Source organism: Lepus europaeus, chromosome 17, assembly GCF_033115175.1.
Source record: "Lepus europaeus isolate LE1 chromosome 17, mLepTim1.pri, whole genome shotgun sequence".
In the NCBI taxonomy this organism is placed as follows: Eukaryota; Metazoa; Chordata; class Mammalia; order Lagomorpha; family Leporidae; genus Lepus; species Lepus europaeus.
Window position 1 is genome coordinate 25,263,580 of NC_084843.1, and position 121,896 is coordinate 25,385,475.

General features: G+C 41.8%; 2 protein-coding genes across 8 annotated transcripts; one reads left to right on the forward strand and one right to left on the reverse strand.

Moving 5' to 3' along the window:
- Positions 1-1,522: 1,522 nt before the first annotated feature.
- Positions 1,523-108,802, forward strand: CFAP43 (cilia and flagella associated protein 43). 5 transcript variants are annotated; one of them, XM_062214746.1, is made up of 38 exons: positions 1,523-1,666; positions 2,676-2,929; positions 4,300-4,396; positions 8,205-8,372; positions 17,312-17,462; positions 25,384-25,543; positions 28,556-28,623; positions 30,844-30,975; positions 33,897-34,013; positions 43,332-43,412; positions 46,238-46,386; positions 47,860-47,963; positions 51,140-51,280; positions 52,673-52,845; positions 54,697-54,846; positions 57,749-57,879; positions 59,619-59,763; positions 60,817-60,915; positions 61,669-61,746; positions 65,439-65,564; positions 71,042-71,146; positions 72,278-72,394; positions 73,420-73,659; positions 75,171-75,377; positions 78,717-78,806; positions 79,031-79,111; positions 79,680-79,805; positions 82,884-83,003; positions 86,939-87,046; positions 89,798-89,884; positions 90,498-90,586; positions 92,833-93,046; positions 94,077-94,189; positions 95,148-95,307; positions 104,208-104,372; positions 107,268-107,348; positions 107,958-108,111; positions 108,280-108,802. In XM_062214746.1, the coding sequence occupies exons 1-38, from the start codon at positions 1,602-1,604 to the stop codon at positions 108,444-108,446; spliced, it is 5,013 nt and encodes a 1,670-aa protein (XP_062070730.1). In that variant the 5' UTR covers positions 1,523-1,601; the 3' UTR covers positions 108,447-108,802. The 5 variants fall into 5 exon arrangements, with proteins under 5 accessions (XP_062070730.1, XP_062070733.1, XP_062070732.1 ...); XM_062214747.1 differs by having other exon boundaries at positions 1,596-1,666; positions 2,342-2,929; positions 108,280-108,801; XM_062214749.1 differs by lacking the exon at positions 107,958-108,111 and having other exon boundaries at positions 108,280-108,371.
- Positions 108,803-115,426: 6,624 nt separating this feature from the next.
- On the reverse strand, positions 115,427-120,885 carry SFR1 (SWI5 dependent homologous recombination repair protein 1). Of its 3 annotated transcripts, none has more exons than XM_062214353.1 (4): positions 120,570-120,885; positions 119,295-119,416; positions 118,345-118,755; positions 115,427-116,045 (listed from the first exon to the last, which is right to left on the reverse strand). In XM_062214353.1, exons 2-4 carry the CDS (start codon positions 119,388-119,390, stop codon positions 115,854-115,856), a joined length of 699 nt encoding a protein of 232 aa, XP_062070337.1. In that variant the 5' UTR covers positions 119,391-119,416; positions 120,570-120,885; the 3' UTR covers positions 115,427-115,853. The 3 variants fall into 3 exon arrangements, with proteins under 3 accessions (XP_062070337.1, XP_062070339.1, XP_062070338.1); XM_062214355.1 differs by lacking the exon at positions 120,570-120,885 and adding an exon at positions 120,144-120,214; XM_062214354.1 differs by lacking the exon at positions 120,570-120,885 and adding an exon at positions 120,081-120,152.
- Between the last annotated feature and the right edge of the window lie 1,011 nt (positions 120,886-121,896).

The window sequence follows — 121,896 nt, forward strand, 5'->3', positions numbered from 1 at the left end:
ATGCTGCCTGCTGGCTTCCAGAAGATCCTAGTCCACAATCAAGGAGCTGCGGTGAGAACCACAAAGCCTCCACGGAGAGGGCAGCCCAGCTGGCCATCAGAGTCACCAATCCCAGTGCCAGGCTGTGCAGTGAAGAAAATAAACAGCCAGCTCCAGTGCACATTTTATTTGTGTAAAAATATAACCGTGAAAACTGCAACAATAAGAAAAAGAGGATGATTTTATCAGGCATGTTGTTTTTCTGAAACAACAATCTTTGGCCACAGTTGATACGGGGCCAGGCAGTCAGTCTGGCAGGGAAGAAAAAAGCTGGAAGATTTCCCGAAGTGCCTGCCTCTGGCCCTGCGCCCTGACTCGACCCCCTTGCATGCCAATCCAGCACACCCACCCACTCTCCCATGTTGCACCCAAGTCTCCTCCAACGCCATGAAGACGCCATGTTGGAACACCTGTAAACGGAGCTCCACTTGGGACGCCACGAAAACCTACTCCAGGGGACATCACCCACGCTAAGCCTCGCCCAAATGCCCACTCTATTTGTATATTCAATTAGGGTGCCAGCCACTCCCTACCCAAGGCAGGGGTCCGTCAGGCCGGAGAGCTCAGTCTCTCTCTCTCCTGGTGGGGCTGCCTGTCTGTGTACTCATCCTCCCTCCTTAAGTCAGTCCTGCTCCCACGAGCGCACTTACGTCCCTGCTTTGAGTTCTTATCTCACACGGGGGCAAGCACCCGGAAGCAGGGCAGCCAGCAGACACATGCCCACAGCCCTGTGGTGTTGGCCCAACGCTGAGGAGGGGCTGTGGCTGGTACTGTTTGTGGCAGACTGCAGAAGCTTCTGCGTAGTGGGACGGCCCGGGAGGAGTCTTCAGTGATAGCTGCCAATAGGCAATTGTAAGAAGCCTTTCTTCATAACCCCCTGGCTCTATTTATTTAACATTTTTGTTAGGGTTGACAAAGGCAGCGCCATTTTGGTTCTGGAAACGTTCACAGAAGGGGGGGGGGGGAGGGTGGGCCGTGGAGGGAAGGAGGCTGAGGAAGGGGAGGTCGCATGGGATAGGTTCTGCCAGGGCAACTCCAGAAGCTGTGCGCTCCCTGGACGTCGCAGAGAAAAGTGTTGAGCGGGTGTGACGGGCTTGGGGCGCCGCTCAGCTTTCTGGCCTGCGGCTACACTTTTCCTCATCGGTAAAACGGGCCTGATGGGGGATGTGAAGATTTAAAAAAAAAAAAAAAAAAGCCCACATGGCGCTTGCGACAGCATCTGGCACGGCCAAACACCCCAAACGACCGTCGGCTACTGACACAGACCCCGGGCCAGGGTCACCACCGAAACTCCCGCTTGAACGGGCCCGCCCCCTCGCTTCACGCCTCGCTCGCCCATTGGCCGGGGCTCGGCAGCGCTCTCACCAATCCGCCCGGCTCTAGAGAGCGCAGGCCCAAAGGGCAGAGCCAATGGGCGCAGGGGTTGCGGTCTCCTGGATACGGGTGTAAACAGCGGCGCCTGGGGAGGGCCGGGCAGCGGCCGGCTGCGGAGTAACGGTCCCAGCGCGCACCTGCGGTCCGGCGTTTGCTGGCTGCCTCCCGGCTGAGAGAAACACAGAGCCATGGCGCAAGGTCGGGAGCGAGAAGAGGGCCCCTCACCCGCCGGAGGCGCAAACCTGTCCGTGAGGTGCGGCGTCTGCGGCCCCTCCACCGCCCGGGGTCTTGCGGGAACTCCTGAGCTCCGCGCGGGACCTCTTCTCCGCCACCCCCCGCGCCTCTCCGCAGCCTCGCCTTACTCCAGGGCCGCCCCGGTGGTCGTGTCCCCTTTGGTTTCGCGGCGAGCCTGACCCTCGCTTGCCCAGGGCTCCTCCCCTCTTTCCAGCCCGGCATTCCCGGCCCCCTGACCCCTGCAGGCACCGCAGCCCCACCCCGTCCTTGTTCTCCGGTGATTTTCCCCGGCGCCGGGCCCCGCAGTCCCTTCTAACGCCCACCCGCCCACTTTGGATTTATTTGAATTTATAGTGGCCTCTGAAGAGCGTCCAGTGCTGGTGGTGGCCCTTCCCTTCCACAGGCCAGAGTATTGCCACGGTCGTGTTCCGTGCAGGCTCCTCTCCCGGTCCTGCCTGGGTCTCCCGCCTCCAGGGGCTGCTCACCCAACCGGCGCCCTTCTCTTGCCTTCTCCTCCACCTTAATATTTAAATAAAAACAGCGCCCCCTTCCCCTCAGACTCTCCCTCCTCCTAGCATGCACCTGCCCCACATTCCTTACTTAAAAGTTAAGTTCCTTTGGTGTATAGTTTTGAAAAGTCAAAACTGATTGATAGAGAATGGATCATGATAACTCTGTTTTCTGGTAGAAACAGGCTCTTGTCTCTCGGTGGTGGTGTCACTTTTTCTCCTCCAAGCCGACAAGACCCCCAGAAGTCCTGAACATTCTGAGGCTTTGATCGGAGAGCTTTCTTGACAAGAGCGTTGAAGAATTCCCTTGAGACTTATGGAACTTTAGGGCTAAAATTTATATGGTGTATTGACTCAAACTGATCTTAGAACCAGCATATGTGTTCTTTTATCTTAAACATTGGGGGCAGTCTGGGGAGGTAAAATAGATACACTTCAAATATTTTCGATGACCTTTTGTTAAAAGAAAAATTTTTTTTGAAATGCATTATATTGATGGTGACATATCTTTCCCCAAAGATGGGTGCAAGGATTCCCTAAGCAGAATGTGCACTTTGTCAATGACAAGACCATTTGCTACTCCAGTGGGAATTATGTAATATTTATTAATATTGAAACCAAGAAGAAGACCGTGCTCCAGTGTATCAATGGAATTGTGGGCGTCATGGCAACTAACATTCCTTATGAAGTTGTGGCTTTTTCTGACCGGAGGCTAAAGCCCCTCATCTACATATACAACTTTCCTGGATTGACCAGAAGGACCAAATTAAAAGGTATCCTGGAGAGCTTTCTCATTGGTTATTATAAATGAAGGTCATTTGGTTTTTTTTTTTAATTATTTTGATTCATGCCAATCACAAATGATTTTATTAAGTAGGCTAGAGCCTTCTCAAAATGTGGTCTCCTTGCCAGCAGTATTGGTGCTACCTGGGAAGCTGGTTGTAAAAGCAGGAGCTGACTCCTACCCCAGACATACTGAATCAGAATCTGCGTTTTAACAAGATTTTCCAGGTGATTGACGTGCACATCAAATTTTGAGAAGCACTGGGCTAGGGGATTCTATTGCCTTAATCAGAGCAAGGAGCTCTACTTTCTTTCCTACTGATTTATTGAAATCCTGGTGAGTTGATATTTGTACAGACTCTAAGATGACTCCATGGTCCTCAGTTTCCTCACGCATGAAATGGGAACTAAGGTAGTATCCAATTTTAAGGCTGTAGTGATGTTTGATGAAACGGTATAGGCCGAGTGATCCATCAGTATTACCCAGCCTTTGGGTTACTGTTCACTCCCACAGCTGACCCTGACTGGAATGCTACACATTGACTGAGGGCCTCCATCTAACACACACAAGGGTATGGAGGCCCTCATTTAACACATCATGGACAGAAAGCTCATGATTGGGGCTGGTCTCAGCTTTCTAGCCTGCCAGGTCAAATAAGAGAACTTCACTGTAATTATTACATTGTATTTGTGGGAAAATTTGCCTGTATTCTCAATAGATTAGGACACTTTTTTATTTTTTAAAAGACATTTATTTACCTGAAATAATTAGAGAAAGAGAAAGAGAAAGAGAGAGAGAGAGAGAGAGAGAGAGAGAGAGAGAGAGAGAGAGAAAGGTCTTCCATCCACTGGTTCATTCCTCAGTTGGCCACAATGGCCAGAGCTGGGCTGATCCGAAGCCAGGAGCCAGGAGCATCTTTCGGATCTCCCACGCAGGTGCAGGGGCCCAAGGACTTGGGCCATCTTTTACTGCTTTCCCAGGCCATAGCAGAGAGCTGGATGGGAAGTGGAGCAGCCAGAACTTGAACCGGCACCCATATGGGGTGCCAACACTGCAGGCAGCAGCTTAACCCACTATGCCACAGCACCGGCCCCATTTGTATGTGTTTTCACAAGTAAACAGAAGAAAATGCGAGAAAGAATTTTGGCTCTTGATTCACTCTAATGTTTATTAAAAACAAGTCTTTAACTTTGCTCTTAGCTTTCTGTTCATAGACTGAAGTCAGCCGGTGTATCTTTTATTCCAACAGCTAAATGCTTTTAAATTAAGTGAAGATCATTAAAAAGGGGAAATAAACCATAAGACCATTGTTAACCTGAACTGAATAATCAAATTTTCATGATGGATTTTACATTTTAGGCAATGTTCTTCTGGATTACACATTATTGTCATTCAGTTACTGTGGCACCTACCTGGCTACTTACTCGTCTCTCCCAGAATTTGAACTGGCCCTCTGGTAAGTGGCATCATCCTGCGTAAAACCTTTCACTGGATTACATTTTAATCTTATGCTTCTGGATTTTATTACAGGACATACACATGAAAAATATGAAACAAAAATTGAAGGAATAAAAATCCTAATCATAAGGTTTAATATAATTGCTGTATCTGGGCATGAAATTTGGCAGTCAGAGTAAAAACTATATGAGAGCTAGATTAAGTATTCCCCTTCTTTATTAACAGCTATAATACTTTTAGGCAAAGAATACATTTATAAGTACCTACAGTTTCATCTTTTCTTTAAAAAACCTTTGAGTTTTTGCATTTTTTAACTTAAAATTATGATGGTCTCTTATTAGAGCTCAATTTGAAGTGTTTTTTTTTAAAGAGACATCAAAGCAATTTTATGTTCAGAGACTGGGACAGTATACCACATTTGACAGTGTGCAGGAACTGGCAGCAGGTAAGATGCTCTCTGGTCTCTGCCAGGTCATTTCATGTGACCAGCTTCAACGCTGCACCATTTCTCCATCTATGCATGATACCAACTGCTTCAGAGGAAGCTTGTCTAATTAAGAGAAGCCATAAATGCTCCAGAACCCTGAATCTAGGTTCAGATAATCACCTTTAGTTAATGTAAAATTTTTTAAAAAATAGCTTTGTTTTGGGCTATAATTAACACAAAATAAACTTCATATATAAAGTATTAAATTTGGTAAGCTTTGACTTTTGTATACACTCATGAAGCTGTCACCATAGAGAAGTCGTGGGATTCTTGCCTTCACTCAAGAAGTCAGTCGTGAGACAGAAAGCTGAGTAACAAAGTTTTATTGGGGATAGGGCATCGGTCAGAATGGAAGGGACAGATGGAGTGCCTAGTCACTCAGACTGGGGGAGAGCGAGGTTGCATGGTAGAATGGAGCAGGCCAGGTGGGCGGCTCAGCAGAGCAGGGAACTGAGTGCTCAGTCTTTGTTTAGACTCCTGGTTTTTAAGGGAATCTCTACCCCCTGCCCCTTCTCCTCCAGGAAAAAGCGTTGTGTGTAGCAAATTCCTCCCCAGGTTTGTTATCAGACAGGGGGAGTCTTGCCGGAACCCCAGTGGGTCAAGGGGTTTTTCTAGAATGCCTAATTTGGAGGAAGGATGTAATGGTTTTATTGCTAGTGTTAGTTTTTCCACGGGGGAAGGGCTGGGATCACCTGGAAAGTTATTGGGTCTGGACAGGACTTTGAAATGTAAAATGTTGGCTTCTGCAGACCTGCCCAACATTAATGAATATAAATTTCCAAAGTACAGCTTATGGATTACAATGGCTCCCCCCCCCATAACTTCCCTCCCACCCGCAACCCTCCCCTTTCCTGCTCCCTCTCCCCTTCCATTCACATCAAGATTCATTTTCAATTCTCTTTATATACAGAAGATCAGTTCAGTATATATTAAGCAAAGATTTCAACAGTTTGCCCCCACATAGCAACACAAAGTGAAAAATACTGTTTGAGTACTAGTTATAGCATTAAATAACAGTGTACAGCACATTAAAGACAGAGATCCTACATGATATTTTTAAAAAATTAATTAATTTTCTATGCAATTTCCAATTTAACACCAGGTTTTTTTTTTCATTTCCAATTATCTTTATATACAGAAGATCAATTCAGTATATACTAAGTAAAGATTTCAGCAGTTTGCACCCACACAGAAACACAAAGTGTAAAAATACTGTTTTAGTACTAGTTATAGCATCACTTCACATTGGACAATGAAGACTCTCTCTCTAACTCTGCCTTTCAAATAAAATAAATAAATCTTTTTTAAAAATAAAATAAGTATATAATTTATATAAGAAGTATATAAATTTATATAATTTATATAATTATAAGAAGTATATAATTTATATAAATATAAATCAGAGGTATGTGACAGATTTCCAAGAGTCATTCCGGAAGATAGTAAGGTGAGCAGTGTCAGATTCTGCAGAAATGGCGTTACGTAAGGACTGAGATATGCCTGTTAGATTTAGGATGAGGCCGGTGCCGTGGCCCACTAGGCGCTGGCACACCGGGTTCTAGTCCCAGTCGGGGCGCCGGATTCTGTCCCAGTTGCTCCTCTTCCAGTCCAGCTCTCTGCTGTGGCCCAGGAGGGCAGTGGAGGATGGCCCAAGTGCTTGGGCCCTGCACCTGCATGGGAGACCAGGAGGAAGCACCTGGCTCCTGGCTTCAGATTGGCACAGCGCGCCGGCTGCAGTGCACCAGCCGCGGCAGCCATTGGAGGGTGAACCAACAGCAAAGGAAAACCTTTCTCTCTGTCTCTCTCTCTCTCACTGTCCACTCTGCCTGTCAAAAAAAAAAAAAAAAAAGATTTAGGATGAAGCAGAGATCTGTGAACCTTGCACAGAGGTGTGTCCCTGGAGTAATGGTGATAGGAGGCCGGTATCCTGGGATGAGGAGAGAGTGGGAGTAAAGGTCCAGAGGCAGTGAATCTAGAATATGTCAGTGTAGGAGTTTGGCTTGATGGGAAGGGCAGGCGAGAGGGACACAGAGCAATGAGACTGAGGAGAGGCTTTTTCACGATGGTGTAGATGTGCACTCTGCTAGGATTGGCAGGAAGGAGTTGGGGGAGAGGGAGAGGCTAAGGGTGCAGGAGAAAAGGACTTAAGGATCCGATGATGTTCCTAAGAAGGCAAGGCCTGAAGGATCCAGAGCACAGATGGGGAGATTGGCCTGAGGTAGGAGGAGTGTGAGATTGTTAACCATGCAGACACTAACAAGTGTGCATGCCGGCAAACTTGCAGAATTCTCAGCTGATAGCTTCTTTTTACTTCATGGAAATCAGGGTCACTTACTGAAATTGAAAGGGAGGTGAGAGGATTAGAAGCCTCTAGAGATGGAGAATGTTAAAAAATGGATGCTTTAGAGCATGGGAGAGAAACAGCCAGAGGAACACAGCAGGATCGGAGGTTGAATTGAGGGACGAATGTGGGCAGTAGCCACAAGTGTATGTTGTCTCTGATATGCACAGTCCTGCTATCTTTGTTCTTTTGTCTCCAGCTGCCCAGCCTTTCAATTGTGGCTGAGGTTCTGCCAGGCAGCGGATGGAGAGAGCCAAAGAGAGCAGCAAGAGAATGACTGACATGAGGGACTGGGCATTTGTAATGGGGATGGAAGGAAATGAGAGCAGGAGGGAGCCAGAAGAGAAAGTGAGCTCAGTAAATATTAGTTCTATTTTCCTGATGGTGACCCTGAATGAAGTGCTGGCTCCTCATTTGAGGGCAGAGTTCATATTTATTTTTTTCCTTTCCTTTCATTTAGCAACAGACTTTGCCCATGGTTCGAGTTCAGGATATTCTCTCAAATGATTAAATAAAATAATCCACTTTAATATACTATCATTTTTATTTTAAAATTCAGTGAATTATCAGTTTGCATCTGAGTCTGGCATACCAAGATCCATGTGGAGTGCTCCTCTGTAGTATTTAGAGGTTTAGAGACTGCACTTGGTTGGTTGGTTTTAGCAAGTGTGATTATTTATCTCTCATTCTAAGTTAGCTGAGTTAAATTCAAATTGAATAAGGATGATAAAATAGTCTTGATGTAGCATATAAGGGAATAATATTTTAAAAGTATGTAGTTACTTTGTTTCTTAGAAGGATACAGTGGATACAATATAATGATAAGCATAATTATTTATAAATTATACACCTTAATGTCATAGATTAAATTATATTATAAATTATTTCCCTATTCATGTATGATGTGTAATAACAAGTAACTGTTCTTAAGACATGCCATTCAAACTAATTTTTCATGCAATGCTGTTTTCCTCTAAGGAATTGGGAATCGAATGTCATCTTGTGCAAGAAATCACAACCTGGTGTAGATGTGAGCCAGATGTCTTTCAACCCCATGAACTGGCACCAGCTATGCTTATCAAGTCCAAGTACAGTGACCGTGTGGACCATTGAAAGAAGTAATCAGGAGCATTATTTCAAAGCAAAGTAGGAGATTTTGTTACTGCACAACAAAGTGGTAGTCTTCATTTGTATGTGTGTAATGAGTCAATTTGATGAATATTTAAAAATTGAATTAATTTATTTATTTGAAAGGCACAGTGACAGGAAGAGAGATAGAGACAGAGACACAGAGACATATCTCTTCCACCTACTGATTCGCTCTCCATATGTCCACACCAGCCAGGGTTAGACCAGGCTGAAGTTAGGAGCCAAGAACTCCATCTGAGTTTCCCACATTATGGCAGAGACTGAAGTACTTGGGCAATCACCTACCTCCCAGCTGTATTAGCACAGAGCTAGTCAGAAACAGAAGTGGAACTTGATCCCAGGCACTCTGATAAGGTATGTGGGCATTCCAAGTGGTACCTTAACCTGCAACACTACAATACCCACAGCAGTATGATAAATATAGTGGCTTTATACACATATAAATGCACATATCCATACTTGCTCATACAGCTTATTGTAATTAATATCTTTCTACATATATAATTTCCTTAAAGTGATTGTTTAAATTTCAAAGGGATTCTGAGTGACTTGATTTCCCAATGAGTTTTTAAAAATATAGCAGATCCTTTTTTTCATATGGTTTAGTTTTCTGAATTTTGATTTATTCTTAAGTATTTAAAAATATGCCTAATTGTATGCAAATGACAGGACTTCTGGCTCCTATAACTTTGATGCCCTTCTGCTATCCCAAAAGTATGAAATTGTGAAATATAAAAGGTAGATTACAGTGCAAATTCAGAACATTATTCCCACACAAAGGAGTAGGTGTATAGAGTGGAGTCATGGGAGTTGCCTGATTAATCATTACTGGGTTGATAAGTTCAATATGGCAGCATAGGGAGAGCACTTACTCCTCTAGTCTAGGGGAGGATAGTTTAAAAAAAGCAGAAAGAGTCCAATCTCAGGTAAGGGTTAGGAATAAAAAGGCAGAGAAAACTCTATGCAAATGAGGAGACACTGTGGTCCTATGTGGAGGGTGTGGACAAGCACAACTCAGGACCACAGCAGCTAAGAGCCCTCCGCACCAGCTTTGCAGTGAGGTGAGACCAGAATGCAGCAGCTCAAGCCACTGGTGATAAAGCTGTGGGAAGAGCCTGAGGTGGGCCCAGCTTGGAGCCCTGGGTTGGGGGCACAGTGTACCTGCCAACCTAGAGAGAAAAAAAGGGGGCACATTTCTCTCTTTCTGACCACCCAGCACTGGCATCCTGTAACTAGCCAAGAGAGGACAGGTGCCATTTTGGATAAATAAACCAGATATACCAGCTCATATCTGAGTGCTCAGCAACCAACCAAGAGGAGAAGCCTGAGTCTGGCTGGGAGAATAGACAGGAGGCTGGGTGCTTATGACTGTGGGAGCATTGTGTGCCAAGACTGTGAAAACACTGTGGCTGCATGGAAGGGTGCAGAGTGTGACTGGGACTTTGACCAGTCACTGTGGATGGCTCCACATACTTGGGGCTCCCTGATTCTCTGGTAAAGTTCATTGCAGCAGGATCCAAGTTCACACTGAGGACTGCACAGATCCTTTGTGTGGTTCTTGTGGCAGCATGGATGAAAATCATACCCCTGGGGCTAATGTCCAGGCATTGGTCTCCTTTGAGGAGAGAAGGTGAGAGTGAGAATATGCCAACAGAGCAGAACAAACCTCCCCTCTGATACAAAAAAAAAAAGAGGAGATTCACCATGCCAACTTAGGTGTCATCTTGGATACTGCCTTCACCCAGGAGCACTGAGCAGAGTTCCCTGACCACACCCAGCAAACACCTCTGGGTATTCACTGAAAGAGCAGGCACTCCACTAAGCCACAGAAGAATCGTTCAAAGATAAAAGCCATCATCGTGGGGGGAACACCACAAATGCCTTATAATAAACATAGCAATTCAAGGAACAAGAATAAGGAAGATAACATGATGCCCCCAAAAGAACACAACACTTCAATACTAAAATGTGAAATGAAGAGATTGAAGAAATGCCAGAAATGGAATTTAAAAAATTGATTGTAGGATTACTTAGAAGTAATCAGAAGCAAATTCATGAACTAAAGAAATCCATACATGACATGAATGAAAATTTTTCCTACAAAAATGAGATTTTAAAGAGAAATCAAAATGCAATACTGGAAATGAATAATTCAATAAAACAAGTAAAAAGTATAGTGGAAAGCCCTAAGAATAGATTCTGTGAGCCAAAAGAAAAAATATCTGAGTTAAAAGACAAATCTCTGGAAATTTTACAGTCAGATAAAAAAAAAAAAAGAAGAAGAAGAAATTAGAAAACTAAAAAACAATGTCAGAGATTTATGGGATGCTATCAACACAACATATGGGTCTTGGGAGTCCCTGAAGATGTGGGAAGAGAGAATGGAGTAGAAGGCTTTTTTTAGGTGAAATTACAGAAAATTTCCCTAATTTGGAGAAAGGAATGTCCAAGTGCAGGAAGCACATAGAACTCCTAGTAGAAATGCCCAGAAAAGATCTTCACCACAACACATTGTAGTCAAACTCCACAGTAAAACATAAAGAAAAGGTTCTAAAATGTGCAGGAGAGAAATTCCAGATTACTTTCAGAGGATCTCCAGTTAGACTCACAGCTGACTTCTCATCAGAAGCCATAAACGCTAAGAGAGAATGGCATGATATAATACAAGTCTTAAGACAAAAAAAAAGTCAAATCAGAATCCTGTACCCTGCAAAGCTCTCATTTATGAATGAAGGTGAAATAAAAGACCTTCCATAACAAAAATAAATTGAAAGAATTTGTCACCACTCATCTGGCCTTACAAAAGATGCTTAAGGATATGCTACACACAGAAACACAGAAACATGGTCATCACTATGAAAGAAAGTGAAGGCAGAAAATTTCCCAGTGAAAGTACAAAAGAAATCTAAAGTAAAAAATAGGAACATTCATGGAAAAATGGCAGAGCCAAATCATTGCTTATCAGTAGTCACCTTGAACGCAAATAATCTCAACTCTCTAATTAAAAGACACAGACTGGCTGAATGAATTAAAAAACAAAACCCATCTATTTGCTGCCTTCAAGAAACACATCTCATCAACAAAGTTACACGCAGACTAAAAGTTAAAGGATGGAAAAAGATATTCTATGCCAGCGGAAACCAAAAAAGAGCTGGTGTAGCCAACCTAATATCAGACAAAATAGACTTTAACACAAAAACTGTTCAGAGAGACACAGAAGGGCACTATGTAATGATTAAAGGATCAATTTAACAAGAAGATGTGACTATTGTAAAAGTACATGCACTTAATTACAGGTCACTGGGCTATTTAAAAGAAATGTTAATCTATCTAAAGGGAGACATAGACTCCTATACAATAGTAATGGGGGACTTCAGTACTCCACTTTCAGCAATTGAAAAACCATCAAAATCAGCAAGGAAACAAAAGAGTTCATCGGTACTATAGACCAAATGGACCTAACAGAAATCTACAGAACTTTTCACCCTACAGATGCAGAATACACATTCTTCTCATCAGTGCTCAGAGCATTCTCTAGGATAGACCACATGCTAGGCCATAACACAAGTTTCAGCAAATTCAAAAAAATCAAAATCATACCATGCATCTTTTCTGACCACAATGGAATAAAGCTGGAAATCAACAACTAAATCTCTGAAACATATGTAAACACGTGGAGATTGAACAACATGCTGCTGAATGAGCAGTGGGTCATTGAAGAAATCAAAAGAGAAATCAAAATATTTCTGGAAACAAATGAAGACAACAGTATAAAATATCAAAACTTATGGGATACAGCAAAAGCAGTGTTAAGAAGAATTTTATAGCAATTGGTGCCTACATCAAGAAACTGGAAAGACACCAAATAAGTGAGCTATCAGTGCATCTCAAGGACCTAGAAAAACAACAGCAAACCAAATCCAAAACTCCATAGGAGAAAAGAAATAATTAAAATTAAAGAAGAAATCAACAAAATCGAACCAAAAAAATTACGAAAGATCAGGGAACCAAAAACTTGGTTTTTTAAAAAATAAAATTGACACACCATTGGCCCAACTACCAATTTAAGAGAGAGAAGACCCAAATGAATAAAATTAGAGGTGAAAAGGGAAATGTAACAACAGATAGCACAGAAATAAAAAGAATCATCAGAAATTACTATAAAGAGCTGTGTGCCAAAAAACAGGGAAACACAGAAGAAATGGATAGATTCCCAGACACATACAACCTACCTAAATTGAGCCCTGAGGACACAGAAAATCCAAACAGACCAATAGCCAAGATGGAAACTGAATCAATAATAAAGACCCTCCTAGCAAAGAAAAGCCCAGGACCAGATAGCTTCATTGCTGAATTCTACAAGACATTTAAAGAAAAACTAACTACAATTCTTCTCAAGCTATTCAAAACAATTGAAATAAAAGGAATTCTCCTAAACTCATTCTGTGAAATCAACATTACCTTAATTCCTAAACCTGAAAAAGATAAAACAGAGAGAGTGAACTACAGAACAATTTTCCTGATGAACACAGAAACAAAATCCTCAACAGTGGCCGGTGCTGTGGTGCAGCAGGTTAAAGCCCTGGCCTGAAGCACTAGCATCCTATATGGGCACTGGTTCTACTCCCATCCAGCTCTCTGCTATGGCCTGGGATAGCAGTGGAGGCTGGCCCAAGTTCTTGGGCCCATGCACCCACGCGGGAGACCAGGAAGAAGCTCCTGGCTCCTGGCTTTGGTTTGGTGCATCTCTGGCCGTTGTGGCCATCTGGAGAGTGAACCAGTGGATGGAAGACCTCTCTCTCTGTCTCTACCTCTCTCTGTAACTGTATTGCAGATAAATAAAATAAATCTTTAAAAAAATCCTGAGCAAAATACTAGCCCATTGAATCCAACGACACATCAGAAACATCATTTACCCAGACCAAGTGGGCTTTATCCCTGGTTATGCATGGATGGTTCAGCATTCTCAAATCAATCAATGTGATGCACCAAATTAATAAACTTAAGGAAAAAAATCACATTATTATTTCAATAGATGCAGAGAAAGCATTTGATAAAATACAACACCATTTCATGATGGAAACTTTAAGAAAATTGGGTATAGAAAGAACATTCCTCAACACAAGGCAATTTATGACAAACCATGGCCGGCATCCTATTGAATGGGGAAAAGCTGGAAGCATTCCCACTGAGATCTGGAACCAGACAGGGATGCCTACTCTTGCCATTGCTATTCATTATAGTCCTGGAAGTTTTAGCCAGAGCCATTAGGCAAGAAAAAGAAATAAAAGGGACACAAATTGGGAAGGAGGAAGCCAAACTATCCCTATTTTCAGATGACATGAGTCTGTACATACAAAAGACTCCACTAAGAGACAATTGGAACTCAGAAGAGTTTGGTAAAGTGGCAGGATATAAAATCAACACACAGAAAAATAGCTTTTTTATATACAGAGAGTGCCACAGCTGGGAAAGAACTTCTAAGATCAATCCAATCCACAATAGCTACAAAAAATCAAATACCTTGGAATAAATTTAACTAAGGATGTCAAAGATATCTATGATGGGAATTACAAAACATTAAAGGAAGAAAAAGAAGAAGACACAAAAAATGGAAATATATTCCATGTCCATGGATTAAAAGAATCAATATCATCAAAATGTCCATACTACCTAAAGCAATTTACAGATTCAATGTGATACCAATCAAAATACCAAGGACATTCTTCTTGGATCTAGAAAAAGTGATGCTGAAATTCATATGGAATCACTGGAGACCCCAAATAGACCCCAAATCTTATACAACAAAAACAAAGCTGGAGTCATCACAAGACATACTACAGGGCAGTTATAATAAAAACATCCTGGTATTGGCACAAAAACAAATGTATAGACCAATGGAATAGAATAGGAATGCCAGAAATCAACCCACACATCTACAACCAACTTATCTTTAACAAAAGAGCTAAAATCAATTCCTGGAGCACGGGCAGTCTCGTCAACAAATGGTGCTGGGAAAACTGTGTCTCTGCATGCAAAAGTATGACACAAGACCTCTATCTTACACCTTACACATAAATTCACTCAAAATGGATTAAAGAACTAAATCTATGATTATTAGAGAACATTGGGAAAACTCTGCAAAACATTGTCATAGGAAAAGAGTTCTGGAAAAGACCTCAGAGGCACAGGCAATCAAAGCCAAAATTGGCAAATGGGATTACATCAAATTGAGAAGCTTCTGCACTAACAAAAGAAACACTCAGCAATGTGAAGAGGCAAATGACAGATTGGGAGAAATTATTTTCAAACTATGCAACTGATAAAGGATTAATAACCAGAATATATAAAGAGATCAAGAAACTCAACAACAACAAAAAATACAACCCAGTCAAGAAGTGGACAAAGGACTTAAAGAGGTATTTCTCAAAAGAAGAAATCCAAATGACCAATAGACACATGAAAAAATGCTCAGGATCACTAGCCTCAGGGAAATGCAAATCAAAACCACAATGAGGTTTTACCTCACCACCATTAGAATGGCTTTCATACAGAAATCCACAAACAACAAGTGCTGGCGAGGATGAGGGGGAAGAGGTACCCTAATCCACTGTTGATGGGAATGTAAACTGGTACAGCCACTGTGAAAGACAGTATGGAGATACCTCAGAAATCTAAATATAGACCTACCATGTGACCCAGCCATCCCAGTCCTGGGAATTTACCAAAAAGAAATGAAATCAGCATAAGAAAGAGTTATCTGTACCCCCATGTTTATTGCAGCACAATAATTAAGATATGGACTCAACCCAAATAACCACCAACTGAAGACTGGATAAAGAAATTATGAGATACGTATACCATGGAATACTACACAGCAGTAAAAAAAGAAAAGAAATCCTGTCATTTGCAACAAAATGGATGAAACTGGATAACATCATACTTAGTGAAATAAGCCTGCCCCAAAGGGCAAAAAAACATATTTTCTTTCTGATCTGTGATACAGCACCTAAAAGGTAATATATAGAAGTGAAATTAACACTTCAAGATGCAATGACTTTGAACAGCCCTTATCTTGACTGTTGAGGAAGTTTTTTTTTTTTCATACAATTTGTGGACTCTTAGTGTAGAGTTAATTGTATGTGCATAAAGTTAATTAAAAATAGATCTTAGTAAAAAATAAGAATGGGAATAGGAGAGGGAGGAGGACGAGGGGTGGGGTGTGGGTGGGAAGAATCACTATATTACTAAAGTTGTTTTTATGGAAAAAATAGTTATACATTAAAAAACATTATTGGGTCATAGAGAACTTCTACAACATGCCCTGGTAATAGTTGATGATAATGAGTGCCTTTGTTGAGAGAGTTCACAGGTCTAAGTGCCACTGAATTGACCATTTTCAGCATATTCTGATTCTGTGAGGTCAAAGACCAAGAGATGTTGCATACACATGCTTTTGAAACTATAATTTTTGAACAAAAAAAACCTTAAGATAAATGTGAAGTTGGTAAATAAAGCTTTCAAAATAGAGAACCCTGAAAGAGACACTTCTTTCTGCTCAGTACTCTTTGTGTCTCGACTTTGTTTTCATATGAACCCATTGAATAACCAATAATTCTCTAGTCTGACATGACAGTACTCTTCCTTTAAACCAAGGGGATCATGTCCTTATCAGATCCTTGCCAAGGCAGGCATGTAATATATCACACCCCCTTTTCTCTTTACTTCCCTTGAATATTGTACTCTAGTTCTGAATGTTGAGTTGTGATTTTTCTATAAGCAAAAGAAATGGGAGACAAAATGAGTGGATTCATTTTCATTCATAAAGCAAGCAGAATTCAAAAACCCATAAACCTTACATTTCAAGAACAGGTACAGTTTTTGTGTGTTTTTTTCTTTTCAAAGTTATTTGTCATTCATAAGACATAACCAAGGGAATTCTGGATTTAAAATTCAAGACCATGAATTCTCCAGATTCCTCTTTATTATCTATGTTATGGATTAAAAGTAAATACATGAAAAATATAAAAATGAATACTTAGTAGCAGAGGTTGCAAAGGTAGCTGAAAATAGCACACATATGTTTTCAGCCTACAACATGTTTTATTTGAGCTAGTTGCCAACTTTTAAAATTTGAAAAATTTCTCATATATGTTTAGATAATAGTGTTTTCTTGAAATTTTGGAACTGAAATTCTCAAGTCAACAGCCCTTTGGGCTGGGACTGAGTGGCACCTGCCACATTTATGAGGGATAAACACCTTTCCATTTGCCAGGGTCCCCAACAACCACACAGCACCTGCCTGGCCCCCATCAGCATTCAAACGTATGATTCTTGCTTTAGATACTAACTTGGTAAACTTCTGATGATCCCTGTTACTCAATTTATAACTCAGTGAATAGCTAACTTGTCCTTTTATGGCATATTATATATTTTAAAATTGACCACTTCGCCTTTATCTTAAGTTCTGTTTTTGGAAGTTATATGTCGGCCGGCGCCGCGGCTCAATAGGCTAATTCTCCACCTTGCAGCACCGGCATACCGGGTTCTAGTCCCAGTTGGGGCACCGGATTCTGTCCCGGTTGCCCCTCTTCCAGGACAGCTCTCTGCTGTGGCCAGGGAGTGCAGTGGAGGATGGCCCAAGTGCTTGGGCTCTGCACCCCATGGGAGACCAGGAGAAGCACCTGGCTCCTGCCATCGGAACAGCACGGTGCGCCAGCCGCAGTGCGCCGGCCGCGGCGGCCATTGGAGGGTGAACCAACGGCAAAAGGAAGACCTTTCTCTCTGTCGCTCTCTCTCTCACTGTCCACTCTACCTGTCCAAAAAAAAAAAAAAAGTTGTATGTCTTCCCACCTCACTCACCACCAATGTACAGTGGTTGCATCAGGGATGTTTCTGTCGATCTGATTTTTCTGATGTCCCTTTTCCCCCCACAGGTCAGTAAAACTACCTCTAGAAGATGGTTCATTTTTTGATGAAACAAGTGTAATTTTCCCCACCTCGATGCCCAAGGATCCCATCTATGGACCGGTGCTGCCCCTGTCGGCCCTTGCTGGGCTAGTCAATGAAGAGGCGGAAACTTTCAGGGTAATTACCTGGTACCTCTTGCTGTTGGCCTGACAGCTGAGGTCTAGTATAAGTGTTCTCATTTGATTCACACAACCATCCCGGGAGCCGTGCAGGAGAGAGGATACCATCCTGGGCTTTATTCCAGATTAGTCACAGGAACTGCAAGGGCCAGAGACTGGCATTTTGACTGAGTGACTGGGGAAAGGGTGGCACCACTACTAACAGAAGTGGAGCCCAGGTGTGATTTCACTTCTGGACACACTGAATTTGAGGTGCTGGGCAGGTATCCAGGCAGAGATGCTGGGTGGAAGCTGGCAAAGTAGACCTCATGTGAGGGAGGAGAGAGCTGGAGACACAGGTGTCGGCAGCATTCTCACAGAGCACAGTGGGAGCAGCAGGAGGGGCGTTATGAACAAGGAATGGAAGAGTGCAGAGAAGAGACGGGGCCGGGGAGGAAGCTGACAGCCAAAAGGCAGGAGGAGAAGGAAGGGTCTGAGGAGACAAAACACTGGAAGCAGGAGAAAATCTAGGGGAGAGGAACAAGATCAGAGCAAATGGTGGAAGGAAGTTTCCAAAAGGTAGGGTTTGCCATTCATTCACTCAATAGATACTTACCAAGGTCCTTCAGTACAGTGGTGCCTACACTTTAGGCAATGGGGAATCAGGTGATGACCAGCCAGGCACAATCTCCTTAGAGTTTGTGATCTTATTGGGGAGCTAGAACAACAACAAAAGTAGAGAGATGCATTATATCTTTGCAAAATACTTGAACTTTTGTACTCTGCCTTTTAATCTTTTCCTGAAAGTAGAAATATAAAGTTACCATTTGATATCTCCAGGTCATATAGAGGATATTAATATAGCCATAGTCTTTGCAGTTAAGTTAGAAATTAATTTCCACAGTAGCTCACTTTTCATTTTATAGCAAAATAAGTGAGGAAAATGATTGGGACATCAATTAACATATGTAAAACCAGTGAAAGCACAATGAAAAATAGATTTGAAACTTTTTGATTCCATTGCTTTCTTGAAGTATTATTTTTCAAATTTTATTTATTTATTTACTTTGTTAAGTTTTTAAGGATTTTATTAAGTGAAAGAAATGTGCAGAAGAGTGAAGGCTTTATTTAGGGAAGAAAGAGAAGTCTAGAGGCTAAGTTGTTTCCATACCAAGCAAAAAGCAGGCCAGGAGCAAGCCATGTGGAACAAGCGTGCAGGCAGGAAGGCAGAGAGTGGGCGCCGGAAAACAGAGAGTGGGCGCCGGAAGACAGAGTGGGCGCCAGAAGGCCACACGCCCTGAAGGCACAGGGCAACAAAGGCAACAAGTGCAGCAAGGGCAATAAGGCAGTTTTCTTTTTTTAAAATTTTTTTTATTTGAAAGGCATAGTTACAGAGAGAGAGAAGGAGAGACAGAGATTTTCCATCTGCTGGTTTACGCCCCTAATGTTTGCAGCAGTCAGTGATGAGACAGGCTGACGCAGGAGCCAGGAGCTTCATCTGCGTCTCCCACATGGGTGCAGGGGCCCAAGGACTTGGGCCATTTTCTGCTGCACATGCTGCACATTGACAGAGCCAGATCAGAAGTGGAGCAACTGGGACTTGAACTGGCACCCACAGAGGATGCTGGCATTGCAGGCAGTGTCTTTACCCACTACACCGCAACACCAGCCCTAAACATCATTTCTTATGACCCGGGTGCCAATGAAAAATCAGTAATGACCTGGAATACGTAAGAGTCTCAGGATTTTACAAGCTTTGGCCATTAACAAAATCACAAGCATGAGGTAGCTTCATTATCTTTCTGGCAGCTCACCCTGCAATGCACATGACAGGCTTTTACATAGGCCTGAGTCACGTTATAGGACTGACTGAGGGCATGGGAAATGTAAATAGTTGTAGCAATGGGAAAATACAAGGCAGATGTTATCTGGGCAGAAACTGGATTCCAGATAATGAATTTAATCTCAAGTATCCAGTTTCCTTTCTCCATCCATTTTTTTCCTTCAAACAAAAGTTGCAAATAGAAATTTATTTTATAAATGCTAGTATTCTAAAACACATTTGGATATTATGTTTTCTTTTTTTTTTCCAAAGATTTATTTTATTTGATAGGCTGAGTTACAGAGAGAGAGAGCGGCAGAGAGAGAGAGAGAGAGAGAGCGCTCTTCCATCTGCTGGTTCACTCCCCCAAATGGCTGCAATAGCCAGGGCTGTGCCAGGCCAAAGCCAAGAGCCAGGAGCTTCATCTGGATCTCCCATGTGGGTGGCAGGGACCCAAGCACTTGAGTCATCCTTTTTTTGGTTAAGATTTATTTATTTTATTTGAGAGGTAGAGTTACACAGAGAGGGAGAGACAGAGAGAAAGGTCTTTCAACCTCTGGTTTACTCCCCAAATGGCTGCAACGGCCAGAGCTGGGCCAGGAGCCAGGAGCTCCCACATGGGCACAAGGGCCCAAGCACTTGGGCCATTTTCTGCTGCTTTCTCAGGCCATAGCAGAGAGCTGCATCAGAAGAAGAGCAGCCAGGACACAAACCAGCACCTATATGAGATGCTGGTGCTGCAGGCAGAGGCTTACCCACTAAGCCACAGTGCCAGCCCCTGAACATATTTATCGATGAAAGGAAATAATAGAATGACAAACCCAAGTTTATCTTAAAGAAATAAAAATCACATAAACTACTAATATAACATACCAAGGTCAGAAAACTTCAAATTTTAACCCTCACATTCTGACACAGACTCATTGTTATTGTGAGACTCAGGTGGTTGAGTTTTGTTTTGAGCCTATTGTCAGATCAGAGTCTGTCTTTTTTAAATTTACAGTCTAAAATTAGATGATATCAAGACAACTCCAGAAACTTTTAAGTAATGGTGATTCACCAAATAACTCTGACCCCAGTGACTCAAATCTCAGACACCAGGGAAATATCATTAATCAGCAGCAGCCTAAACTTTTGGGTGGTTTGTCTTTTTTTTCACATGATCACTGGATGACTAGATGGTTTTTCAAATATTTACTTTCTAATTATCTGAGATGATTAGTGCATAAAAGGACTAACCATACAACTGACAAAAATTTATCTTTAAAAATACTGTGATGAATTTTCCTACACCTGATTGCCACTTATGTCATTTTATAAGTCCATGCTGATGTTAATGTCTGTCTCTGTCCATCACCTTCACACCATCAAGAAGAACCCATCACTGTATCCTTGATATTCGTGTAATATTTCAACACCCCTCTACGACAACATAACAAGCTTTCTGATGCTGATACTTGTTGATACTACTTCTTCCCTCAATTGATGATTATCTTGTTGAAAAGAAGGATCCCTTAGGACTTGCCACAATGCCTGTTTTATAACTCTTACCCAGTAAATATTTGTTGAAATATTAATCATGCAAAAAATTTGTATCAGTTGAGAATCTAGTAGAAATAAGTTACTTTGGCACTGCCACTTTTGCCATCACCTTGGATCCACAAATATTTTGTAAATTAAAACTGAGTGTTTGCTAGAAGGTCAGTGGGCATGCATCAGGTGTTTTGAATAGAAAATTGGCTGTCCATGTAAGTCCGTGGTGTCCCCAAAGGTGAAACGTGTTTCAACCTGCTTTTTTTTTCTTCACAGTACTTTTTTGACATACAATGTTCTATATATTGAACTCAGCCAATTTTTACTCTGTTTCCCTTCCCCAGAATGTAAACTCTGTGAGCTCAGGGATTTTTGGGTTCTGTTTTCTTCACTGCTACCTCCTTAGGCTTAGAATATCAGCTGGAATGCAGTGAGTGTCCAGTAACTGTTAGATGAATTAATACCAGAGTGAAAGAGTGAAGTCAACATGGAGCTCTTAAGAAATATAACAATTCTGTTAATTTGGCCAACTGCTTATTAAAAGTGTTTTCTGTATCTCTGGGGGTAAGGGATACCTAATTAAAGCAAGACTGTCATGTTAGAACAAGTGCAATTCTAAGTCGTGTAATATAACAAAAAGCTCAGATAGTATTAAATGTTATATTCTCAAAAAGATACATAGTTATCTCTTAACTTCTGTGGGGAATTCATTCCAGGACCGCCTTCAGATGCCCAAAATTCCAGATGCTCAAATCCCTTAAATAAAACAACATTGTATTTCCATATAATCTATGCACATCCTCCAAGTATATTTAATCATCTCTAGAATACTTATAATACCTAATACAATATAAATGATATACAAATAGTTTTATATTGTTAAGGGAATAATGATGAGAAAGCAACTCTGCATGAGTACAGTACAGATACAATTTTAAAATATATGATGTTTTCAATCCACAATTGGTTAAATCATGGATGCAGAACCCATAATACATAAAAGTGCTAATAAAAATAAGCTGGTCTGTGTGGCTGGTTCACAAAGAGAGAGAGTGCTGTATTGTGATTTCTTTTTTTTTTTAACTTTTATTTAATAAATATAAATTTCCAAAGTACAGCTTATGGATTACAGTGGCTTTTCCCCTCCATAACTTCCCTCCCACCCACAACCCTCCCATCTCCCACTCCCTCTCCCATTCCATTCACATCAAGATTCATTTTCAATTATCTGTATATACAGAAGATCAATTTAGTATATATTAAGTAAAGATTTCATCAGTTTGCACCCACACAGAAACACAAAGTGTAAAGTCCTGTTTGAGTACTAGTTATAGCATTAATTTACGTTGTACAACACATTAAGGACAGAGATCCTACGTGGGGAGTAAGTGCACAGTGACTCCAGTTGTTGACTTAACAATTTGACACTCTTGTTTATGGCGTCAGTAATCACCCTAGGCCCTTGTCATGAGTTGCCAAGGCTACGGAAGCCTTTTGAGTTCACCAACTTCGATCTTGTTTAGACAAGGTCATAGTCAAAGTGGAAGTTCTCTCCTCCCTTCAGAGAAAGGTACCTCCTTCTTTGATAGCCCATTCTTTCCACTGGGATCTCATCACTTGCAGAGATCTTTCATTTAGGGTTTTTTTTTTTTTTTTTTTTTTTTTTTTTTTGCCAGAGTGTCTTGGCTTTCCATGCCTAAAGTACTCTCATGGGCTTTTCAGCCAGATCCAAATGCCTTAAGGGCTGATTCTGAGGCCAGAGTGCTGTTTAGGACATCTGCCATTCTATAAGTCTGCTGTGTATCCTGCTTCCCATGTTAGATCGTTCTCTCCCTTTTTGATTCTATCAGTTAGTATTAGCAGACACTAGTCTTGTTTGTGTGATCCCTTTGACTCTTAGAACTATCAGTGTGATCAGTTGTGAACTGAAATTGATCACTTTGACTAGTGAGATGGCATGGGTACATGCCACCTTGATGGGATTGAATTGGAATCCCCTGGCATTTTTCTAACTCTATCATTTGGGGCAAGTCCAGTTGATCATGTCCCAAATTGTACATCTCTCCCCTCTCTTATTCCCACTCTTATATTTAACAGGGATCACTTTTCAGTTAAATTTAAACACCTAAGAATAATTGTGTGTTAATTAAAGTGTTCAACCAATAGTATTAAGTAGAACAAAAAAATACTAAAAGGGACAAAGTATTAAGTTGTTCATCAACAGTCAGGACAAGGGCTGATCAAGTCACTGTTTCTCATAGTGTCCATTTCACTTCAACAGGTTTCCTTTTTGGTGCTCGGATAGTTGTCACCGATCAGTGAGAAATATGATATTTGTCCCTTTGGGAATGACTTATTTCACTCAGCATGATGTTTTCCAGATTCCTCCATTTTGTTGCAAATGACCGGATTTCATTGTTTTTGACTGCTGTATAGTATTCTATAGAGTACATGTCCCATAATTTCTTTATCCATTCTACTGTTGATGGGCATTTGGGTTGATTCCAGGTCTTAGCTATTGTGAATTGAGCTGCAGTACACATTAAGGTGCAGACCCCTTTCTTGTTTGCCAATTTAATTTCCTTTGTGTACATTCCAAGGAGTGGGATGGCTGGGTTGTATGATAGGGTTATATTCAGGTTTCTGAGGAATCTCCAGGCTGACTTCCATAGTGGCTTAACCAGTTTACATTCCCACCAACAGTGGGTTAGTGTCCCTTTTCCCCCACATCATCGCCAGCATCTGTTGTTGGTAGATTTCTGTATGAGCTATTCTAACCGGGGTGAGGTGAAACCTCACTGTGGTTTTGATTTGCATTTCCCTGATGGCTAGTGATCCTGCACATTTTTTCATGTGTCTGTTGGCCATTTGGATTTCCTCTTTTGAAAAATGTCTATTGAGGTCCTTGGCCCATCTCTTAAGTGGGTTGTTTGTTTTGTTGTTGTGGAGTTTCTTGATCTCTTTGTAGATTCTGATTATTAATCCTTTATCTGTTGCATAGTTTGCAAATGTTTTTTCCCATTCTGTCAGTTGCCTCTTCACTTTCCTGTTTCTTTTGCAGTACAGAAACTTCTCAATTTGATGCAATCCCAGTTGTTAATTTTGGTTTTGACTGCCTGTGCTTCTGGGATCTTTTCTAAGAAGCCTTTGCCTGTGCCTATATCTTGCAGGGTTTCTCCAATGTTCTCTAATAATTTGATGGTGTCGGGTCATAGATTTAGATCTTTAATCCATGTTGAGTGGATTTTTGTGTAAGATGTAAGGTAGGGGTCTTGCTTCATGCTTCTGCACGTGGAAATCCAGTTTTCCCAGCACCATTTATTGAATAGACTGTCGTTACTCTAAGAATTGGTTTTAGATCCCTGATCAAATATAAGTTGGTGCATAGTCTCGGCGGCTGGGGTCCCAAGTCATGCGCTCCCGTGCTTTCCACGTAGGTCCACTGTGTCCCACTAGTCCCAGAAGAGTTTCCTCTGCAGTTTTTTTCCCTAACTCTTCCCTGAAACTACGGTATCTCCACTTTTATTAAACTGTCTTTTCCCAGAATATCAGTGTGCTCCCTCCCTATTCTGCCATCTTGGAGGACTCCCCCTATATTGTGATTTCTTAACCTCAAAATCTTACTCAGGGCTGTGAGAGGCATATGCTCAAAATGGCGATCATAGCTACCTTGACCTCTAGAAGGAAAAGTAGTTGGCCAAGGCTTATAATTTATGAGACCTGGTCTGTGCTGACAGAAAAGGGAACAACCCCTGCCAGTTGGACATGTATGTTCAAGACTGAAGGGAAATAGTTATGAAGTATTAACATCTAAGTCAAAGATCAACAAACTATGGCCTGCTTTTTATGACCCAAGCTTAATAATGGTTTCTAGATTTTTTAAAAGATTAAAAAAGGTGTGTTGGGGGATATGAAACAAAGACCTAAATGGTCCACAAAACCCATTCACTATCTGATCCTTTACAGAAAAAAAAAAATGATTTAGACCATTGGCCCGTATTATTTTTTGTTCCCAAAGTCAAATATTTCTTTTAGGTACATATTATAGATTTTGTGTGTTTTTCTTCCCATGGAATCAAAGTCACTTAGGATGCCTTGTGAACCACATTAGAGTAGCCACCAGAATCAAGCAAAGAGTGTGCTTCTCACTTGCCTACAATGTCAGGCCCACCTCTGCACTACCAAGCAGAGCCAGGGAGAGGACTGCTGTGAAAGTGTGTCTCCAGCTGAGCAATGACTTCCTCAAACTCAGGACACACACACACACACACACAAGTCCACTAAGGAACAGTTTAGAAGTTGTTACTCAAAACTTCCATGAGAATCTGTGATTATAGAATTTTGAAGGGTTTTGAAGGTATTGGCAGGAAAACTGTTCTAAGTGAATTGAAATGTAGAGAGAGAAATGGAACAAGGAAAAAATTCACTTAGCGCATGGCAAATGCCAAGAGCAGTGAATTGAGGCTGTCCATATACGTCAACTTCTTTTTGGGGCAATTGCTCTGATGGGTATTTCTCTTGTCTCATAGTCATGCATGTTTTTTTTTTTTTTTTTTAACATGAAACCTTTATTCTTTTCCTTCAGCCAAAAGACGATCTGTATCCTATGCTTCACCCAACTGTTCATTGCTGGACTCCCACAAGTGACCTATATGTTGGCTGTGAAGAGGGTCATCTTTTAATGATTAATGGAGACACCTTGAAGGTGACTGTGCTTAATAAGGTGGAAGAGGAAGAGTCATTTGGTGAGCAACTGCTCTGCTTCCTGTTCAGAAGCATAGCCATGGGTGTAGATTTTGCAAACACGTTTTGTGCTGTTTTCCCCTTTCTTGGAGACATCTTTGATTCTTCCTTGCTTAACCCTCTAGTTAGTTGTAAAGTCCTGTGGATAGTTCTTAACAACTAGCTAATGTTTTCAAGTGTTACTATGTTCTTGGTATTCTGCCATCACTATTTGCCTATTTCATGTAATTCCCAATACCACATTCTAAAGCAGCACATTGTTATTTCCATCATACAGATGAGATTAAGAACATGCCCAAATTCCTATAAACTGTGCAACTGACATCCAAACCCAAGCAATAAGACCTTAGTCCAAGTTCTTAGCTACTATCCTGCATATCCTTTCCTGGACAAATGTTATACTACATATATGTTCTTAGTTAGCCAATCGTAACCTTCCCTGCACCCCACTCCTCTCAACCTCATTCTCTACGAAGACCATCTCTTTTAGGTCCAACTGCCATCTTGAAAATTACATCTGTGTGCTTGGTTAGAATTTCTAAGAGAATATGCTTCCCCTCCCCCCATCTAGTGTGTCTCTTCTTGGTCCCATCACCTGTAACCAGGATTGGGCCTGGGTCACAGGAGCCAAAGTCCACCCACTGAGGGCTAGGTGTAGAGCTTTCGAGGAAGGAACCTCACCGCGGCAAGCTCCCTGAACCTCTCCAATGCACTCTCCATTCCAGCTGCTCTTATTATTTCACCCTTGATTTTTGTAACAACCTTCAGAGTGACTGTATTGGCCATAATCTACATCTGACCCAAACCAGGCAGTGTTTCCCTACCAAACAGCTCTTTCTGAAGTCCATTTTCAACCTGCAGCTCAAGGATGGTGCTGCCTTGATTTCAAGCCTCCATAATCTGATCCTACCTGCACCATTAGCATTATTTCCCTCTACTCCCCAGAATGAGTTTTTGATCTGGCCAGTCCTTTCTTCTCATCATTTCACAAACATGCCCTCTACCTTATTTCCTTGACACTATTCAATTCTGAATCTTGAAGTGCCCAGTTCAAGTTCCATCCCCTCGAGCAAGTTTTCCTCAACTGCAATACCCCTCATCTACTCCCTCTCCCATTCACTGATCTATAGTCCATTGATAAATCTGAGGTCATTGGGTTGAGCTTTCCTACCCAACTCTATGCTTTGCCTAAATGACCTTCCTAGCTTGCTCTGCCTTCCAGTCAAGTATCTGGAATGCTCTCAGGTAACTTTATTCTGGCCTGTATTGCCAGCTTCTCCTCATCCTACTTGAGCCTTTTAAAATTTCTTAGCAATCCTGTGCTCTCTCCAAATTTTGCCAGTTGTAACGTTGAGTTTCCTTTGCCTGGGATGCCCTTCTAGAACTTCCTTTTGTACTTGGTGAACTTATTCTCCTTTGTAGAACCTTCCCAACCCCCAAACTTCAGGCACAATTCAGTGTCCCTATCTGGGATTTCTTGGGAATCACTCTTTCCTCAGTTTGTACTGTTAAGGTGGCCCATGTTGCCTAGACCTTTCCCTCTAGTCATGAACTCTTTGGAGTCAGGAATTGCTTGTTCTTTGGATTCCAAAGTCTGATTCCGGGTAACCCTCCAGAGTAAATTGGCACCTGAATGTGTTTGTTGAATGAGCCATAAGACAATGTTTCTCCTTTCCAAATTCCTATTTTATGAATAAGATATTTTATACAATTTTAAAGTTAATTATATATAGTCTTCTGTTATCCACTATTTTCTTCCTACATACTAATTCTTATGCTTTTCATGGTATATTATAGATGCTTTCAATATACATTTGTCAGCCTTCTATAATGTAGAAGAGAAAGTGAGATGCCTTAGAAGTTACAGAGATGACAAATATGTAATTTCATAATTTCTATCCTCAGGGGGCTTAGGTTTTATTGAGGAGGATAAGCCAAAGAGACAAATCATTATAGCCAGGAAGATTAAGATGATTTTATTAAGAGGGACTCTGCTTCAAGAGATGCTATGGGGATTCAGTTGAGGGAAACATTCAGGTTAAGTCATTTGGAAGGTTGCATTGGAATTGACCCTAGAAGGAGAGGTTCACAGGCAAAGATGTAGGTAGATGGAATTTTTGCCAGTGGTATCTGCATAGATAAGAAGACATGAGGAAGGACAAGAAACAAGAAGTGGTCTAGTTTGGAGCATTGTTTGTCACAGAGAAGTGGTGGGAAATGAAAGGGTATCCTTACCTTTCATGTCCTGCTAAGACATGAGTGGGCAGACCTCAAAACTCCTGAGCAGAAATCTACTCTGATTAGAATTGCACATAGTTGGGATAATTTAGCAGCAACTCAGGACAAGAAAGTTCTAGAAGTGAGTGGCTGTAAGCAGCAAGCATCTGGACCAAAGACTCAAAAGCACCTGCGCTCTAGTAGCAGTTGGAGGAGAGGAGAGGACTGCTGGGAGGTGAAGGTCACTGAGGGAAGGAAAGGCGGACGCAGCCGGGGCTGTGCAGTGCACAGGCGGACAGGCGGGGCCGCCTCAGCCCTCCTTTCACCTTGTAGTTTTTGTGGTTTCTCCATATAAACAGGTAGTAGATTTTTCTTATTTTTTCCCAAAGGCCAATATTTTTTAACAACAAATGTTCTGTAAGAACATTTATTTTTTGGACTGTGCTTTATATGCTGATGTATCAATTTACATGCATCAAATGAACAGATCTTAAGTATACAACTTAATTGTAACAGTACTGCTATGTTGTTTTTTCCCCAGCCTCTCAAAACCCCTCATAATGCTTTACTAAAATCCAAAATATATTTATTACATATTAAATATTTCCACATTGTTAGTTACATAGATGACACAGAACTTAAGAACAACTTGTGTGATTTCCACTAGTCAGCATGAAAGAACAACTTGTGTGATTTCCACTAGTCAGCATGACTAAGCAACTTTTACTATTACTCACAGTTATATTGCACTTTTAATGATGTGTCACTGGCTTTACTTTGTTTTTCTTTTCCAAAAGACAGGAGAAATCTTATCAGTCCAGTCACCATGGTATATCAGAAGGAGGGCGTGTTTACTTCTGGAATTGTAATGTATTTTTTTTCTTCAAAATTAATTACTTTCTTTTTTTTTTAATTAAACTTTTATTTAATGAATATAAATTTCCAAAGTACAGCTTATGGGTTACAATGGCTTCCCCCTCCCAAAACTTCCCTCCCACCTGCAACCCTCCCCTTTCCCGCTCCCTCTCCCCTTCCAATCACATCATGATTGAGAAGGGGTAGCAGCGGGGAGAGAGAAGTGGAGCACGGCGCGGAGGCGGCCATGACGCCCCAGGACGAGAGCCAAAGGAGGGCGGCCGTGGCCGGGAACGCGAGGCGCCCGGCGTCACGTGACTAGGAGGGCGGCTCGCGGGCACTCGCGCCTGGTGCCCCAGGAGCGCTCACCAAAATTAATTACTTTCAAGGAAAAAACACAGTTTCCATTTGCTGTCATTTAATATTATGAGCTATATTTTGGGATGTCAGTTTCTGCCAGATTATAAATTAAAATGGCTTCCTCTTTAGATGCTATTATAAAATGTTTTATTATGAGCGTAGAAAATAAATGCAAAAGCAGAAGGAACAGTACAGTGAACTGCGGTGTGTCCATCTTATTGCAAATAAACAAAAATGAAATTTATAATCTATTACCCTCTCCTGATTTAAAAAAAAAAACACATAATATCTGTAACTCAATTCCATGCTCATTTTTGCACCTAATATATTAGGTTGTCAGAGGTGAATCTGGAGACTTCTGTCTCAGCTTCAGCTTAAACTCTCACATGTGCCCGATTAGCTGTTATGTGTCACATTAGCATTGCTAATACTTACACTGGAATTAGTAGTCATAGCTTGCGTTCCCTTGGTGCTTACTTTGTGTGAGGCACCAGGCTAAATGTGCTTCTGTTACTGCCTTATTGTTCCTCACCTTACAAACCTTACCAAGTAGAAACTGTTGACATCCTTCTTCTACAGATGAAGGAACCAAGTCTTGTGAACTTCACTAGTGAGTAAGTAGAGGAGCTAGGTTTGGACCCAAAGGCTTCATTTCCAAAAGCTTTGTTGTCCTTTGTCAGAACATATGATCTCAGTAAGCATGAAAAGGGTCAGAGCATGTGTTTGCCTTTTCATGCTGTCGTAATCACTGTAATCAATGGCAAGGTTTAGAATTGATCAGTACTAAAATTTCAGGTCTAGTGATAGCTACCCTGAGTCCACTGTCAGATTTATCTGTTCCAGTGCCATAGATCACATCTCCAGGACCTGGAGGGTGGCTAGGCAATAGTATTAGGATGAGAAAGATGGTTCCACCCAAGAGAATCTATATGGAGGTCAGATACCTACACTCAGTTCACAGCCCCCTTCCTGCAACTTTGCAGTGAAATACCCTCTCCTCCCTCCTACATTCAGTGCTTTTATGGCCTTTTGTGATTCTTATCCTCTTCAAGGCCACCCTTTAACCCTGAAGGAGTGGTTGCAGCATTTGCCCTGTTGAGGAATGGACAATGATGATGAGCTTGGGAAAGCACCTTGCATGTCCCCTCACCACCACCAGTTCCCAAGCATCAGAATCCAGCTAACTCACAGATGCCAACTTTTAGTTAAAATGGGGTCTGATCTAGAAAATGATAAATAAATTTGTCAAGAACCTCCTCATTGTTGTAAAAATAACTCATTGCTTTTTTTCTTTTGACAGGCAGAGTTAGTGAGAGAGAGAGAGAGAAAGGTCTTCATTGCTCTTGAAAATAGTTAAATTAACCTAACCTTATGTACAACCAACTTGTTCTTAATTGATACCGTCCATGTTCTAGTATTGTGTGAGGAACTAAAAGAGGATACATGAAATAAAAGACACACTTCTGATCTTGGGTAATTTAGGCAGATAAGAAGTGACCGTAATCATAATTAAAGAGCATACATTTAGGGTAGTGTCTTTTGAACGAAGCAGGCACGTCATATGAACTCTGCCTCATTTGCTTTACTTTCTGTATAGTAAAGAATGTGGTGGAAGATAGATACTAGAGAAGCTCAAATATAATTGAAAAATGTGCCACAATATAGATAAAAATGAAAATTGACCAGGGAATTTGGTTAAAAATTGCCTACATAAAGATAAGATTGCATTCTACATTACCAAGACATAGATGATGATTCCAAGTAAATGTAGATAGTAACCTATAAGCCTTAGCTTGTCTCATGAGAAAAGTATATTATGCATTGACTGAGACTGATTTTCTGCATGTATCTCATTGTTTTTGATCTCTAGGATGGCTTTATATATTCATTTATTATTAAAGATTTAAATTACAAAATAGAGGATTTTCTTGAGATTGAAGAGCCTGTGGAACATTTGATGTTTTCTCCTAGTTACAAAATGTTGCTGATTCAAACAGATAAGGTATGTTAGATGGTGGTTTCTTGATATGCAGTTTTCAGATAACATTACTATCTTCATTACATGAATGGAATGAAGGACCAAGTGTGTGGCGTTGTACTTCTACGCTAGTCAGGACTGTTGTAAGTGAAAACATGCCTAATTTAAAAGGCCTAAATAAGAAAGAGATGGATGTTGGGTTTTGTGCACGTAACTGAAGCGCAAGGCTATGGACCAGAATCCATAGGCTCCAACGATGCTTCCTGCTTCCGTGGTTTGTCCTCCTGTTTCTGTTCTGCTTTGCTGCCTTTCCATGCACTTTCTCCCCTGTGGTGTTGAGAGCCTCCTGCAGCTCCAGCTTATACTTCTAGCCTCTTGGTAGTCCTGCTGGAAAACCATCAGCTGGGAAAAAAATGTCCTGGAATCTAGATTTATTGGATAAACTTGGGCCACCTTTCTGCTCCTGGATCATTCACTATGGCCAGAGGTATTCTACACTCTGGCCAGGCCTAAGGCATATCCCTACCCTTGGACCCTGGGTGGAGTCAACCAACCAAAATGGGACTGAGACTGGGGACATGGGTGGTTCTCTAAGGGAAATATATGTTCTGTAAGAGAAGGAGGAAGGGGAATCAGTGTAGGGTGAAAGCAAAACTCTACCTCAATTATGCTTTGAGGAAGACTCCTAATTAATAGAATAATCCTCAAAGGTCAGGATTAGCAGCTGTTTTATATTGTTAGGCAATAATTTCAGATGGATTACAAAGTTTAATGATGTTCTGACTAAGAGAAACTTAAATTGGAATATGGAATGCATTTATTTTCTGGAAACTACCAGAAGTTAAAACAACTGTTCTGTGTTTTAATAAATATATGACAGACCTTCGATGTCTATGGACAGCAGGAAATTTTTAAAACTTTCATAATAGAAAAGAAAGAGACCAAACCAAACTGCTAAAAAAAGAAAAGTACACTACAAAGTACAAATTAAATGGACATCTCTGACAGAAGATTGGACACAGCCAACCCTAGTGAATGGGAAGATAGAAATTGTCATTCAGAAACTAGCCTGGAGAAGCAAAAGGGAGAGGCATGACTAATACAGCAAAAAGATGCAATACATGCTTCATTAGAATTCCAGAGAAGAGAGAAAGTAAGGCAGAGGCAGCACTTAAAGAGATACTGATTGGGGGCCGGCGCTGTGGTGTAGCTGGTAAAGCCACTGCCTGTAGTGCCAGCATCTCATATGGTCCTGGCTGCTCCACTTCCAATCCAGCTCTCTGAGGTGGCCTGGGAAAACAGTAGAAGATGGCCCAAGTCCTTGGGACCCTGCACCTACATGGGAGACTGGAGGAAGCTCCTGGCTCCTGGCTTCAGATGGGTGCAGCTCTGGCCCTTACAGCCATCGAGGGAATGAACCACTGGATGAAAGACCATTTACAAAAAAATTAATCCAAGACAAAGAGAGAAAATGAGCTACAAAACAAATGAGATAAATAGAAATCCTAAATTAAAATGATATGTTTTAACTTATATTAGTAATTGCAATAAAAGTAAAACCAGATAAATGATGTAATTAATAGTCAAAGGTTGCCAGACTGTATTTTTTTTAAATCTGTGTGCTACAAGGGACATATCTAAAACATAAAAGTGTAATGAGACTGAAAGTAAAAAGAAAAAAAAAGATGTGTAATGCAGACATTAACCAGAAGAAAACCAGCAGAGATATAGTGATATTAGACAAAATAGACTTTAAGGTAAAAGTCATTATTTCAGTACAAGAAAAGATTAAATTCATCAAGAATATTAAACACTTAAAGTATATATGTACCTAATAACATAGCCATGAATATCTAAAAGCACAAAAGAATGACAAGGAGAAACATAATAGAGGGGCATTTTAATATACTTCTCTCCATTTATTATAGAATAAAGGATGTATGATCCACAAAGCAGCTGAAGTGAGCAAAACATTTTTCTGTATTACTTGGCGCCCTCTAGTGACATCCCGCGTCATTTCAAGTAAAAGCCAAAATCCTTACTGTGTTTTAGAAGGCCCTTCGTGGTGTGAACTCCACTGCCCACCTCGACCGTATGGCTCACTCTCCTTGACAACTCTTCTGTCCTGCTTCAGCCACACTGACCCCGTGCTGTTTCTTGCTCAGCGTCTTTGTGCTCCGACTCTCCATCTCTTCCCAGAGAATCCCCATGGGTCCTGTGCTCATTTCCTCCAAGTTTTTGCTCTAAAGTTACCTTCTCACTGAAGACTTTCTTGGAGACTTGGCTAAAATTTCACCCGCTCATTTTGCCACATAATACATTCCTTCCCTGCGTATTTGTTGTATTTTTGGAAGTATTATTTGTCTTCTGAATGCCCCAGTAGAACGTAGGTGCCGGGAGGGCTGGGAGTTTTTGTCTGTTGTGTCCTGTGTTGTATCCCCAGCCTGCAGACCAGGGACTGGCACAGCAAATCCACTCAATATTTGTTGAAGGAATAAATATAAGATAAAATTAGTGAATATCTGTCCAATTTTGAACTCTTCAGACTTAAAATTTTACATAAATAAGAACAAAAATATTCCTGTGTAACTCGAGTAAACTTGAAGAACTTGTGATCAGTTGAAAATAGACTTCTTGTTGCTGGTTTAATAATCATATTATCACATTATATTACAGATACTTGGCAGAGATGCCTAAATTACAGGATCCCTTTTTTTAGAAGTAAATTTGGGTGCTGAGAATGATAAGTCCAAAAATGACAGCTCTAGCACTCCTCCACAATTTCTACAAAAGCTTAAGTTTTTAATTGGCATCCTCCATTGCCTTTAAAAAGGTGGTAGAGTTTAATCCAGTAGGCATTTAACAAATATTTATTAAACCAATATAATGCAACAATTACAATATGTTTCTTCTCTTTTCCTTTTTATAAAAAATGTATTTACCAGGGATCTGTTTATATCTACACTTTTGGTGAGGAGCCAAACCTAGATAAAGTACTAGATGCTTGTGATGGGAAATTTCAGGCAGTGGACTTCATTACACCTGGAACCAAGCACTTCATGGTAAGGAATATTCTTTTGTGTCATAGAAGGATGTAAAAACATGATGTTTCAAGATTTAAATTCTTGGGATAGGCTTTGTGATGCAGTGGATTAAGCTGTTGCCTGGGACATCCACATCCCACATTGGAGTGCTGATTCAAGTCCCAGCTGCTCCACTTCTAATCCAGCTTCCTACTAATGCATCCTGAGAGACAATGGCTGCTGGCTCGAGTTCTTGGGCCCCTGCCACCCATGTGAGGCAATAGAAATTATGGCTCCTGGCTTTAGCCTGGCCCAGCTCTGACTGTTGCAGGCATTTGGGAAGTGACTCAGGGATAGAAGATCAATCTCTTTCTCCTCCTCTCTCCCTGCCCCCATCCACTCTCCCTCCTTCCTTCCCTCTCTCTCCCTTTCTGTGTGAGTGTGTGTTTGTGCATCATGTGTATGCTTCTTTGTATTTCAAGTAGAATACAGTAAATAAATATTTCAATCCTAACCCACATATAATTTGGTCACTTGGAAGTTCATATGCAAATCTATACAAGTAGGAGACAGAGGGTATGCCAGTAATCTCCATCATCAAAACTAGTCCCCAGCTAGAATGGTACCATCATGTTGTGGCTTCATAATATTGTCCTTGGGAAGTGGCCAAAGTGATGGAGATATTAGGAATCATCCCTTTTGAATTCACCACCCAATCTTTGCAAGCAGGCCTTCAAACATGTTCATTAGTACAAGTCATCATGCTCCGTTAACAGTTAGCATTGTACTTCATTTCAAGTGATACAGTAGCACCTCCTAAGGACGAAAATGACTAGTTGCCTCACACAAAACATGAATTCAATATGCTTAGAAAACAGTTCCCTCCGGCCGGCGCTGCGGCTCACTAGGCTAATCCTCCGCCTTGCGGCGCCGGCACACCGGGTTCTAGTCCCGGTCGGGGCACCGATCCTGTCCCGGTTGCCCCTCTTCCAGGCCAGCTCTCTGCTGTGGCCAGGGAGTGCAGTGGAGGATGGCCCAAGTGCTTGGGCCCTGCACCCCATGGGAGACCAGGAGAAGCACCTGGCTCCTGCCATCGGATCAAGCGTGGTGCGCCAGCCGCAGCGCGCTACTGCGGCGGCCATTGGAGGGTGAACCAACGGCAAAAGGAAGACCTTTCTCTCTGTCTCTCACTGTCCACTCTGCCTGTCAAAAAAAAAAAAAAAAAAAAAAGAAAAAGAAAACAGTTCCCTTTTCATTTAGAAGCTGTGTCCTTCTTTTCAGGAAATTCACACTTCACCTTTTGTTGATCTCAATAAACATATTTCAATTTTATACAGTGTATCAAAAGTTCCATTATGATTCTGGGAGTTCTAGCAAATAAAAACACGCACAGGCTACAGAATAGGTGACATTTAAGGTTTCTTCCAATCTGGAGGTTTGATTTTGTGATTTTCCTTCCAGATGCTGTCTGGTAAGGATTATGTCTATTCTCGGGGTTGTTTCAACCTGAGACTCTATACAAGATTTTCATGTTTAGGAATTGGAAACTGGACCTTTTTTTTTTTTTTCATCTTACCCACATCTTAGTGTTCAAGAAACAACTTAAATTGAACACGATTGTACTTTTGGTTTTCAGTATCCCATGTAAGAGGAGCTCGAAAATCATCACTCCGATCCTCACAGGGAGAAGGCTAAACAGACCTGAAAATCAATAGATCTTAGATTTCTCAGAGAATTGAGGTCACAGGGCAAACCACTGCCTCCAAAATTGTTGCCCCTGACCAGAGAGAGAGAGAGACAGGCATGTGTAGAGGCCCACAGCTCACCAGAATGGAAGCCCAGAAGCAGAAACTCCCACTAGAGTCAACATCAGGGATTTTACAACTGAAGACATTATACATCTCAAGCCTTATTTAAGAAGTCTGTAGAGAAACCCAGAGACAACAAGAGGCAGAAACAAGCATACTAGAGGAAATTTTAGCCTCTGATACCTGTAGCTTCAGCATAGAGTAGAGACAGCTTAACTTGGACTAGAGAAGTATGAAACGTCATACGAAAGCCTGTTTACCTGTTACTTTTTCTTATGGCATCACGCCCAGCTTTCAACAAGAGTCCCTGGGGGGCAAGTGTGTGCCCCATGCCCCACATCAGATTGCACGGGTTTGTTACCAGACTCTGTCCCCTGGCTCCAGCTTCCTGATAATGCAGACCCTAGGAGGCAGCAATTACGGCATAAGTGATTGGGTTCTTGTCACACATGTGGGAGACTTATTTTTTAAAAAAAGATTTCAATTATTTATTTGACAGGTAGAGTTACAGACAGTGAGAGAGACAGACAGAGAGAAAGGTCTTCCTTCCATTGGTTCACTCCCCAAATGGCCACAACTGCTGGTGCTGCATCTATCCGAAGCCAGGAGCCAGGTGCTTCTTCCTGGTCTTCCAGGCGGGTGCAGGGGCCCAAGCACTTGGGCCTTCTTCCACTGCTCTCCCAGGCCATAGCAGAGAGCTGGACTGGAAGAGGAGCAACCGGGACTAGAACCAGTGCCCATATGGGATGCCAGCGCCAAAGGCGAAGGATTAACCCAGTGTGCCATGGTGCTGACCCCATGGGAGACTATTATTGAGTTCCCTGCTCCTAGCTTTAGCCCCAGGCCCAGAGCCATTGCACACATTTGGGAGCTAGTTCTCATTCTCTCTTTTTCTCTCCCTTTCTCAAATAAATAAATATTTTAAAAAGTTGCAAGGCATACTAAAAGGCCAAGCGTATATTAAGAGACAGAATCCAACAAAATTTAAATATAAGAGAAATGTTGGAATTATCAGAACAGGAATTTAAAACAACTATGAGAAATATGCTAATGGATATTTCTGGAAAAGTAAATACTATGCAAGAATAAGTGGGAAATGTAAGCAGAGATGTGGAAACTCTAAGAATTACTAGGAAATTCTAGAAATAAATGATACCATAGAGAAGTGATTGCCTTTAATATCCTCATCAGTAAACTGAACATGGCTGAGGAAAGAATCAATGAGCTTGAAAAAAATACCAATAGAAACTTCCAAAACTGAAATGCAAGGAGAAAGAAAAATTAACAAGACAGAAGATCCAAGAATCACAGGACAAGTACAAAAGGCATACTTGTAGTAAGAATATCAGAAGGAGAAAAAAAGGGGGCGGGAAAGAATAGAGGAAATGTATGTAGAAATGATGATGAGGCTTTTCCAAAATTAATGGCCAATACCAAACCACACATCAAGGAAGCTCAGAGACTACTTAGCAGAATAAATTATTTAAAATAATATTTTATGCATATCATTCAAATTGCAGGAAATCAAAGACACAGAAAAAATTCTGAAAGGAGGAAAACTCACTATTCCCATAGAGGAGCAAGGATAAGAATTATGTTAGACTTTTCTTCAGAAACCATGCAAGCAAGAGTAAAGTGAAATATTTAGAAGTGTTGAAAGTAAAAAGAACCCACCAACTTGGAATTCTGTATCCAGTGAAAGTATCCTTCAAAAGCAAAGGAGAAATACTTTCTCAGAAAAATAAAAATAGAAGCAAACTATTGCCAATAGACATGTAAGCAAGACAAGATAAAAGAAGTCCTTCAGAGATAAGGATCTGATAGGCAGAAGATCAAAGTCAGTAAGGGCATAGTTTAATTGAACCTCACCACCAATCAACTGGATCAAACTGATATCTGTACTGTATTCCCCCATATCCTTATCAAGCTTTTATTCACAAAGGCTGATCACATTCTAGGCCAGAAAACACACTTAAAAATTTGAAAGAAGGTGCTGGCGCTGTGGTGCAGCTAGTAAAGCCACCGCCTGCAGTGCTGGCATCCCATATGGGCTCCAGCTCGAGTCCCGGCTGCTCCACTTCCAATCCAGCTCTCCTCTATGGCCTGGAAAAGCAGTAGAAGATGTCCCAAATCCTTGGGCCCCTGCACCCGCGTGGGAGACCTGGAAGAAGCTCCTGGCTCCTGGCTCCTGGCTCCTGGCCCCGGCTTCAGATCAGCCCAGCTCTTGTCATTGCAGCCATTTGGAAAGTGAACCAGCAGATGAAGGACATCTCTCTCTCTCTCTGCCTCTGCCTCTCTGTAACTCTGCCTTTCAAATAAATAAATAAATCTTTAAAAATTTTTGAAAGAATAGAAATCGTGCAAGGTATGCTGTCAGGATACAATAGAATTAGTTTAAAAGTTCATAATAGAAAGGGAATGGGAAACTCTAAGAATGCTTGAGATTAAATACAACACATCTAAACAACCAGTATTTCAGAGAAGAAGTCTCAAGAGAAAACTTTTGAACTAAATGAAAATGAAATACAACTCACCAAATTATTAAGATGCAATAAAAGCAAATAGAAATTTATGAGATTTCGGCCGGCGCCGCAGCTCAATAAGCTAATCCTCCGCCTGCGGCGCCGGCACACCAGGTTCTAGTCCCGGTCGGGGCGCTGGATTCTGTCCCAGTCGCTCCTCTTCCTGTCCAGCTCTCTGCTGTGGCCCAAGAGTGCAGTGGAGGATGGCCCAAGTGCTTGGGCCCTACACCCGCATAGGAGACCATGAGAAACACCTGGCTCCTGGCTTCAGATCAGCACAGTGTGCTGGCCACAGCGCGCCGGCAGCAGCGGCCACTGGAGGGTGAACCAACGGAAAAAGGAAGACCTTTCTCTCTGCCTCTCTCTCTCACTGTCCACTCTGCCTGTCAAAAAAAAAAAAAAAAAAAAGAAATTTATGGGATTTCATGCTTATGTTAAAACAGAAGGAAGATCTAAAACCAACAATCTGAGCTCCCACCTTAGGAAACTAGAAAAAGGAGATCAACTTAAGTCAAAAGTAATCAAAAGAAAATAAATAGTACAAATTAGAGCAAACATCAATAAAGTTGCAAATAGGAAATCAATATGGAAAAACCAAATCAAAAGCAGATTCTTTAAAAAAGATCAATAAAATTGATAAATTTCTAGTCAGACTGGTTAAGAACAGCAGAGAAGATGGCAAATGTCCATTATCAGAAATTAAAGAGGGTTCATTATTACTGACCTCATGGATATTAAGTGGATAATAAAGGAATATTATGAACAATTTTGGGACCTCAAATTTGATAGCCTAGATGAAATGGGCTGAAGCCTTGCAAGACATCTGCCAAAACTCACATGAGAAGAAACAGATAGTCTGAGTGGGTCTATATCATAGAAATTCAATCAATAATTAAGAACATGTCAAAACAGCATAGGCCCAGATGAGTGAGTTCACTGGTAAAATCTACTGAATATTTACAGATGAATAATATCATTTCTTTATAATCTCTTCCAGAAAATGAAAGCAGATGAAGTACTTTCTAACTCATTCCTTGAGGCCAGCATTCCCCTAATATCAAAATCATACAAAATATTACAAGAAAAGGAAACTACAGATCAATATCCTCAACAGAATATTAGCAAATTGAATCTAACTATATAAAAAGCATTATTATACACCACAATGAAGTGTGATTTATTCCAGGTTCACATGGCTGATTCAACAAATTGAAAATCAGTTAATGTAGCCCATCACATTAATAGGCTAAAGAAGAAAAATTATAGTCTCATATTAGTGGGTGTAGAAAAACATTTCATGAAATACAATACTCTCAGAAAATGAGGAACAGACAGTGAATTTCAATGATAAAGAATATCTACAAAAACCTTCCATCTAGCGTCAAATTTAATGATGCCTCTCCCTACTCAACATCACATTAAAAGTCTAGGTTTACATTTATTTTGGTGCAAAAAATTGTGACCTCTATGCATAGTTTTCTCATAATGTGTATTTTCCATAAATTTTTGCAAAATCCCTCATAAATGGGTAGAGATTGGCCGGCGCCGTGGCTTAACAGGCTAATCCTCCTTCTTGCGGTGCCAGCACACCGGATTCTAGTCCCGGTTGTGGCGCCGGATTCTATCCTGGTTGCCTCTCTTCCAGGCCAGCTCTCTGCTATGGCCCGGGAAGGCAGTGGAGGATGGCCCAAGTCCTTGGGCCCTGCACCTGCATGGGAGACCAGGAGAAGCACCTGGCTCCTGCCTTCGGATCAGCGCGATGCGCCGGCCGCAGCGGCCATTGGAGGGTGAACCAATGGCACAAAGGAAGACCTTTCTCTCTGTCTCTCTCTCTCTCTCGCTATCCACTCTGCCTGTCAAAAAAATAATAAATAAATAAATAAATAAATGGGTAGAGATTGCATGAACATGAACAGCAAGATTCAATACTGTGAAGATTGACAGTTGTCCCAACTTTATGTACAGATTCAACATAATTCAAATTAAAGTCTCAGCAAGCTATTTTGTTGACTGATTCTAAAGTTTATATAGAAAGGCAAAAGACCCAGAATAGTCAATACAGGATTCAAAATCAGAAAATTAACAATACCCAACTTTACAACAATATAAAACTATAGTATCAATCAGGGTGATATTGGTAAAATAAAACACAAATTAATCGTTGAAACAGAATAAAGTCCAGAAACAGACCCACATTTAATTTTTTTAATTTATTTATTTGAAAGAGTTACAGAGAGGCAGAGAGAGAGAGAGAGAGAGAGAGAGAGAGAGAGGTCTTCTATCCGATGGTTCACTCCCCAATTGGCAGCAACGGCCGGAGCTAAGCCAATCCAAAGCCAGGAGCCAGGAACTTCTTCTGGGTCTCCCACGCAGCTGCAGGGGCCCAAGGACTTGGGCCATCTTCTGCTACTTTCCCATGCCACAGCAGAGAGCTGGATAGGAAGTGGAGCAGCCAGGACTTAAACTGCTGCCCATTTGAGATGGTGGCAATGCAGGCAGCAGCTTTTTCTGCTATGCCACAGTGCCGGCCCAGGACACACATTAAATTTACTCAGCCTGTCTTCTAACAAACAAAGACAATTTGATGAAGAAAAGACAGCTTTTTCAACAAATTGTACTGGGACAAATGGGCATCTACATAAAAAAAAATCCAGACCCAGAATAGTACATCTTTCATAAAAATTCATTCAACCTAAATGTAAAATGCAAACTATAAAATTCATAGAAGTTACATAGACAAAAAAATCTAAGTGGCTTTGGACTTGGTGATAACTTTTTGATATAACACTAAATCACATTTTTTAAAAAATTTATTTATTTATTTGAAAGTCAGAGTTACACAGAGAGAGGAGAGGCAGAGAGAGAGAGAGAGAGAGAGAGAGAGAGAGAGAGAGGGAGGTCTTCCATCCGATGGTTCACCCCCCAATTGGCCACAACAGCTGGAGCTACACTGATCCGAAGCCAGGAGCCAGGAGCTTCCTCCAGGTCTCCCACACAGATGCTGGGCCCAAGGACTTGGGCCATCTTCTACTGCTTTCCCAGGCCATAGCAGAGAGCTGGATTGGAAGTGGAGCAGCCAGGACTAGAACCGGCACCCATATGGGATGCTGGTGCTTCAGACCAGGGCGTTAACCTTCTGTGCCACAGCGCCAGCCCCTAAATCATATTTTATGAAAGAAAAATTGGTGTTATATTATTAAATTAAAAAAACTCTGGAAGACAATGTCAAGAGAATGAAAAGACATCACAAATTTGGAGGAAAATCTTTGTTAAACATAAAAAAATCCAACATATACAATGAACTCTAAAAACTCAATAATATGAACATGAGCAAACCTATTTTTAAAACTGGACCAACAAAATCTGAGTAGTCCCATTACCCAAGAGGACATACAGATGACAAATAAACAAACTAAAAAATGTACAGATCATTTTTCATTAGGGAATTGCAGCTTACAACAACATTGAGATGCCACCACCACCACTTAGTATATTTAAAATCCAAAACACTGGCAAAACTACATGCTGGGTATAGCAACAGAAGCACTCATTCATTGCTGGTAGGAGGGAAAAGTGGTATGGCCATTTTGGAACAGAATTTGGCAGTTTCTTACAAAACTAAACATACCCTCAATCATATGACCTAACAATTAAATTCATTTGTATTTACCCAAATGAGCTGAAAACAAATGCCCACACAAAAATACTGCACATGAACATTCATAGTGGCTTTTTTCATGATTGCCCACACTTGGAAATAACCAGATGTCCTTCCTTCAATAGTTAATGGATAAACAAACTGTGGTACATTCATACAATGGGATATTATTAGTGATAAAAAGAAATAAGCTAACAAGTCACCTAACGTCATAGAGACTTAAATATACGTTGCCAAGGAAAAAGAAGCCAGCCTTACGAGGCCACATACTGTATGATGCCAACTATATGACATTCTGGAAAAGGCAAAGCTGAAGATACTAAAAATATCATGCCTGCCAGGGATAGTGTGAGGAGGGAGGGAGCGATGAACAGGTGGAGCCTGGGATGTTTAGGGCAGTAGAAATATTCTGTCTGAAACCATGATGGTAGACATATGTCCCTATACATTTGCCAATACTACAGAAATAACAATGCAAAGAGCAAAACCTAATGTGAACCATGGAGTACAGTCAATAATAATTTATCAATATTGGTCATCCATTGTAACAACTGTACCATACTTTTTAAAAAAGATTTATTTATTTATTTATTTGAAAGAGTTGCACAAAGAGAGAAGGAGAGGCAGAGAGAGAGAGAGAGAGAGGTCTTTCATCCGCTGGTTCACTCCCCAATTGGCCGCAGCGGCCAGAGCTGTGCCGATCTGAAGCCAGGAGCCAGGAGCTTCTCCTGAGTCTCCCAAGCAGGTACAGGGGTGCAAGGGTTTGGGCCATCTTCCACTGCTTTCCCAGGCCATAGCAGAGAGCTGGATTGGAAGTAGAGCAGCCAGGACTCCAACGGGCACCCAAATGGGATGCTGGCACTGCAGGCAGTGGCTTTACCTGCTACACCACAGAGCCAGCCCCCAACTGTACCATACTAATACAAGATGTTAGCAATAGGGGAATTGTACCTGCAAAGCAGAAGCGATGAAGGAACTTTGGACTTTTTGCTCAAGTCTTTTATAATCCTCAAATTGCTCTAAAAATAAACCTTTTCATTTTAAAAAGAACACTGTATGATTTCCTATTCATAGACTTATTCACTGGAAACCAATCCCATTGAACTTCAAGTGACTTTTAAACGTTACATGGAAAAATTTTTATTCCACTGTTCTTTTCAGTTATTATGTGTTACTTTGATTATATTAAGATAATAGTTGCTTGTTCAGAAAAGAAGTATTGATTTTGAAATCATAAAATGCTTATAAGTCATGTAAGTAAAATGAAATTCCATACCAGCTCATCATACTTACTACAAGGAGTGTAGAACATGCTTCTGTAGAAGAGTCATATTTCCCATCCAGAGCCTTCTGTTTCTTTTGTTTGCAGACACTCACACATTCCGGGGAAGTCTGTGTTTGGTGGATGGAGGAGTGTGTCTGTGCAAGCAGGATTTATCTGAGTAACCCAGTAAGTGTTCCTGACAAATGGAGTTGTTTTTAAGATGTAGAATTCTAATCCAGCGTACCTTTCCGTATTCACCTGTCAGTAGTGTGGAGACGCTTGCTACAAGAGCCTTGGTGCATTTTTGCAATTCTGAAGCACATGGCACAGCCCACAGAGTGCAGTGTGATGTGCTGTACTGGTGTAGCGGCACAGATAAATTTTCCAGTGGTGGCAGTTATTTCCAAAATCCTGGTGGGCTGATCTCACTTGTGTTGCAAGGTCACTGTGGATGCTGGGGCTCTCTAGCACACAGGCTCTCCAGAAACCAGGCCAGTGGAGTCTTCACCAGCCAGTAGCTCCTCAGAGCCTTGACAGTGGAGGCAGGGGAGGGTACTCCAGGGCCTTTTTGTTGTCATCCTTGTTGCTGCTACCAATAAGTTGAAAGAACACTTTGTACATTTGCTCAGAAATAAAACGCCCCCTTGGCTACAGCTGGTGAAATAGCCCTACTTTGCAAAGAGATCAGTCAGAAATAGAAGAAAAACACCACTCTCACCAGCTTAAGCCAGAAATTAAAAAGTAGGGGTTATTGGCTTCTTCAGCTATCAGGTACAAAACTTGTCTAGCCTTGTGTGTGCCTCAGAGAGCAGCTCCAATGATACTACCAAAACCTTGCTTTTCTCTCTGTTCAGACTGAAACCTTTTGCTTCATCTTAGGCCTCATTTTTTGGGTGCCACAGGGGCCAGCCTCACATCACACTGTCAGGGAAGAACCTTTCTACAGTAGGGAGGAGGAATTAAAAAAAAAGTTTCTTCTTTCCTGAGGGCATGGTAAATGTCTTTTTTTTTTTTTTTTTTTTGCCAGAGTTAGACAGTGAGAGAGACAGAGAAAGAGGTCTTCCTTCCGGGTAAATGTCTTCTAATGGCCTGACAATACCCCTGAGCTAATCACTTCCGACAGAGGTTAAGAAGAGCTAATTGGCCTAAGCTCAGGGCTGGAAATGAGAGTCACTTCCATTCCACTGAGCCTTGAAAGCAGGGGAGGTGTGGTTTCTCAGTGGATATTCAGGAATTTCCAGAACAAGAGTGTGTGGGTGCTGAGCAGCAAACCACAACTGCCCACAACACCCGTCACAATGCGGTGCCATTATTTCTGCCACATTCACAGTGCAGAAAACACAAACAATGTAAAACAAGCAGGACTTACCTCATTCCCCTTTGCCAAGGAGCAGTGTGGGCACATTCAGAAGACCCCCACAAACCTTCCCTGAGCTCCAGGCCAGGCCTGGTGGTACACCCATGAGGTTCAGGCTGCACTGAGCAGGACACTGGTCTTTCCTTACTGGAGGCAGATCCAGCAAAGCTAAGGCCAGAACTACCTGCCTGTGTCTGGGACTGTGTTCCCTTCAAGCCTTTTAGGCAGTGGTTTCAGGAAACCCAGCCCACCACAATAATAACAAGGCACCTGGACACTAGCAGTTTCCCTTAGGGGCACCTGTGAGGGAACATAAGGCCCACCTGGCTATTGCTGTACATTGTTAGACCAATCCGTGTTGCTCTGGAAGGCAGAGATTGTTTTGATAACATAGATAAATAGATGCATGCACACATGCACGCTTACACACACACACAGCCGCCAGGAAGGCTTTCAGTTTAAAAATAGCAATAATAAACACTCACTCAAATTGGGAGTGATTCTAATAGTTCCAGTAAGGCAAGACACCCAACTGCTCATCTGAATTTAGTCATTGGATCCCAGCTACTCAAAATAATAATCTCTTAATTCTTTTCTATATGTAACATTTCATGATTTCATTCCAAACAGTCTACAAAGTGTAATTATAAAGGAATAAATTTGATTCCTTAAGTATTATGAAAGTCAATTGTTTCTCTTCAACATTATGTTCTGTATAAGTAGTTGTGAGATAAGCAGTAATCCGTTATGCAGTTCTTTGGTCACTGCATACGTGGCCCAGTGATAGAATTATTTTATTCAATCATCTTTGGTCATGCCAGCATCCCAGGAGTCACCATTATTCAGTAGATAAATGCTGAACTTAAAACATCATTAACTTTCTTTTTTTTTTTTTTTTTTTTTTTTTTGACAGGCAGAGTGGACAGTGAGAGAGAGACAGAGAGAAAGGTCTTCCTTTTGCCGTTGGTTCACCCTCCAATGGCTGCCGCGGTAGCGCGCTGCGGCTGGCGCACCATGCTTGATCCGATGGCAGGAGCCAGGTGCTTATCCTGGTCTCCCATGCGGGTGCAGGGCCCAAGCACTTGGGCCATCCTCCACTGCACTCCCTAGCCACAGCAGAGAGCTGGCCTGGAAGAGGGGCAACCGGGACAGGATCGGTGCCCCGACCGGGACTAGAACCTGGTGTGCCGGCGCCGCAAGGTGGAGGATTAGCCTAGTGAGCCGCGGCGCCGGCTCAAAACATCATTAACTTTCTAAAAGATGTCCAAAAGATGCTAGTAATGTGTTTTAAACGTCTTATTTTATTTTTCATTGTTGGCCTAATTCCATAACCATTAGATAGATTATTGGCATAATGATTGCATCATCCTTTAAAAGTAAACAATGAATCCATGGTTTAAAGTTCAAGAAATTAATCTTAAAAAAAATTGTAGGAATTTATTTGTCTATTATTCTAATTTTAGGGTAAAAGAGTAGGATACATAGGTTCCCATGACTGCAGATGCAGTTGATTTGCTCAGGAATGTGTGGTTTATAGTTTGGACACCACACCATGCTTGCACCTCTTCCCCTTCTGCAAGCTTTCCAAATAAATTGTAGAATTCTTATGTGCAGGAGAGCAGGCTTCATTCTCTCGGGGCGTTATTTTGAACAGACAACAACTCTGGCTTGCTCTCCTTCCTCGCTCTCTGCTGCTGTGGGGACCGTGGATGGCTGTGTCCACTTCCTCGACGTCCATGATGTAGAATCCCCCAAAGCAATTCACAAGGCCTTCCTCTCAGAGTCTTCCATATCTCATCTCACGTAAGTACCTCCTGTAGGGGATTCCAGCGAAGTCATCATTTCTTTTAAGTTTTACCTGTTTTCATTTGTTTTGAACTCAAACATTTTCACTCAGTTATAAAATAAAATATATAAAAATATATAAAAATAAAAATAAAAATTTCTCCTACCCCCAGTTCTGTCCCTGAAGGCAAATTCTTGAGTCTCTTTCCAATGACATTTAATTCATAAATAAGTGAAAAGGTAAGAGCTTCCTTTTGTTTGTACAGATAACGAGCAAGAACTCAGGAGTATGCCAGGCGCTCCTGTTGTATTAACTCCGTGAGGTAGACACTGCTGTTGTCACCACTGGACAGGTCATGAAGATGAGGCACCAAGGTCAGACAGCCTCTCAGCCTTACACAGTGAGTGGCACATGCCAGGCCGCTGGGCTCCAGACACACTGCCTTTGCTGTCAGAGGGAGCAAACTAGATGCGGTGTTCTGCTCCCCATTTTTCTTTTCACTTCACGGTATATTGGAGAATGTTTTATATCATTGTTCTTCACAGCTGTGTAGCATTCTGTTCTACAAATAGACCATTGTCTCTTAAAAACAGTATATCCGTGGACATTTAGATTATCTTAAATCTTTTGAGGCAACCTTTTTAAGAAGACAGTATAGAGACCTTGGATTTGAACTTTTGTGTTATGCATTGTACAGCTTATCATGGTGGTGTTAATAAGAACTGACATTTGTGCCCCGTTTTGCATTTGGAGGTGCACTGTGGCTCACTGGCAGTGGTCTTGAAACACCACTAGGACAGGTGCTCTGCTAGTCCCTGTTAGACAAATGAGGGACCAGGGTCAGCTAAGTGAAGATAAGTCTTTGCCTGAGCTGCACATCTGGCACACGGAGGAGCTGGGTTTCTGCCTTTGCAGCTGCTTCTGCCGAGCTCTGTGGCTTCCAGCTCAAGAGGTGGGAGGGGGCTAGGGCCTCCCTTAATCTACTTCCTGCTCTTCATTAGTTGTCCTTCTCAGATTCTTTTCCTTTATTCCTTGCGTTTTCTAATTTGATGAACTTGTAGAGATGTCTGACTATGTTCTTCTTCCTCCTGCCAGGCACCAGGCACAGGGTACTGAAATGTCACCCTTATCATTAATTTAAGAATTGCTTATTTCCACTTGAAACACCAAGAAGGCTCTATTGACAGTTTCATTCACTTGTGGTGAAACAGTTGCCCATCTTTAATGAGTCTTGTTGACTAGGTACTGAAAAGTTTCAATTTAGAAATGGCGTTGGCCTAGAGTGTAATGATTACACCTGCATGTAAACATCATTACACAATATTACCTGTGTGCAATTACTTGGCTTGTACAAGGCCGGAGAGTATTAAAAATTACACATCGCAAGAATGATTGGTTTTGCGCACATCTCCATGTTCAACCAGTGAATTTGTTTACCATCTAATTGGTGGAACAAGTGGGAGCTGATCACCAGAGTTCCTCTTTTCTAGCTATGACCAGCGGGGATTGTATCTCTTGGTTGGAACATCTGCAGGAAAGATCTTTGTTATGAATGCCAGACCCTCGAGCTCATTTCAAATCCTTGGTTTCACAGGTATGGCAAAGAATGTTTATTAATTTAAACACTGATCACTTTATTCCAAAGAATTTAAGGTTATGAAAGTGGAGCTATCGTTAAATAATTATTTGTGACATATTTTCTAAAAAAGAGACATTTAAGTAAGTGTTAGAAGTTTTTTAGGAGAATTTCCACATTATGTTTAGAAGTATTTGGATCCTAAGCATCGTGTGCTTGGTACATAGTTGATGTAAATAGATTTCCTTGAGTCAGTATTGAATTGACTGAACAGTTCTAATGTTATTAAAAAGTAAAAATAGATTTTTTAAAAAAATATTTGTACTTAATAAGTAACAATTTTTTCTCTCTGGTTTGAAGTACTACATATATATATATACACAAATATATATGTTTATATATATGTACATATATTCCCAAATATATTTTTTAATTGTTTGCTGATTTATAAAAATTGTTGAGTGCTTGCTAGGTACAAAATGCTGAACATGGACTTTCTGGGGGATAGGAAGATCCAGGGGACAATTTAGTAGATAGGAAGAAGCAATTAATTCTGCCAGGTATGAAGGGAAGGTGGGCACACACAAGGGGTCATGGAGGATTGGAGAAGAGTTTTCCAAGGGTTTAAGGGAGTGGGCTTGAAACATTTTCATGGGTGCAAGATGGGGCTGTTAGTATTCCAGCTCAAGACTAAGTTTGAGCAGAGGCACTTGGGGTGGTAAAAAGTCTGGTGGCACAAAGTAGATGGGAACGTTTGCTGGAAGATGCCCATGGGTGAAGTCTGGAAGATGATGAAAGGCCTGGAATAGAATTCCAAGGGCTCTGGAATTTTCTCTGTGGGAAAGAAAAATTTGCATGAGGTTTTGAGATGGGGCTGGCATGATCTGATTTTGTTTTTACAGAACAATTCTAGTATTAGTGTGAAGGTTGGAGTAAAAAAAGCAAGAGAATGGAATAAAAAAGACAAGACAGGAAACTCACAACAGTAGTGAAGGCAAGAGACAATAATCAGAATCACAACCACCAACATTTATTGAGGGATGCCTTTCTGTATGATAGCCCATGTTCTAAGCCCTTGGCATGTGTTAACTTATTTAATTCTTAGAGGCAGATACTACTGTTAACTCTTATCTTGCAGGGAAGACAAATGAGGCTCAGTGAGGTTAAGAACTTATTCAAGGTAGGACTCCAATTCCGGAAGTCTAATAACTTCAGGGCATGTACTCTCTTCCACAGTAGACTCAACGGTAGTCATGGAAAGAGAAAAGTGGGAGTAGCTAGGAGGTATGGAATTGGTAGGGCACAGTATTTGTGAAAGGGGGAAACCAACAATGACAAAAATTTCCAGATGGTGTCTTTAATTAAAGAAAAAAGTTTTGGGGGTTGAGTTCTATGGTGACATGATAAGCTCTGTTGGCTTGATGCCAATAGACTCTTCATTTGGTGATACTTAGCATAAATTTGGAAATAGACAGGCTTAATGATGGAATTCTGATTCTGAAACCACTGACGCTGGGGATCTGTTCTCAGGAAGATAGAGTACAGGCAAGCATTGGGCTTAGCAGTGAAGATGCCCACGTTCCGTATCCGTGGCGGAGTACCTGGATTTGAGTCTTCACTCCACTTCTGGTCCAACTTTATCCTAATGCACACCCTGGGAGAAAGCAGATGATAGGTCATGTACTTGGGTCCCTGCCACGCACGTGGAAGACCTAATTTGGCTTCCAGGCTCCTGGCTTCAGCCTGGCCCAGCCTTGGCTCTTGCAGACATTTGAGGAGTGAACCAGTGAATAGAAGACCTGTTCTCACTCTTTCCCCTATCATTCTGCCTTTCAAAATAAGGTAACAATAAATCAATATTAATAATAATAGACAATAAAAGCAAACCTAAATGCTTAATGGGACCAAACAGGTACCCTAAACATGTAAATTGTATGGCACTGAGTGTGTGGTATGGCCCATGGATGCATAGCCTACCTAAATGTTCCATTTTTTAACATATCTGGTTGGCCAGAGGGTAGGATGGGAAAAGCTGGGAAGAGAACTGAGGTCCAAATTCTACACTGAAGCTGTGGACAAAGATGATGTGGTGAAGAAAACTGAGGGTGGCCTGGAGTAGCAAGGGGACTGAGAGTCACCCCTCCAAAAGAGCTTGAGGAAGGCAGGCTTCCTCTGGGATGAGGCCCTCCCATATTTTCCAGTCAGCATAGTGATGCCTGAGAGAGCTACTGCTTTGAAATGGAGAGAAAAAGAGGTTATGGAAGGAACACAGGTAAGAAAATGAAGTCAGTTAGCTATAAACCTTCTTTATAAAATTTGCAGTGGAGCAAAGAGAGTCAGATGACAAGTGTCATGGTTAATCAGAGTTGAAGGAAGGTTCTTAACTGAAAGGCTGAATAGAAGGAGCAGTAAGGGACAGAGGAGGATAACAAGAAGTGACTGACGGTGCCTGATCTGATAAGACATCGGAGGACTGGGCTCAAAATCACCAGTGGGAAGAGGTTACATTTCATTCCTGCATCAGTGTCGGGACTCCAAGGAGGAGAAGGCAACAGGAAAAGTGACACTCTGGATAAGAATGCTGAGCTGGGTTTGGGTCAGATGCCCTCAGCTGTCCTTGGTAAGGAAGAGGGAAGGTCATCTGCTGCACGCCCCAGGAAGTGCTGACATCAGGGCCTGTAAGGTGGACACTTTCATTAGTAACCCATGGAGGGTGGAAGAGTTAATCTAGAATGACTCCCACGTAGGCTCCAGGCCTGGCACACCTTGCAGGGACCTGATAAGCTGGATTCTAGAGGCACAAGCTCATAACACCCTGTGGATTCCCATCATACCCACCTTGACCTCAGATGCAAAGAACACTGATTCCTGAGCTTATTTGATGTTAGGAGTAGGCAACCTGGCTGGAGTAGGTGCACAAGGCCCCAGTGTGCATGGAGACTGGAGGCCACCTGGCTGTGGAAACAGCTGAGACAAGTGGAGCTGGTTGGAATCAGCTGCGCCACGCTTCTGATCAGGAGAATCTCCTATCTGTTCATCCTATCCCTGTCACACAGTTTAAAGCTCACTTTAAATGTCCAGTAAATAAATTCAGATCAAAATATTCAGTGAACACAATTCTATAACACGACATCTTAGTTGGGAAGTCAGAAGATTGTTTAAACTTTTCACTAACCCCTGGTGTTTGCTTTCAGAGGTGGGCAAAGACATTTTGCAGATATCCACAGTGTCTCTCTTGGAAACAGAGAGAGTGAAAGTGCTGGTGCTTTACCCACATCCAGAAGCAGGAAGAAGCAGGCTGGAAACATTTACTCTGCCTAGGTCACTACCAGAAGGTAAAGATAAGTAAGCAGCCAATTCCGTCCCAGTCCAGAAAAATCCTTGCTTCCATCTTGCTTTGTTTTGTTTCTCATCTGAAATAGTATTGTTTTTCCCTCTGAGCATGCGAAGAGGTAAAATGGTCACTTTTTGTATATCTTTGCACAGTAAACCAGATGTGCCTGCTGAATAATTTGAAATGTGGACTTTCCTCTAGGCCTTGGGACTCACATGAGTCTGCTTTATTATCAGAAAAAAGACAGAGGATTAACTCATGTCAAATTGATTTGTTAATCTGTAACGTTTCTTGTTTCATAGACTTCAATATAAATTCAGATACATGACAGTGTAGTTAGCTTCACTGATAAAATTCTAAAGAAGGTTTTCTGGATATAAGGGTACGAGAAAATAGATGCCCTTTCTTTGATTTAGATAACATATCTTTCTGAGTAGTGATTTTACCAGTTTAAGGAGTATCAGAGAGATGAAAAGCTCAACACACTTTTTTTTAAAAAGATTTGTTTATTTGAAAGGCAGCATTACCAAGAGGCAGAGGCAGAGAGAGAGGTCTTCCATCCACTGGTTCACTCCTCAAATGGCTGCAATGGCTGGGGCTGAGCTGATCTGAAGTCAGGAGCCAGGAGCTTCCTCTGGGTCTCCCACTTGGGTGCAGAGGTCCAAGCACTTGGGCCATCTTCTACTGCTTTCCCAGGCCATAGAAGAGAGCTGGATCAGAAGTAGAGCAGCCAGGTCTCCAACTGGCATCCTCATGGGACTCCAGTACTGTAGGTGGTAGCTTTACCTGCTACACCACAGCACCGGCCCCTCAAAAACACTTTTGTGGTTTAATGAAGGATCTGTACCATTAGGGTCAGCACTATGGTGTAGTAGGCTAAGCCTCTGCTTATGGCCTGGGAAGATAGTGGAAGATGGCCCAAATGCTTGGGCCCCTGCACCCATGTGGGAGACCCAGAGGGAGCTCCTGGCTCCTGGCTTCGATCAGCTCAGCTATGGCCATTGCATCCATTTGAGGAGTGAACCAGCAGATAGAAGACCTTTCTCTCTGTCTCTTCCTCTCTGTCCATAACTCTGCCTTTCAAATAAATAAATAAAATCTTTTTTAAAAAAAGGATCTATACCATCATAAGTATATTAACATTAATGCTTTGTCTCTAAGTTAATTGAAGAAATTAACCAATGCCTTACAAAAGACATTTTACTATCAATACTCAAGTATTTCTAGTTCAGACAAGTTGTTTTTAGATATTTTTTATTACTTAATAGCTTCTGCAATATTAATTGAGCATTAAAATTTTTTATTTTTGCTTTTTATAATGGTTCATAATTATTTTTAAAAAGCAAAATTGCTATGTGGTGTAAGTAATGTTCTTCCTCTCCAAATCTCATAGTGCCTACAACCTTTGCTGATGATAGAGGGCGGCTGAGGAATGAGTTCATTCACAGGAGCCTGTATGAGACGGAGCACACTCTGTCTTCAGCAGTCCTGGAACTTCAAAGTAACCGAATATATGGCTTTTGTGACCAAGTGCCATACATCTGTAGCTATCTTCTTCCTAAAAAAGTACGCCAAAGCTTGAGCATGCTATCGTTTATCTTGCAATTGCATTAACAAGTGGTATTAATTGGATGAGAGTCTCTTAACTAACAGAACAGTTAACAAATGACTTCACTGTATTAACATACTTTCCTTGAATTAACTCTACATTAGTGTTATTTGTTAATCCATCAGAAAATGCATTTGAGCAACTTTACCCTCATGCCACACACATTAAACTTGTCAGATAAACATGCAGGCAGCACAATATTAGTCTAGTGCCTTAAAAAAAAAAAAAAAAACCTCCTAGCATTAGAAAATCTATTCCATAGGTGTCAAGGACTATAGGGTAGATAATTTTCAGTGCAACTTTGCATCTGAGATCTAAGCAAAATTGCACAAAATAATTAAACTGCATTTCTCACATTCTTTCATCATACTCTCTTCAAACTTTCCCCATATTGTGTCACTTCCTAACCCATTTTTAAAAAAGATTTATATGTTTATTTGAAAGAAAGAGCTACAGAAGATGCAATGGTGGGGTGAGAGAGAGAGACAGAGACAGAGAGACATCCTCCATCCACTGGTTTACTTCCCAGAAGGCTGCAATGACTCCATCAGTGCTTTCACATGGGTAGCAGGAGCCCAAGCACTTGGGCCATCCTCTGCTGCTTTTTCTCAGGTGCATTAGCACCGAGAGCTGGATCATAAGTGGAGCAACCGGGACTTGAACCAACAGTGCTCATTTGGAATGCTAGCATCTCAGGTAACAGCTTAACCCACTGCGCCACAATGCTGGCCCCAAATCATGTAACTTCTTACTGCATGTACTGGCCCAGTGCCCTTCTGTTTGCTCCCCTCTGGCCATTAAGTTTCATGCCCGTCTTCCAACCCCAAGAGTATTTCCCTCTCTGAATATTTTTGTTTGTTTGTTTGTTTGACAGGCAGAGTTAGACAGTGAGAGAGAGAGAGACAGAGAGAAAAGTCTTCCTTTTTCCATTGGTTTACCCCCTGAATGGCCACTATGGCTAGCACACTGCACTGATCCGAAGCCAGGAGCCAGGTACCAGGTGCTTCCTCCTGGTCTCCCATATGGGTGCAGGGCCCAAGCACTTGGGCCATCCTCCACTGCCTTCCCGGGCCACAGCAGAGAGCTGGACTGGAAGAGGAGCAACCAGAACCAGTGCCCTAGCTAAGACTAAAACCCGGGGTGCCAGTGCCACAGGCGGAGGATTAGCCTAGTGAGCCATGGCCGCTGGCCCCCTTCTCTGAATCTTTAATCGGGGCCCTTTTCTCCCAGATTAGCCAGTGGACATAAAAATTCAGAAAAAGTAGAAATGGCACATGGCAAAGGGGATCCAAGAAAAGTTTCATGGTGGAAGCAGTATTTGAGCTGGACTTTGAAGAATAAGTCAGATTGTGACATGGAGAAGTCTTGTGTGCAATCATGGGGGGCAATGCTGATGTAGGGGGGTGAGGTAGGACTGGTAGGGATGCAATGGAGAGGAGCATGCCAGACAACAGGAAGGACACATGCAGAGGCTTGGAGGCACGAATTCATGAGACACATTGCAGGAATACTATTTTGTTTTGATATAAGGGTGAACAAATGTGAGTGATTAGTAAAAGGAAAGATTGTCAGTATAGACTGGGATTCTTAATGGCTGATATATAAGGACAACTTTCCTTAGTAGACAGAAACAAAAATCTTAGTTACAAATAAAGAAGTGAAACATGGTGCAAACTCAAGTGCTAACTTCATCCTGTATCAGTTTATTTCTAGTGATGGTATGTGTGAATGTATATGCGTGTGTATAAACCCAAGGGTACTGCTCACCTGATCTCTTCTATAACGTGGTCATTTTCTTTGATTGGCAGGAACACAGTGGTGTTTATGTTCTTAAACCATTTCAAAAAGTGCAAAGTAAGCATTATGGACCTGGAACACTCCATCTGTCTTCTCATGGACTGTGGGTCATAACAATAGCTAAATGTGGAATCCTGTGTGTCCGAGATGTTTCCACTTTGGTAATTTCTTTTTTTTTTTTTAAGTATAGGATGTATATATTGATCTCATGTAAGCAACAAAAGCTTTATAAAATGCATTGAAACACTTTTTAAGTGAATTGACTTGAGCTTTGGGTTTTGTTTTTTTTTCCCCACTGATGGTACTAATGACTTTAACAATTTTATGATGTTCTTATGTGCTAAGGTTGTAATCCCTAAGGAAGGAAACTTCGATCAGTGGAATGAAATCTGCGAATAAAAAGGGTTGGCTGAAAGGGCTCCAGCCCAGTCCTGCCCTTAGCTAGTTTTGTCTTGGAAACTCAGTGGGATTCGCTCAGCTTCAGGTGCTCACCCATGAAGCTGGGGAGGAGCCTTGTGCCTTCCCTGCTGTGGATTCTGGTGAGGGCCAGAGCGGGTGTGTGGGAAACTGCTTTGAAAATGGCGACTCACTGTACAACCCCGCGACTGCGGAGTTACTTGCAGCCACCCCACATCATATGATGCTTGCAAAACCTCAGTGTACCACCACCACTACCGTTGTCCTCTTCTCAGACCTCTGACCTCCTCAGACCTCCTGGCTCCTGCCCAAAAGGTGGGGATCCTTTTCCAGGTGCTGAGGCTGACTTGTGCTTGTCGGCCAGAGATTGTTACCCCACACACCTGAAGCGTTGCATACCCATGTGACGCATTTCCACAGGGCCATAACCTGAGCCACTGGTTGGGCACATCCTAGCTCCTTTGGCTCACCTCTAGAAGAAAACGTATTTGGGACATGTTTGGGGGAAAGTGATTCTCCTATATAGGAAGTATCTGGAATCACTTAGAGATAACTTTTATGTTAATGATTTGCAAACTCAGCTACACTATTGTTCAAATGTGGTAATATACAGTACAACTAATAGTGGCTGACATGGCAAGATGTCAGAGTTGTTCCCAGTGATTCTGTTCCCTGTGCTTGTATGCAAAGCACCTCATATGAGAATATTTGCAGAAACACTGTAAAAGCAACAAAAGACTGCGTAAATAGATTTATGATGGTGCATAATCAGTACATAAATAACTTACAACATATGTTATGCAGCTGTAATACAGAATGAAGAAATCTGTGTAACAATGTGCAAAAGAACCTCAAGATATATTGATAGGGAGAAAGCAAAGTATGTAATATATATTATCATTTATGTAAGAAAAATTTATACTATATAAAAATTCATTTGTATTACATAAAAGCTCTGAAAGGATGTTGAAGATACTAATGACATTGATTGCCTTTGGGAAACAGTAGGGTATAGAAGCAGGAAGGAAATTTTCACAGCTTTCTCTTTTCTTGTTTTTGAGTTTCAAACCATTTGAATATATTGTCTACTCAAAAAGTCTTTTTAAAACCATGCTTGAACTGGCACCGTGGCTCAACAGGCTAATCCTCCGCCTAGCGGCGCTGGCACACCAGGTTCTAGTCCTGGTCAGGGCGCCGGATTCTGTCCCGCTTGCCCCTCTTCCAGGCCAGCTCTCTGCTGTGGCCCGGGAGTGCAGTGGAGGATGGCCCAAGTGCTTGGGCCCTGCACCCACATGGGAGACCAGGATAAGCACCTGGCTCCTGGCTTTGGATCAGCGTGGTGCACCGGCCGCAGCGTGCTGGCCGCGGCAGCCATTGGAGGGTGAACAAACAGCAAAGGAAGACCTTTCTCTCTGTCTGTCTCTCTCTCTCTCTCACTGTCTACTCTGCCTGTCAAAAACAAACAAACAAACAAAAAAACATGCTTGAGAACCAGTATAATACAGAAATCCTTGTTTGTGGTCAAGGAGATTAAATGCTGCCCTGTAAACCAATTCGAAGATGTGTTTCGCTTGGGTTCTGATTAAATTAGCCTCCTGCAGGGCATCTCAGCTCTAGTTCCACACAGTGCCGTCTCCTATCACACTCAGCCATGTAGGTGGAACCTACCAGATTCTTGAAAGCATCTGGATTTGCATTCTGTACTAACTGTATCCTTCAGCAAGTCCACTTCTCCATGTTTGGCTTCCTATTAATAGTTGGTGATAACTCTCCCCCTCCTCTCATACTAAAATGTAGTGGGAGAATAAATTGGTATTAGTGAATTGAGCTGGGGATTTTAAGCGCTGTGTATCACCAAGAGTCATTTCCAGACCAACTACAATGCTTTTTTTTTTTTTTTGACAGGCAGAGTTAGACAGTGAGAGAGAGACAGAGAGACAGAGAGAAAGGTCTTCCTTCCGTTGACTCACCCTCCAAATGGCCGCCACGGCTGGCGCTGTGCCCATCCGAAGCCAGGAGCCAGGGCTTCCTTCTGGTCTCCCATGCGGGTGCAGGGCCCACTGCCTTCCCGGGCCACAGCAAAGAGCTGGACTGGAAGAGGAGCAACCGGGACAGAACCAGCACCCCAACCGGGACTAGAACCCGGAATGTCGGCGCCGCAGGCAGAGGATTAGCCTAGTGAGCTGCGGCACCAGCCCTACAATGCTATTTGCAAATAGAAAAAGATTTATCCATGAGCAAAAGTTCATGTGAACCAAATGAAAAGCAGTGTGGTAGAACTGCATTTGTGGGGCCAGCGCCGTGACTCACTTGGTTAATCCTCCACCTGTGGCACTGGCATCCCTTATGGGCGCCGGTTCTAGTCCCAGCTTTCCCTCTTCTAGTCCAGCTCTCTGCTGTGGCCTGGGAGGGCAGTGGAGGATGGCTCAAGTGCTTGTGCCTCTGCACCCACATGGGAGACCGGGAGGAAACACCTGGCTCCTGGCTTTGGATCAGCGCAGCGCCAGCTGTGGCAGCCATTTTGGGGGTGAACCAATGGAAGGAAGACCTTTCTCTCTCTCTCTTTATAACTCTACCTGTCAAATAAATAAATAAATAAAAGAACTGCATTTGTAATTTATCCATTTTGTTCCTAAAACCATTTAGGAAACATTTGCTCGGTGTCGGAGCCATTCTCACCAGGGGCATGGGATTCAGTCGATGAGAATTTCAATGGATGGACAAAGCATTCTGGTGAATGGGAAAGATGATGGAACACTTGTCTGCCTAAAATGGAAGTATGTACAGTACACAGTAAGCAACCCATGTGGTATGGCTTCTAAAAGTATATAAAATGTGTTAGCATTTAGGTACAGCAAGGGCAACATACCAAGAAACAACTGCTATTTGAAAAGAGTTGGTCAAACTCACAGATCCCTAAGGGAGAGAGTACACCATGCTGTGAGGGCCACATAGGGAAGCATCAGGGTGTGTCCCGAGGCTGGGGGGGTGGGGAGAATGGCGGTAAGAGCCTGTGTGGTATACCTAAGAAGGACTGGCTAGTGCATTCTGCACAGAGGTTGCCCCTCATTGTCTGGTACTAAGCCCTGGAGTTGTTAGGGCAAGGAAAGGATGGCCCTGCTTGTGGACCCCACTGGTAAAGGTGGGTGAGATGCAGCCTCCGGGTTGGTTGGTTTGTGTTTGAAAGGTGTGCTCCAGGGAGAGTTATTTACTCTTTCTAGGAATTGTCAACCCTGGAGAGGTCCCCAGATAATAAAGCAGCAAAATACAAAATGTACAAAAACAGAGTTAACATATATGGAGGTGATCAGTCCTGCCTTCCACAGAACCATAAGAATCAAGGGCACTTTTGAGTATTAAATAACTTCCCAAGCTCCTGTTTATCCCCAGGAAACCACACACACACACACACACACACATACATTTACTTTCCTAATTAGATTTTGCTTAATCTAAATTATTTAGACTTGGTTTGCTTAAACTAAAGTTAAAATTCTAAACAAACAAATATGATCCAAACATATAGATGATGACTCTATAAGGGGTCCAGAGCATTGAGATGACACAAAAAAGATAGACTGGACTCTGAATCGTGTCTAGTTTGGTCTACCAAAGGACATCAGTAGTCAGTGTGTGATTAGTTTTGGCAAAAATATTATTTCCTGGTGCCTGTTGTGATTAAAGCAGCAGTAAAACCCAGCCTTTCTTAGTAACATTGTGAAAATGTGAAGTATTGTGGCGATTTTGTATCATGACAATTTTGGTAGCCACTTCTTCCAAAGACTCATTTTATACATAGAATCCTGAACAAGAATTAACCCCGGAGGTCCTAACAAATCCTGAAGCAAATAAATGCTGGAGCCCAGTTTACAAAACAAGGGCATTGCATCCCTCAGTAATTACCTGAACTTCTGACTCCAAACAAAACTGGGTTTGAGGCCTTGGTCAAGCGCTTATGAGCCCCCTCTAGCAGTGTTAGGCAATGTTAGGCAGGGTGGGGTTTGCAGCATCTGTGTATCTATAGAAATGCATATTCTTGGGACCCAGATCTGGTGAATCAGTATGTCTGCAGTGGGACCCAGGAATGTATTTTGGCCAGCCCTCCTAGTGAGACTGAGGTGTCTAAAGTTTTAGGTGCTCCGGTGTGTTGAGTCGAAGTAACACTGCCTTCCCCTGTCCGGGCTGGACCATGAGGGTGAAGCAGCGCAGTGCCTGGTACATGCTCAGAGCTCGGGTCAATGCAGTGACGCCTCTATTAAGTGGCCAGGGCAGGTACCCAGGACATGTTGGGTAAGGGCTTGGGGACAGCATGTGGAGAGGTCGCCCTGGAGGGGTCAAGAGGCTTGTGTCCCGGAGCCTGTGACTGAGTTCTCCTCTAAGAAGTAGAGTCTTAAAAATGGCAGCACACCACGGAGAAACACCCACATGGTGCTTTGTGTAGAGATGGTTAGGTAACTGAAGATGTTAGTGCTAAATGTGATTTTTAGCCGATGTGTTTTCTTTTCTATTAAAACAGGCGATTTGGAGGGAACTCAGCAGCTGACATTCTTGAGTATTTCCAGCAGTTATCAAATTATCTGAGCAGCACCATGGAAGAGGAGAATGATTATTTAAGTAAACAAATAGTTCCCGTAGATGTGGAACATGACTCTGAACATGCAGTTAAGTTTCAGCATAGCCAGCTTTCTTGTTTGCTTCTTTATTCTTTCTTCCTTAATCAGAAGTTTTAAGTTTATGGTTTTTTTAAGCAGATATTTGGTAATATTTCTCTTAACCAGGTATACTGTGATTTTCAAAAGGAATATACACTACATCTGAAAGAAAATATTTAAGTCTTTCTCAAAGGCATCACAAATATTACAACTCAGATTTAATTTAAGCCATAGCATAAGATCCAGGCTTGCCTGGAAAAAAAAATATATATATATATATTCTGTCAGTACCGGTGGTTGATTAGACAGGTCTGCTATACTTTCATATCACATATGTAATTTAGAAAGTGTCTAGTTAGAGAACAGGGTGCCTGTGTTGTGGCAGAGAGGATTGAGCTGCTGTTTGTGATGCTGGCATCCCATATTAGAGCACAAGTTGGAGTCCCAGCTTCTCTGCTTCCAGTTCAGCTCCCTGCTAATGCACCTGGGAAGGCAGCAGATGATCCAACTACTTGAGTCCCTGCCATCCATGTTGGAGATCCAGTTGGAATTCCAGGCTCCTGGCTTCAAACTGGACTAGCTCTAGCTCTGGTGGCCATTTGAGGAGTAAAACAGTAGATAGAACATTCTCTCTCTGATAAATAAATACATAAATAGATAAAGAAAAGATTGGGAGGGTCAGGATCCTCTAAGCACAGATGTGGGTCATGCCTTGATAGGCAGAAGCAGTGGGTCCCCAGGCAAGAGTGGTTTGGTGGTGGTGTGACCTGGCTGATCATTTCTGCCCTCTCAGTGACTCTCAGACAACTGTGTAGCAGCAGCAAGATATTTCAGTGGTGTTATTTCATGTAACTTTATGTTATTAGTATTTAGAGATTTTTTTAACTTCTATTGTAAGGACAAATGGGTAGTGACAAAACATTATATCTTGGGGAAGCACATGTTTGGTATTATTTTTAAAATGCAACAAATGCAAAAGGATTCCAAGCAGGTAAAAGATATAGGGTGGGAAGAGAAGATCTGGATGAGTTTTAATTTAAGAAATGTCTGTCTGCTTCTAAGGTGTCTCAGAATAAGTCAAGCGTTGACTCATCACAAGAGGAATTATATGTAGCAGATAATGTGAAGGAAATTCCCTGGATACAACAAAAAATGCAAGAGGTATTTATAAGACATGGGATAGATTGAAGTAATGTTCTATAAACGGAACAGATTGATTTGTTTCCTGTGGAATCCTACAGAAAGTTTAAAAAGGTAGAAGGAAGCATTACTTGAGAGACCATGTTATCATCCAGGTGTAATTTTCCTGAAAGCCAGTCCACACCCTAATCAGCTCCATCTTTTAGATAAATCACATGACATTTAAGAACTTTCCTTAGGGTACCTTGAAACCCAAGAAAAGTGTCCAGGGAAACCAAAGCAAAGAATGGACTGTGACAGCTCACTTTGGAGTGAACTTTGAGGGATGCTTACTTGAAATGAAAGAGGTTGGACCAGGGATAGAAAGGATGCTGTGGCTTCACACATTTGTGAAGGTGATGGTGATGGTGATGCAGGTGGCTGAATGGTTATAGCTTGTGTCTGGACCTAGCCTGTTTATCTGGTTTCACTCAAGTTTCCCTTGACAACTATTCACTGTTTAATTGTTTTAAAATGTACTTATTTTCTTTCCATTGGCTTTATAGATGACATCATTTCAAGTTGCTTCACTGGTCATTTTCACAGTAGCAGTAAGATTTAAGTGAAGTATAATTAACAGTGGTGTTATTTCATGTACAACTTTATGTTATTATTCTTTGGAACTGTTTTAGTTTCTGTTTCTAGAGAAGTGATACCATTGTGTCTGTATATGTATCAATCATCTATCTCTCTATCATTTCTCTTGCTTTAAGTGGTGTACTTGTTCTATTTCAGGCTATCAAAAAAGAGGTTAAATTGTTTTCCCAGAAAAGAAAAGAGATAAAAACAGGAATTAGAGCACTTGCTAAAACTGTAAGTGTTGTTCTACTAATACATTGGGCTCTCAGTCTAAAATTATTTTTTGAACTTCACTTTGTTCCACACAAAATGTCCTTAACTCTATTTTGTTTTTAAAATAATGTTAATTTTTACTATTTATTTTTGTTATCATTTGCCTATAGTAGCACTTGTCTATACATCTTTTATTTTCAACTTTCTTCTGTCCTAGAAAAAGTATACAATTGGATTGGTTTTTGTAAGTCCTAAGATACTTTAATAAGTGAGTTTAGCCACATTTGTTATGATTATTTATCTATTTTGACTGTCATTTTATTTTGGATAGTCTATTTAACCTTATATTTAGTTATTTCTTTCCTCTTCCTTCCTGTCTTCTTGGATTGATTATACATTTTTGCTATTGTGCTATTTTTCTTTATAGTTTTAAGAGTCATAATTCTCTTTCTGTTTTTCAAATTCTAACCTACATGCTTGACCTTTTGTTTTTATAACATTGCTTGGTGCTTTCCTTCCCAGTGCTCCAGAGCTCAGTAGCAATGACATCACTTGGAATCTGTTGCAAATGCAGAATCTTGACCCCATCCTAGATTGTTCAGCTCAGAATCTTCTCTTGAAGAAGATGGCCAGGTGATTCCTGGGCATGCTCATGTTGGAGAGCTCGGGGTTAGAGTGTATTATCAACCCCCAGATAAGACCAGCACCCCAGTGGTTTTGTTGTTGCTCTTTACTTTCATCTCCCTCTGCCTCAATCTTCCCCAACTGATGCCATTTGGACTTGTAAACATATAAATCTTATTTAGACATAGTAAGTCTTCATACCTACCTTCCCTCTGGCTTCAGTACCCTATTACCAACCCTTTTGGAGGGAGTAGATTCTAGTGAACTTTGTGAGCCCCTGGATATCTATAAATGAGTACTCCATTTTGGCCTCATCCTCATAAGGCTTTGATGAATATAGAAGTAGAGATTCAAGGTGATTGTTCCCTTCAAACATGGATCCAGAACTGTTGACCCATCACATTCTTGCATGCAGTGCTGCTGTGAAATGTGCAGTCTCCTTTCAGTCTGGTTCTGCTATCTTTCTGATTTGCTTTTCCTGTACAGTGATGTTTAGAATTTGTGAAATGAATGTTTCCGTTTCTAGACATGATCCTGCTCAACCCTTATTTTGCCCTCTACAACTTAAGTATTTGTGCTTTCAGTGTGTTTTTACAAATTCTCCCCTATCATTTCTTTAAATGTTGTGGTTCCTATTTTCCTCCTCTGAAGTCATACTAGCTGTAGGAATTTTTCCATATGTCTCTCCAGTTTTTCACCTTTGCCTTCATAATTTCCATCTCTTTATCCTTCTTTGTTTCACCCAGGGAGAATTCTCAGCTCTTATAGATCACTAATTTATGTGCAACTGTATCCATTTTGCTGTTCAGCCCAGTAGCTGAACTTTTTAAAAAATTTTTTAAAAGATTTATTTATTTGAAAGTCAGGGTTACACAAAGAGAGAGGAGAGAGAGAGAGAGAGAGAATTAGAGAGAGAGAGAGAGAGAGAGAGAGAGAGGTCTTCCATCCACTGGTCTACTCCCCAGATGGCCACAATGGCCGGAGCTGCACCAATCAGGAGCCAGGATCCAGGAGCTTCTTCTGGTCTCCCACGTGGGTGCAGGAGCCCAAGCACTTGGGCCATCTTCTACTGCTTTCCCGGGCCATAGCAGAGAGCTGGATCAGAAGTAGAGCAGCCGGGTCTCGAACCGGCACCCACATGGGATGCCTTCGCTTCAGGCCAGGGCATTAACCCACTGCACCACAGCACCGGCCCCTGAACTTTTATTTGTTGTGTTCAAAGACAAAATTTTTAAGTCCTGTAATCTCTTGGTTATTTTTATGAATTATAATATTTTTATCCTTTATTACTGTAAAATTCTACTCTACTCTTCTACTCTTCTTCTCTATTCTTCTTCTTAATTCATTTTCTTTGGGTAATAAGTCTTCTGTTTGTCGAATTTATTGTCTATCTTCAGTTATCTTGTTGTTCCCCAAATATTTATTGATTTAGTAGAAGTTGTAGTTGTACATGTTCATTTTTATTACTCGAACTCCCTGTTGTAGTTCCACAACACCAGCTCAGCCTGCTTGGGAAGAAGTGTAGGAGCGCTGACTTGAGCAGGTGTTCTAGTCTGTTTTCATTAAGAGGAGAAGGAGTAGGTGGTGTCGAGAACTGTCTTGGCTGCTTATCTCGTGGGTGAGGTATTCTCCGTTCCTTCTTGCCGTTCACAGATCGCTTGGACATCACCCTGTTTCTCCCACCCAATATTCCCGTTTCTCCTTCCTAGGAGCCAACACCCTCATTGCTACTGCCAGGCCCAAGGGAGCTTTACAAGGCTCCATCCACAGCTTGTTTCTGCTGCAGTGCTTCTAACTAATCACTGATGATGGCTTTTAGGTACCTCCTTCCTCCTGTGTCTGCTGTAGCTTCCACCTTCGTTGAGCACTGCCCTGTGGGCATCTGAGCTGTGATGCACCCTTCTGACCCATCTGGTTTTCGTCTTTCAAGTGTTACAGTCTCTGTGTTCCCGAAAGAGTATTTCTTTTTTCCTCTTTATTGGAGTAATAGGTTTATCTATTTATTATATGTTTGTTTTCTCTTGGTTTATGTTTTGGGGCAAGAAAAGAAGACTATAAATGTTTTTTGGGGTTTTGTTTTTATTTTTGTTTTGTTTTGTTTTTTGACAGGCAGAGTTAGACAGTGAGAGAGAGAGAGACAGAGAGAAAGGTCTTCCTTCCATTGGTTCACCCCCCAAATGGCTGCTACGGCTGGCATACCGCACAGATCCAAAGCCAGGAGCCGGGTGCTTCCTCCTGGTCTCCCAAGCGGGTGTAGGGCCCAAGCACTTGGGTCATGCTCCACTGTCTTCCCAGGCCACAGCAGAAAGCTGGACTGGAAGAGGAGCAACTGGGACAGAACGCAGCACCCCAACTGGGACTAGAACCCTGGGTATCAGTGCCGCAGGCGGAGGAGTAGCCTAGTGAGCTGCAGCGCTGGCCAGCTATAAATGTTATAAGCTGTTTTTAAACTCAGGCTTCTGTGTTTTCTATTATGTTGTCTTCCTGGTTTCTATAGATTTGTAAGGGCTTTTAAATGTAGTTAAAGGTATTAATTATTTTACTATATATATTTCAGTGTGTTTCCTTTGCCCCTGAATTTTATTGTTATGATATTTTAAAGATAATTATTATTAGGGAAAAGTTCAAATGTATGTAAAAGGAAAGATATAATAATATAATAAATCTAGTGGCCCACATTGTTTCATCTACACTCCCACTTAACTACTCCCTCCTCTGATTATTTGGAAGTAATTCCCATACATCGTATCATTTCACGTTTAAGTATTTGTATGCATTTCTAAATTATAAAGATTTTCAAAACACATAACTGTGATACTGTTAATAACCTAAAATAGTGACAATTCTTTAATGCCATTTGATGAACTGATGAACTTACATATTTTTGTTGTTTTTATTAGACAAATCAGTTTTTAAGAGTTAAACTTTAAAACTTTGATAACACAAAAAGCCCATAACCTAATTTCTTTGCACAGTCATACATTTAGATAAACAGAATATCTATTTTCATTGATTGACCTATAAAGAGACAAAGGAAACCATCTCTTCAAAGTTTAACCCTTCACCATCCTTCTCTATGTTTAATTCAGATCCTGGGTATGATGGAAGAAAATGAACAGGTAGATGATATTGCAAAATTAGACCAATATGAATTTGGCCTGGATCTTGAGGAACTGGAAAGACTTCATGATGAAAATGAGGAAGAGGTGGCAAAGGTACAGAGAAATTCAATTCAAGCACCATAAACTGTTATTATGAAGGAAGTAAAAAGAAAATAGGAAAGGAATTTTTTCAAAATAATATAAATAAAAAAGAATTCTTCCAGTGCAAAGTGAGGAGGGCAAATGCAGTTGCATATGAATGTAAAGAATCAGATAATCCTTGAATCTGGGGTAAGGTGAGACAAGAGCATCAGGCCAGCCACGCCCCCTGATGTTTGTCTCTCTGTGACGTGGACGTGGGCTGTTTTCTACCATGTGGTTGAACATTTTTGGAAGTCTCCTTAGCCGCCTGAGGCCAACTTTGGACCCTTCTGGTTTAGTAAGCCCCTTCTCAACTAGAGGTGAAACCTTTCTTCATATACAGTTGTTCTTTGTTATCTGTGACTCCAAGATCCCCTGCAAACATCAACATCTGAGGACACTCAAGTCTCATATGAAAGGGCATGGTATTTACATATAACCTACACATATCCTCCCATATGCTTTCAGTCCTCTCTACCTTACTTAAAATGCCTAATGCAGTATGAGTGCTGTATAAATAGTTGTCAGGCTGTATTGTTTAGAGAATAACGACAAGGGAAAAAAGCCTATACATATTCAGTACAGTCACAGTCTTTCTCCAAATATTTTCAATTTAAATTTCATTGAACTCATGGATGTAGCAGCTGTGTATAGGAGGACCAGCTGTACTCGATCGCTCTACTCACGCACCATCTACTGTATGTTACTCTGAAAGTGGGTAGAGGGGCCAGCGCTGCGGCGTGGGGGTAAAGCCTCCACCTGCAGTGCTGGCACCCCATATGGGTGCCGGTTCAAGACCTGGCTGTTCCACATCCAGTGCAGCTCTCTGCTATGGCCTGGGAAAGCAGTAGAAGATGGCCTAAGTGCTTGGGCCCCTACACCCATGCAGGAGACCAGAAGAAGCTCCTGGCTCCTGGCTTTGGATTGGCACAGCTCTGGCCATTGTGGCCTTTTGGGAGTGAATCACCAGGTAGAGGATCTCTCTCCCTCTGCCTCTCTGCAGCTCTGCCTTTCAAATAAATAAATAAATCTTAAAAAAAAAAAAAGAAATACAGAAGATTTGCGAAATTGGTGGTTGACATGAGACTCAGAAAGAGAGAAATATACTGGATAATATAATTAGGACAAAAGACTAACTCAGAGTGATAAAATTCGCTGGAGTAATAATTTTTTATTCATTTTGCAGTATTTTTGAGTACCTCTCATGTGCCAGTCAATAAAGCAGACAGACCATAAATAAACCTCTGTCTAGTGCATGATACAAACTGGATGTTGTGATAGATGTGGGGGATCATCACCCACTGAATACATGCATTGAAGTATCACACTGTGCCCCACCCCCTGAAAATGTATAATTACAATTTTTTTTACTATTTAAAATTTTTTATTATTTCTTTTTTTAACTTTTATTTAGTAAATATAAATTTCCAAAGTACAGCTTATGGATTACAATGGCTTTCCCCCCACATAACTTCCCTCCCACTCACACCCCTCCCATCTCCCACTCCCTCTCCCATTCCATTCACATCAAGATTCATTTTAAATTATCTTTATATACAGAAGATCGATTTAGTATATATTAAGTAAAGATTTCATCAGTTTGCACCCACACAGAAACACAAAGTGTAAAATACTGTTTCAATACTAGTTATAGCATTACTTCACATTGGACAACACATTAAGGACAGATCCCACATGAGGAGTAAGTACACAGTGACTCCTGTTGTTGACTTAACAAATTGACACTCTTATTTATGGCGTCAGTAATCTCCCTAGGCTCTAGTCATGAGTTACCAAGGCTATGGAAGCCTTTTGAGTTCGCCAACTTTGATCTTATTCAGACAGGGTCATAGTCAAAGTGAAAGTTCTCCCTTCAGAGAAAGGTACCTCCTTCTTTGATGGCACATTCTTTCCACTGGGATCTCACTCACAGAGATCTTTCATTTAGGTTTTGTTTGTTTGTTGTTGTTGTTGTTTTTCCAGAGTGACTTGGCTTTCCATGCCTAAAATACTCTCATGGGCTTTTCAGCCAGATCTGAATGCCTTAAGGGCTGATTCTGAGGCCAGAGTGCTATTTAGGACTTCTTCCATTCTATGAGTCTGCAGTGTATCCCGCTTCCCATGTTAGATCATTCTCTCCCTTTTTGATTCTATCAGTTAGTATTAGCAGACACTAGTCTTGTTTGTGTGATCCCTTAGACTCTTAGACCTATCAGTGTGATCAATTGTGAACTGAAATTGATCACTTGGACTAGTGAGATGGCATTGGTACATGACACCTTAATGGGATTGTATTGGAATCCTCTGGCACATTTCTAACTCCATTATTTGGGGCAAGTCAGCTTGATCATGTCCCAAATTGTACATCTCCTCCCTCTCTTATTCCCACTCTTATATTTAACAGGGATCACTTTTCAGTTAAATTTAAACACCTAAGAATAATTGTGTGTTAATTACAGAGTTCAACCAATAGTACTAGGACAAAAAAAATACTAAAAGGGATAAAGTATTAAATTGTACATCAATAGTCAGGACAAGGGCTGATCAAATCACTGTTTCTCATTGTTCCATTTCACTTCAACAGGTTTCCTTTTTGGTGCTCAGTTAATTGTCACCGATCAGGGAGAACATATGATATTTGTCTCTTTGGGACTGGCTTAATTCACTCAGCATGATGTTTTCCAGATTCCTCCATCTTCTTGCAAATGACCGGATTTCATTGTTTTTGACTGCTGTATAGTATTCTATAGAGTACATGTCCCATAATTTCTTTATCCAGTATACTGTTGATGGGCATTTGGCTTGGTTCCAGGTCTTAGCTATTGTGAATTGAGCTGCAGTACACATTAAGGTGCAGACGGCTTTTTTGTTTGCCAATTTAATTTCCTTTGGTTAAATTCCAAGGATCATCACCCATTGAATACATGCATTGAAGTATCACATTGTGCCCCACCCCCTGAAAATGTATAACTACAAATTTTTAAAATATGAGAGATCTGCTTCTGTAGAGGGGTGACATTTCAGTTGAGAACTAAAAGAAGCAAGGAGCTGACTATACAAAGATCTAGGGGAAGAGAATGTCAGGCAGAGGGAGCAGTGAGAGCAAAGGATCACTGGAGAAACACACGGAGTCTCCCAGGGTCAGGGAGGCCAAGGAGGCCAGCAGAGTGCACAGCAGGGTCTCAGCAACGGAGGCAGGCGCAGAGCAAGGCCGGCTTCTGAAGAGTTTGTAGAAACTGGGCTTTTGTTACTAAATGTGTTAACAGGAAGCTAAAGAAATTATCCTGTTTTTTTTTTTTTATTCTAACAGGTAAGGACCAAGATGTAGGGACTTTTTGGATGTTATTTGTTTTGCTCATCACAACAGTCCAGAAAGGTGGGGTATTCTTTTCCCCATTTGAGGAAACTGGGGCATAGAGAGCTAGAATCATTGGCTAAGATCAGAGCTAGGAATGTCTTCCTGTTGGCCTCCCCCAGGCCGTGAGCTCTTTCTCCTTGACCCTGGCTTGACTTGGGCTTGAAATGCCCTCCTCTATTATGCCCAGGGTCATCCCAGCCCACTCGTCTTGACCACTCAGCAATGAGTTTGGGTTAGGTGCTTCCTCCATGCTCACCTATTTGGGTTAGGTGCTTCCTCCAAGCTCTGCCTGACCACTCAACACCATGAACCTGCTCCCCTGGCCTGCTGATGCCACCCTGCTAACCCAGCCCCCACCCTGTGCCTCTGCCCCAGGTGCTCCACCCCTTGCCATCCATTCAACTACCTGCACATCCCTCAAGAAGTCTCTGATTCTCTGAGACAGGCTGTGGTACAGAGAAAGGCTCTTCAGTTGCTCATTTTCCTCATATCATTGGCTTGGAAGAGATGTCAGCCCTGGTGGACTGGACATGACAGCGACCCAGGAGAGAACAGTGTTAACGGATGGCACTACGAGCCCAGTTGCCTCTCAGCAGATTAGTCCCTCCACAGAGTTAGCGGCAGCTGCCACTGTGGAATCCCAATCCTAAAGAGAGTAGGCTACTAGCCAGCCACAGCCAGGATCTCACCAATAGGAAAAAGACTGAAGCCCAACAGGGACAATCTGGACACGGTGTTAGGTCCTCAGGGGCTGATCAGATGGCTTCCGCAGTGTAGAGAGGAGGGCCAAGTGGTGGGACTCGGGCAGCTTCTGACAACTGGTGTGCCGCAACAGCTGCACTAACTCAACAGATCAGAATCAAAAAGAAACAAAATGCAAACTAAAGTCATTTGATCAAATAATGAATAAAAATGAATAGAAATTTTAATAGAAATAATAAAAAAAGACACTTTAAAATTTGGGAGATACTGTCCTTAGCTAGTTTGCTAATAATTCTGCCAACAAAGTGAAAGGCAACGAAGGTTCCTAAGAGGACCCTAAGGACTTGAGATTGTAGAAGCTCACTTTCAGGGCGGTTCTTTTGGCAATGCCTGTGAAAACAGGATGAATTACTTTAATATTAAGTCACAGGATTGCTTAAGCAGATAGAACTAATTGAAGTAACACATATGCTTCTGAGTGGAGAAATATAAATTATCTAATTCCCGAAGGCAGCCAAGCATTCCTTTTATTGTAGTCATAAATAACAGAAGCATGAAAAAGATCCCCAGAGATCAGACACTGACAGTTCGGATGTGTATTGACAACATTTAAGCTGACGTTTAGATATCTGGCAGTTGCACATAAAAATATACATTTCATACTTCTCTAATAAAACTGGGAGACTTGGCGCAACGGCTGTGCTTCCCTGCTGTTCCAGTCAGCTTCCAACCCCCAGTCACCGTGCCTCTGTCCTCATAGCCCAGCTCGCTCACGTCTGTGGCCTGTCTGCCTTTTAAAGCTTGTGTCCACACTCCAGTCCTCAAGGAAGGGAATTCAATACATAACTTCAGGAAATATTCTCAAAGGCAGGGCTGTGTCCCCCAAAAGTGCATCTCAGGACAGGGCAGTACAAAGTGTCGAAAAATCAAATGCTCCCACTAAATGTGCAGCTGTGACTAGCTAGTGAACTTTGAGTTGAGTTGATCTTTTCTTTTTTTAAAGATTTATTTATTTATTTGAATGTCAGAGTTACACAAAGAGAGGAGAGGCAGAGAGAGAGAGAGAGGTCTTCCATCCGATGGTTCACTCCCCAGATGGCCGCAATGGCCAGAGCTGTGCTGATCCGAAGTCAGGAGCAGGAGCTTCTTCCCCATCTCCCACGTGGGTGCAGAGGCCCGAGGACGTGGGCCATCTTCTACTGTTCCTCGGGCCATAGCAGAGAGCTAGACAGGAAGTGGAGCAGCGGGGTCTTGAACCGTCGCCCATATGGGATGCCAGCACTTCAGGCCAGGGCATTAACCCACTGCACCACAGCGCCGGCCCCAAAATGATCTTTTTCTAAGGCTACATTTTCATGTTTCTCTCTCGGCTTCACCTGTGTTCTTCAAGATGCGAAAGGACGTAGAGATGCATAACCTGGCCAAGAGCTATCTGGCTGAAATCATCAAAGAAGAGTGCTGGAATTCCATGGTTGTGAAGGGTCGAGCTCTTAAGGTAACAGAACCCTGGATACAAAACCTTGACTGCTGAGAATTTCCTTTGGAAATCTTGTGACAGAATTTTATTTTTAATTTAAGAAACTCCATACTTAGCAAAGCATCCAAAGCATGCTTTGCCCCTCCTGGTGCTGAATCCCACCTCAATGTGTCACTATCTCTTGGCTCATTCTTCCCTCCCTGCCCAGTCCCCACCTGCTTTCAAGCCAGCCTCTTGGAAGAGTTGTCTCAGCACCTCTTCCCTCCTCTCCTCCATGCACACCCTGTGTCCAGGTCTTCCTGTCTGTCTACTCTAAAAGCCGCATGGATTGGAAGATGGACAAGATTGCTCACTTTTAGACCCTCCCCCACCCCAGCCTTCACATTTTCTACAGAGCTGCTTTTAATACTTTTACACTGAGATTCCTCCCAACACAACTTCCCTCTTTGTGTAGGGTGACCAAAAGTCTCGCTTTATGCCTATTGTCCTAGATTAATGACTGTTAGCAGCATCCCATTTGGCTAAGGAAGTACACATGGGCACTTCAAAAAGTTCATAGGAAAATGGAATTAAAAGATAAGTGTATTTTTATACAAAAAAAAATTGAAGTCCACACATAGCTTCTCTAAAACCCTCATTTTCTATGAAGTTTTTGAAGCCCCTCATATGGTCGCTCTATAGTTGTATGATCGCATGTTGCTGTGGAATGGGGTTTCTGAAGAGCAACCCATTTGGGGTGGATGACTCTTTGTTGTGGGGCTGTCCCATGCATTGTGGGATGTTTCGTAGCAACCCTGGTCTCTATCTGCTAGAGACAGTACTGTGCTGCACCCCTAGTAATAACAGTACAAAACGTCTCCAAACATTGTCAAATGTCTCCGGAGGTGGGTGGTGGGTGAGAGGGAGGTGGACAAAGTAACTTCTAGCTGAGAACGCCTGCTCTAGAAATAAACCCTTTACAATAGCACAGCATTTTACAATAATACTAATGACACACATGGCTGTATCTTAAGGAAAGCTTCCATTGTCCCATTTTACTCACGCCTAATAACCTATGATCTAATTCTAAAGAAAACACCCCACAGGACACTCCCAGATAGCCACGTTGTGCTAAAAATGGATTTATTTCTTTTTGCTTTTTTCCCCAAGTGCTTTCACATCCCCTATGTGGTTGAGAACTTCCCAATGAAAGAGCGCACAGCTGAAGAGCAGGAAGAATTGAAGAGAGTCTTGCAGCAAAAGAAGACTGAAGCAGAGTGTCTTAAAGTACAGTTTTAAATATGTGTGTGTGTGTGTGTGTAAGTGATGTGCTGTATTCCAAGGGTTGCTTTCATACAGATTTGAGTTGAGATACAACTTAAGATAAGTTTACATATTGTATAAATTAATATTTGTATGTCTTATTAGTCTATAGAAGATACTTTAATGCATAGAGGAGACTATTTCCGTAGCATAAATCAAGGAGCCTGTATCCTACACCACAATGGCTAGCTCTCAAAAATGAGGATATACTTTTTAAAATGAAATTGGAATTTTGTTCTCATCCTGTTCAGAGATTATCTTTATCCACACAAAATCTTTTCATCCTCCCTTCTCACTAGGATTTGTGTCTTATGATAATTGACCAAGGGGCCTGGCATTGTTGCACAGCTGGTTAAGATATCTATCTTTATCTCCCCCTCCCTTTCATCCTTCCTCTCTCCCTCTTTTTGTTTCTCTACCTTCCAAATACATAAATAAATCTTTTTAAAGACAGGTAATTGACCATGGATGAAGTAGAATCTGTTTAACAGAGTATTGTTTTCCTAAAGCAATCTCAGCTTTTTTTTACCAACAATCCCTACCAAAACACTAAAAAACACTGCTCCTTTGTGTGGTTCTGTTTTGGCCAGAACTTTGCATCCGCTTTTTTTTCTGAAACAATATGAAAATATGCTTGATTCTTCTTAAGTGACACCCACAATTCCTTTGTAAAATATGAGAAGATAAAATATTTAATGCTTAAGTAACAAGAAAGACTCAAAATATTTACAATTAGATGTCATTTGGACACAAAAATTAAATTCTCATGTTATACACAATCAAGGGTAATTTTTATTCTATTCATTTACCTACAATTTAGCAATTTCCAAAGCTTTGATCTCTTCTGCAGCCGTTTTGGAATATATCCACCACTTAGCTGTTGGCAAGACAGTTGAAATGATTGTTAAAATAATTAAGTTGTCACAAAATACCCCTTTAGAAAGCTCTTTCTATTACATAGCTTCCATGTCATCTTTTTCTTTATTTAGCTACGAAAGGAAATTGTAGAGGTTCAGTCTGCAGCTGCATTGGTTAAAAAGCATCATGAAGAGGATGATGATGATGATGAAGAAGAAGAAGAAGAAAATAAGCCAGTAAAAGATACCAACTTGCCCAATTATCTGCTTGGTAGTTTAAGTACTGATTTTGGGGCAGATATTTCTTTGTTATCAAGCCAATTGGAACTTCATTCCAGAGAAGAGAAAGTCAACCAAATTATATTACTGAAAGTGAGTGAATTTTCTCTCTATCCTCCCAAATCTCTCAAACTCCCCATCAGGGGTCTTGCAAGGGCTCACACTGAAACCTAAGGCTAACCAGTGATGTCTTTAAAGCACATAGAGAAACATACAGAGGTCTATATCACCTCTTTTAGCCAGGATTTGTGTATAAGAGTTACTTCTATCCAGTTGGACTGGATTCTATACCAAGTTTCCTAAAGAACATCTACACTCAATAACACTGCAAACCAGTCTTCAGCTTAGATCTTTAGTAAGTTCAACAATAAATGAAACTATTGAATTCTGGCTTCTTGGTATCCCAGATGTCAGTTAGGATCTCCTCGTAGGATAAGGATGTGTTTCCTTATCTATCTGCTTAAACTAGATAAACAGAATTTCCTAGGATTTCTGTAAATCTTGGGGTTCATGGATAAAATGTGAGATCTCTCTCTGGCTCTAAATTCCTACTTTCCTTATTTCCCACCAAACATGTCCAAACCATCTGTATATGCAGAAGACTCTACTGAAGCAGTTTTGAAAATGCAGTGGCTGAAACCACACCAGTGCAGATGGTTTGAAATTTGATGTTCATTCTCCTGTTCCTGACAGTTCTTCAGCCGTGTCTGCGATTTGAGTTCTGGCCTCCTACCACATTACTCAACTCTCTCTTCCTACCCTTTTGTGTTTTCCTCCAATCCTTGAAATTCATCTCTCTTTTTCTCTACCTCCACCCCCAGCTTCTACAGACTAGTGATTTCAAAGGACTCACCTTCTTGCTACTGTGTTAAGGCATTTTCCTGCAAAGGAGGTGATTCTACCGAAAAGAAATGATGGTGCTAGTTGTTAAGTTCATTTTTCACCCTATTCTAATGGTAAGATAGATATATAGACTGAACTCTGACAGTAACATAAGATAACAACTTTGAGTTGATCCATTAGCAGGAGTGGAGGAAATTCAGTTGGACCTACTGCCGCCTTAGGTATTGGCTAATTCAGCTGGCTAGCTTGGGTTCCCTTGCTACCTGGGGGATGAATACTATATATTATGGCGATTTTCTGGGAGAGTCTTCCACACACACTCTACAGACAATATCTTCCATATTTCTCCCAAACAACTTTCCAAAGAAAAGGTATTTCCAACCTTAAATCCTGTTATTTTGCTTTTTAAATATCTTAGGATGTTTTTTATTTAAAAAAAAAGAATATACACAAAAGTAGAAAGAGTGGCCTAATGAGCCGCCAAGTACCCATCACCACGTCAGCATTTATCATACTGAATTGCAACTCAGGCTTCAGGAAGCAGGTTATGGTGTGTATTTACACTTAATCCTGCCCAGTGTTGGATACCACTCTCATTGAACCAAGAAATGACTCAATAGAAACACTGTTCCAGAAAGATTAGTTTTCTGTTCTTAAGAGATAATTTCTGATATGATTTTGGAGAGAAAGCATAGCTGTGGTTATCATGTTGTTTGTAAAGACATATGTGATGTGTTTTCAGTAACATATTGATATTTCAGGATATCATTCACAAGGTAAAAACTGTTTTCAATCAAGAGTTTGATGCTGCATATAAACAAAAGGAATCTGAAGTTGCTCGTGTGAAGGAAAGAAATATTAGAATTAAAGAAATTATTAGAGATCTGGACTTGGATGAAACAGTCTGGGAACCAGAATTTGATGACTGTGAGAAGCCAGAGAGAACCTTTGTCGTGGCAAGTGATGAGGTGCGCTAGCTATGTCATCTTCTCCCTTCCTTCTCCACTTCCTGTTTATTCATCTTCCTGTTTTATACTCCTGGAAGTGACTGTATTAGGTAGCACTGTCAGTTACAGGTAATGAAAACAGGTGACATAGGCCAGCACCGCGGCTCACTTGGCTAACCCTCTGCCTGCAGCGCCGGTACCCCGGGTTCTAGTCCCAGTTGGCACGCGGGATTCTGTCCCGGTTGCTCCTCTTCCAGTCCAGCTCTCTGCTGTGGCCCGGGAAGGCAGTGGAGGATGGCCCAAGTGCTTGGGCCCTGCACCCATATGGGAGACCAGGAGGAGGCACCCGGTTCCTGGCTTCAGATCGACGCAGCGTGCTGGCCATAGCGGCCATTTGGGGGGTGAACCAACGGAAAGAAGACCTTTCTCTCTGTCTCTCTTACTGTCTAACTCTGCCTGGCAAAAAAAAAAAAAAAAAAAAGAGAGAGAGAGAGAGAGAAAGAAAGAAAGAGAGAAAGAGAGAGAGAGGAGGGAAAGGGAAAGGGAAAGGGAAAGGGAAAGGGAAAGGGAAGGGAAGGGAAGGGAAGGGAAGGAAAGGAAAGGAAAGGAAAGGAAAGGAAAGGAAAGGAAAGGAAAGGAAAGGAAAGGAAAGGAAAGGAAAGGAAAGGAAAGGAAAGGAAAGGGAAGGGAAGGAAAGGAAACAGGTGACATAGCCTCAGCAATAATAGGGATTTCTTTTGTTAAACCCATGGAATCCAGGGAGATTTGGGCACCAGCCCTAGGAATAAGCAAGAACCAAAGGTTGGAGCCTCATGGCGAGTCTGGAATGCCTCTTTCTAAATCTCTTAGCTCACCTCCTTCTGTTCTTCAGCTTTCTCCAGAATTTGCTTTTTAAAGAGATTTACTAATTTAGTTTTAAAGAGCTACAGAGAGAGAGGAAGAGACAGAAAGAGAGATCTTCCATCATCTAGTTCAGTCCTCAGCAACCAGGGTGGCAACAAGCCATGAGCTTCTTCTAGGTGTCTCACATGGGTGGCAGGGTCCCAAATACTTGAGCCATCTTCCTCTGCTTTTCCCCAGGTCATTAGCAGGCAGCTGGAAGTGCCTGCCTAATGAGCCGCCAAGTACCCATCACCACGTCAGCATTTATCATATTGAATTGCAACTCAGGCTTCTGGAAGCAGGTTATGGTGTGTATTTACACTTAATCCTACCCAGTGTAGGCAGATTGGAAGTGGAGCAGCTGGAGCACAAACTGGCACCCATATGAGATGCCAGCATTACAGGCAGCGACTTTCCCAACTACACCAAAACACTGGCCCCTCCTCTAGCAATTGCTTTGCCCCAATTCTGAGTTTGCCTGGGAAGGGGCTCCTGGGCTCACCTGAGGTCCTGGACCCAGGGGGTTGGGATCTCACTGTGGGAATGAAGTTCGAATAACTAAGTCATTTGGGCAGTATACATCCCATAGAAAGGGGGCTCTTTGAAGCCCCTTCTTCAAAGGTGTTAGAATATAGGCTGTTAAAAATAAATGTTTAGGCCGGTGCTGCGGCTCAATAGACTAATCCTCTGCCTGCGGCGCCGGCACACCGGGTTCTAGTCCTGGTCGGGGCGCCGGATTCTGTCCCGGTTGCCCCTCTTCCAGTCCAGCTACCTGCTATGGCCCGGGAGTGCAGTGGAGGATGGCCCAAGTCCTTGGGCCCTGCACCCGCATGGGAGACCAGGAGAAGCACCTGGCTCCTGGCTTTGGATAGGCACAGCGCAGGCTGTGGTGGCCATTTGGAGAGTGAACCAATGGAAGGAAGACCTTTCTCTCTCTCTCTCTCACTGTCTGTAACTCTACTTGTCAAATAAATAAAAGAAGAAGAAGAAGAAGTGGAACCAGGGCTCAAACCCAAGGTGCTCCAGGATAGGATGCAAGCATATCACATGGCATCCTAACCACTGTGCCAATGCCTACCCTGGCTTGTGGACTTTATTTTAAATGGAGGGAGAAGCTACAGCAGGGGTTAGTGGCATCATAGGCCTGGCCTGTAACAAGATCGCTCTCCTGAGTGTGCAATGCATTAGCTTGAGCACAAGAAGCATGGTGGGATTAATTACGCACATGCCCTGATTGCCCCAAGCAGGGTTCCCTAGGGAGTGGCAGCTGAGACCCGTGGTGTCACCTTGCTCCTGGTCTAGCCCACACAGCTAGCATGTGGCTCAGGCCAAATGACTTGTTTAAACAAGCACAGTAGCGTGCGGAGAGGAGAGGATGCACTCTGAAGCATGATAGTTCAGATCCAAATCTCGATTCTGTCACTAGCTAGCTTTACACCTCTGATCAAGCTACTTAACCTCTCTGTGCCTCACTTTCCTCATCCGTGAAGTGGAGGTAATATTAGCACCTACGTTGTAAGGTCTTGTAATGATAAATTTATTCCAGTTTATCTAGGGCATTTAGAAGGATGCCTGGCAGCTAACAGGGACTGTAAAAATATTTTCCATTACTTTTTTAAAGATTTATTTATTTGAAAAGTGGAGTTACAGAGGCAGAGGCAGAGAAAGGGAGAGAGAGAGGTCTTCTATCCACTGCTTCACTCCCCCAAATGGCCACAACAGCCTCAGCTGGGCCAATCTGAAGCCAGGAGCCTGGACGTTCTTCCAAGTCTCCCATGTAGATGCAGGGGCCTAAGGACTTGGGCATCTTCTACTGCTTTCCCAGGCCATAGCAGACAGCTGGATCAGAAGTGAAGCAGCTGGAACTCAACCCGGCACCAATATGGGTTGCTGGCACTGCAGGCAGTGGCTTTACCTGTTAAGCCACAGCGCCAGCTCCTTTCTGTTACTTCTAAACATCGTTGTTGTCGTTTGCCCCGAATGCTGTTGTGCATATTTGGGGGAGTAAAAGAATGATCTCTCTCTCTCTCTCTCTCTCTTTCTCTGTCTCTCCCTTTCAACTGAATAAAATTAAATTTTAAAAAGCTCACAAGCCTCTCCTGCCTGCCAACCCCACCCTGTCCAGCTGTTCAATTCCCGGAATACGCCGCACTCTTTTCCTCTTCGGACCCCATTCTTGATGATTTGACGTAGGTGACACTTCTCTGAACTCTCCTCTCCCCTGCTGGTCTCAGTCAGGTCCCTGTTAGAATCTTTTCCATGAAAGACACAATCAGAGATGAGAGAGAAGCCAAGATCTATTTTTCCAACCCTCTCAGTTTAGACCTCATCTCCATTCCTGAGTAGGAAATAGTTTGCAGAATTTGAGCATTCCTTTTCATCCTTTTAATATTGCTTAACTTTCCCCAAGTATGTGGAAGGAAAATTTGGTTTGAATTTTGGAAGAATAACTGCAGGGAATGACATTTTCTCTTTCAGATTAAAGCACACAAGCATATTAAACCATGGCACAAAGCCAAAGCAGAACTGACCGTGACCCGAGAAATGGAGCGATGGCTTCAGACCCGGGTATGCAGTTTGCCTCACACACGGTCTAGGACTCCTCTCCTTTTGGATATAGGGACACACCAAGGCACTCCTCAGTGCCAGAGGTCACTCGCGCCTCAGTTGGCCTTTTCCTCCTCTTCCCCCATCCTAGCAGTGGTCCTCCTGACACTGGGTGGGGGCTGCCCCGAGGCCCCTGCTGTGAGCTCTCTGCCTCGGCTGTCTTCTCAGTCCTGGCTCTTTTGCAGAGCACCGACACAAGACGCCGAGCCCTCATGGACATGATGGGAGGCGTTCTGGAAGTCAAGAAGGAAGACATTTTGAAAATGGTGAGGTTTCCGGCCAGCTTTTTGAAAAGTAGAATGGGGTTGAAAGAGCTACTTAAATTTTCTTATCTTTGTCCTGGATGAACCTGAGTTTTAGGAAGTCTATAATACTTCTCAGTACTTTATAAACATGCCATATTAAGCAAATAATAAGAAACTTGAAATCACAGACCTGCCTTCCATTCTCGCGAAAAGCAAACAAACGAACAAAAGCAAGCAGTCACAGTGGTCTTGGTCCCAACAGAAGGCAGTGACACTGCTTTGTCTGATTCTGCACACACACCAGGAAATGGTGATCCTGGAGCTCAGGTGTGGCTCCAACCATGAAGATATCAACACCTATCACTGAGTCTTGTCCCCCGTGAGTCTGGGTGTATCCCCAAATTCCACCCCGCTTAAACCATAGGAAAATAGCTATAACATTTTTGGTTAAAGTGTCAGGTCCTTGTCCTTGCCAATGTGAAGGTTAAAAGTTTTTGTTTTTTCCTTTTTAACTAACGATAACTGAGGTTTTACTGCACTGCTGTATTTAGGTCTGAACTACAGTATGTGCTTTCCTTTATATCTTCAGGCGATTCCTCAGCCTGCTTTCATGGCAAAGCCTGATGCTGTGTGGACCGAAGAGGAAAGGAAACAATTCAAAGATTATGAGAAAAAAGTCAAGGAGTTAAATGAAGAAAGAGATAAGTATAGAAAGGTCAGAAGAACAAACCACCAATATGACTTACCCTCTCCAGGCTTTGTTTCATTATCTTTTTAAAAGTTCCATATTTTCTCAGTGTCTTTAACAGCTTAATAACAGTGCTTCTGCTTCAATTCTCAACAGAACATGGAGAAGTAGGTGGGGATACATCTATAGGGAACAATGTGAAACAAAAAGGACATAGCACCGTGGTTTTTTTAAAAGTTCTAATTGGTTTCAACATTTCCCACATTGTTACAGTTCATTTGGTTCTTCATTCATATTTCAGTATTTAATGAACCCCTATTATAGCACGATCAAGTCATTGCAAGGGAAGGCCAGTATTGTCTGCCTCTATTGCCGAATCCTCTTGCTTGATTTCAGTCTCAAGGGAAGAATTTGAGAAAAAATGACACTGGCAATGCAGCACATACTGTGCAGCTCTAACTGGAGGATTTTGCAATGCAGCTCTGATTTTTCTTCTCCTTCCATCATATAGAAATATTCCATATTAAAATTGCTGCCAACTATAGTAAAAATGTAAAGGATGGTGGTATGCAGTCAAGAAAATACCGTGTATTCTATGAGGAATACATACCTTCCTTTGAGGCAGGACAGCTCGTGGTTTTGTAGTGGCTGTGTCTCACAAACAGCTTATTTGTGCCTATTGTTAATTTATCTGTGCTTTTATTCACTGCTGTTCTCCAAGATCATATACATTTTAACCTGAGTTAGTAAGTACCTCCCTAGAAGGCAGTAATCCTGGAAGAAGCAAAGATTTCAGGCAAAGGAGTTAGGAAGTATAGATGCCTAAGGAGTAAGGAAAGGATAGGGACCACTCAAGTGCACGTACTCCATGGTTTTGCAGTGTAGAATATTCCCCTGCCTCCACCTATTATAGCAGGGAACTGTTAAAGTGAAGTCCCCTACTCCTTTGCCTACACTTGGGAAGCCCCAACTTTGCTTAACTCTGGTATTCTGCCTTCTCTGTACTAATGCCCATGCACTGGGTAAAGAGAATAAAAAAAGAAAAAGAAAAGAAAAGAAAGAAAACTGGTTTCACTAAATTAGTGACCCCAGTCTCAGTTGGGCCCTTGGTGCTGCTCAGAGAAGCTCTTCCATTCCTCCCCACCCAGTGCTCTCACACTGGAATGTGAGGGCACAGACAATGGGGGATCTCATTTAAAATGCAGAATGGGATTCAGTCACCGTCGTGTTCCCCTTCTTCTGGAGAGATGGAGAGACCCCAAGATCATGCCTGCTGGAACGGCTCCTGCTGGGCAGCAGTATCCCCAAGGACCATTTCACACCTGCTCCTCTGTCCTTGGACTTTGAACACCTGACACCCACACACACCCACATTAATGTCTCTTGCATTGGGAGAAGAGAAGTAACTAGAAGAGATTTTCCTTCCTCTTGAACTGCCGATCTACTGCTCGCCGACAATAAACCCTGTGGCATCTCCCTGCCTTTCCACTTGTTATGGATGGAATGGCCTGACATTCATCCAAGCCTGGTCCATCACTTGTACACTCAATGCTGTCCCATCTCACCTGCTCAGTATCATTACCTATCAGCTTACCTCTCTTTTTCCTTCATCAGTTTTTGCCTCTCTACTGGCTTCTTCCCATGAACATAGACACATGTTATAATCATATATCTCTTACATGATGTACACAATTTAAGCACTTCTCATCTTACCAAAAACTATTCCTTTGAACAGGATACTGGAGTCTTCCTGAAACTTTGGGATTTTACTTTTCAAAATAAAAGAAAAAGAAAAAAAGCAACCAATCCCCTAAGTATCCACTTTTCCCTTGATCTGCTGCTCAATGTCTCTGTTCCTCTTTCCAGCACAATTCAGGAAAATCCAATTTCATTTTCTTCAATTTCTCTTCTCAGTTAAAAAAAATTATAACAGAAAATGTCAAACATTTGTAAAAGTAGAGGTAATAGAATGACATTTCATCCAGCCTCAACAAATTTCTACTCATAGCCGATCTTGTTTCTTTTTATATTTCTACTTGCTTTGTATTTCTACTCCCTAACACTGAGTGATTTCTCTACCAATATTTATGTTAGAATTATTCAAATGTACAGAAATGGACTTTACCATGCCTATGAGAGAGTGATAGAGATTATTTTAAGCAAATTGACCCTAAAATGTGCTTTTTCTATTTGTTTTATTGTAATATTTCCTTCTTGGTTAATTATTGCCTTTGGATGGCATGTCTCCTTGCATTATATGACTCCATACCTTTTGCTAACCATCCTTCTCCATCATTTCTCCGGAGTCAGTCTCTTTGTTAAACCAGCATGGGAAAAACTGGATTTTTAAAATAAACAATATCATCATAGTAACAGTTGGTTCAAGGAAGAGCCATCAAGTGTTCAAGCCAGTGTATAAAAGAGTGGTGGTTGGGGGTGGGGGAGTGGGAAACAAGATATTTACGTGGTCTGAAGTCTTTTCCCATGGATTAATTACAAATGGAAAAATGGTAACTTTACAATGGAGAAACTGGCAGACACCACTTAGCCAAGTGATCCATAATAACATCACCAATGTGGAATTAAAAATAAAACCATGCAACGAGATCTCTTCCCCTAATAGGGAGTTTGGAGAGATAAAATATACAGAAAGCAAGAGAGGAGAAATAAGTATAGGTTCATTTCTTGTTTCCTTAAAATTAAAAAAAAAAAATTTCCATGAAAATGTGTTCAGAGCTAGAAAAGAAAATATTTTTAGGGCCAACTTGTGTACCTGGAAATTATTGTGCTAAATGGAGAGTCCGAATTTCCTGGAAAGATTTGATGCAATTTGTTTTACTCAGCCTACTTTTGCCTGTATCATTAGCCATGATTAGTGATTTTAAGCTTTTCTTTTCCAATGCATCATTTTTTTAAAGCAAAAGTCTCAGATACACATTATATTAAACAGATCCAAGTGGAGTATCTCCGGTTGAAGGGGGCCCAGGGCCCAGAACACCTCACAAGGTATATCCTCCACCTGCCCCACCTCGTGGCACAATGCAGACCCTCCCTGGAAGCATGTAATAGCTCTACATACTAACTTTACTATTGCCTTCCTTTCAGTCATTGGAAACAGAATTGAAGAAGCTTCAAAACTCTATTCAAGAAAGCACACAGAATTTTGATGACCATCTGAAAAAACTCTTTGAAAAAAGAGTCAAAGCAGAGATGGTTGTCAATCAGGTAAGTAAAAGCTAAATGTATACAATTTTAAAAGACCAGAGCCTTTCCCTGCATGCGCTGGGCCCTTTTTTCCTCTCTGGTCTCATCTTCTGTCCCCTGCCCCTTCACTTCCCACATTTCTTTTTGTGGTGCCTTGAGAACACCCAGTACCCAGTACTCTACTTCCTCAAGACTCTGCTAGAAATAATCTCTACTAACTTCTTTGCCTCCTGGATGGTATCTGTTCAGCTTTCAGGTCCCAGCTTAAAACTCAGTTTCTCAGATGAGATTATATCTTCCTATTATATGCTGTTCTTTTCCTCTCTACCACGTGTTGCAGCTGAATTTTAATGTATGTGAGATTATTTTTTAATATTTCCATGAATATAAGCTCTATAGAGGAAAGGACAAAATTTGTCTCAAGGGCTTGTTTCATAGTATAAAGATACTCCAAAAAGTGTGGAAAAAGTGGAATTGAAAGTTAAGTTTATTTTAGTGAAAAAATATTTGAAATTCATGCATATTTTTTCATAATACACATTTTTCATGAACTTTTTGAATACCTCCTCATATAGGTTTAGTGAATGAATAAGCCTCATGCCTAAAAGGTAATATATATAAAAAATCCAGCTTAATTTTATCCAGCAGTAGGAATATAAATGAAGTATGAAGTCACTAGAAACAAGAAGACGAAGGAATGATGCCTTTAAATTCTGAGGCTAAATTACTTCTCAAATTGGAAGACACACCCAGCCAAACTATTGATTGAGTTTAAGAGAAAAATAATGGCATTTTGGAAAATATAAGATCTCTTTCCAAAATTTATATGCACTCATTCTCAGAAAGCTATTGAAAGATGTGTTTCACCAAGGCATATGGTCAACCAAAAAGATGATGCAGCGGTGGATAGTTAGGAAGGGAACCTCTGGGACAAAGGCTGTGTCCTCAGGGTTCCAACAGGAATGGTAAATTTGAAGGGTGACATTTAATAGAATTTAATGAAAGGGCGGAGTTAGGGGAAACAACAAAGAATGCTGAAACAATAGGAGGCCAATAGCAATTTCTACAGCTAACAAGGCAAGGGAAGAAACCTGCTTCCATGGCTGGTGCTGTGGCTTAACAGGCTAATCCTCCGCCTTGCGGCGCCGGCACACTGGGTTCTAGTCCCGGTTGGGGCGCCGGATTCTATCCCGGTTGCCCCTCTTCCAGGCCAGCTCTCTGCTATGGCCCGGGAAGGAGTGGAGGATGGCCCAAGTCCTTGGGCCCTGCACCCCATGGGAGACCAGGAGAAGCACCTGGCTCCTGCCTTCGGATCAGCACGATGCGCAGGCCGCAGCAGCCATTGGAGGGTGAACCAGCGGCAAAAAGGAAGACCTTTCTCTCTGTCTCTCTCTCTCTCACTATCCACTCTGCCTGTCAAAAAAAAAAAAAGAAAGAAAGAAACCTGCTCCCAGAAACCAGTACAACATGTAGCCATGGGAAAAAGCTGCTTCTTGAGAGTTGCTGCCATTGACTGAATACAACTATGGTCTGGCAGGAGAGTGTGGTATCTCAATATATTGAGAATGAGGGGGGAGATGGGCAATGAGTGCTCCAGGATCAGTCATGATAACACGAAGTGGAAGCAATCCAGTGTCTAACAGGGTATGAATGGATGAACAAAATATGGTTTATTTATAAAACGGAATTTTACTCAGCATTAAGAAAAACAAAGCACTAATACATGCTACAACATGGGTGAACCTTGAAAATAGGCTAAGTGAAAGAAGCTAGACACCCAAGACCACAAGTTCTATGATATGTCCAGAATGGGCACATCTACAGAAACAGAATGTGGATGAGTGTTTGCTTTGAGGGGAGGGAGAAGGCTACTGGGAAGTGTGAGGGGAAATAGGAAATGACTGGGAAAGGGCTTCTTTTCAGAGTGATGAAATGTTCTAAAATTATGGTGAACATATGAAAACATATGAAAGTATGAGAACATATGAAAGCATATGAGAACATATGAAAAAACATTGAAATGCATACTCTGAATTGCATGACAAGTGCATTTTATATTGACAAAGCTATTTTTTTTTAAAAAATGCTTTGAATATTTTGTCATACAAGATAATGAGGAAACTATGAGACTACTGGGTAAGATCAAAAGGACTCAGGAGCTAACCTCCAACATCTCTGCTAAAAAGATAATTTAAGATGCAAATATTGTAATAATTGCAATTAATTGAAACCTATCAAGTTTATTTAAATTCATGAATATGTGATATTTTGAAAAGAAAAATGCCTATCAGTCAGCAGCTTATCATCTAAACAGTAATAAAAGGAATGCATCAAGTATACTTTATACTTTCTTTCCTATACAAACTGTACCACTGCGTATCAATAGTTGATAAGAAGAAGCATATCTTTTTTTTCTTTTTTTTTTATTTTATTTATTTTTTTTATTTTTAACAGGCAGAGTGGATAGTGAGAGAGAGAGACAGAGAGAAAGGTCTTCCTTTTGCCGTTGGTTCACCCTCCAATGGCCGCTGTGGTAGCGTGCTGCGGCCGGCGCACCGCGCTGATCCGATGGCAGGAGCCAGGTGCTTATCCTGGTTTCCCATGGGGTGCAGGGCCCAAGGACTTGGGCCATCCTCCACTGCACTCCCTGGCCACAGCAGAGAGCTGGCCTGGAAGAGAGGCAACCGGGACAGGATCGGTGCCCCGATCGGGACTAGAACCCGGTGTGCCGGCGCCGCAAGGCAGAGGATTAGCCTAGTGAGCCGCGGCGCCAGCCAGAAGCATATCTTTATAAAAGTATCTAACTTAATAAGTGAAAAGGGAAAATAGAAATAAATTTGTCACTAATTTACAGCTCTCAGTGGATTAATGGGCCTGGGCATTGTGTATGTACAGCTGCAAACATCACAGAATGAAACACAGCCAGATAGTAAGGTTCTCCTGCCCAAGAACACAGTTTTATCCTGGGATCAACCCTGGGTGTGCTCAGGCCTCTGGATTAGCTCCTGGTTTTCAGGGAGCCCCAAGGCTGAAGGAGCCTGACAGCTCTGCCATGCATATGCAGTCAGTAAAGCCCAGACTAGGCAGAACCGTGAGGTGACTGATGATCACAAATAAATGAGAAAACGCAAGGATGGAAGGGGACGTGAAAATTACAAAAGATGTAAAGACATGACAACATTTCCTTTTTAATGAACAAGTTATACAGTAGTGCCTAGGTGTACACATTTGGGTAACAAAACTACAAAGATGCGGGCCAGCGCCATGGCTCACTTGGTTAATCCTCCGCCTGCAGCGCCAGTATGGGCGCCGGATTCTGTCCCAGTTGCTCCTCTTCCAATCCAGCTCTCTGCTGTGACCCGGGAGGGCAGTGGAGGATGGCCCAAGTGCTTGGGCTCCTGCACCCACACAGGAGACCAGGTGGCGGCCATTTGAGGAGTAAACCAACGGAAGGAAGACCTTTCTCTCCATCTCTCTCTCACAGTCTACTCTACCTGTCCAAAAAAAACAAAACAAAACAAAAAAAAAACACAAAACTACAAAGAAACACAAGGAAGTTATTACTGTAAAAATCAGGACAGTGGTTAATATTAGGGTTGAGATTTTGATGGGGACACCAAGAAGAAATATCTGTGGTGGCAAAGTTTTCCTGCTTGAATTATGTGGTGATAACAAGAGTGTTTCCCATTATAGTTCTTTAAACTACATGTTCATGTTATGTATTTTATGTATCTGTACTTTACCTTATAGTGAAATGATGACAAGGTAAAATAACTGAACAATTAAGAGTCTACCCATAGACTACTCTATTTTAAAAAGATTTCTCATACTTCTGTGCCATAAACTTGTTTGATCAGTGCCGAGTCTATGACTGGTAACAGAAAATTCTTCTCAGGTGGGAACACAGATCATTTCTCACACCAACTCCTTTTTGATTTTTTAAAATATTTCCACAGGAGGAATTGAAAATAAGTAACCTTGTTTTCTCTTTGCTGTTGGATGAAGAATTAAGCTACAGAGAAACATTCTTGAACAACTATCTCACCAGGAAACAGGAGGAGAAAGTAAGCGTGCAGTCTGAGTGTGGGTGGTAGACAGTGGCCCAATAGCAGTGGCATCAGGCAAGGCATGATTTTATATTTTGGCAGGATTGGAATTTGTGTCACAACATTCCTTTCCTGTGCTTTAGGAGTTGCACTCTGGCATCTTGCTGAGGTTTCTGTCCCTATCACTTAAACTTCTTGGCTGGAAAGCAGCACCAGTTAGGCTGACAGGTGGCCAGCATCCTTCTGGGAGGGAGGGGAAAATGGGGAGGAGAGACACATGATGGCATTACTGTGGTTTCTCTCCCACGTGTATGGTGTCACGTACCTGAATGTAAGTGCTGACAGATGAGCTCCTTGTTAAACAAGAATTCTTCCTTTCACCATTCCTATTCAACTGTGGACTTCGCTCCAGAGCCAGGTGAAAAAATCCACTCCAGTCTCTTAATAAGTTATGTGATTCTGCAGCTGCAATCATTGAGCAAAATGGTCATGTCAATTTTATGTGATTTGTGGTTTATAAAATGAGATCATAGAGCTTCATGGGTGAAAGTACCAGCTTTCAACCACTAACGGGTTGTGGGACCTTGGATGAGGCATACAACCTTTTCAGTTGCTACAAACTCCTCTTTAAGGACTATTATTCTCCCTGCACCTATTGGCATTCTAAGTTTTACTAAACATGGAAGCAGCGGATTCATAGAATAGAGAATGAAAAATTATTATATTCTGAAAAACTATCTAAATACATGTATGAATATAGTTAATTCATTAAAGAGACAATGAATACAAAATGCTTATCAGATAATAAGCTTCAACAGGCTCAGCTTTTATTGGTAGCATAAATTAAGGACATTTATGAATGAATGACTTAAATGACACATGGGTATGCATGGATTTCAAAATGTTTTGTACCAAAATAAACTTCTTTGAGCTCCACTTTCCATGAATTTTTGAAGTATTCTAATCCATAAACTTACTTTTTTCAAAGAATCTATTACAGCACATGCAAGAGCACATTCTAAGTACAACGCTATTCGTAACAAAACCCTGGTGCATACTCTAATTCTTTCACAGATGAGGAGTCCATCTCAGGGAGGCTGGGTAAAATGCCTAAGTCACCCACAAGTATGAATCAGGGCAGAAATTAGAATTGGAAATAAATGAAGACCACCTGTAAAAGTCAGCTTTGCATTGCTGTAACAAAATACCTGTGGCAAACTAATTTATAAAGAAAAAAGGCTTACTAACTCATGTACTCATGTTTTGGACACTAAAATTCCAAATGGCATGGCACAGGGTCTTGCAGGGGTCCCCCCTGTAGATGCATCACCTGGCCAATAGCCATGGGTGGAAACAATGGATCACATCTCAGCTGGGAAGCCAGAGATACTGGGTGGGGCTACACTCAGGCTTTTATAACAAGAGAACTAACTAGGCTGCCATGAAAAATACCTTAGTCCTTTTCTAGGGTGTACCCCCAATTTACCAAAAGACCTCCCACCCAGCCCCATCTCTTAAAGGTTCCACCTCCCAACACTGCCACACTGAAGACCACACTTCTAGCACAGGGACCCTTGAGTGTGAAATACTATATCCATACCTTAGCACCACGCCAAAGGAGAATAAGCAGAGTCCATCCAAAGTTTGGCATAGCAACGAATCAGCCAGCATCGCCTATATATGGCAGAGACTCAAAGGCAACAAAGAAATGGGAAAGCTTTCTAATAACAAAAAAGTGGACTTAAGATATGCCTTGGTTGGAAGCTGGAGGCAAACCAGTTAGAAGGAGGGCAACCCATGTGGTTGCTTTAGTGGGGGTATCTGGCTCTCTCTGTATGGTCCTACGTTGGGAATGGGGGCAAGAGGTTCAGAAGCTGGCAGGTAGTGGCCAAGTCCTGACCACTCGGGAGTGCCCGGGTTGTGGCTTAGCTTCCCTGCTGGTTGCTGCTGAGGGGCGAGGTTGCGGTTCTGTTTTCCCATGTAGTCCATCTGCTGTACACATGTTCAGTCTCTCAGGAGCCAAGTCCATGTGACTCCCCATGGAGTGGAGCCTGTTCGCTTTCATTATCCACACCACCCTGCCAGGAGTGCAGTGCGCTCTGGACAAACTTGCGCATTCATACACAAAGCTGGCTGTACTTAGAGACAGGTGTCTGGGTGGGTGTTCTCTCTGAGCCTTATCGGTTCACTTTATTCTGTGTGGTTTTTTTTAAGGTTTTTTTTTTTTTTTTTTTTTTTTTACTTAATGAATACAAATTTCTTATGTACAGCTTTTAGGAATATAGTGTTTGTGCCGGCGCCACGGCTCAATAGGCTAATCCTCTACCTGGGGCGCTGGCACCCCGGGTTCTAGTCCCAGTCGGGGTGCCGGATTCTGTCCCAGTTGCTCCTCTTCCAGTCCAGCTCTCTGCTGTGGCCCAGGAGTGCAGTAAAAGATGGCCCAAGTCCTTGGACCCTGCACCCACATGGAGACCAGGAGAAGCACCTGGCTCCTGGCTTTGGATCAGCGCAGTGTGCCAGCTGCAGCGGCCATTGAGGGGTGAACCAACAGAAAAAGGAAGACCTTTCTCTCTGTCTCTTTCTCTCACTGTCCACTCTGCCTGTCAAAAAAAAAAAAGAATATAGTGTTTGTAAATGTTTTCTGTAATGAATATTTCACTGAAACATTTATCAGGTACTAGGAAAGTCCCTGTTCTAAAGTTTCCCCAATTTTTCTGTTTATTGTGAAAAGTTTCAAGTTCTGATCAACTTTTCCTGGTGTTCTTACAGAGCCAGGCTTCAGAAGCCATCCAGAAAGCCAGAGAAGAACTGGATATGTGCAAGGAGCACTACGACAACCTGCTGGCAGAGGACAAGGTGAGAGTCACTGTCTTACACACCCAACCAGGCAGTAGGTTTGTTGCTGCCTGAACTTGGGGAGGATTCAAGGGAATATAAGTTTTAACTTCCTCATAGATTTTCCTCCTGTAGTTCTGAGTTATGGAGGAACCTCGTTCAGTGCCACAGTATGCTACTGAAAATCCATAAGTAAAATGAATTTTTATACATATATTTGCTTTACGCTTTCTCTTACACAAAAATTAGGAGACCATCCAGCATTTAGGGCTTTTCAAACTTCAGGTTGCAGACCCCATTGTCAGTCATAAAATCAACCAGCTGTTTTATCATGGAAAAGAATAGGAGAGACTAGCATAGAGAAGATGGGATGGGATGGAAAATAACAGATTAGAGTACCCTGAATGTTTTGGGAAATTGGCTGATTTTTAAGACCCCTCATATGAAATAACATTTTTAATACAGTGAGGTGATACCTATCAAAACAAATCTTTGCACAGTGAGAGGTCACTAGCAACTCTTCTGTAGTATATGTAAACTACGTTTTCCTAGAGTTTTCAAAGGTTACGATCAGTATTTTGTATGAGACCTGTGAACAGAGTTGCAATCCCAGCAGTGATGCGTTTGTCCTTAGGTTCTAGATCGCAGCTTTAAAAAGGAATTTTCCGAGATCCCCAGTCATCAAGTGGACATACTCTACAAACTTTTTAAACGCCGTCCAAGGTTGGTTTCTCCTGTGCTCTTGTTTCTGAGTAGGAAAAGGTTTGTAAATGAAGAGGAATATTACTTGATTTCAACTTCTTGTTCTCAAATAAATGGAAATATTCAGGGTAATATTCTTATTATAGGTGAAGACGTTTGTCTTGGTCATAATTTGGTAATTTTGAGATTATGCTTATATTTTAAGATAGGAAATTAAGTATAATGATTTATTTTCATTATTTAAAAATAGGGAATCAGATGTTGAACACAGTGATCAAAGTGCCGCTTAGAGTGTCAGCTCATACCCTGTGTATGACTGCATTTCACTCCCAATTCCAGCTGCCTGCTGATGTGCACGCTGGAGCACGGCAGGTGATGGCTTAATTACTGAGTCCCTATCACCCACATGGAAAACCTGGACTGAGTTCCTGGCTACCGGCTTCGCCTGGCCTAGCCTTGGCAATGGTGGGCATTGGGGAGTGAACCAGCAGATGGAAGATCTCTGTCTGTCTCTCTGCCTTTCAAATAAATAAGATAAAAAATAGTTAAGTATCCACGTAAGCATAGTATCATTGTAGGTTCTATTTTATACATGAAAGGAATTCCTCTTAAGTACAGATGGCTTCAGATTTGTAAGCAGTATTTCTCAAAATGTGTCTCAACAAATTTTAGCCCCTTTCGGTACGAATTGGATTTACACAAAGTAAGCTTCTAGAACTGAGTAAGTCTGGGGGGAAGCCAGGTTAAAAAAACAAACTAAAAGGATCTGCAGCTTCTGTGCCTCAGACCTTCTCAGGACTTGTTGCGGCCGATATAAGAATGGAAGAAGCAGGTATTTTTCCAAATTTGTTTGACCACAAATCACTTTTCCTGAAGAATCTCATGTGACTGTGCTCAAGACAAAGTTTGAAAAATACCAGTTTAGGAGCCAGTGCTGTGGCTTAGTGGGTTAAAGACCCGGCCTGCAGCACCTTCATCCCATATGGGTGCCAGTTCGAGTCTTAGCTGTTCTGCTTCCAATCCAGCTCCCTGCTAATGGGCTTGGGAAGGCAGTGGAAGATGACCCAAGTACCTGGGCCTCTGTACCATGTGGGAGACCTGGAAGAAGCTCCTGGCTCCTGGCTTCAGCCCAGCTCAGTCCTGGCTGTTGTGGCCATTTGGGGAGTAAACCAGTGGGTAGATCTGTCTCTCCTTCTCTCTTTCTCTAACTCTGTCTTTCAAACAAGTAAATAAATCTTCTAAAAAAGAAAAAAGAAAAATTCCAGTTTAAATGGCTGAAAAATTATCAAAAAATCTGTTGTTCTGAGAGTATAAAAAGAATTAGATTTTTGTTGATTTCCAACATTGTAAATTCACATTTTCATAATTTTTGATCCAATGTAATTTAGAAATCATGGAGTTTGTCACAAAGGTGTAGGTTAATTTGTGTCTGAGGTACAAGCTCATTCTCTCACCTTTGAAAGGTTATGTGCAACCTTGAGTATTTAACCTAAAACATGCTCTTGTCTTGGTTTCCCTATTTCCCAAGGAGTGAGTTATAATAAGCCCAAGCACATATCTTTCCCTGTGAATAAAGACTTGTGAGCTACTAAATATTAGGAGGCAGCAGTGGGAAGCGTACAAGCTTTGTTGTCAAACAGAATCCTAACTCCGCCATCTGTCAACCCATGGACTTGGGCTGGTATCTTGTCTGAGAGCCTAGCTTTGCTCCTCCGGAGAACGGGACTGACTGATAGTATTAAGCTCACAGCGCACATGAAGCATTTCAGCAGTTAGTGCCCGGCCCAAAATTTGCACCCTTCTTTCCTACCCAGCCATCGCCCAGGAAAACAAAAGTAATCTGGAAGTGCAGGAAGAAAGAGGCGATGCCCCAGCTTCACATACATCTAAACATATTTAGTGCCTGCCCACCTCCCAGTAGGGGACCAGCATAGGAGGTGTGAAACTGATGCAGGAACACTCCTGTCTCCCCAGCACTTGTTTGCCTGCCTACAGTTCATGGACAGAGTTGTTGACCAGTGCAAGTCAAGCTGCCAGAGCTGCCAACAGGGATGTGTGTCGTCAGCCAGGGTCGTATCTGGGGAATCTAGAGAGTATGAAAAAGGACAAAGTATGTGCCTTTCTCTTGGGAATGAGTCCACCCACCAACCCTTGAAAGTCAAAAGATAGTGCTATACAACATGTTGTGCCTAGGCTGAGGGTCTTATTTAACAGTGATGTTTTTTGTGAGAAGGGACAGGCTGATGGGCTTTTCTTGGTAATAACAGGATTCACAAACAGAAGCCTCATTCGGATACAGCCAGTATCATCCCTTTTGGAGAACGACCAGGATCTGCCAAGTTGAATAAGGAACACTTAGCCCAGTTGATGAAAGCCATGGATGAGTTGGACAGTATTACTAACATGCCAGAAGGCTTGGACCCCTTGGTCTGGGATCATTTCTGCATAACAAGACGAGCAAAAGTGGAAAATGAACAGAAGGTATATAATAACAATTTAATTTAATTTGCTTTAGTATACTATTATAGAATATGTAGTTTATGTTGGTCAATACATCAAGAAAAGCTAATTATTTAGGTTTTCCTCATTAGGTAGTAGTTTATAATGTAATAAAATAGTGAAATGGAATGTTGATTTTGGTGCTATTGAGAGCTAAGAATAGTCTTGTGCTTATAGTCCCATGTGGTCCAAAATACTGGCTAATAGCCCATTGTTATTCTGTACTTGAAATAAATGTGGCCAGTCCTGATTGAGATGGGATGTCAGTGGAAAATACACAAAAACTTAGAAGATTTAATATGAATAAAACTGGAAAATATCAGTAATATTTATATAAAATAGGTTATAGGTTGAAATAATATTTCACATATATCAGTAAAATTGAGTTTATCAGTTTCATTACACTTTCTGTAGTGTAGCTACTACAAAACTTAAAATTACATGCACGTTTCACTTTGTTTCTCTTGGACATCGCTTTTGTAAATGGCCTTATTTGCACAGATTAGAATTATATATAGCTCAGCAGAACTATTCTAATATTCCTAGGATACAAAAAATGCAGCCAAGGGTAAGAATTTGAGAGTGTATGTATTTGGAAAAGCACCCGTTTTTCCCTGTTGCTTATTGATCACTCTCTGCCTTACTTCCCCTTCATCCTCTAAATTCAGTGCTGCCTGTATCAGGCCGGTCTGTTCTTGTTAAAGTATCTGTGATCTTTGTAAATTCATCAGAAGTGACCAGAGAAAATTTTAAAATGAAATTCAAGAAAAATCCTAGTTGCCTGCATACTTGATTTTCAGCAATTTATAGAATGTAATGTAATATAATTCTTCAAATTATGTATAGAATGTAACATGTAAGTTTTAGATCATAAAAGCAGGAATTTAAACTATAATTAATCCCTTAGAAAGATGGGCTTGTGAAGATCTTGTGACAGCAAAATTAAAAGATTTATGTTTTCTAACCTTGAAACTGCCTGGGTTCTGAGCTGTTCGTGGTTCGATCTGTTTAGGTGAAGCAGAAAGCAGCTGGCTTAGTGGAAATGGCAGCTTTCCTTCGGAGAAGAGTGGAGGATGATGAGAAGGTGCAGCAGGATATCGAGAGGGTGTTCCACGAACTCGTTCTGTAATTTGAACCTTTCATTCATCTGGGCTGTGCCATGGTGGGAGGGGGGAGATGTCCGCTGACCAGCTGGCAGCTCATACAGATGGAGCTGCATCGGGCCAGCACTGGGTTTCGGAATTTCTGTTTCAAACAGTGCAGTTCGTTAGGTAAGAACTTGGTTCAGGATGGAACTTTGCACGTGTTCCATTTCTCTTATTACAAATAATCAGGGTTTAGAAAAAGAAAAATTTTTTTAAGATCTGCCCCTTCCACATGAAAAAATAAAGAACGTGTTTCTGCCTGAAAGTCCTTCTGAGTCAAGCCCCGTCCACTGGCAGCTTGGAAAAGTAAAGAGGTTTCCCAGCAGTCCCCACCTGGGCTCCCTCCAGCCAGCCAAGCTGTTTTCCTTCAGGGCAGTTTGTGTTCCTCACTGGATGATTCAAGTGCCCTTTTGAAGTCTTGCTTCACTTTTTGGCCATAGGGAGAGCCACATAGATAATTACTTCTCTGATGTTTCCAAATTCAGTATCATACATCATTTTCAGATCTAGGCTACAGGGAGGAATATGAATCACACAGAAACAGATTTGATAAGTAGCATCAGATTAAATATTGCTGCTATATTATCAGAAATAAAAAAATAAGGTGAGAACCATAATAGATTTGTCATTTAGTGGCAACTGTTTTCTTCAAATTCACTCTTATTTCAGTCAAAATGATATAATCTTAATTCTAAAGTAAAATCTCATGACTGAATTTCTGTGTATACCATTGTTTGAACAACTCAAATGTAATTCTGTGTCAATGAGAAGAGATATCAGATAGGCCTCCCGGAAAGCTCATCAAAGGGAAGAAACTGCACACTCATCTCCAGCATGTTTTCCTTAAGCTGATTTGAATTTTATAGTCCCAGATAACAGGTGAAATTTGAAATAGAAATGTATTACAACTACTTGCTTTGAAGTCTTTTTCAATTTAGATTACAGGATGAGAAAGGAAGATTCCAGTTGGACTTGATGATCCAAATTCTTCTTAAACAAGGACAAGTAGAACTGGAGAACTTCCAGCTAATGCTGGAATACTCTGATGCAATTCTCATCAATAAGAACATCATTGAAGACTTGAATTCTGTGATTCGGGTAATTATATGTTTTTAAAGAGAAAAGGACAATCTATTGCCTGATGTATCAGATATTTTACATTATCATTCTGTTTCCATAAGTAATTAAAATTAAAAGGGAGAGAGGGAGGGAGAGAGGAAGGGAGAGAGAGAGAGAGAGAGAGATCTTCCATTTGTCCCAAATGGCCACAAGAACTGGGTCTGGGCCTGGCCAAAGCCAGAAGTCTGAAATTCCATCCAGGTCTCCCACATGGGTGTCAGGTCTCAAGTGCTTGGGCCATCTTTTGCTGCCTTCCCACGTGCATTAGCAGGGAGCTAAATCAGAAGTTGAACAACCAGAACTCAAACCAATGCCCCAATATGGGATGCCAGCATTACAAGTGGCAACTTAACCCACTGTGCCACAATGCTGGCCCCACCTTATCAATATATTAAAAATTTCAGAACCGGTGTTGTGGTGCAGCAGATTGGGTGGCAGCGTTTAACACCAGCATCCCATATGAGCATCAATTGGAGTCCCAGCTATTCCACTTTTTTTTTTTTTTTTTGAGAGGCAGAGTGGACAGTGAGAGAGAGAGACAGAGAGAAAGGTCTTCCTTTTTCCATTGGTTCACCCCTCAGTGGCCGCTGCGGCCGGCACACCGCGCTGATCCGAAGGCAGGAGCCAGGTGCTTCTCCTGGTCTCCCATGTGGGTGCAGGGCCCAAGGACTTGGGCCATCCTCCACTGCACTCCCGGGCCACAGCAGAGAGCTGGACTGGAAGAGGAGCAACTGGGAGAGAATCTGGCGCCCGGACCGGGACTAGATCCCGGTGTGCCGGTGCCGCAGGCAGAGGATTAGCCTATTGAGCCGCAGCGCCAGACAGCTATTCCACTTTCAATCCAGCTCCCTGCCAATGTGCCTGACAAAGCAACAGAAGATGGCCCAAGTACGTAGGCCCCTGCCACCCATGTAAGAAACCTGGATGGAGTTCCAGACTCCTGATTTCATCCTGACCAAACCCTGGCCATTGTGATCATTTGGAATATCTCTGTCTCTGTCTCACCCTCTCAAACAAATACATAGGCCTTAAAAAAAATAAGTTTAGTGGCTATCATTGTGGTGCAGCAGGTCAAGCTTCTTCCTATAATGCTGGCAAAGAAAAAAAATTTGTGAATGTTGAACCATCCCTGCATACCATGGATAAATCCCACTTGGTCTGGGTGGCTGATCTTTCTGATGTGTTGTTGGATTCGATTGTCTAGTATTTGGGTGAGAATTTTTGCATCTGTGTTCATCAGGGAAATTGGTCTATAGTTCTCTTTCTCTGTTGCATCTTCCTCAGGTTTAGGAATTAAGGTGATGTTGGTTTCACAGAAGGAGTTTGGGAGGATTCCCTCCCTTTCAACTGTTTTGAATAGCTTGAGAATAATTGGAGTTCTTCCTTAAATGTCTGGTGGAAGTCAGCAGTGAAGCCATCCATTCCTGGGCTTTTCTTTTTTCTTTTTTTTTTTTATTACTTTTTTTTTTAACTTTTATTTAATGAATATAAATTTCCAGTGTACAGCTTATGGATTACAATGGCTTCCCCCCCCCATAACTTCCCTCCCACCTGCAACCCTCCCCTCTCCCGCTCCCTCTCCCCTTCCATTTGCATCAAGATTCATTTTCAATTCTCTTTATATACAGAAGATCAATTTAGTATAAAGATTTCAACAGTTTGCACCCACATAGAAACACAAAGTGAAACATACTGTTTGAGTACTAGTTATAGCATTAAATCACAATGTACAGCACATTAAGGACAGAGATCCCACATGAGGAGCAACTGCACAGTGGCTCCTGTTGTTGACCCAACAAATTGACACTCTAGTTTATGGCGCCAGTAACCATTCTAGGCTGTCGTCATGAGTTGCCAAGGCTATGGAAGCCTTCCAAGTTTGCCGACTCTGCTCATATTTAGACAAGGTCATAAAAGACAGGGTGAGGATAGTAACCAATGATCCTAAGAGTGGCATTTACCAGGTTTGAACAATTATACAGCATTAAGTGGGGAAGAGGACCATCAGTACACACATGTTGGGAGTAGAGCCATTGGTGGTAGAGAAGAGGTTATGATTACAAAGGAATGAGGCCCAAGTGCACTAGACAGGGCCTAGAACAAAGGACAGAGTCATTATTAGAGGAGCTAAGAAAGGTGCTGTCTAAGCTACAATTAAGTTTTCTGATTGAGAGGCAAATAGAACCTGATAGAAGGGGCTTGATAATAATCTGTTGGGCTTTAGGCCTTGTAAATTCAGAGGCCCAGACCTATCTATCTCTTCACATGGGGTATATCCTAAGGGAGGTGTGAACCTCCTAGGGGAAGGCACTCTGTTGACTTTCATTACTTGGCTGGGCTGGGAGGAGAGCTGGCCAGGTAAAGGCAGGTGGCTTCTCTAACAAGAAATTTACAGTTCTGCCTGCAATGTTGCTGACCCTACTTGACCATCCCCTCAGCTGCAGTGGTCACTTTGGAAGTTGGGCTGAGTGAAGGGCTTTTCAGCTTAGAGCCAATAAGATCTGTGGCTCTGACCTGGGCATCCTTCGACTCCAGGGCAGGTCCATTTCCAGTGATCCAACTCTTGGCAGAGCTGCCAGGGCTCTTCACAAGCTGACTTCTGCTGAAGCCCAGGCTTACCACACTGAAAGCCACTGCAGTGGACTGGCCTGTTGGGTCTCCTTGAGGGCAGATCACTGTACAGATCAGCCATTAATAGGCCTGCCACCCATTGCTTCTGATGCCGAGCTTTCTTTTCCTCCTGGTTTGTGTTAAAGCAGACCAGAGGATGCAAGTCAAGGGAGTGCCCGTGTCCCATCTCTAATCTTCGGTGGCCTGAACTACAAGTCTATAGTCACAGGCATGTTCTGTAGTAGTTTTTCTAAGGTAGACAATGCCTGGGCTTTTCTTTGTTGGGTCTTTATTACTGATTCAGTTTCCATCTAGGTAATGGGTCTGTTTAGGTTTTCTATGTCTTCATGGCTGAATTTAGGTATGTTGTATCTGTCCAGGGATCTATTCATTTCTTCTAGGTTTCCCAATTTGTTGGCATACAGCTCTTTGTACTAATTTCTGATAACTCTTTTTATTTCTGTGGTGTCTGTTGTTACATTCCCTTTTTCATCTCTAATTTTAATGATTTGGGTCTTCTCTCTCCTTTTTTTGATTAGTTGGGCCAATGGTGTGTCCATTTTGTTAATTTTTTTCAAACAACCAGCTCTTGTTTTTTTTTTTTTTTTCTGATCTTTTGTATTGTTTTTTGGGATTCAGTTTTGTTGATTTCTTCTTTAATTTTAATTATTTTCTCCTACTAGTTTTGGGTTTTATTTGCTGCTGTTTTTCTAGGTCCTTGAGATGCATTGAAAGCTCATTTATTTGGTGTCTTTCCAATTCCTTGATGTAGGCACCAATTGCTGTAAACTTTCCTCTTAACACTGCTTTTGCTATATCCCATAAATTTTGATATGTTGTATTGTCATCTTCATTTGTTTCCAGAAATTTTTTGATTTCTCTTTTGATTTCTTCTGTGACCCACTGTTCATTCAGCAGCATGTTGTTCAGTCTCCATGTGTTTGCATATGTTCTGGAGATTCCTGAGTTGCTGATTTCCAGCTTCATTCCATTGTGGTCTGAGAAGATACATAGTATTTTTTCAGTTTTTTTTTTAATTTCCTGAGATTTGCTTTATAGCCTAGTATGTGGTCAGTCCTAGAGAAAGTTCCATGCACTGGTGAGAAGAATGTATATTCTGCAACTGTAGAGTGAAAAGTTCTGTAGATATGTTAGGTCCATTTGGTCTATAATGTTGATTAAATCTGCTGTTACCTTGATGATTTTCTGCTGGTCGATCTCTCCATTGCTGAAAGTGGAGTACTCAAATCCCCCATTACTATTGCATTGGAGCCTATGTCTCCCTTTGGATCTCTTAATATTTCTTCTTCTTCTTTTTTTTTTTTTTTTTTTTTGGTAGGCAGAGTGGACAGTGAGAGAGAGAGACACACAGAGAGAAAGGTCTTCCTTTGCCGTTGGTTCACCCTCCAATGGCTGCTGCGGCTGGCACACTGCAGCCAGTGCACTGCACTGATCCGAAGGCAGGAGCCAGATGCTTCTCCTGGTCTCCCATGGGGTGCAGGACCCAAGCACTTGGACCATCCTCCACTGCACTCCCAGGCCACAGCAGAGAGCTGGCCTGGAAGAGGGGCAACTGGGACAGAAACTGGTGCCCTGGCTGGGACTAGAACCCGGTGTGCCAGTGCCACAGGCAGAGGATTAGCCTATTGAGCCACAGCGCTGGCCACTTAACATTTCTTTTAAATAGTCAGATGCCATGTAATTAAGTGCATATACGTTTATAATAGTTACATCTTCCTGTTGAATTGATCCCTTACTCATTACATAGTGCCTTTCTTTGTCTTTTTTTTTTAACAGTTTTTGTGTCAAAGTCTATTTTATCTGATATTAGGATGGCTACACTAGCTCTTTTTTGTTTCTGTTAGCATGCAATGTCTTTTTCCATCCTTTCACTTTCAGTCTGCATGCATCTTTGTTGGTAAGATGTGTTCCTTGTAGGCAGCAAATAGAAGGATTTTGTTTTTTAATCCATTCAGCCAGTCTGTGTCTTTTAACTGGAGAGTTAAGGCCATTTACATTCAAGGTGACTACTGATAAGAAACCACTTTGCCCTGCCATTTTTCCAAAAATATTTATATTTTTTACTTTGAATTTCCTTTGGACTTTTACTGAGAGATTTTCTTCCTTTACTTTCTTTCATAGTGATGACCATTTTTGTGTTTCTGTGTGCAGCACATCCTTAAGCATATTTTGTAGGGCTGGAGGGGTAGTGACAAATTCTTTCAATTTCTTTTTGTTATGGAAGGTCTTTATTTCACCTTCATTCATAAATGAGAGCTTTGCAGGGTATAGTATTCTGGATTGACAGTTTTTTTCTCTTAAGACTTAGAATATATCTCACCATTCTCCCCTAGCCTATAGGGTTTCTGATGAGAAGTCCACAGTGAGTCTAGTTGAAGATACCTTGAAAGTAATCTGGCATTTCTCTTGTGTACATTTTAGAATCTTTTCTTTATGTTTTACTGAGTTGAGTTTGATTACAATGTGTCATGGCGAGGATCTTTTCTGGTCATGTCTGTTAGGAGTTCTGTATGTTTCCTGTAGTTGGATGTCCCTTTTGTTCTCCAAATTAGAGAAGTTTTCTGTTATTATTTCACTAAAAAGGCCTTCTAATTCTTTGTCTCTTTCCATGCCTTCAGGAACTCCCAGAACCCATATGTTGGGTCATTTGATAGTATCCTGTAGATTACCAACAGTGTTTTTTTAGTTTTCTAATTTCCTCTTCTTGTTTTTGGTTTGACTATATAATTTCCTGTGCTTTCTCTTCTAAGTCAGATATTCTTTCTTCTTCACCAGTTTTGTTGTTAAGGCTTTCTACTGCATTTCTTACTTGTTCTATTGAATTCTTCATTTCATTTTGATTTCTCTTTAAGATATCAATTTCATGGGAGAAATTTTCTTACATGTCATGCATGGATTTCATTAGCTTGTGCATTTGCTTTTGATTACTTCTATGTAATCTTATGATCAATTTTTTGAATTCTATTTCTGACATTTCTTCAATATCATTTTCACAATCTAGTATTGAAGTGTTGTGTTCTTTTAGGGACATTATGTTGTCTTCCTTGTTCTTAGAGAGGTTTCTGGAATTGGTGCATTTGTTATTTGGCACTTGTAGAGATGCTTGTTGGTTTCTTCTTTGTTTTTTTTTTTTTTTTGCTGTTGCAGCTTTTATGTTTGTATTATGCCTCTGTAGATAAGTAGAGTGTCTGCTTTCAGTGAATATATAAAGGCTGTGGTGGATGTGGCCAGGGAACTCTGTTCAGTTTTTCAGGGTGAAGGGCGTGTCTAAGGTGACACACCCAAGTTTGGCGTGGTAAATCTCTTTTGTATTTTTTTTATCATAAGGGAGGTTTATTTTGCTTAGCTGTGCTCCTTTCCTCAAAGGAGACCAGTGCCTGATTGCTAGCCCCAGTGGGTATAATATTCATCCATTCTGCCCCAAGCACCACACAAAGGATCTATGCAGTCCTCAGTGTAAGTTCAGATTCCTCAGCAATGTCCCTCACCAGATAACCAGGAAGCCCTGAGCATGTGGAGTCTCCCCAGTGACTGCCCAAAGTCCCAGCCAAGCCTGTTTTTTTCACAGTCCCAGCACACAAGCTTCCCACAGTCATGAGCACCCAGCCCTCTGTTAGTTCTCCCCCACCAGGATCAGGAGTCTCTTCTTGGCTGGCTACTGGGCATGGATACAGCTGGCATAGCTATTAGGTATGTCCAAAATGATGCCCACTCTATCAGCTTGTTACAGGACACCGTTGTAAAGTGATCAGGGAGAAAGAAACATGTGTTCCTCCTTTTTTTCTCTCTCTCCTCTAGTTTGGCAGGTACATTATCCTCCACAGGGCTCCAAACTGGGCTTCCTCTAGGCTCTTCCTGCAGCTTTATTGCCAGTGGCTTGGGCTACTGTAGTCTGGTCTCACCTCACTCTCCAATTCTGGTGTGTAGGCTTTCAGCTGCCGGGGTCCTGAGTTGTGGACATCCATGCCCTCCACATAGGTCCACTGTGCCCATCTAATTTGCATAGAATTTCCTCCACTGTTTTCTGCCTAACTCTTCCCTGAGACTGCACTCTTTCCACTTTCTTAAAACTATCTTCTCCTAGACTAGAGCAGTAAGCTCTCTCCCTACTCCGCCATCTTGGAAGCTACAAGGAAAAAAAAATTGTCTGAATCTTCATAACCCCTTTATAGTGCCAGGCATGTCTTCCTCTCATGATCTGCTACACATTAGCCAGTGCTGTGTCCCATTTTTTTTCTTCACTGTACCTATATTTCCTTAGATTTCAGGCTATTTATTTGCCCTGTAACTGCAGTCTTCTGATGCCTTTTAGCTTATCTGGCTTTTCCTGTTATGGTGGGAACAGCATGCATGATCAGTTTATCTGGTGGATTAAATGTGAGGAGTAAGGTAAAGAAAGGGATCAAGAGTAACTAAGAAGATAGTAGTGTCACAACTTACATGAGAAAGGCTAGGGGATGGAGTTTTACCTGGAGGCACAGAATGAAGAGATTTGACCTTTACTAAGTCTGAGGTGCATCCCATTAGAAATGCCACATAGACAGATCTCAGGGCTGAGATATAAATTTATAAGTGTTCTACATAGACCACACATAGATAACTACATATGGATTATTACCCGACAAATATCTGCATACACACAGTTTAAGCCATGAAATTGCTTGGGACCACCTAGACCTTTTGAGTAGATAGAGGGAGTTTGCCCAAGTCCAACTCTGAAAGATCTTACAGAGAAAAATCAAGTGAGGAAAGTAGGGGGAGCTTCCAGTAAAGTAGGAGCAAACTAAGAAATAAAGGCCTAGAAACCAGGAGAGGAAGCGGAAGGACTTCTTGTGCACTCTATCCATGACTTGATGCATTTAGTTGTAGTGAAGAGTCGGGGCAGGAGCTCTGCTGATGACGGCTGAAGAAATAATACGAAATGATAAAGCATTCTGACAAAAAATAGTTAACTGAAAGGAAAGAAGAAAAATGTATAGCTCAAAAGCAGCGGTTCTCAACCTTGACAATATTGACATCTCAGGCCAGATGATTATTTGCTATAGAGGACTGTGCTATGTGTTGCAGCATGTTCAGAAGCATCCGTGGCCTCTACCCATTAGAAGCCAGTGGCAGGCCCCCCTTCTGTTGCATCAACTAAAAATTATCCTGCTGAGAAACACTACTCTAAAGAAATGTTTGAACTTGGTGATGATGAAGTCAAGGTATTGACCCATAGGAATTGAGTGGTGAAGTGACATGATCAGATGAAAATATTTAGGATGTGAAGAGAAGATGAAAATTATAGAAAAGAGTAGCAGATCATATAGTTGGTAGCATGAATTTCAAAAAGCTAGATTTGGGGAAAAGAAAAAACATGTAACATGTAAACTGGTGAATTCTCATACAAATTATCTTAATGACATAGTGATTTCTTTCGCCTTTAGCAATCTTAGAACAATTTCATTATCATATTCCCAAATTCCATATAAGAAATTTGAAAGAAGGTATTAAATAGTTACATACTTGAATGCCATATTTAACCCTCTTTTTTTAAGGTTTATTTATTTATTTGAAAGGCAGAGTTAGAGAGAGGCAGAGGCAGAGAGAGAGGTCTTCCATCCACCAGTTCACTCACCAAATGACCATAACAACTGGAGCTGCACCAATCTGAAGCCAGGAGCCAGGAGCTTCCTCTGGGTCACCCACAGAGGTGCAGGGGCCCAAGGATTTGGGCCATCTTCTACTGCTTTCCCAGGCTATAGCAGAGAGCTGGATTGGAAGTGGAGCAGCTCATATGGGATGCTGGCTCTGCAGGCAGGGGCTTTACCCACTAAGCCATAACACTGGCCTCACAACTCTTTTTTTCTACATTTCCAGTAGCTACCTATCAGATACTGCCATGCCTAGCCACATTAAACAATGGTCCTTCATCCATAGTACCAGGTGGGAGAGCAGGATGTAGGGATACAATGCAAACAGGTTGGCAGATTAGGTGGTGGCCAGAGGAGTTCTTGCCTATTCATTGACACATGAAGTAAAATGGCTGTGCCATTTAAAGGAATCTCATTATCCCTCTGTTTAGTGACTATCATGCTTTATAGTGATCATATTTTGCCTAAGAGATCACTTTAAAATATTTGCTGCCTTTTAAAAAGTAAAATAATTTCCCCTGTGATCCCAGTGTTTTTCTAAAATAGCATTCAGCTCCAAATAATTTATAATTATGTAGAATCATAATTTATAAATATCAAATGTACTTTTCTAAGACTCAAGGACAAAAGAAAGTTGCCAGCATGATGGAAAGTAAAGATGTCCACAAGGGAATATTTCAGATTGAATGGGAACATAAAAAAATGGAGATGGAAATGGAAGATCTGAACCAGAAGGCTTGGGATATCCAGATGTTGTTTTTTTCAAGAGATCGTCAGAAGGCAAGTTCTCCCTGTCCCCTTCCTCGTTTACTTTTAAGCTCATTAATTAATGTGTTCGTTCATTTAACCAGTATTTAGTAAGAAGCCCCTGTAAAGTCAAGCATAATCTAAATCATAAGTATTTCCTAATGTGTCTGTGAATTATTTTTCTTCCAGGAGTTCATATTTGCTCTCTACTTCATGTCCCACTCAGGAGCATAAGTCTCTCTCACAGTTCACTGAAGACTTCCTAATTGTCAATCCATTGTCCCTTCTCCAGTCACTATCATCCTTCAATACTCTGCAGTATTTGGGCATCTTGATTTCTCCTTTCTTTTCCTTTTTCATCCATGTTTTCTCCTATTTTCCTTCTTATCATTCCACTCCTCCTTTTTTACTAGACATCTTTTGTTTCTTGGTCTTAAATATAGCCATTCTTTTTTTTTTTTTTTTTTGGATAGGCAGAGTTAGTGAGAGAGAGAGAGAGAGAGACAAAGGTCTTCCTTTTCCGTTGGTTCACCCCCCAAATGGCCGCCACAGCCAGCGTGCTGCACTGATCCGAAGCCAGGAGCCAGGTGCTTCCCCCTGGTCTCCCATGCAGGTGGCAAGGCCCAAAGACTTGGGCCATCCTCCACTGCCTTCCCGGGCCACAGCAGAGAGCTGGACTGGAAAAGGAGCAACCAGGACAGAACCAGCACCCCAACCAGGACTAGAACCTGGGGTGCCAGCACCGCAGGTGGAGGATTAGCCTAGTGAACCATGGCACCAGCCATAAATATAGCCATTCTTTAAGATTCTGACCTTAACTCTGGTTGTCGTTCTTTCTTTTCCCTCTTCCTTGATGATCTTCTGTATTTTTCTAACTTCAATGATCACTTCTTTTTAAAGATTTATTTATTTGAAAGTCAGAGTTACACCTAGAGAGAAGGATAGACAGAGAGAGAGAGAGAGGTCTTCCATCCACTGATTCACTCCCCAGATGGCCGTAACGGCCCGAGCTGCACCTATCCGAAGCCAGGAACCTGGAGCTTCTTTCGGGCCTCCGATGTGGGTGCAGGGGCCCAAGCACCTGGGCCATCTTCTACTGCCTTCCCAGGCCATAGCAGAGAGCTGGACTGGAAGTGGAACAGTTGGGACTCAAACTGGCACCTATATGGGATGCTGGCACTGCAGGCAGTGGCTTTACCCACTATTCCCCAGTGATAACTTCTTAAAGTCTAATCCTAGCCCTCTGGATTCTAATCCAATTCTGTTCTAAGATCTCTGTCCTGGACCTGCCTCAAGCTCCATTTCCATATTTTCTTCTTCCCAACCAGTCCTTTTTAAAATTAGCATTTATTTATTTATTTTAAAAGTCAGAGTTACAGAGAAAGATCTTCCATCTGTTGGTTGATGCCTCCAAATGGCCACAACAGCCAGTGGTGAGCCAGGTCGAAGCCAGGAGCTTCATCCAGGTCTCCCATATGGGTGCAGGGACCCAATGCTGCTTTCCCCATTCCATTAAGCAGGCAGTTGGATCCGAAGTGGAGCAGCTAGGACACGGACCAATGCCCAGAAGGGATGCCAGCATTGCAGGCAATGGCTTTATCTGCTAGGCCACTTCTCTTCTTAATTTGATTATTTCTGTTCTTTTCCATTGCACCCTCAGGCTTAGTTTTGGCCATCTTTACCTGTGTCTTCCAAGTCTTCCCGGTTTACTTATTCCCTCATTCTCCAGACCTGCTGTCCTTCCCCAGTTTGTTCCTCCATTTTCAGTGGCTTAGACGACCTTATAATTAATCTCTAACTGGTCTCCTCACATTGAGTCTTTCTCTTATATAATCTATAGCAGATACTGCTTTTCTATTAGTATTCCTACCCATTTTAATAACATGAGTACCTTATTCAAACATTTGAAGCTGAACTTCTTAGCTGGCAGGTGAATTATACAGTCCTTACATGGGCACTGTCAGGCTTATTTCCCGTCGTTCCTCATATTCATCAGCATTCCCTAACCAAACTGATTACTATTTTCCAGGATTTTGTTTCTGTGCATTTGCTCATACTGGTTCTTCTCCCTGGAATGTGTTTCTTCATGTATTTTTTTGTACACGCCAAATCAATCTGTTTTTCAAGGTTTAGTTTAAACATCATCTCCTCCATAAAGGCATTCTGCCTTTACCACCTCAGGAGAAACCCTATTCCACCAGAAATCACTTCTGGATGTGCACTGGCAATTAATCATATTATGAATATGTCCCATTTTTCTTGAGTAGTAGATCATATTATTTTATATCTCCCTCAGTGTCTTTAACTGGGACACTGTTAATATGGGACTCAAGAGAGACATTGAATGAATGGCAAGCTAAATAAGTGAGTGAATGAATAAGAAAAGACTGTAGGTAAAAATTAGTATATAGATGAATGTATTGATGGCTAAAAACAGGTAAAACATGGCATGAAAATCAAGTCAGTCTTAACTTACATCCATATTTGTTCTGAAAAGCAGAAAATTGCTGTTTAAAAAATTTATCATTTTATTTCAAAGAGTTACAGAGAGAGAAAGAGAGAGAGACAGAGACAGAGATCTTCCATCTTCTGGTTCACTACTCAAATGGCCACAACCACCAGTGCTGGGCCAGGGCAAAGCCAGAAGCCCAGAGCTTCTTCTGTGTCTCCCACATGGGTGCAAAGACCCAAGCACTTGGGCCATTTTCTGCTACTTTTCTCAGGCCATTAGCAGGGAGCTGGATTGGAAGTGGAGCAGCAGGAACTCAAACTGGCACCCATGAGGGATTCTGGCTTCACAGAGGCTTTAACCACTATGCCACCGCGCTGGACCCAAGCAGAAACTTTCAAAACAAAGGCAATCCTTCTAAACTTATCTGTTGAAAGAAATAGATAAAAATATCACTCATGTGTTTTTTTCTCTCAAAGTACCTAAATGAACCACACTACGAGACTCTGATTGCTATTCAGATTGGAATAATGGAGCAAACCATTGATGTTTTAGATAAGGTAAGTCTCAGATACTGATCATTAAATCACAACAGTTGTAATTCATTAAGAAAGTGTACAGTGTGTCAAATCAGGAATTCAAACAGAACCTAACAACATCTGAGTCATTTACTGATACTCATGAGGAAATTAGAAGTCTGAATAGTGCCCTTGCCACCGTAACCATTTGGATAGACTGGAGGATGCCTTTTAATATTAGAATAAACCCTTGGCACCTGTCTAAATGCCTATTTTGCTTTAGGTTATGACTTAAATAACAGAAATGTTGATGGTCTTTCCTTTTAAACTCTGTTTTATCATAACTGAATAAAAATCCTGTTTTTATTGTATAGCATGTGTAAGATGGAAACAAAGTAATTCATACCTTTTAAAATATTCTCATTTTTACAATTACATAAAAATTTTAATGCAGTATTAACATACCATTCTATCTTTCAACAAATAATTTGAGTGCCTACTATGTGCAGGAGGTATGCCAGCCACCAGAGAGATGATAGTAAGATGTTATCTTAGCGCAGATAGTGTATTTTAAATATAAGAATAATTTAAAATAAATTGCATTTTTTCAAAATTCTTTTTTCTTGGGTGTCATGGGAACAAAAATTTCAGACCCACAAAAAGAATGTGGACAACTGCAAAAGACTACTCAAAAAATTGGAAAAATTCAGCAATCAGAAAGATATAGCAAATCATTCACTATGCTGCAGCCTGAGGGAAGAACTGGTAGCTGTCTCAGAGAGACAAGGCATCTGCAATGCAATGGGTAAACTTTTTCTTTAACCAACTGTAGGTTTCTTAAAGTAATAAGTATTCATGAAATGTGCTTAATAGTTACCAAGCCACACATTTAATTGATTCTGAGTGCTGCTTCTTTGAAGTGTTGGTTAGGGTTAGAAGTCCAGTTAATTCTTTTCTTCTCTTTCTGGGATAGGGTCTAAACTGACTTGCGAAAAGATTGCCAAAGAACGATATGAAAACATGATTCAACAACAGAAGCTGACAAACGTTTCCAGACAACAGGCTGCACAGATTTCCATACTGCAGGCTGAAGTTGAAAGATTAAGGATGAAAACATTCCCTGCTCTTGTTCAAATGTAAAATCACTGGCCGGAAATGCAAAGCCAAATCAGTCATTTTGAAAATCAGTTTATTTGGGTAAACTTATTGTTCTTTCTTTCATATGGGGAAATTTAAGTAGAGGCTCCTCTGAGTGTTTTATATTTTTAATAGCAGTTGTTTAATCTTAGCTTTAATCATCATATAAATTTTTTTCTACATGAATAAATGTGTAATGAATTTTTTATTCAAAAATAAGCAAGATTTTAAGTCAGAAAGAAAGTATTCAAGATTTATTTTATACACTTAATCTTAACTGGACCAAAGATATTTTCATAGTTATATTATAGAAATTCTTAAGGACAAAAAAGAAATTCTTAGCAACTGTTAGTAAAGTTACTAGAAAAGTTGTGAGTTTATGGATGATATTTATCTTTATACTTTTGTATTTTTCTTTTACAATCAGAAAAAATACTAACTAGAATGTTTTAATGTTACTCTATTCTATCAATGAGAACAAGATAAATTGTTTACTTTATCCAAGCCTTAAATCCTTTGTAAATTTTAGCATGTCTTGAAAACCTAATTTGCTACATTTCTTATTTATTATAATTCAATATTGTGCCATACCCAATTGGGTTTAGCAAACAAAAAAGGACTTTTGGGGCTGGTACCGTGGCGCAGTGGGTTAATCCTCCACCTGTGGCACCGGCATCCCATATGGGCACCAGTTCTAGTACCAGCTGCCCCTCTCCCGATCGAGCCCTCTGCTGTGGCCTGGGAAAACAGTGGAGGATGGCCTGAGTCCTTGGGCCCCTGCACCCACATGGGAGACTGGGAGGAGGCACCTGGCTTCTGGCTTCAGGTCGGCATAGCTCTGGCCATTGCGGCCATCTGCGGAGTGAACCAACGGAGGGAAGACTTTTCTTTCTGTCTCTCCCTTTCACTGTCTGTGGCTCTACCTCTCAAATAAATAAATAAAATCTTAAAAAAAAAGACTTTCTCATTTCCATGAAACAGTTTATCACTTTATTCACCTAGATGATGATGGCTATATGAGATTAACTGGCCAGAGGACTTGATGGCCCTTCCATAGCCTGCAGCCTACGCATTCCAAGGTGCTATCACTTGGATCACAGACCACAATCTCCACATGATGGAGACTGAGGCACTGGCTTCAGATTCAGTAATCTATGAACTAAACACTAATCTATAATACCACATCCAATATCCTCTGCTGTCACAAGAAAGCTACTATAAAATATTCCATTTAGAAAAATATCTTCTGAATGTTTATTTATTTTCATCTATGTGAAAGGCAGAGAGAAAAGGAGATCTTCCATCTGCTGGTTCACTTCCCAAATACATGCAACAGCTAGGGCTGGGCCAGGCCAAAGCCAGGATCTCAGAACTCCATCTAGGTCTCTCACATGAGTGGCAGGTGCCAAAGCACTTGAGCCATCATCTTCTGCTTCCTAGAACGCATTATTAGGAAGCTGGATTGCAAGCAGAGGCACAGAGACTCAAACCAGCACTCTGATATGGGGTGCAGGAGTCCCAAGTGGCAGCTTAACCTGCTTTACCACACACCCCAACCCTAGAAACACATCTTTAGAAGACTTAATTGATCACAACAGAGTAACCAGTGCCCCCACGGAGATGGTAAAGGAAATGATAGGCCCAATATCTTTTTTTCTTTTTTTTAACTTTTATTTAATGAATATAAATTTCCAAAGTACAGCTTATGGATTACAATGGCTTCCCCCCCCCCCATAACTTCCCTCCCACCCGCAACCCTCCCCTCTCCCGCTCCCTCTCCCATTCCATTCACATCAAGATTCATTTTCAATTATCTTTATGTACATAAGATCAATTTAGCATATATTAAGTAAAGCTTTCAACAGTTTGCACCCACAGGGAAACACAAAGTGAAAAAATACTGTTTGAGTACTAGTTATAGCATTAAATCACGATGTACAGCAAATTAAGGACAGAGATCCTACATGAGGAGTAAGTACAGTGACTCCTGTTGTTGACTTACACTCTTGTTTATGGCGTCAGTAATCACCCTAGGCTCTTGTCATGAGTTGCCAAGGCTATGGAGGCCTTTTGAGTTCGCTGACTCTGATCATATTTAGACAAGGTCATAGTCAAAGCAGAAGTTCTCTCCTCCCTTCAGAGAAAGGTACCTCCTTCTTTGATGACCTGTTCTTTCCACATTTCTTTCTTTTTTCTTTTTTTTGCCAGAGTGTCTTGGCTTTCCATGCCTGAAAACCTCTCATGGGCTTTTCAGCCAGATCCGAATGCCTTAAGGGCTGATTCTGAGGCCAGAGTGCTGTTTAGGATTTCTTCCATTCTATGAGTCTGCTGTGTATCCTGCTTCCCATGTTGGATCGTTCTCTCCCTTTTTTACTCTATCAGTTACTATTAGCAGACACTAGTCTTGTTTATGTGGTCCCTTTGACTCTTAGTCCTATCATTATGATCATTTGTGAACAGAAATTGATCACTTGGACTAGTGAGATGGCATTGGTACATGACACCTTGATGGGATTGAATTAGAATCCCCTGGCACGTTTCTAACTCTATCATTTGGGGAAAATCCAATTGATCATGTCCCAAATTGTACATCTCTTCCCTCTCTTATTCCCACTCTTATATTTAACAGGGATCTCTTTTCAGTTAATTTTAAACACCTAAGAATAATTGTGTATTAATTACAGAGTTCAACCAATAGTATTAAGTAGAACAAAAAAATACTAAAAGGGATAAAGTATTAAGTTGTTCATCAACAGTCAGGACAAGGGCTGATCAAGTCATTGTTTCTCATAGTGTCCATTTCACTTCAACAGGTTTCCTTTTTGGTGCTCAGTCAGTTGTCACCGATCAGGGAGAACATATGATATTTGTCCCTTTGGGACTGACTTATTTCACTCAGCATGATGTTTTCCAGATTCCTCCATTGTTGCAAATGACCGAATTTCATTGTTTTTGACTGCTGTATAGTATTCTATAGAGTACATGTCCCATAATTTCTTTATCCAGTCTACTGTTGATGGACATTTGGGTTGGTTCCAGGTCTTAGCTATTGTGAATTGAGCTGCAATAAACATTAAGGTGCAGATGGCTTTTTTATTAGCCAAATTAAGTTCCTTTGGGTAAATTCCAAGGAGTAGGATGGCTGGGTTGTATGGTAGGGTTATATTCAGGTTTCTGAGGACTCTCCAGACTGACTTCCATAGTGGCTTAACCAGTTTGCATTCTCACCAACAGTGGGTTAGTGTCCCTATTTCCCTACATCCTCACCAGCATCTGTTGTTGGTAGATTTCTGAATGTAAGCCATTCTAACCGGGGTGAGGTGAAACCTCATTGTGGTTTTGATTTGCATTTCCCTGATGGCTAGTGATCTTGAACATTTTTTCATGTGCCTGTTGGCCATTTGGATTTCTTCTTTTGAAAAATGTCTATTGAGGTCCTTGGCCCATCTCTTAAGTGGGTTGTTTGTTTTGATGTTGTGGAGTTTCTTGATTTCTTTGTAGATTCTGGTTATTAATCCTTTATCTGTTGCATAGTTTGCAAATATTTTTTCCCATTCTGTTGGTTGCCTCTTTACTTTCCTGACTGTTTCTTTTGAAGTACAGAAACTTCTCAATTTGATGCAATCCCAATTGTTAATTTTGGTTTTGACTGCCTGTGCTCCTGGGGTCTTTTCCAAGAAGTCTTTGCCTGTACCTATATCTTGCAGGGTTTCTCCAATGTTCTCTAATAATTTGATAGTGTCGGGTCATAGATTTAGATCTTTAATCCATGTTGAGTGGATTTTTGTGTAAGGTAGGGGTCTTGCTTCATGCTTCTGCACGTGGAAATCCAATTTTCCCAGCACCATTTATTGAATAGACTGTCCTTGCTCCAGGAATTGGTTTTAGATCCTTGATCAAATATAAGTTGGCTGTAGATGTTTGGATTGATTTCTGGTGTTTCTATTCTGTTTTATTGGTCTATCGATCTGTTTCTGTACCAGTATCATGCTGTTTTGATAACAACTGCCCTGTAGTATGTCCTGAAATCAGGTATTGTGATGTTCTGGCTTTGTTTTTGTTGTACAAGATTCGAGAGGCAGAGAGAGAGCTAGGAGTTCCATCCACTGGTTCATTCCTCCAAAGGCCCAAAATGGCCAGGGAGTCCTGGAACTCAGTCCAGGTCTCTTACCTACATAGGTGGCAGGGACTCCGCTATTTAAGCCATCAACTATGTTAGCCATTTTCTGCTGCCTCTTAGGATACTGAGAGAAGGAAAAGTAAGCTGAAATTCAAAGTAGTCTGGACTCAAGCCCAGATCCTCTGATATGGGATGGGGGCTTTTCAGACAGTAACTTGACTGCTGAATCAAACACCCACCCCATGGATCAATATCACTTGATGCATCCCTCCTTAGTATTGAACTGACCCCTATAGTCATTTTGGCTGATTTAATATGGAAGTGTTCACTGGTAACATTTCTATGTTCAAGGTCCTTTAAAATTATCTCTAATGGGATGTTTGACACAGTGGTTAAGATGGGTTCAGATGCCACTCGGGATGCCCACATGCCATATCAGAGTGCCTGGGTTCAAATCCAGGCCTTTTTTCCAATTCCAGCTTCCTGCTCATGCACACTCTAGGAGGCAGCTGGGGATGGCTCATGTACTTGGGTCCCTGCTATCCAGGTGGGAGATCCAAGACTAAGTTCAGGGCACCTGTGTTCAGCCTGGCCCAGCCAGAGCTGTTGCATGCATTTGGGGAGTGATCCAGCAGATGGAAGATCTTTCTGCTTTTCAAATAAAATGGAAATTTTTACAAGTAATTTTTAAAATGTTTTAATTATCCCTGAGATAGGGGAGCAAGGCAATGGACCTGAGGGTGAGGGAGTGTGTGAGCAGTACAAATTCTTTATAATTATCAGTTCTCTTTGTTGTTGTGTTGAGTCCACCATTATGTATACTAGACTTTTTCTGGTGAGACAAATTCAATATCACCTACATTAGCTGCCTAGGTACTTCATTTACTAATAGCCAATGCCACAGATTTCACTGGATAATTCTTTGTAGATTACCAGGTCCAGACAAATCAAGCAACCTGTATCATTTCTGTTTCTTCATCATCAACACTGGGTGACTCTGGCAATGTTCTGGCTTGAATGCCTCAGGTTTGAGGCATGAAGGAGTGAGTCATTTCTGGAATGTCTTGTCCCAAAGCTGTTTTCCAATGGAAGCCTTTTTAGCAGGAGGAAAGTTCTGCCTTGGAGGGTTGTCAGGTGCTTTGGAAAAGCACATGGGTCATGTACCCCAATTCCTCTCTTGATACTGTTCATGGCACAGACTCCCTCTAGCTTCTTTGCAATAGCAGTTATATTTATTTTTAAAAGCTATTTAAAATAGTACCTATGTTACCAAGTAGTGATATAATTAATTGGGTCAAACATAGCATAGAAATTAAGACTATGGGCTCTGTTGCTGGGTTGTCTGGGTTCCAATCCTGGCTCTGCCACTTAAGTTTTAAATAATCATTTAGTTTTTAAACAACTACTTAAATTTCTTCATCTTTAAAATTAAGTGTTGATAATTGTATACTCAAGTGAGTTGATACACCTTTAAAAGTGGCACAAAGCAAGTGCAGTGTTAACTATTAGCTCATTTTTATGATCTTCACTTGTTTTTAATAAATGCATCCTATTAAATGGAGGTGAGATTCAACAGAAATGGTAAAATGGAGGCTTACCCCTTAGAAATCTTCAGATGCCAAACTGTCCCATAAGCTCCATTCATCCCACCATGGTCCACCTGTTTCCTGAGTACCCGCTGTACCACTGGCCAGGGCTAGTGACTAGAAATCCCGATTACCATACCCTCTAGCAATCCTAGAACTAAAGACTCACTGATGCTGTAGTTTGCACAGGTGGACATGAAAGGGTGACTCCAAGGGATGTGCCTGTCAGCAGTGAGCAGCTGCATCCTCTGAGATCTAAATAATACCACACATTTACATTCCAGAATGCCAGGGGAACCACTTCCTCTGTGGCTTTTAGGCCCCCTTACTGCGCAACATGCAGTGCTAGGGGCTGGCTTGTAAGCACTAGAACAACAGCTTCTTAGAGGTGCGCATTCAGGAATTCCAGAACCAGGGGAGCCCCATGTGGACGAGGGCTAACCCTCTTTGACTCACAAAAGCAAATGGCAATGTGGCATCTAGAAGCGGGAATTTGTGTCCATGTATGTATGTGGGCAAGAGCAAGACATTTCCTGGCCTTGTCACTAACAATTAGAATGGATGCAAGAGCAGGCCTTGTCACTAACAATTAGAATGGATGCAAGAGCAGGCCCAGCCACCTCTGCTTTTTGGATCATGGCAGGGGAATGTGGCCAGGTACAAAGTGGAGTGCAGTTGAGGGTAAGGCTCAAAGTAGTAGTTATTCACCAACTAGCAGAGAGGTACTTTTCTTTTTAACCAAAATTTTTTTAATTCCTAAAAGGATTCCAAAGCAGAAACCCATAAAGCTCTCAAGAATGACTGGCAATTAGGACTAGGAAGCCACTGATCCAAAATGCTCTCTCCATCTATTACCTCTGCCTTTCTCCGTAAGCAAACACATTATCCTAAGCACACCAGCTCTGGTGCTTCCAAATTTAAATACAACAACTCCAGCTCCAAGAGCTCCAGCCATAGAACAGGATGGGCTGTTCCTGAGCTGTTCCTCAGGGACTGGGCCAGCTTAGGTCTCATCTCTATATATAGTAAGGACAACAGATACAATTAGACAACTTGTGAGCAAAAACCCAACCCTATGGAGGCGGGCTTGTGGCTGAGGAGTTACTGGGGACTCAACAGACAACATTCTTTACATACATTCTATTTTGCAGATGAAGCTAGAAAGGTAGAAGAATGTGGAAGACCTTATATGCCATGGCACCTTGATGCAGGAGACATATAGTTTCCTAAGAAACCATCATTTCAGTAAATGAAAAATATGAGAGACAGGGAGCAATATGATTTTGGACATAGTTTAATTACCTGCTAGATCATCAGATGGAAATACATAGTAAATGGATAGAAATAAGATTCATAAACTTAGTTAACAGGCAGGAATTTTTAGATAGGTTTAGATTCACCAGACTGGACTGTTCTTTTACATTTAAAACTTTTGCCACAAAAAACATGTACTAAAACTGGTTTCCAGACTTATCTGAATTTTATCTTATAAGCATGATTTAAATTTTTTTCACATTTCTTTAAATGTCAACTTCTTTTTGGCAAAGTTAGCCAAAATACTAAATTCTCATTTTATAACTTAGTCTGTATAGTAGAGGGCCCTAAACTGATGTTCAACAGAATACCTTCCTCTAAGCCCTGAAATGTGTGTCTTTTAATTAAGTTGGCATTCTCAAAGATATTCTGGAAAAAAAAAATTATGAATTAAGCATCTATGAATTCTTCTTCACTTCTGTTATAGTGTATCAACTTGTCATCTAACCCATAGTGGTCCACCAGTTGAGTGAGGCTCAACTTCTTGTTTTCTTCAGACATAGCCGAGTGCAGTTCATAAAGCAACAACTGGCTACAGTTTCTCCACTTCTTTATTAATGACTGTAATTGAGACAGGTCATTCTGAAACAAAGTGGGAAAAAAAAATCCATATGAATGTATGTCATTTACTAGATAGTCATACTATTATAACTTATTTAATAAAGTTGTCACATTAACTGACAACTTTAAAGGCTAATCTATCTGGAGATGAATGGGACTGGGTTGTAAGTAGAATTATTACAATGCTACTCAATTTGAGCTTTGTGGCTATTTTGTTTGGTTCAAGCTCTAGTCCAACTTAACCCTTAGGAAAAAAACAAATCTTTAAATAGAATAAAATGATGTAAAGAAGGAACACTGCAAAGGAAAAATAAATCACTTTTTCCATTACAACTCATTTTAAAATATGACAAAATTATGCTGCACCTTCTATTCAGTGTTGTTGTGAACCTAGAACCACTCTAAAAAGAGTGTTCAAGTTAAACATATGTTTCAACATTTTGTATCTCACAAATGTGTAAGTCATATTTAGAAAAATCCTAAAATTTCAATATAGCAAATGAGATGTGCTATTCCATCATTTATGCCATACTGCCAGGGAAGAATGAATTCTAGCATATACATGAATTTTCTAAATAATAAAGGCTATCTCCTTCCAAGTGCTATTTAATTCAACCTATCTGGGTTGAAATCTAAAATCTGATACTTGTTTTCTCAAACAAGATACCCAAAACATTTTCATTATTTTAGGGAAATCACGATCATTACTAAAAATACTTTGATTGTTTTCTGTGGCCCATGTACTTGAAAAAGCAAGAGAGACAGAATGAGGACAAGCTGAGCCAGACAGAAGCCAGGAGCCTAGAACTTCATCTGGGTCTCCCATCTGGGTCAGAGGCCCAAGCACTTTGAGACATCATCTGCTGCCTCCCAAGATGCATACACAGGAAGTGGGATCCAAAGCAGGGCAGCTGGAACCCTAACCAGCACTCCAATGTGAGATGCCAGCATCCCAAGCAGCAACCTAAGCTGCACCACAGTGCCCACCATCATTTTTTTCAGAGTTTTATTATTTATTTGAATGGCAGAGTGAGGAGGCATAAAGGGCAGTAGGGAGAGGGAGAGAGATCTTCCATCCACTTGTTCTCTCCCTAGATGCCCTCAATAGCAAAGCCAAGGGCCTGGAACTCCATCTGGGTCTCCTATGTAGGTGGCAGGAACCCAAGTACTTGGGCTCTCATCTGCTGCTTCCCAGGAGCATTAGCAGAACACTAGATGGAAAGCACAAAGTAGCCAGGATTCAAACCAGGCACCCAAACATGAGCTGTGATGTTAAAAGCAGCAGCTTAATCTGTGCTACAATGCTCGCCCCATTTTTAGCTTCACTCATTCACTGTAAGCTGTCATTCCTGTCCCCATTGTATTTGCATCTAAGATTTGATACTTCTAATATTGCTGTGGGCTGCAAACTAGAAAGAAAAGTTTAAAGTGCATATGTGATAAGAATTGGGACCTTTAACAAGTTTTATCTTTTGTTTAGAGGAGCCTCTTCTGTGATTTATATTTGACTTAATAGTTAAAGGAAGCCAGGTTTCTGGATATGTGACATGCTGCTCACTATGCTAAGATATGTAAAAATTGGATTTTTAAAAGATGTATTTATTTTGAAACCAGAGGAACAGAGAGGGGGAAAGAGAGAGAGGAAATCTCTCACCCACTGTTTCACTCCCCAGATGGCTACAATAGCCAGGGCTGGTCCAGTCTTAAGCCAGGAGCCCAGAAATACATCTGAGTCTCCCACTTGGGATGCATGGGCACAAGTACTTGGGACATCTTCTACTTACTTCACTGGAACATTATCTTGGAGCCAGATCAGAAGAAGCAGAGCAGCCACAACTCAAATCTGGCTCCAATATGGGATGCAAGCATTGAAAGCAGTGGCTCAACACGCTGTGCCACAACACTAGCCCCTGTAAGATGGATTTCTACTTCTGAAATTACTTTCCTGAAATGTATGTAAAAACAAAAAACTGGGGGCAGGTGCTGTGGCACAAGGGTTAAAGCCCTGGCCTGAAGTGCCAGCATCCCTTATGGGCGCCGGTTCTAGTCCCGTCTACTCCTCTTCTGATCCAGCTCCCTGCTGTGGCCTGGGGTAGTGGTAGAGGATGGCCTGGGTCCTTGGGCCCTTGCACCCACGTGGGAGACCCCGAGTAAGCTCCTGGCTCCTGATTTCAGATTGGCGCAGCTCTGGCCGTTGCGGCCATCTGGGGAGTGAACCAGCAGATGGAAGACCTCTCTCTCTCTGTGTCTCTACCTCTCTGTAACTCTTTCAAATAAATAAAATAAATCTTTAAAAAAAATTGTTAAAAATTCCTCTTACCTTCGATCTATACATTTTGACTAATTTTAGCCTCCGAAGAAGGTCCTCTTTTTCCTGAACCTGCTTCACCAATTTTGCTCTTTCTTCCTTCAATCCTTGTATAGGAAGATTCTCCTTCTCGAAGTCATTTTGGAGAACACTGCATGGCCTTGTATCAAGTGAGGTAGCTTCACATGCACTGACGTTCTTGAATGTATTTTTCAAATGTGTACTTTCTTCAAGTTCACTGTCTATGCGTTTAAAACTTTCTTGAAATTCCAAACAGTTTTCTTCTGTGGCAGAGGGTGGCTTCTCTGACAAGTTCTGATCATTTTCTTCATCATCAACTTTAAGACGTTTCACCACACTGTAACAGGAATTAAATGAAAATCTTGTTTTCCTTAACCTTTCTCTAAGTGTTGCACTCATAGGCTGAAAGGAGAACAAAATATTAAAAATGTTAACCAAGTCTTCATGTAAAGAAATGTGCTAGAAATAAAAGCCTTACATTTCTATAGTAGACACCACTAGGGGGCTTTCTGTCTCCACATATCTAAAGTAACCATCACAAAATGTGTTTAATTTCCAGAAGTTCCATTAATTTTCCTCTCTTCCTCAGCCAGGTCAACACCCTTCTAAAGTCATCCCAATAATCAAACTTCTCTCAGCTTCTAGCCCATGCCTCCTGCTACTCCAGATGCTATAGGATAGCAGACTGAGGAAAGACCCACTGCCGCCAAAGTCCTTCACCTTGATAATACCGCAGGTCCAAACTTCCTCACCTAGGAGTGTTGCAATAATCTAATCTGAAACTAAATGAACTGGCTCAGTATGAAAATCTGGGAGGGGCTGGTCACACACTGTATCTTAGAAGAAACTAAATGACTATTTAACAACATATCTGCATGTTAATGAACAATCTTCAGAGTTAAAACCACGCCGATACTTAAGACTGAATAAGATCTTCGTACTTGTTTTCCTGAGCTCCTTGCAAGGGAAGATGGCGGATTCGCACAGGCCTGTGGGGTGCTAGGTGCAATCACCGCTGAGTCTGATGGGCTTTCCATCTTGAAAATGAAATCTTGGGTTACCTCTAGAACCAGAAAAAGTAATTATGAAATGGGACTCAAAATAACCATACCGCTCTAAAGTCCTCCATTTTTATCCAAGTATTTCTTTATTGGGCCAGCAGTTGGGTTTTTTTTTTTTTTTTTCTAATTTCAGTTAGTTGTAGTTAATTCTCGCTATTTTTGTAGTTTTTCACTTACATTCCCACACAAGGACAAGTTTTTTCATGACAAATTAACCGACTAGTATCTCACAGAAACGAGACTTGTTAGCCATGAAGTATCTTCCAAGTCTCCATTACAGGGGCAAGGGAGAATAACAACTTTAGATAGTGATTCTTTAAATTCGTTGTGACAGCTTCATAATTAAAAGAGACATGGCCTAAGTGGGCTCAAAAGGCATAATCGGACCTGGACCTGTCAATCATCCCGAACCCTAAAAGCCGCTTGACCAGAACCAGGCGTTAAGAAACAAGAAAATATAAAGAAAAAAAAAATCACGCCTGTCTGCAGTTTCAGCGTAAAAGCGAACAGACACTGAAAAGGGAAGTCGACTGAAGCTGTTCTTCCAACTCGGTGGGGTAAAGGCGGCCTCTCCCCTTTCCCCCATGAAGGGAGCCCGCCGGCCCTCCAGACACCCCAGGCCTGAGGGACGGTCGAGAGCCCCCGGCTGCAGAAAGGAACCCCTACTTGGCTTTTCAGCAGGCCCCCGAAGTCCAGCGCTCAGACACCCCCTGGCCCAAAGCACGCTACCTCCCTCCGTCACCCCCACCGCATTCAAACACCGCGCGGAGCCGCGGCCGTCAGCCGAAGCAGCCCCAAGGGGCGGGGCCGCGCGGGAGCGGAAGAGACTCCTGATTGGCTAGATTGATGCGCGCGAATCTGCGTTGCCGGAGATCCCCTAAAGCGCGCGACCGCGAGCTTCCGCCAGGGAAGGTCCTGAGGCGGGGCGGGGCCGAGTCGCGTGATTGGCAAGGGTGACGGGAACGCGCCGCCTCGCCCCGCCCTCGGCCTGGCTCCGGAGTCGGGCTGAGCTTCGGGAGTAACTAATGGATCCTGAGGGGGCGCGCTTGCGTCCGCGGCTCCGCTTCCCGCCTCCCTGTGGCTGTGCGTCTGTGCAGCGCGCTAGCTTGTGCCCCCGGCTCCCGGTCTCCAGGCTCCAGGCTGGTCCGCGCTCACCTCAGCAAAGGCTGTTTTCAGACGTGGCGGGGCCGAAAGCCGCCCGGCTGGCCAAGAACTCAGTCCACAGCGCGTAAACGCTCGAGACCACGGAAGAGCAGCGCTGGGGTCCCGCCCGTGGGGAGCAGACTTGAGAGAAATCGACACAGTCGAGCGAATCCCTAGCCCTCTGCTGCCACAAACTCGGTGTTCCAAGTTTTTTTACATTCAACTATGAGGGGAAAGGCAGGCCAGCGCCGTTTCCTGTGGCGCAGAAAAGGAAGCGAAGTGCCCTATCCAGAACTCCGACGCTTCAGACAGAAGCGGCCGCGGCCCAGCGCAGGCCGAAAACGCCCTCGGCTTCCGGTGTGGCGCGGCTGTCGCTAGGCAACGGCGCTCGCCGCTCCGGGCGGGGCCGCCGAGCCGGGCGCGGCGCTGAGTGACTTGTGACTCACGTGCAAGCCGGGACGTGTCGGGGCCGGTGCGCTCAGGCCGCTTACGGAAGGGCCATTGTAAACGGTGACACCGTCTCCTCGCCGACGTGATAAAAATGGCCCGGAAATAGCCAAAAGGAAATTTGAATCCTAAAGAAGCCAAGCATAAATAAAGAGCCCAAAGACAATCTAATGCAGTGGTTAGCGGACGTAACTGCCCAAGTCGCATTGTCGTCAAACTCCACATCCCGGCGCTGTATTCTGTGTGCTTTCTAACGTGGTGTCCGTGTGCCTCGGTTTCCTCATCTGAAAATCGGGACAGCAATACCTGCCTCCTAGAGACTGGAGAATTAAAAGGGAGCTCAGGAGAGGCAGCCACAGCAGTGCCAGGTAACTAAGAAGCGCTCGCCGTTCTTTCATACGTGCAAATGTATTAACCACCCCCAAACTGATTTAAAGGACTGCATTATGTGAACTTTCATCCCTTTATTTAACTCTCCCTCCCAAAACAAAGATTTAAAAAATAAAGATGCTGTGATCTGTAAGATCCCACACGATTTAAACCATCAGTAGAAAACTTGCACATATAATTTATAATATGTTCTACCTCTAAATTTTTCAAAAATTATATAAATGGGGGCCGGCACTGTGGCGTATGGGTAAAGCTGCTGACTGCAATGCCGGCATCCCGTATGGGCACTGGTTCAAGTCCCGGCTGCTCCACTGCAGATCCAGCTCTCTGCTATGGCCTGGGAAAGCAGTAGAAGATGGCCCAAGTCCTTGGGCCCCTGCACCACGTGGGAGACCCAGAAGAAGCTCCTGGCTCCTGGCTTTGGATCGGCCCAGCTCCGACCATTGAGGCCAACCGGGGAGTGAACCAGCAGATGGAAGAGCGCTCTCTCTCTCTGCTTCTC

Excerpts from the sequence above, each read along its gene's own strand:
- CFAP43 (XM_062214746.1), top strand. The coding sequence starts at position 1,602 with ATGGCGCAAGGTCGGGAGCGAGAAGAGGGCCCCTCACCCGCCGGAGGC. Across the intron at positions 78,807-79,030 it reads AGCGATGGCTTCAGACCCGG|AGCACCGACACAAGACGCCG; the intron begins GTATGCAGTTTG and ends GCTCTTTTGCAG. Across the intron at positions 90,587-92,832 it reads CTTTTTAAACGCCGTCCAAG|GATTCACAAACAGAAGCCTC; the intron begins GTTGGTTTCTCC and ends TGGTAATAACAG.
- SFR1 (XM_062214353.1), bottom strand. The coding sequence starts at position 119,390 with ATGGAAAGCCCATCAGACTCAGCGGTGATTGCACCTAGCACCCCACAG. Across the intron at positions 118,756-119,294 it reads CAAGGAGCTCAGGAAAACAA|CCTATGAGTGCAACACTTAG; the intron begins GTACGAAGATCT and ends TTCTCCTTTCAG. Across the intron at positions 116,046-118,344 it reads TCAAAATGTATAGATCGAAG|AATGACCTGTCTCAATTACA; the intron begins GTAAGAGGAATT and ends ACTTTGTTTCAG.